The 144,179-nt window shown below is 43.3% G+C and overlaps 2 protein-coding genes and 1 long non-coding RNA gene across 3 annotated transcripts; 1 reads left to right on the plus strand and 2 right to left on the minus strand.

Annotated features, from left to right (window-relative positions):
• Window positions 1–32,308: 32,308 nt before the first annotated feature.
• On the minus strand, window positions 32,309–77,024 carry LOC142670726 (uncharacterized). The gene is made up of 7 exons (XM_075847116.1): window positions 76,905–77,024; window positions 72,815–72,912; window positions 72,536–72,650; window positions 43,100–43,263; window positions 42,461–42,634; window positions 42,253–42,376; window positions 32,309–33,971 (listed from the first exon to the last, which is right to left on the minus strand). Exons 1-7 carry the CDS (start codon window positions 76,987–76,989, stop codon window positions 32,404–32,406), a joined length of 2,328 nt encoding a protein of 775 aa, XP_075703231.1. The 5' UTR covers window positions 76,990–77,024; the 3' UTR covers window positions 32,309–32,403.
• A 28-nt stretch (window positions 77,025–77,052) lies between these two features.
• LOC142670723 (oocyte zinc finger protein XlCOF29-like) lies at window positions 77,053–93,198 on the minus strand. The gene is made up of 3 exons (XM_075847113.1): window positions 92,937–93,198; window positions 77,763–77,926; window positions 77,053–77,286 (listed from the first exon to the last, which is right to left on the minus strand). The coding sequence occupies exons 2-3, from the start codon at window positions 77,883–77,885 to the stop codon at window positions 77,053–77,055; spliced, it is 357 nt and encodes a 118-aa protein (XP_075703228.1). The 5' UTR covers window positions 77,886–77,926; window positions 92,937–93,198.
• Window positions 93,199–93,339: 141 nt separating this feature from the next.
• Window positions 93,340–119,071, plus strand: LOC142670727 (uncharacterized). Its single transcript, XR_012851774.1, has 3 exons — window positions 93,340–93,442; window positions 118,678–118,818; window positions 118,935–119,071. It is a non-coding gene; the product is annotated as an uncharacterized LOC142670727 (long non-coding RNA).
• Window positions 119,072–144,179: the final 25,108 nt, after the last annotated feature.

Here is a 144,179-nt window from a genome sequence, read left to right on the forward strand (position 1 = left end):
GGCATAGAAGATGTTAAACCATTTTCAGTGTCAATGCTGCGTTGCTGATCTATGATACTAAAGTAATACAGTAAAAAGAGTTCTTTAAAACTTTTCTATACATTAAACAGCACTTTACAAATAAACAACAAATGTTTTCCTATTTAATTTTTTTTTAGATATTGCGTGTTTGATGTGTAAAGGTAGTAATGAGAAAACTCCGATAGATTGGGGGGGGGGCGCCTTTTTATAGTTCGCCTCAGGCAGCAGAGGGGCTAGGTTCACCCCTGGGTGTTACCCGTCAGTGTAATTCTGCATGTGATAATAATGAGATGACTGCTGAGAAGTGATCTCTACAGAACAGGAAGGATCAGTCTAATATGAATGGTGGATCCTATGTTAGCAGAGGGAAAAGTGCAAGATATTTTAATTATTTTTAAAATACAGATAATGAAAAATGCAAAAATCTAAAAGAAAAGTCTAAAGAAAAATGTTTAAAGGGAATGTCGGGAATAAAACCTTTTTTTTTTAAGTAAGTTATTTATTTCTATTATATTTTTTACGGTTTTTGCTGTATTTTTTCTTTCTTCCACATGGTGGAAGGTATTAAAAATTAAATAATAATTTGACATGTTTTCCTATTTTGGCCACCAGAGGGAGCACTTCCCAGACTTACAGCAAGGTGAATAAGGCAAAGCAACCGGACTCACAGCTGTCGTAAATGTGGGAGGGAACCTCACCCCCCCCCCCCTCCTACAAGCCAGGAAAAGGTGTCTTCAAATTGCTAAGCAGTGTCCGGCTGCCATTTTGGGTGTGATTCTGCAGCTGGCAGAAGTTATAGGACACACCAAAAGGCTAAGGGTGTGTTCACACGCTTACTAAACAAAGAGAAAATAGCTCCTGATTTTCAGCCATTTTTTAATCAAACTCGCATTTTTGGCGGCACTTTTTTTACGGCCGTTTTTGGAGCTGTTTTTCTATAGAGTCAATGAAAAACGTCTCCAAAAATGTCTTTTTGGCGGGCGTCTTTTTACGTGCAGTTTTTGGAAAACGGCCACGTAATACCCCCCCGTCGGATCAGAATGCCGTATTTCCCATTGAGACCAATGGGCAGATGTCTGTAGGCGTTCTGTTTCCGATTTTTCAGTCGTATTTCGAGACGTTTACTGCGTGTGAACATACCCTAAGGGTATGTGCACACACACTAATTACGTCCGTAATTGACGGACGTATTTCGGCCACAAGTACCGAACCGAACACAGTGCAGGGAGCCGGGCTCCTAGCATCATACTTATGTACGATGCTAGGAGTCCCTGCCTCGCTGCAGGACAACTGTCCCGTACTGTAATCATGTTTTCAGTACGGGACAGTTGTCCTGCTGCGAGGCAGGGACTCCTAGCATCGTACAGAACTATGATGCTAGGAGCCCGGCTCCCTGCACTGTGTTCGGTCCGGTACTTGCGGCCGAAATACGTCCGTCAATTACGGACGTTATTAGTGTGTGTGCACTTACCCTTAGAACGATGAAAGTGAAGTGAATGACTTTTCAGTTGACCGGTTCACACGGCGTGTATTTGCCATGTTTTTTTGCGCATTTTACGTGCCAAAAAACGCATAAAAAAAATGCTTGATTACATTTGATTTTTCATGTTTGGGGTGTGTGTGTGTGTGTGTGTGTGTGTGTTCGCCGCTAATTCGCAGCTATGAAGTATCAGCGGCGCCCGTGCATACTCCGCTCTGCTACATACACACACACAGTCAGCACTGCTACACACATACATACATACATGTATACACACACACTCAGCACTGCTACATACATACAAACAAACAAACACTCAGCTCTGCTACACAGACACACACTCAGCACTGCTACATACAGACACACTCTCAGCACTGCTACACACTCATTCAGCACTGCTACACAGACACACACACTCAGCTCTACTACAGACACACACACACACTCAGCTCTACTACAGACACACACACCGAGCACTGCTACATAAATACATGCACACACACACACACACACACACACACACACAGCACTGCTACACAGACACACACTCAGCACTGCTACATACACACACTCTTAGCACTGCTACACACACTCAGCACTGCTACACAGACACACTCAGCACTGCTTCACAGATGCACACACTCAGCTCTGCTACATACATACACACAATCAATCAGCACTGCTACATGCAGACACACACACTCAGCACAGCTACATACAGACACACACACACTTCGCTCTACTACGTCAGACAAGTTTAGCTCCACACACCGTCCACACAGACAGTACATCTAGCGACGGGGGGGGCGGAAGCCTGTGAGAGAGAGAGGGACAGACAGAGACACACACCTTACCTGCAGTGCAGATGGTCTTCATAATGGCGCCTATGTACCTACAAACCGGCTTCTCTGCTGTGTGACTCTGACCTGCATCTGCGCAGTACAGAGCCAGATAGCAGAAGCAATGAACGGCTGCCGTTCATGGAGTCCTATGCATTGCCGTATTCCATCTCTGTATGTGTCGTTAATCGACACATACAGAGATAAAAAAAAATGACAGCCCCATAGAGAAGTAAAAGTTTGAATACATTAAAAAGTAGAAAGTGACAAAAATAAATACAATTTTTATTAAAATTATCTCCACGTGCTTATTTCAACAATCCAGTTTAAGTGTTGCTAAACGCAGTCCGGCGGCTCAGTTGGCAGCGTTTGGCAGACACACAAATGTCAAGATTGGGCAGTCCCTTTTTAGATAGTGCCACAGAGCCCTCTGTAGATACTGTCACAGTGCCCTCTGTAGATACTGCCACAGTGCCCTCTGTAGATATACTGACACCCACCCACCCGTAACTAATGCCACAGTGCCCTCTGTAGATTCTGCCACACACACTGCTTGTAGATAGTGCCACCTACCCCCCAGTAGATAGCTCCATTGGGGCTCCCTCTAGGAGTGGAATCCCCAGCCAGAGTGTTGCCGACGCTTTGGCCAGGGATTCCTCTGCTGGTGAGCCCCTGATGTCACTGTCCATACACAGTGACGTCAGGGGATCCTCCTGGACCGGAATGTGAGGTCAGGGGCATTCGCAGAGCCGTTGTCACAGAGCAGAGCACTAGTATAGGTGCTGCTCCGGAACTCTGGGGAAGTCACTGACATCAGTGTCCATATATGGACAGTGATTTCAGGGGCTTGCCCAGAGCTGGAGTCCTGGAGCAGAGCCGCTTCTAGCACTCTACCTGGGATTCCAGCTCTGCTCTTGACACCACTGTTCATATATGGACCGAGATGCCAGGGGCAACCCCAGAGCTGGAGTAGCACTCCTACTGGGACTCCAGCTGTGCTCCTGACATCACTGTCCAGATCTGGGGAAGCCCGAGACATTGCTGTCCATATGTGGACAGCGATGACAAGGGGATTCCACAGAGTCCCGGAGCAGAGCCTATACTAGCACTCTGCCCGGGACTTCGCTCTGGGGAAGACCCTGACAACACTGTTCATCAGTGGCATAACTACCATGGTAGCAGCCGTAGCGACTGCTGGGGGGCCCGCGGCTTGAGGGGGCCCGTGCCATCAGCCGACATGTCCCCCATATGCATGGTGGCACCGCCAGCAGCCGTTACGGCTGCTACAGCGGTAGCGACTCTACTACGGGGCCCGTGCCACCGAACCTCTGACAAGTATAGGCCAGGCAACATAGGCCCTCTCATGCCCGGGGGCGTCGCTAGCACCGGAGGGGGCCTCAGTGCTAGCGACAATGACCCCCTCTTGCAGTAATTGTACCTGCGTCTATAGCACGCAGGTAAAAATACATGCATTAGCGCTGGATAGCCGGGCAGGTTCCGTGTCCGACCTTTCAGCGCATTAGAATAATGTGCCTTACAATAATGCGGATTGGCGGGGCAAAATAACCTATCAATCAGCGCTTTTCAACGATAGATTCTGCCCTGCCAATCAGCGCCTTTGAACGATGCGCCGCTTGTTCAGCTCCAGCAGACCTGCTCAGAAGAGAGCAGATCTGCATTGCCACTGGACCATGCGGGAACGGGATCAGAGTATGTAATTATTTATTTTTTTGCTACAAAGACTGAGTGGCATTATCTAGAGTGGGGGCTCTATCTAGAGTGGGGATGTGGGGCACTACACCATGTTCCAAATTATTATGCACATTGGATTTAAGTGTCATAAACATTTAATTATTAGTTTTTCAATTAAACTCATGGATAGTATTGTTTCTTAGGGCTCTTTGGATCATTGCAATCAATCTCAGACACCTATGATAATTAGTTTGCCAGGTGTGCCAAATCAAAGGAAACCTACTTAAGAAGGACGTTCCACATTATTAAGCAGGCCACAGGTTTCAAGCAATATGGAAAAGAAAAAGGATCTCTCTGCTGCCGAAAAGCGTGAAATAGTACAATACCTTGGACAAGGTATGAAAACATTGGATATTTCAAGAAAACGTAACCATGATCATCGTACTGTGAAAACATTTGTGGCTGATTCAGAGCACAGACGGGTTCGTTCAGATAAATGCATAATGAGGAAGGTTTCTGCCAGACAAATTAATAGGATTAGGAGAGCAGCTGCTAAAATGCCATTGCAAAGCAGCAAACAGGTATTTGAAGTCATTGGTGCCTCTGGAGTCCCGCGAACCTCAAGGTGTGGGATCCTCCAAAGGTTTGCAAGTGTGCATAAAGCTATTATTCGGACACCCCTAAACATTGCTCAAAGCAGAAACTGTTGTAGTGGGCTCAGAAATACATGAAGACTATTTTGGATGGTTGGTGAATGGCCACCATGTCCCAACAGGGCTGCGACATCAGCAAGGAGGTGGCGGAGTCATGTTTTGGCCTGAAATCATGGGGAGAGAGCCAGTAGGCCCCTTTAGGGTCCCTGACAGTGTGAAAATGACCTCTGCAAAGTACGTAGAGTTTATGACTGACCACTTTCTTCCGTGGTACAAAAAGAACCGTGCCTTCCGTAGCAAAATTATCTTCATGTATGACAATGGACTATCTCATGCTGCAAAGAATACCTCTGTGTCATTGGCTGCTATGGGCATAAAAGGAGAGAAACTCATGGTATGGCCCCCATGTTCCCCTGACCTCAACCCTATTAAGAACCTTTGGAGCATCCTCAAGCAAAATATCTAGGAGGGTGGGAGGCAGTTCACATCAAAACAGAAGCTCTGGGAGGCTATTCTGACATCCTGCAAAGATATTCAAGCAGAAACTGCCCAAATACTCACAAATTCAATGGATGCAAGAATTGTGAAGGTGATATCAAAGAAGGGGTCCTATGTTAACATGTAACTTGGCCTGTTCAGTTTTTTTTTATTGAAAGAGCTTTTGATTTCTGTAAATAGGACCTCCTGATGCTGCAAATTCAACAAATGACCATTTTAGTTCTCTTTACAACCTTTAAAATGTTTTGATCTCTGTTGTGCATAATAATTTGAAACAGTGCATTTTGAGTTTTTTACTTCTAGAAAAAAATCTGTTATCATTAGGAGATTTGTTCAATAAAATTTGCATTATACTCCAACGGTTGATGGCTTGAAGATTATACTGACTGTCATTTGCATCGACTATTTAGGAAAATCATTGAAAAATAATATTTGCATAATAATTTGGAACGCGGTGTATTAGGGTGCTTCGTCCCTTTTGCTTTAGTGCTTCTAGGTTGTTGTTGTCATTAGTAACCTATTCTATATCACATGTAATATCAGTGGCAGAAGCATACACTATAGTAGCATCCACTGAACACGGCTTGTTGCCATTAGTAACCTGTTTTATATCACATGTAATATCAGTGACAGAGGCATACACTGTAGTAGCATCCACTGAACACGGCTTGTTGCCATTAGTAATCAGTTCTATATCACATGTAATATCAGTGACAGAAGCTACACTATAGTAGCACCCACTGAACACGGCTTGTTGTCACTAGTAACCTGTTCTATATCACATGTACTATCAGTGACAGAAGAATACACTATAGTAGCATCCACTGAACACAGCTTGTTGTCATTAGTAACCTGTTGAATATCACATGTAATATCAGTGACAGAAGTATACACTATAGTAGAATCCACTGAACACGGCTTGTTGTCATTAGTAAACTGTTGTATATTACATGTGATATCAGTGGTGAAGCATTCACTATAGTAGCTTCCACTGAACACGGCTTGTTGTCATTAGTAACCTGTTCTATATCACATGTAATATCAGTGACAGAAGTATACACTATAGTAGCATCCACTGAACACAGCTTGTTGCCATTAGTAATCTGTTCTATATCACATGTAATATCAGTGACAGAAGCTACACTATAGTAGCATCCACTGAACACGGCTTGTTGACATTAGTAACCTGTTTTATATCACATGTAATATCAGTGGTGAAGCATACACTATAGTAGCATCCACTGAACATGGCTTGTTGCCATTAGTAACCTGTTGTATATCACATGTAATATCAGTGGTGAAGCATACACTATAGTAGCATCCACTGAACACGGCTTGTTGCCATTAGTAACCTGTTCTATATCACATGCACTATCAGTGACAGAAGCATACACTATAGTAGCATCCACTGAACACAGCTTGTTGTCATTCGTAACCTGTTGTATATCACATTTAATATCAGTGACAGAGGTATACACTATAATAGCATCCACTGAGCAAGGCTTGTTGCAATTAGTAACCTGTTCTATATCACATGTAATATCAGTGACAGAAGTATACACTATAGTAGCACCTGCTGAACACGGCTTGTTGTCATTAGTAACCTGTTCTATATCACATGTAATATCAGTGACAGAAGCATACACTATAGTAGCATCCACTGAACACAGCTTTTTGTCATTAGTAACCTGTTGTATATCACATGTAATATCAGTGACAGAAGCATACACCGTAGTAGCTTCCACTGAACATGGCTTGTTGCCATTAGTAATCTGTTCTATATCACATGTAATATCAGTGACAGAAGCTCCACTATAGTAGCATCCCCTGAACACGGCTTGTTGTCATTAGTAACCTGTTCTATATCACATGTACTATCAGTGACAGAAGCATACACTATAGTAGTATCCACTGAACACAGCTTGTTGTCATTAGTAAACTGTTGTATATCACATGTGATATCAGTGGTGAAGCATACACTATAGTAGCATCCACTGAACACAGCTTGTTGTCATTAGTAATCAGTTCTATATCACATGTAATATCAGTGACAGAAGTATACACTATAGTAGCACCCACTGAACACGGCTTGTTGTCATTAGTAACCTGTTCTATATCACATGTAATATCAGTGACAGAAGCATACACTATAGTAACATCCACTGAAAACGGCTTGTTGTCATTAGTAATCTGTTCTATATCACAACGTAATATCAGTGACAGAAGCACACACTATAGTAGCATCCACTGAACACAGCTTGTTGCCATTAGTAACCTGTTGTATATCACATGTAATATCAGTGACAGAAGCTACACTATAGTAGCATTGATGAATACCTATATAATTACAGACCAAACAATAACGTTTCAATTAAACGTCCACATATATCAAAGAATATATAGAATGAATACCTATAAATGTACATGTGGACCTATCACACATCCACAAAGGAAGAAAAAATAGAGCCAAGTACAATGGTGTACATGGTAACAAATACATAGTTTTATTGAAATGCATATAAAAACATACTGGCCATCAAGACCTAAAATAGGACACACGGTTAAAATACAAAGATGTGGGAAACACCCAAAATATGACACAGTAGACTATACTCAGCACAGAATGGTGTAAGAAAAATAATAAATCAGAAAGGCATACTCTTAATGGAAAAATCCACCAACCACAAATGCAATATAAGTTGCCATACCAATACAATGACTCAAACACCGAATAAACAGCGAGTATAGAAGGAAGAAACATACAAAGCACACAAGTATGTGTGTACACAGTGTATCAAGGGAGTAACCGAGGTTCAAACCCGGTCCCAAAGAATGTACCAACCAGTATAAGTCATATTAGTCCTAGGGTGAACACCACACCATGAGCCCCGACGCGCGTTTCGCGGTAGCTTTATCAAGGGGTACTGACAGGAGAGGAGATGAACGCTCAATTTATACAAAAAATGGGCGGAGTTTGGTTGAGACAAGACCAATAGTAAACTACTGCCAATGAACACTAATTGAATACAGATAGTATCATAACTATACATATGCTATATAGCTCACATTTAAGACGAACGATGTATAATTACCTGGATTGTACTAAGTAGATGAAAAATACCGCTGATGAATATCTCGTGTGGCTAACCTAATGTGAGTGTTCGCAAAGTGCAGCTGCGCATGCACATGAACATGAACAGAAATGCGCTATAGGAAAGCAGTGTGGACGCCGAAGTATGACGTGTCACACTCTAGTGGCCATCTTTAATACTGGAGACAATGAGGGCAAAATGTATAGCAAGACCGTAAACCATTGATGAGTTGCAAAGTAAATATAAATAAACAAACATCATGAGAAAACAGTGTAGATGTCAGAATCTAATCGCACACACTCCAGTGGCCATGTTTAACACCTAAAATAAGCAGAGGGAGATATATGCCAAAACCACGTAGTGATTATGGATTTCAGGGTACAACATATATAGATAACAAAATACATATGCACATCATACATACATATAAATATACATAGAACCAATATATAGGCTGTTTGTATGCTTGAAGAACATATAAAGGCCCAACAAAATTATACATATATTTGATTGAAATTATATTTATTATTTTTTATCATTTTTTATATTAATTTTTTTTATTTTTTATTATTTTTTATTTTATTTATTCATTATTCCTGCATTAGTCTACCTTCCTTTCCCTTCTCTTAATTACCACATATATAAATAAAATATATAAATGAATACCTAAAATAAAATAAAATGTGATAAAGGTGAGTGACCACACGTGCCCAGTGAAAAAGTAAAAAAATATATATAATAATAGTTTTATTAAAAAACTAATACAGAAATATAAGGTGATACACACGTGAATAATGACACCTAAAAAGAAATTCAATACATTATTAATCACAACATATACAATATAAATAAAGAATATAAAAATATATAATTAAATGAATAGTGTTGATGTGAATCAAGTGATGTTATAAACAATTTCATATATAAGGTGTATAGAGTAATAATACAAAAAATGAATATAAATATAAAGTGAAAATATGTGAAGTATATGAATATAAAAATATATATAGAAGAAATACATATATTATACAGTGAATTCTAATTAAATAGGCCTATCATAGAGCATATACAAGTAAGTGCTAACAAAGTTGCTAGAAAATACATATTAATATGTGTATTGTGAAATAATATTACATGTATATGTTGTATATACACAAGTATAAATAAGTCAAAAAAAGGGGGGGAGAAAGGAAAAATACGGGAAGAGGAAAAAACAGACAAATCATTATTGGACCAAAACATAATAGCTGTGTAAAGACACAAGCACATAAAAAAAATTATATGATTATATATCTATATTGAGTACCCGCTGAGAAAGCTACAAAAATTATATATATATATAGCACAACACTGCATGAGATGACTAGCAGTTTCAAGCACAAAATATTTGAACAAATAATATGGTAAGTACAAAGTCCCGATGTTCCAATGGAGGAAAGCCAAAAAACGACAGTAAATCCTATGGAAATACAAAGAACAATTTCAAAAACAAACTCAAATTATCACTGTCTCAACAAAATACAAAGAACCAACATCAACCTGATCCTATCACAACTAAAATGCAACGTATATACACCTATGAAATAAAAACAAATGATGCCATGGGACCATGGGGAAAATTATAGAAAGGAGGCAAAAGATATTTTTTCGTTCAGCCCAAAAGGCGAACTGGTCTTCAGTTTTGTAATCCATTTACACTCAATTCGTTCTAATTTCCTGAAAACATCCCCTCCACGTGAACCGGTAATGATTTTATCAATACCATGAACCTTTAGATCTTGCCAACTGCTATTGTGAAACTCTCGAAAATGTCTAGGAATGGACTTCAGTTTGTCTATTTCATCCCAATTATTTCTCTCAATAAGTCCAGCTTTTTTAATGTCCCTGACATGTTCCTGGATTCTCGTTTTCAACTCTCTTGTGGTCATGCCTACATAAGAGAAACCACAAGGACAAGTAGCCATATAGACCACCCCCGTAGTACTGCAATTAATGAAATTGACAATTTTGAAACTATTTTTATTTTCAGAATCAGAAAATGTGTCAGTTCTTACAATTAATTTGCGGATTGAGCAGTGGCCACAGGAAAAAGATCCCCATGTGTGCCCTTTAGACCCAAACAAAAAGGTCTTCGGATTAGGCATGCTATAATGACTACGAACCAAATGGTCACCCAAAGTTTTACTTTTTTTGGCAGTGAGTTGAGGTTTGGAAGGTAGAAACTTCTTAAGATCAGGATCACTAAGAAGTATGGGCCAAAAACGGGTAACAATCTTTCTCATCTCTACCCATTGTGTGTTATAGGGAGTGATGAGTCTCACCGTGTCATCCTTTTTTTTATATTTTTGTTGGGTGAGAAGATTGTTACGGTTGGTATGACGTGCTCTCTGGTATCCATTCTCAATATCAAAATTGGGATACCCGCGTTGTAAAAAGCGAGTCCTCAGACATTGGGATTCAATTTCAAAATTAGAGTCAGAGTCACATACACGTCTTGCCCTTAAAAATTGCCCAGTTGGAATAGCACGTATGGTGTGGGCAGGGTGAAAAGATGATGCGTGTAAAAGAGAGTTGACAGCTGTCAACTTTCTAAAAATCGTAGTACTCAGCTTACCTGCATCTTGTACTGTTATTTTAATGTCCAGGAAATCCATGATGGTTTGGCTAATAACGCTTGTCAATTTAATATTTAGTGTGTTGGTATTCAGGATAGACAAAAATCGGTCCAATTCTGTACGAGTGCCCTGCCAGATGAAAAGGATGTCATCAATGAAGCGCATCCAACCCACAACACAACCCGACACCATATCCATAGACTCCCGTACAATTTCCTGTTACCAGAAGCCCAAAAATAAATTAGCATATGATGGCGCACAAGTCGCGCCCATTGCAGTACCACGTAGTTGTAAATAGTGTTTGTCCCTGAACACAAAGTAATTGTGCTCAAGGACAAAACGCATGAGACAAATCAGAAATTCGACCAATTCATGGTCAAGATTGCATGAGCGCAAAAAATATTGGACAGCGTGAAGACCCAATTCGTGGTTGATGCAGGTATAAAGGGATTCCACGTCACAGGACACGAGATACATATCCTGCTCAATGGTAACCCCATCCAACCGCTTCAATACATCAGTAGAGTCCTTGATATAAGATTGAAGACTCTCAACACAGGGGCGAAGATAATAATCAAGATAGCGACAGGTAGCCTCACATAAACTCCCACAACCAGACACAATTGGCCGTCCAGGTGGTTTCTTACAATCCTTATGCACTTTAGGCAAGAGATATAGTGTTGGAGTGATCGGAAATTTTACAATAAGACCATCCATAATTCTCTTATCAATGATGTTATTATCGCAAGCTTCTGACAATAGCGTATCCAGCTGATCCTTAAACTGATTGGTAGGGTTATGCATCAACCGCATGTAGCAGTCTGCATCCCGTAGTTGCCGGTATGCCTCTGTTTCATACATACCAATGGGCCATAGTACCACATTACCACCCTTGTCAGCTGGTTTGAACACAATGTCACGCATATGTTTTAATTCACGCAAAGCCTTACGCTGTGCCCATGACAAATTATCAAAACTGCGTTGTTGTGGTAACATGCGGAGTTCGTCCACTACCATTCTAACAAACATCTCCACAGACGGATTCAATGACAAGGGTGGAAATGTGGTAGATCTAGGACGAATGGACTCTGGGAACCCACTACTACTAACCTCCTGCTCCTGAAGTAAGGATTCTAGCGCCCGGACCGCTTCCAATTCCTCCTGTGCTGAAAATAAATTATGAGGATCGTTTTTAGAAAAATACTTTTTGTATATAAGTTTGCGTGCAAACAAGAACACATCTTTGATGGCTATAAAGTCATCAAAGGCCGATACTGGGCAAAATGTAAGCCCCAACGAGAGTACCGAAGTTTGACTAGGAGTAAGTTTTCTATCTGAAAGATTAATTACCTTCAATTCACCTCTTGCATTATCATCGAAGGGATTGCATTTTCTTTTTGTTGGGGTACGTCTGGTCTCATGTCTCCTGGTTCTCATAGGTTGACTCCCTTGTGAAGTACCAGAGACTGCACTATCAAGTGAAGATAAAGACTCCGACCGTGCTAACGTGGAAGAACCACGTCGTTGCCATTTATAGACCCTATTTTCCTGGAAGTCCATCAAATCTCTTTGGAACTTTTTGGATTTCAGCTCTTTGATCTCATTTTCCCATTTTGTATATTCTGAACTTAGTTCAAGTTCAAATTTGGCCAGGAGATCTGGAGTAAGTTCCAATTTAACTTTCTCCTGTAGAGGCAGTATCAGCTTTTCAATTTCCTCTAACTGTTTTTTATCCCACCCAATCAAAAGCTCAATAAATGTACGTGAGCAAGATTTACAAGCTTCCTCCCATCGAGAACGAAACATGGTGTCCTCAAAAGGGAAGGAAGGGAAGACCTGAACTCGCAAGCCTCTGGGAACAAGATCTTTAATAAGATATTGCTCTAGAGATACTTTATTCCACCATACACGCATCCTACGTCTAAGTTGATCCTTTAATTTCTTTTGGGTTTCTATTGTACCCAAATGGGATACACCCATGGGTCCCATAGCATCATTGTTAAAAACTTTGGTCACAAGAGACAGCCAGTTGGATTCCCTGGTATGGAAATCCATATTAGTACAAGGGCCTGTTTTGGAGAAACAAAGACACGAATGAATACCTATATAATTACAGACCAAATAACGTTTCAATTAAACGTCTACATATATCAAAGAATATATAGAATGAATACCTATAAATGTACACGTGGACTTATCACACATCCACAAAGGAAGAAAAAATAGAGCCAAGTACAATGGTGTACATGGTAACAAATACATAGTTTTATTGAAATGAATATAAAAACATACTGGCCATCAAGACCTAAAATAGGACACACGGTTAAAATACAAAGATGTGGGAAACACCCAAAATATGGCACAGTAGACTATACTTAGCACAGAATGGTGTAAGAAAAATAATAAATCAGAAAGGCATACTCTTAATGGAAAAATCCACAAACCACAAATGCAATATAAGTTGCCATACCAATACAATGACTCAAACACTGAATAAACAGCGAGTATAGAAGTAAGGAACATACAAAGCACACAAGTATGTGTGTACACAGTGTATCAAGGGAGTAACCGAGGTTCAAACCCGGTCCCAAAGAATGTACCAACCAGTATAAGTCATATTAGTCCTAGGGTGAACACCACACCATGAGCCCCGACGCGCGTTTCGCGGTAGCTTTATCAAGGGGTAGTGACAGGAGAGGAGATGAACGCTCAATTTATACAAAAAATGGGCGGAGTTTGGTTGAGACAAGACCAATAGTAAACTACTGCCGATGAACACTAATTGAATACAGATAGTATCATAACTATACATATGCTATATAGCTCACATTTAAGACGAACTATGTATAATTACCTGGATTGTACTAAGTAGATGAAAAATACAGCTGATGAATATCTCGTGTGGCTAACATAATGTGAGTGTTCGCAAAGTGCAGCTGCGCATGCACATGAACATGAATAGAAATGCGCTATAGGAAAGCAGTGTGGATGCCGAAGTATGACGTGTCACACTCTAGTGGCCATCTTTAATACTGGAGACAATGAGGGCAAAATGTATAGCAAGACCGTAAACCATTGATGAGTTGCAAAGTAAATATAAATAAACAAACATCATGAGAAAACAGTGTAGATGTCAGAATCTAATCGCACACACTCCAGTGGCCATGTTTAACACCTAAAATAAGCAGAGGGAGATATATGCCAAAACCACGTAGTGATTATGGATTTCAGGGTACAACATATATAGATAACAAAATACATATGCACATCATACATACATATAAATATACATAGAACCAATATATAGGCTGTTTGTATGCTTGAAGAACATATAAAGGCCCAACAAAATTATACATATATTTGATTGAAATTATATTTATTATTTTTTATCATTTTTTATATTATTTTTTTTTATTTTTTATTATTTTTTATTTTATTTATTCATTATTCCTGCATTAGTCTACCTTCCTTTCCCTTCTCTTAATTACCACATATATAAATAAAATATATAAATGAATACCTAAAATAAAATAAAATGTGATAAAGGTGAGTGACCACACGTGCCCAGTGAAAAAGTAAAAAAATATATATAATAATAGTTTTATTAAAAAACTAATACAGAAATATAAGGTGATACACACGTGAATAATGACACCTAAAAAGAAATTCAATACATTATTAATCACAACATATACAATATAAATAAAGAATATAAAAATATATAATTAAATGAATAGTGTTGATGTGAATCAAGTGATGTTATAAACAATTTCATATATAAGGTGTATAGAGTAATAATACAAAAAATGAATATAAATATAAAGTGAAAATATGTGAAGTATATGAATATAAAAATATATATAGAAGAAATACATATATTATACAGTGAATTCTAATTAAATAGGCCTATCATAGAGCATATACAAGTAAGTGCTAACAAAGTTGCTAGAAAATACATATTAATATGTGTATTGTGAAATAATATTACATGTATATGTTGTATATACACAAGTATAAATAAGTCAAAAAAAGGGGGGGGAGAAAGGAAAAATACGGGAAGAGGAAAAAACAGACAAATCATTATTGGACCAAAACATAATAGCTGTGTAAAGACACAAGCACATAAAAAAAAATTATATGATTATATATCTATATTGAGTACCCGCTGAGAAAGCTACAAAAATTATATATATATAGCACAACACTGCATGAGATGACTAGCAGTTTCAAGCACAAAATATTTGAACAAATAATATGGTAAGTACAAAGTCCCGATGTTCCAATGGAGGAAAGCCAAAAAAACGACAGTAAATCCTATGGAAATACAAAGAACAATTTCAAAAACAAACTCAAATTATCACTGTCTCAACAAAATACAAAGAACCAACATCAACCTGATCCTATCACAACTAAAATGCAACGTATATACACCTATGAAATAAAAACAAATGATGCCATGGGACCATGGGGAAAATTATAGAAAGGAGGCAAAAGATATTTTTTCGTTCAGCCCAAAAGGCGAACTGGTCTTCAGTTTTGTAATCCATTTACACTCCATGCGTTCTAATTTCCTGAAAACATCCCCTCCACGTGAACCGGTAATGATTTTATCAATACCATGAACCTTTAGATCTTGCCAACTGCTATTGTGAAACTCTCGAAAATGTCTAGGAATGGACTTCAGTTTGTCTATTTCATCCCAATTATTTCTCTCAATAAGTCCAGCTTTTTTAATGTCCCTGACATGTTCTTGGATTCTCGTTTTCAACTCTCTTGTGGTCATGCCTACATAAGAGAGACCACAAGGACAAGTAGCCATATAGACCACCCCCGTAGTACTGCAATTAATGAAATTGACAATTTTGAAACTATTTTTATTTTCAGAATCAGAAAATGTGTCAGTTCTTACAATTAATTTGCGGATTGAGCAGTGGCCACAGGAAAAAGATCCCCATGTGTGCCCTTTAGACCCAAACAAAAAGGTCTTCGGATTAGGCATGCTATAATGACTACGAACCAAATGGTCACCCAAAGTTTTACTTTTTTGGCAGTGAGTTGAGGTTTGGAAGGTAGAAACTTCTTAAGATCAGGATCACTAAGAAGTATGGGCCAAAAACGGGTAACAATCTTTCTCATCTCTACCCATTGTGTGTTATAGGGAGTGATGAGTCTCACCGTGTCATCCTTTTTTTTATATTTTTGTTGGGTGAGAAGATTGTTACGGTTGGTATGACGTGCTCTCTGGTATCCATTCTCAATATCAAAATTGGGATACCCGCGTTGTAAAAAGCGAGTCCTCAGACATTGGGATTCAATTTCAAAATTAGAGTCAGAGTCACATACACGTCTTGCCCTTAAAAATTGCCCAGTTGGAATAGCACGTATGGTGTGGGCAGGGTGAAAAGATGATGCGTGTAAAAGAGAGTTGACAGCTGTCAACTTTCTAAAAATCGTAGTACTCAGCTTACCTGCATCTTGTACTGTTATTTTAATGTCCAGGAAATCCATGATGGTTTGGCTAATAACGCTTGTCAATTTAATATTTAGTGTGTTGGTATTCAGGATAGACAAAAATCGGTCCAATTCTGTACGAGTGCCCTGCCAGATGAAAAGGATGTCATCAATGAAGCGCATCCAACCCACAACACAACCCGACACCATATCCATAGACTCCCGTACAATTTCCTGTTCCCAGAAGCCCAAAAATAAATTAGCATATGATGGCGCACAAGTCGCGCCCATTGCAGTACCACGTAGTTGTAAATAGTGTTTGTCCCTGAACACAAAGTAATTGTGCTCAAGGACAAAACGCATGAGACAAATCAGAAATTCGACCAATTCATGGTCAAGATTGCATGAGCGCAAAAAATATTGGACAGCGTGAAGACCCAATTCGTGGTTGATGCAGGTATAAAGGGATTCCACGTCACAGGACACGAGATACATATCCTGCTCAATGGTAACCCCATCCAACCGCTTCAATACATCAGTAGAGTCCTTGATATAAGATTGAAGACTCTCAACACAGGGGCGAAGATAATAATCAAGATAGCGACAGGTAGCCTCACATAAACTCCCACAACCAGACACAATTGGCCGTCCAGGTGGTTTCTTACAATCCTTATGCACTTTAGGCAAGAGATATAGTGTTGGAGTGATCGGAAATTTTACAATAAGACCATCCATAATTCTCTTATCAATGATGTTATTATCACAAGCTTCTGACAATAGCGTATCCAGCTGATCCTTAAACTGATTGGTAGGGTTATGCATTAACCGCATGTAGCAGTCTGCATCCCGTAGTTGCCGGTATGCCTCTGTTTCATACATACCAATGGGCCATAGTACCACATTACCACCCTTGTCAGCTGGTTTGAACACAATGTCACGCATATGTTTTAATTCACGCAAAGCCTTACGCTGTGCCCATGACAAATTATCAAAACTGCGTTGTTGTGGTAACATGCGGAGTTCGTCCACTACCATTCTAACTAACATCTCCACAGACGGATTCAATGACAAGGGTGGAAATGTGGTAGATCTAGGACGAATGGACTCTGGGAACCCACTACTACTAACCTCCTGCTCCTGAAGTAAGGATTCTAGCGCCCGGACCGCTTCCAATTCCTCCTGTGCTGAAAATAAATTATGAGGATCGTTTTTAGAAAAATACTTTTTGTATATAAGTTTGCGTGCAAACAAGAACACATCTTTGATGGCTATAAAGTCATCAAAGGCCGATACTGGGCAAAATGTAAGCCCCAACGAGAGTACCGAAGTTTGACTAGGAGTAAGTTTTCTATCTGAAAGATTAATTACCTTCAATTCACCTCTTGCATTATCATCGAAGGGATTGCATTTTCTTTTTGTTGGGGTACGTCTGGTCTCATGTCTCCTGGTTCTCATAGGTTGACTCCCTTGTGAAGTACCAGAGACTGCACTATCAAGTGAAGATAAAGACTCCGACCGTGCTAACGTGGAAGAACCACGTCGTTGCCATTTATAGACCCTATTTTCCTGGAAGTCCATCAAATCTCTTTGGAACTTTTTGGATTTCAGCTCTTTGATCTCATTTTCCCATTTTGTATATTCTGAACTTAGTTCAAGTTCAAATTTGGCCAGGAGATCTGGAGTAAGTTCCAATTTAACTTTCTCCTGTAGAGGCAGTATCAGCTTTTCAATTTCCTCTAACTGTTTTTTATCCCACCCAATCAAAAGCTCAATAAATGTACGTGAGCAAGATTTACAAGCTTCCTCCCATCGAGAACGAAACATGGTGTCCTCAAAAGGGAAGGAAGGGAAGACCTGAACTCGCAAGCCTCTGGGAACAAGATCTTTAATAAGATATTGCTCTAGAGATACTTTATTCCACCATACACGCATCCTACGTCTAAGTTGATCCTTTAATTTCTTTTGGGTTTCTATTGTACCCAAATGGGATACACCCATGGGTCCCATAGCATCATTGTTAAAAACTTGGGTCACAAGAGACAGCCAGTTGGATTCCCTGGTATGGAAATCCATATTAGTACAAGGGCCTGTTTTGGAGAAACAAATACACGAATGAATACCTATATAATTACAGACCAAATAACGTTTCAATTAAACGTCTACATATATCAAAGAATATATAGAATGAATACCTATAAATGTACACGTGGACTTATCACACATCCACAAAGGAAGAAAAAATAGAGCCAAGTACAATGGTGTACATGGTAACAAATACATAGTTTTATTGAAATGAATATAAAAACATACTGGCCATCAAGACCTAAAATAGGACACACGGTTAAAATACAAAGATGTGGGAAACACCCAAAATATGGCACAGTAGACTATACTTAGCACAGAATGGTGTAAGAAAAATAATAAATCAGAAAGGCATACTCTTAATGGAAAAATCCACAAACCACAAATGCAATATAAGTTGCCATACCAATACAATGACTCAAACACTGAATAAACAGCGAGTATAGAAGTAAGGAACATACAAAGCACACAAGTATGTGTGTACACAGTGTATCAAGGGAGTAACCGAGGTTCAAACCCGGTCCCAAAGAATGTACCAACCAGTATAAGTCATATTAGTCCTAGGGTGAACACCACACCATGAGCCCCGACGCGCGTTTCGCGGTAGCTTTATCAAGGGGTAGTGACAGGAGAGGAGATGAACGCTCAATTTATACAAAAAATGGGCGGAGTTTGGTTGAGACAAGACCAATAGTAAACTACTGCCGATGAACACTAATTGAATACAGATAGTATCATAACTATACATATGCTATATAGCTCACATTTAAGACGAACTATGTATAATTACCTGGATTGTACTAAGTAGATGAAAAATACCGCTGATGAATATCTCGTGTGGCTAACCTAATGTGAGTGTTCGCAAAGTGCAGCTGCGCATGCACATGAACATGAATAGAAATGCGCTATAGGAAAGCAGTGTGGATGCCGAAGTATGACGTGTCACACTCTAGTGGCCATCTTTAATACTGGAGACAATGAGGGCAAAATGTATAGCAAGACCGTAAACCATTGATGAGTTGCAAAGTAAATATAAATAAACAAACATCATGAGAAAACAGTGTAGATGTCAGAATCTAATCGCACACACTCCAGTGGCCATGTTTAACACCTAAAATAAGCAGAGGGAGATATATGCCAAAACAACGTAGTGATTATGGATTTCAGGGTACAACATATATAGATAACAAAATACATATGCACATCATACATACATATAAATATACATAGAACCAATATATAGGATGTTTGTATGCTTGAAGAACATATAAAGGCCCAACAAAATTATACATATATTTGATAGAAATTATATTTATTATTTTTTATCATTTTTTATATTAAATTTTTTTATTTTTTATTATTTTTTATTTTATTTATTCATTATTCCTGCATTAGTCTACCTTCCTTTCCCTTCTCTTAATTACCACATATATAAATAAAATATATAAATGAATACCTAAAATAAAATGTGATAAAGGTGAGTGACCACACGTGCCCAGTGAAAAAGTAAAAAAATATATATAATAATAGTTTTATTAAAAAACTAATACAGAAATATAAGGTGATACACACGTGAATAATGACACCTAAAAAGAAATTCAATACATTATTAATCACAACATATACAATATAATATAAAAATATATAATTAAATGAATAGTGTTGATGTGAATCAAGTGATGTTATAAACAATTTCATATATAAAGTGTATAGAATAATAATACAAAAAATGAATATAAATATAAAGTGAAAATATGTGAAGTATATGAATATAAAAATATATATAGAAGAAATACATATATTATACAGTGAATTCTAATTAAATAGGCCTATCATAGAGCATATACAAGTAAGTGCTAACAAAGTTGCTAGAAAATACATATTAATATGTGTATTGTGAAATAATATTACATGTATATGTTGTATATACACAAGTATAAATAAGTCAAAAAAAGGGGGGGAGAAAGGAAAACGTAATATCAGTGACAGAAGCACACACTATAGTAGCATCCACTGAACACAGGTTGTTGCCATTAGTAACCTGTTCTAGATCACATGTAATATCAGTGACAGAAGCATACACTATAGCAGCATCCACTGAACACAGCTTGTTGCAATTAGTAACCTGTTCTATAGAACATGTAATATCAGTGACAGAAGCATACACTGTAGTAGCTTCCACTGAACACGGCTTGTTGCCATTAGTAATTAGTTCTATATCACATGTAATATCAGTGATAGAAGCATACACTAAAGTAGCATCCACTGAACACGGCTTGTTGCCATTTGTAACCTGTTCTATATCATGTAATATCAGTGACAGAAGCATACACTATAGTAGCATCCACTGAACATGGCTTGTTGTCATTAAAGAAACAAACGGAATGCAGGAGTTGCACTGTAGCATATATTGGTGTTATCCTCAGAGGAATCTTGGCAAAAACCCTCAAACCAAAATTAGATTCAAATCCACAAGAAGAGGCAGCACTCCGATAGTATAGAAAAATACAAAATTTATTCACCCAAAATACAGGCAACGTTTCACCTTCCCCATGAGGGCATTTTCAAGCAATGAATATGTGTGCTCAAAGCATATATATATAGTGTGCAAAACATGCAAATCGGCAATGTAAGATAATCATACATGATTAACAATAATGTGAACAATACAATAGAATAGTACAGAATAAAGTGTTTGCAATTAATGCAGAACATGTAGAAAATATGTGAATCAATAGTTTAATATCAAATATAAACATATCTAAAAATAATCACATAAAATACATAGATATGTCATAAAGTATAAATTATAGTGATAAGAGTTACAGCTGGCACTCACCCATAGTTGTCACGAACACCATACCTGTTTTGGCTAAGAAAATCAAGGTAATGTTCTATTACCGTCATGACGCGCAGAAATCTCGGTGTTTTGAAAAACCCACTGCGCATGCTCACATCGGATCATTGAGTTCTCACTAACCACCAATCATGTGTTAGATTGGGGAAGGTTGTGAGAAGGTCATATGACCGTAAACGCATTATCATTGCATTTATTACTGAATTCCCCTGACTTATTGCATGGAGCCAAGTCCCAGAACCCGAACAGTTATTATTAACAGGGAATATACATATAGAACGGCACTATATTTATGGTTCTCGGAACCTTCCACAATCAGGAGGAATATGTCCCTGTATACAGGGTGTCACGGACACTGGGTTTGTGGACCCACTAGGCCGCTCCGCCGTAACGGGGAGGCAGCTGACCAGGTCACAGTCTATGTGAAAGTAAGATAGCAGACAGTAATGCTTAGGTACCTGAAATAGTCCGGACGGTGACTGTGGCTTCAGCACGGATGGAGGCAGGTGCGGAAAGTGGCGCCAGACGTGGCAGGCAGTATCCGATGAGATGGCACTTGACGTGGCAGATGGCACTTGACGTGGCAGATGACACTTGACGTGGCAGATGGTACTTGACGTGGCAGATGGCACTTGAACACGGGTAGGCACAGGAACAATGCGGAATACAGGAACGGTAACAGGGCACGGGTAACAGCTGGAACGGGAGACACTAAGGGACCATTTGCGAGACAGACAGGGAAAGACTAACAACACTCAGGCAAGGATCAGAAGGGCTGGGGCATTCTTATAGAGCAGGGAATCATGTGGGTTAATGATCATTGTTTTCACCCTACGGGACCCGGCCGGACGGAGCAGAAGTGAGCGCTGGCATCTCCTAGGAGGGAGACGGAGGCCAGCGCTCACAGATCCATGGCTGCGGGCGTCGGGAGGTGAGTGAACCCGACGGCCCGTGGCCATGGGCGCTACAGTATCCCCCCTCTTACACCCCCTCTTCTTGGGACCAGAGTGAGAGAGGAACTTTTTAATAAGAGCAGGGGCACTGAGGTTCTCTTCTGGCTCCCAGGACCTCTCCTCAGGACCAAACCCTCTCCAGTCCACCAGATAGAAAGTCCTTCCTCCTACCCTCTTGCGGTCCAAGATCTCCTTTACCTCGAATACATCAGAAGGACCGCTGGAAGCAACTGTGGAACTAGAGGTCTTGCTGTAGCGGTTCAGGACCACTGGTTTCAGGAGGGACACATGGAAGGAGTTAGGGATTCTGAGGGTAGGGGGCAGCCGCAGCTTATAGGAAACAGGGTTAATTTGTTGCAGGATCTCGAAGGGACCAAGGAACCTGGGAGCAAACTTGTATGAAGGCACTCTCAAGCGAATGTTTCGAGAGGATAGCCAGACTTTAGTCCCAGTAAGATACTGAGGCGGCTCTCTTCTTTTGGTATCTGCCTTACGCTTCATGCGTTCGACCGCCTGCAAAATAGAGGACCGGGTCTGTTGCCAGATTTGCAGGAAGTCCCCATATGCAGAGTCAGCAGCGGGTACCTGAGAGGAAGTCGACACTGGAAGAGGAACTCTGGGATGTTGACTGTACACGATGTGAAACGGAGTGGAGGTGGTGGACTCACTTGTGTGGTTATTATATGAAAAATCCGCCCATGGTAGAAGCTGTACCCAGTTATCGTGCTGTGAAGAGATGAAGTGGCGGAGGTAATTTTTCATGATCTGGTTGATCCTCTCAACTTGCCCATTGGACTGGGGGTGATAGGCAGAGGAAAAGTCCAAACTCACATCCAGGAGTTTACAGAGGGCTCTCCAGAACTTGGAGGTAAACTGAACCCCCCGGTCGGACACAATGTGAAGAGGAAAGCCATGCAAGTGGAAGATGTGCTGAATGAAGAAGCTTGCCAGTCGAGGAGCAGAGGGTAGGCCGGTTAGCGGGATAAAATGTGCCATCTTAGAGAACCGGTCCACCACCACCCAGATGGTGTTGCATCCTGCTGAGAGAGGAAGGTCTGTGACGAAGTCCATAGCGATGTGCTGCCAGGGGGCACTGGGTACAGGCAGGGGTTGAAGCAGGCCGGCAGGCTTGCTGTGAGCCACCTTGTTAGAGGCACACACCGTGCAAGCAGAGACAAAGTCCAGAACATCTTTAGGTAGCGTGGGCCACCAGAAGTGACAAGCGACCAGGTCTTGGGTTTTACGGACACCAGTGTGCGCAGCCAGTTTAGAACTGTGTCCCCAGCGGAGAATTCTTTTTCTGTCAGCCAACCGAACAAAAGTTCTCCCTGGAGGGATATTTCTAAGCTGCAGAGGATTGGCGGTGACAACGCAGGATGGGTCTATGATCGTCTGAAGGGACTCCACCGTGTCTTCCGTTTCGAATGATCTGGACAGGGCATCGGCCCTCATGTTCTTGTCCGCGGGACGGTAGTGGAGCAGAAATTGGAAACGGGTGAAGAACAGTGACCACCTGACTTGACGAGGATTCAGTCTTTGAGCGGACTGAAGGTAAGTGAGATTCTTGTGGTCGGTGAAGATCAGGATGGGGTGAGCAGCGCCCTCCAGAAGATGTCTCCACTCCTCCAGGGCCAATTTGATAGCCAGTAGCTCCCGATCTCCAATGGAATAATTGCGCTCAGCAGAGGAAAACAGTCTTGAGTAGTAGCCACACACTACTGCCTTTGCTTTGGAGCTCCTCTGGAACAGAAGTGCGCCTGCACCAACAGAGGAAGCGTCCACTTCCAGTGAGAACTGCCGAGATATGTCAGGGTGATGGAGGATCGAAGCTGAAGAGAAGGCTTTCTTGAGGCTAATGAATGCGGACTCTGCCTCCAGAGTCCACACCTTGGCGTTCACACCCTTCTTGGTAAGGGTAGAGATGGGTGCCGTCAGAGAAGAAAAGTTCGGAATAAACTGCCGGTAGAAATTGGCGAAACCCAGGAACCGCTGTATGGCCCTTAGGCCTTGAGGACGTGGCCATTCCAGGACAGACTTTAACTTCTCAGGGTCCATCTTAAGGCCTTGATCCGAGATGACATAGCCCAGGAAGGGCAGAGACCTCTTTTCAAATGTGCATTTCTCTAACTTGGCATACAAGCGATTCTCTCTTAGTCGCAGAAGAACTTGACGAACGTGTCTCCGATGGGTCATCAGATCTGGGGAGAAGATTAGAATATCATCGAGATAAACTACAACACACGTATAGAGTAGATCTCGGAAGATGTCATTAACGAACTCCTGAAATACTGCTGGAGCGTTACACAGTCCGAAGGGCATCACTCGGTATTCGTAGTGCCCATCGCGGGTGTTAAATGCCGTCTTCCATTCGTCACCCCGGCGAATCCGGATTAGATTATAGGCCCCCCGCAGATCTAGCTTGGAAAAAATTTTGGCTCCTCGTATGCGATCAAACAGCTCGGAAATGAGTGGCAACGGGTATTTGTTCTTGACCGTGATCTGATTGAGACCACGGTAGTCAATGCAGGGTCGGAGAGATCCATCTTTCTTTTTAACGAAGAAGAATCCTGCCCCGGCCGGGGAGGAAGATTTTCGAATAAAACCCTTCTCCAAGTTCTCCTTGATATAGGCTGACATTGATAACGTCTCTGGCAAGGAGAGAGGATATACTCGTCCACGGGGAAGAGAAGCATTGGGAACCAGTTCAATGGGACAGTCATAACTCCGATGTGGAGGCAACGTCTCAGCCTCTCGTTTGCAGAAGACATCCGCAAAACTGGCATACTGAGGTAGATCAGAGAGTGACTGAGGCAGAGGGGGCACAACAGGACGGACTTGTGACAGGCAATGGCTATGGCATCTGGAACCCCATTGAAGAACTTCTCCAGAACTCCAGTCGAGTGTCGGGGCGTGTAGACGGAGCCATGGCAGACCCAGCAGGATAGGATTGATAGCCTTGGGTAGTACCAGGAAGGAGATCTGTTCTGAGTGAAGAGCTCCGACCCGTAATGTCACCGGCTCAGTGATGAGCATGATTGGATCAGGCAGCGGTAGACCATTCACAGAGGCAACTGCCAGGGGTCTCTCCAGACGGACTGTGGGTAGTTGAAACCGATCCACTAGATCTTGGTGGATAAAATTAGCAGCCGCTCCAGTCAAGATAGGCGGAGGAAGGATGTGAAGTCTGTCCGGTGACGATGGCCACAGGTATCGATAATTTGGAAGAGGTTTTAACGTTTGGAGACGTTCCACCTAGAGTTGCCTCTCCAACCAACCCTAGGTACTGGAGTTTCCCCGTTTCTGTGGGCATTGATGTACAAAATGACCCTTGAGGCCGCAATACATGCAAAGTCCAGAGGAGCGTCTGCGCTGCTTCTCCTGTTCAGATAACCGGACTCTGTCTACCTGCATGGGTTCCTCAGGTAGCGCACTAGGAGTGGACAATTGTGGTCTCTGGGCAGGGGTTGCTGGTCTGTGGGCCCGGCTCTCCTGACGAACCTCTTGAGAGCGCTCCCGGATTCTCATATCAACCCGGGTGGCTAACAGGATGAGGGCATCCAAGGTAGAAGGAAGGTCGCGGGCTGCCAGTTCGTCCTTGATGTGAGAGGACAGTCCCTGCCAGAAGGTCGCCACCAGTGCCTCATTGTTCCATGCCAGCTCGGCTGCTAGGGTACGGAAGGAGATCGCATAATCCCCTACTGTGGAGCCTTCTTGCTTGAGGGTCAACAGAGTGGCTGCGGCAGAGGATGTTCGACCCGGCTCCTCGAACACGGCACGAAAGGACTGCAGGAACAAGGTTAGGTCCGCGGATACAGTGGCACGGGTAACAGGAACGGTAACAGGGCACGGGTAACAGCTGGAACGGGAGACACTAAGGGACCATTTGCAAGACAGACAGGGAAAGACTAACAACGCTCAGGCAAGGATCAGAAGGGCTGGGGCATTCTTATAGAGCAGGGAATCATGTGGGTTAATGATCATTGTTTTCATGTGCGCGCGCTGGCCCTTTAAGAGCGGGCGCGCGCACCCTACGGGACCCGGCCGGACGGAGCGGAAGTGAGCGCTGGCATCTCCTAGGAGGGAGACGGAGGCCAGCGCTCACAGATCCATGGCTGCGGGCGTCGGGAGGTGAGTGAACCCGACGGCCCGCGGCCATGGGCGCAACACAGGGGCACAATCCAACAGAGGATCACCAATATAAAACTCGGGATGCGTGTATCACCTACCCAAAGGAAAAATTAGGATTGACGGATTTCAGTGACCAATATATGTACGTGCCAGGGACATGTTCCTCCAGAGTGTGGGTTTATTGAAAATGTATTGTATGTCGTTTTTTTACACATTTTATTATGTAACAAGTTGATTGATGTCAATTGAACTAATGTATAATTCACCTGGGAGACACTGATGGCAATTTTCACAGGCTCACATAAACCATGTGACTTTTTGTATCTACCTATTTAAAGATGATTTTTTTAGATATGATGTTAGGCTTGAAAAAGACCCTTCACTCACTATGGGTCGAAACGTTGCCTGTTTGCCGTAAGATGTTTTGACAATAAAACCGTTTTGAAGATCTGGAGACGTGTGCTGTTGTCCTACTACTTTTCTTAGAATTTGCATTATGCCAGAGTGGGTTTGCCTGGCTTGACAGCATGCACCGCAAAGGACTCGGGACTTGTGCTGCTTCAAATTTTCTACTTTGGCTATATACAGGAGTATGTGACAAAAAACAGTATTACAAGTGACAGCCAACACGGTTTTACTAAGGACAGAAGTCGTCAAACCAACATGAATTGTTTTTATGAAGAGGTGAGCAGAAGCCTAGACAGAGGGGCCCCTGTGGATATAGTGTTTTTGGACTTTGCAAAGGCATTTGACACTGTCCCTCGTAGACGTCTAACGGGTAAATTAAGGACTATAGGTTTAGAAATTATAGTTTGTAATTGGATTGAGAATTGGCTCAAGGACCGTACCCAGAGAATTGTGTTCAATGATTCCTACATTGAATGTTCACCGGTTATAAGTGGTGTACCCCAGGGCTCAGTGCTGGGACCACGATTATTCAACTTATTTATTAATGATATAGAGCATGGGATTAATAGCACTATTTCTATTTTTGCAGATGACACCAAGCTATGTAGTATTGTTTAGTCTATGGAAGATGTTCGTGAATTGCAAGCTGATTTGGACACACTGGCAAATGAGGCTTAATGTAGATAATTGCAGTTATGCATCTGGGTACGAACAACGTGCATGCATCATATGTCCTAGGGGGAGCTACACTAGGGGAGTCACTTGTTGAGAAGGATCTGGTGTACTTGTATATCATAAATTAAATAACATCATGCAATGTCAAGATATTGTCGTGTATTAAAAGAGGCATGGACTCGCGGGACAGGGATATAATATAACCACTTTACAAAGCATTAGTGCGGCCTCATCTAGAATATGCAGTTCAGTTTAGGACACTTGATTAACGTTAATGTCTGTGTATGTGGCTGCACATCGTGTTCTAGTAAGAACGCGATGCTGCTGTGTAAATGAATGGAGAGGAGTGTATGACACTGACTGGTCACTGATTGGTCTGCGTCATACACTCCTCTGTACAACGCCCACTTGGTCGAAAGTAAAAACACACCCACTCGGGCATTAAGAAACTCATTAGCATAAAGCTAAAAATCGCTAATAAAGTGGTTTCAAATAGATCGTTTTTCTAAATAGAAAGCATTACTGTCACCTACATTATAGCGCCGATCACATCATGTAGGAGATAGGGCACTTATAATGTGGTGACAGAGCCGCTTTAATATCTCCTAATGCAAAAAATAGTAATGGGCTAGGTAATGTCCCTACGGAACAACCTCCCTTGTATAATGAAAAGGCAACTCCATAATAATTACATATGCACACATGAAACAGAGTATAGAGCCAAGTATATATGAAAAGAATAACTAATTTTATTAAATACATATAAAAACATACATGTTAAAAAGGTACATGAGTGGAGAGACTCTATATGATATAAACACAGGTAAATAGGAAAGCCAGGTGTACAATGTATTTAAAGTCCTTATATTGAGGACATATGAATAGGGCAGTGTGCTATCATGCATAAATTTAGTTGTTTGAGTGTGGGCTGTTTTGTTAAGGACAGAAATGTCCAAAGAGTGTTTTCTAGAGTAAAATACTCCTAACATCAATAACTCAGATAGCCTTGAGGAAGCGGATATCACGAAACGTGCGTCGGGGTTCTACACAAAGGTATCCAGGCTACCAGGACTACTATTATGGGTAAGGCTATCTGAGTTATTGATGTTAGGAGTATTTTACTCTAGAATACACTCTTTGGACATTTCTGTCCTTAACAAAACAGCCCACACTCAAACGACTAACTTTATACATGATAGAAAAATAAATAAATAAAAGTTTTAACTAATAAAAACAATAATCGCCCTGTTTCCCTGATCAACTCCTTTATTATTAGAAAAAAAATGAAAACAGGTGTATAGCATAATTTTTTTTAATAAAAAACAATGACAGCATTTTATTTTTTGGTCATCTTGTCTCAAAAAAAATGTAATAAATAGTGATCAAAAAGTTGTAAGTAACACAAAATGGTACTAATAGAAACGACATTTCGTCACGCATAAAACAAGCCCTCCTGCAGCGATATCAACTAAAAAATAAAAAAAAGTTATGGCTGTCAGAAAATGGCAAGACTAAAACATTATTTTTTTTTAGAAAATAATATTTTTATTGTGGGAACGTAGTGAAACGTAAAAAAAAATATATAAATTTGGTGTCACTGTAATCGTATCGACCCGCAGAATAAAGTTAACATGTTGTTTATACTGCATGGTGAACACTGTAAAAAAAACAAACAAAAAAAAGTTTTTGGTTTCCTTATCTCCCAAAAAAATGGAATAACTAGTGATAGAAAAAAAAAACAAAAAAAAAAAAATCAAAAAAAAAAATCGCATGTACCCCAAAATGGAACCAGTAAAAATTACAGCTCGTTCCACAAAAAACAAGCCCTCACACAACTCCGTCAACGGAAAAATAACACGTTATGACTCTCAAAACGAAATGACGCAACATGACGGCCCAGACTCATTTTTTAGGTCCAGTAGAATTTCACTAAATACCCCACATCATCATTTGCTGGACCCCACAAGTGGACCCCGTGCAGCACAGATGAGGAAACTTTAGGGCCTTGTGCTGTTTATAGGGCTAGTGAAGAAGTCAAAGATTAGGCAATACTGGAGCGCAGATATTTTGTATAATGCCCAATAAACCCGGCCTGTGTATAAAGGATTGGTTCAAAGGGTACCACACCAATCCATGGATTATTCATTCTCCCCATTATTACATCATCCTATTATGCCCTGATGCACTCCGCCCAGCTTACATATACCGATGTACTACGCACAGTTTACATATACCCAGATGTACTACACAGTTTACATATACCCTGATGTACTCCGCCCAGCTTACATATACCCTGATGTACTCTGCCCAGCTTACATATACCCCCACATTATAAAATAAAATACCACTAAAACACCAAGCAAAATCTGCGCTTCAAAAGCCAAATGGTGGTCCAACTGAGCCTGGCAGTGTGTCCAAATGGCAATTTATGACCACATATGGGGTATTACTGTATTCTGGAGAACCCGCTTAACAATTTATGGGATGTGTGTCTACGGTGGTACAAGCTGGGCACTGAAATGGCATATCTGTGGAAAACGGCAATTTTCAATCTGCAACATCTATTGTTTACTCATTTTTGCAAAACACTTGTGCGGTCAAAATGCTCACTACACCCCTAGATAAATTCCTTGAGGGATTTAGTTTCCAAAACGGAGTCATTTTTCAGGGGTACCACTGTACTGGTACTATAGCTCAATGCAACATGGTGTCAAAAAACGAATCTTGTAAAATCTCCACTCCAAATACTAAATGGCGCTCCTTCCCTTTAGAGCCTTGCTGTATGTCTAAATAGCAGTTTATGACCACATGGGTATTTCCGTACTCTGGAGAAGTTGCTTTACAAATATTACGGTGCTTTTTCTCCTTTATTTGATGAGAAAATGAAAAATGTTGAACTTATGCTACGTCTTATTGGAAAATAATGTAATTTTTCAATTTCACTGCCCATTTCTAATAAAATCTATGAGACACCTGTGGGGTCAAAATGCTCACTACCCCCCTAGATGAATTCCTCAATGGGTGTAGTTTGCCAAATAGAGTCACTTTTGGGTAGGTTCCACTGTACTGGTACCTAAGGTGCTTTGCAAAAGCGACATGGTGCAGAAAAACCAATCCAGCAAAATCTGCTCTCCAAAAGCAAAATGGCGCTCCTTCCCTTCTGAGCCCTGATGTGTATTCATACAGTGGTTTATTACCACATATGGGGTATTTCCGTACTCTGGAGAAGTTGCTTTACAAATATTATTGTGCTTTTTCTCCTTTTTTTATGAGAAAATAAAACATTTTGACCTAAAGCTACCTCTTAGTGGAAAAAAAATGAAATTTTTCATGTTTACTGCCCAATTCTAATGAAATCTATGAAATGCCTGTGGGTTCAAAATGCTCACTACACCCCTAGATGAATTCCTCAAGGGGTGTAGTTTCCGAAATGGAGTAACTTTTGGGGGGGGGGTTTCCATTGTACTGGTACCTTAGGAGCTTTACAAATGCGACATGGTGCAGAGAAATGAATCCAGCAAGATCAGTGCTCCAAAAGCTAAATGGCGTGCCTTCCCTTCCGAATCCTGCCGCTTGCCCAAACAGCAGTTTATGACCACATGTTTGGTATTTCCGTACTCTGGAGAAGTTGCTTTACAAATGTTGGGGTGCTTTTCCTCATTTATTTGTTGAAAAAAATTAAACATTTTGAGGTAAAGCTACATCTTATTGGAAAATAATGTAATTTTTCATTTTCACTGCACAATTCTAATGAAATCTATGAAACAGCTGTGGGGTCAAAATGCTCACTACACCACTAGATGAATTCCTCAAGCGGTGTCTTTTTTGGGGTGTTTCCTTTATTTTTGGACCACAAGTCCTCTTCTAACCTGACATGGTGCCTGAAATATAATTTAAGGAAAGGAAGGCCCAAAAATCCTCTAGGTGCTCTTTTGCTTCAGGGGCTTTTGTTTCAGTCCAGTAGCGCACTAGTGCCATATGTGGGATATTTATAAAAACTTCAGAAATCAGGGCAATAAATATTCAGTTGTGTTTCTCTGGTAAAAACCTTCAGTATTACAGGAAAAATTGATTAAAATGGAATTTCTGCAAAACAAATGAAATTTGCAAATTTCCCTTCCACTTTGCTTTAATTCCTGTGAAACGCATAAAGGGTTAAGAAACTTTCTAAATGCTGTTTTGAATAATTTAAGGGGTGCCGTTTTTAAAATGGGGTGATTTGTGGGGGTTCCTAATATATAAAGGCCCTCAAAGCCACTTCAGAAGTTAACTGGTCCCTTAAAAAAACTAGGCTTTTGAAATTTTCTTTGAAATTAGAGAAATTACTGCTAAATTTATAAGCCTTGTAACGTCCTAGAAAAATAAAAGGATGTTCAAAAAATTCCGCCAATCTAAAGTACACATATGGGAAATGTTAGCTAGTAACTATTTTGTGTGGTATAACTATCTGTCTTACAAGCAGATACATTTGAAATGAGAAGATGCTAATTTTTTGCAAATTTTCTCAAAATGTTGGTGTTTTTCACACAAAAATATTGAATATATCGACCAAATTTTTTCACTAACTTAAAGTACAATATGTCACGAGAAAACAATCTCAGACTCGTTTCGATAGGTAAAAGCATTCCCAAAATATTTCCACATAAAGTAACACACGTCAGATTTAAAAAATGAGGCTGTGTCATAAGGTCCAAAAGTGGCTGTGTCCTTAAGGGGTTAAATTAATCTCACAACGTGACACATCGGATTTTAAAACAATGGGTCTGTGTTTACAAGGCCATAATTTGCTGAGTCACCAAGGGGTTATTGTCTGTGAATAACCTGGTGAGTTAAAAATATTTTTTTTCCCTCCTATAGCTTTTCCCACATTCCAAACAAGAATACAGGATTTTTTGATGCAATTTTTTTGATGAGTTGTAACATTTTATTTCATGTAAAATATTTTCCATATATAGAACATCAAAATGTCTTCTCCCCTCTGTGAGTTTTCTCATGTTTAACAAAATTTGGTTTATGTGCAAAACTTTTCCCACATTCTGAACATGAATACGGCTTCTCTCCTGTGTGAATTCTCTCATGTGTAACAAGATTTGGTTTATGTGCAAAACATTTCCCACATTCTGAACATGAATATGGCTTCTCTCCTGTGTGACTTCTCTCATGTTTAGTAAGAATTGATTTTAGTACAAAACATTTCCCACATTTTGAACATGAAAATGGTTTATCTCCTGTGTGACTTCTCTCATGTCTAACAAGGTATGATTTTTCTCTAAAACATTTCCCACATTCTGAACATAAATACGGCTTCTCTCCTGTGTGAATTCTCTCATGTTTAACAAGACTTGATTTATCTGGAAGACATTTCCCACATTCTGAACATGAATACGGCTTCTCTCCTGCGTGACTTACCTTATGTTTAACAAGACTTGATTGATCTGCAAAACATTTCCCACATTCTGAACATGAATATGGTTTTACTCCTGTGTGAATTCTCTCATGTAAAGTAAGATGTGCTTTAAGTCTAAAGCACTTCCCACATTCTGAACATGAATACGGCTTCACTCCTGTGTGAATTCCCTCATGTTTAACAAGACTTGATTTGACTGTAAAACATTTCCCACATTCTGAACATGAATACAGATTCTCTCCTGTGTGAGTTCTCTTATGTATAACAAGATATGATTTGCGTGTAAAATATTTCCCACATTCTGAACATGAATACGGATTCTCTCCTGTGTGAGTTCTCTCATGTGTAACAAGACATGATTTGCGTGTAAAATATTTCCCACATTCTGAACATGAATACGGCTTTTCTCCTGTGTGAATTCTCTCATGTTTAACAAGACCTGATTTTTCTCTAAAACATTTTCCACATTCTGAGCATGAATACGGCTTTTCTCCTGTGTGATTTCTCTCATGTAAAGTAAGTTGTGATTTTTTTGTAAAATATTTTCCACATTCTGAACATGAATGTGCATTTACCCCTGTGTGAATTCTCTCATGTAAAGTAAGATCTGCTTGATCTCTAAAGCACTTCCCACATTCTGAACATGAATACGGCTTTTCTGCCGTGTGATTTCTCATATGTGAAACAAGATTTGATTTTGTTGTAAAACATTTCCCACAATCTGGACATGAATATGGTTTCTCTCCTGTGTGAATTCTCTCATGTGCAACCAGATTTAATTTGCGTGTAAAATATTTCCCACATTCTGAACATGAATACGGCTTCTCTCCTTCGTGAATTCTTCTGTGCTTATAAAGACCTGACATTTTTGTGAACGGTTTACCACATTGAAACCTTTTACCCCCTTCCTGAGCTGCACATGTGGTAACAATCTGCGATTGGTCAGGAGATGGTTCCTCATGATTAGGGGAATTATATGATAGATCTTTACTGTGAAGTCCTGGATGTACATTAAGGGCAATGTGGTTTTCTCCTGAAGACTGTTGCTTGATATCTTCATCTTCTACTTCATAATTTATCAAAAACATTACGTTTCCCTCAGAGTTCTTACTGGCATCTTCTGTTAGGATTAAAAATTAATTTTGTGATTTTTAGATTTTTCAAACCACAAAGTAGACAACTTTATGACATATTAGGCTGCATGCAGGTTTTTTTTTTTTATATAGTCAATCAGAAGTGGATCCAGCAGGAAGGAAAGGTTTGAGCCATTCCTTTCAAAACCAGCACTGGATTTGGCGCAAAAAAAATTCACCAAATACTGCCACAGAAATTGAATTGCCTAATTACAGCCTTATAAATCTTTCAAAAACACTTTAAATGTACAATAATTTTTAATGAAAAACTTGTGTTAATCTAATAGTATACCTGATATCTAGGAATTTTGCTACTTTCGCTCTTTAAAAAATGTCTGCATTATCCTTGCAAAGTCTGTATAAAGTAACTGCCACTAGGTGACTCCTTTTCTATAACTTGTTGTCGACCTGTGGTTGTTCTACAAATTCAGTCCCTAGTTACAGAGAACAGTAGACATGCAGAAAATGGGGATGCCTCTCTCTGCTAAAGCTCCCTGTACTCATAGCCTACCTGAACTCGCTCATGTATTCCTTGCAGTAGCGTCTTGCATCTGTCTGCTTTGTTAAAGATTTTTTCTGAATTTCCAGCATCTGACTCCGATGTGCACTTTGCCCTAGATATCTAATGTTTGCTGCAAGTATTTCTCAATAATAACTAAAAAGCTGCATGTACAGAGTTCTCACCCCACACTAAAAATTTGTCTTTTGCAGAGAATTGCAGGAAATCGTGGCATTATGCCTTGACTTTATAAAAATTGCGGCAAAATTGAACAGTTTTGCTTTTATTTGTAAGAATATTCAAAGCTCTGAAATGCAGGTATGATATAATAACATTGTCGGGTACTGAGGAGCATGACTATTTTGAGCTATTGGTGGCCTATCCTGAGGATAGGCCATCAATTTTTAAGGGATGGACAACCCTTTAACAAACCTCCCATTTCACTTTCTAAATTCATTATTACTTACCTGTGGTAACATCTTCTGGAATTTCCTCCTCCACTCCACTCTTATACGGTTGATCGCCAATCACCCATTCTTCTTCTGCATCAACCTCTGCTTTCATATTAGTCAGATCATTCCCCTGATTTCACATATGTAACAATTCAGTACAATACAGCAGAGAGTGCGAAGAATCTAACAGATCAACATAAGAAACCACCAAAATCTATGACATCTATGACCGCAGGACCAAAAAGGTCCACACACCCCTATATAGTCCTGGTATAGAACTCGGCTTCATCTACCTGATGATTCTCTGGGACATTGTGATTTTCCTCTGGACAATCCTGGGAATACAGAGGACAGGGACATCTCTCCTACTGGATCCATCTGTAGGAATCACACAGTGACTAAATCCATGACTACTGTATATATATATATATATATATATATCAGACACTTCCCTCAACACTTCTATGCTTATTGATCAGAGCCGAAATGACAATGTTGTGCTTCTCACCAACTGCGCCGCGGTCCCAGTGCTTTGTAAGCCGCAGGCCTATTGTATCGTCCGCGATCGCAGACCTCAGATTTCTATAATCATGCAGATGTCTTCCTCCCCAGAGATGCCAGCACATGCGGCCGTCCTGTCCTGCAGTAACCACTGGGGTGTGCACAAGCTCATTTCTGGCCTTAATGGGCCAGAGAACACACATGTTTTAGATTGACGGATTGCTCCCATGGTCACCATGGACTATAAGAAGGGCCCTGCCCATTCCTTCATTGCCTGAGGGTTGTTGTGTTACCCGTGTTAGTCTTTGCAAATGGTCCCTTAGTGTTTTCCAGTTCCCAGTTTTCCTGTTCATGCTACCTGTATCCCGTGCTACCTTGTTCCTGTGCCGTAGAAAGTTGGAGTCGTGTTGTGTCGTATACTACGCCTGCTGTATTTCGCCACGCCTGGTGTCTTCCTGCTGCCAAGGTCCCATCAGAGCTTGCCATCGCTACTGTCTGTATTGCCACAGGTACCCTTATTCGAACAATTGACTTTGCCTTGGTATCATGTTTGGCCAGCTGCTATCCCGCTACGGCAGGACGGCCCAGTGGGTCCAAACCCATCATGACAGTAAGCTCAGGCGATGGACCCGCTGGTCAACCCAAGACCATGATGACGTCACAAGGGATGTGAGCGGATATGCTAGACCTCCGGTCTCGACAGGACCAACTCTTCCAGGCGTTGAACATTATTGCACATCGGCTGAATGTGCAAGCTGCAGTTTCCCCAGCACCTGCTCCTATTGCTTCTGCTGTTCCTCCTACTAAACCTCCGGGCAGTACTGACCCTCCGACTACATGCCCCAGTTGTGGAATGGGGTCCAAGTGCCTGAACCGCTGCCTGGGGCACATCCATCTGGCCCAGCCTCCCCAGCCTCAGTCATTGGCAGGATTGCCTGCTCACTATTCAGTTTGCGGATGTTTTTAGCAAGAAGGAGGCGGAGACGCTGCCCCCACACCGGGTGTATGGTTGCCCAATTGAACTGGTTCCTGACACATCCCTTCCCCGTGGAAGGGTATACCCTCTCTCCTTGCCAGTCAGTCTATGTCCGCCTATATTAAGTAGAATTTGGAGAGGGGCTTCATACGAAAATCCTTCTCCCCGGCCGGGTTATTCTTTATCAAAAAGGACGGATCTCTTCGACCCTGCATCGACTACCGGGGTCTCAACCAGATCAAAATAGATATCCATTGCCACTGATTTCTGAGCTTTTTGACCGCATACGAGGAGCCAAGATTTTTTCTAAACTAGACCTGCGTGGGGCTTGCAACCTAGTCCGGATTCGCCATGGTGACGAATGGAAGACAGCATTTAACACCAGAGACGGGCACTATGAATACCTGGTGATGGCCTTCGGTCTGTGTAACGCTCCCATGGTCTTCCAAGAATTTGTTAATGACATCTTCCGTGACCTCCTCTATGTCTGTATTGTGGTCTATCTTGATGACATCTTACATTTTTATCCAGACCCGACGACTCATCAGAGACATGTCCGTCAAGTTTTGCTGAGATCAAGGGAGAATCACCTGTATGCCAAGTTGGAGAAGTGCGTGTTTGAGAGAAATGCTCTACCCTTCCTGGGCTACATCATCTCGGATAAAGGCCTCAAGATGGATCCTGAGAAGGTAAAAGGCCGTCCTGGAATGACCACATCCTCAAGGCTTAAGGTCCATACAGCGTTTCCAGGGATTCGCCAATTTCTACCTGCAGTTCATCCCAAACTTCTCACTGGCAGCTCCCATTTCCACCCTCACCAAAAAAGGCATGAACGCCAAGGCGTGGACTCCAGTAGCGGAATCCGCATTTAATAGCCTGAAGAGTGCCTTCACGTCAGCCTCTACCTTCCATCATCCTGATGTATCTCGACACTTTTGTTACTCTAAACTTTCTCTTCTGCAGAGCGCAACTACTCGATTGGGGATTGGGAGTTACTGGCCATCAAATTGGCCCTGGAGGAGTGGAGACATCTACTAGAGGGTGCAGTCCATCCCATCCTGATATTTACTGACCACAAGAACCTCACCTATCTCCAGACGGCCCAACGAGTGAACCCCCGTCAAGCCAGGTGGTCGCTGTTCTTTGCCAGGTTCCAGTTTAAGCTCCAGTATCGCCCTGCCGATAAGAATGTGAGGGCCGATGCCTTGTCCAGGTCATTCGAGATAGAGGACAACATAAAGTCTCCACAAAACATCATTGATCGGTCCTGCATTATCTCTGTCAATCCTTTGCAAGTAAGAGACAACCCTCCGGGGAGGACTTTTGAGCGCTTGGCAGACAGAAGAAGAATCCTTCGCTGGGGACACAGTTCTAGACTGGCGGGTCACGTGGGTGTCCGTAAAACCCGAGACCTGATTGCCAGTCATTTCTGGTGGCCCACGCTGCCCAAAGACATGATGGACTTTGTCTCGTCCTGCACGGTGCGCGCGGCTAACAAGGTTGCTCACTCCAAGCCTGCTGGCCGGCTCCAGCCGCTGCCTGTGCCCAATGCTCCCTGGCAGCATATAGCAATGGACTTTGTTACGGACCTGCCTCCCTCTACTGGATGCAGTGCGGTCAGGGTGGTTGTGGACCGCACTGCATTTCGTTCCGCTGACGGGTATACCTTCCGCCTTTCGACTGGTCGACGTCTTCATCCAACACATCTTCCGTCTGCATGGCTTACCTCTGCATATCGTGTCGGATCGGGGGCTTCAGTTCACCTCGAAATTTTGGAGAACCCTCTGCAAACTCCTTGATGTAAAGTTGAACTTTTCCTCAGCCTACGATGCCCCGTCCAATGGCCAAGTCGAGAGGATCAAACCAAATCATGGAGAACTATCTACGACACTTCATCTCCTGGCAGCATGATGACTGGGTGCAGCTTCTTCCTTGGGCCGAGTTCTCCTATAACAACCACACAAGTGAGTCTACCGCTTCTACACCGTTCTTTAATGTCTACAGTCAACATCCACGAATTCCTCTCCCTGTGTCAGCTTCGTGCCTACAGCGGACTCTGCATTCAGGGACTTCCTAAAAATCTGTCAGCAAACCTGATCCTTTACTCTGCTGGCGGTCAGCCGCATGAAGCGAAAGGCAGACACAAGGAGAAGAGAGCCTCCCCAATTTCTTCTGGGTACCAAGGTCTGGCTGTCCTCATGCAATATCCGGCTGAGGGTGTCGTCGTGCAAATTCGCTCCCAGGTTCCTCGGACCCTTTGAGATCCTCCAGCGGATCAACCCGGTCTCTTAGAAGCTTTGGCTGTCCGATATCCTACCCTCAGAATCCCCAACTCCTTTCACGTGTCTCTTCTGAAGCCTGTGGTCCTGAACTGCTACTCTAAGACTCTTAGCCCTGCAGTTGCCCCCAGCGGTTCTGCCGATGTATTTCAGGTAAAGGAGATCTTGGACTTCAAGAGGAAAAGCCTTTTACTTGGTGTATTGGAAGGGGTTTGGTCCAGAAGAGAGGTCCTGGGAGTCAGAGGAGAACCGAAATGTCTTCCCTCATTAAGAAGTTCCTCTCTCATTCTGGCCCCAAGAAGAGGGGGCATACTGTAATGTCCGCGGTCGCAGACTCCTATCATCCTGCAGATGTCTTCCTCCCTAGAGATGCCAGCACATGCGGCCATCCTGTCCTGCAGTGACCACTGGGGTGCGCACTCGATCTAATTCCCAGCCTTAATGGGCCAGAGCACACACGTTTTAGATTGACTGATTGCTCCCATGATCACCCTGGATTAGAAGAAGGGCCCTGCCCCTTCCTTCATTGCCTGAGCTTTGTTGTGTTACCCCTGTTAGACTGCCTTCTACTCCACCATAGTATTCAATTGCATTTGTCTCCTAAGGATGTGAATACACCTGAAATCGCCAGCACACATGGGTCCTATTATTAGAGCCCCGTGCCAACCAAAAGAGTACCAGATTTTTGACCAGGAACAATACTCCCTGCTTATATGGGAAGTCAAAATTTACGAGAGGGAACCCACGGTCAGACAAAGTACCTGTAAGGAAAACAACTACTCCAAGATTTCTCTCTACAAGGGATGGAAAACCACGGAGGTGTTATAGTTATATACCTCCAAGTTTAATTTCCCTGGTGCTGTTATGGCGAATGGGAAAAAAAATAATATTTATGAATACATTTACCAGTAATTGGTTTTCTGTGAGTCTATGAGAAGAACTACACTGTCCTCCTCCATATATACACTGATCATCCATAACATTAAAACCACTGACAGGTGAAGTGAAGAACATTGATGATCTCGTGACAATGGCGCCTGACAAAGGGGGGATATTAGACACGAAGTGAATAGTCAGTTCATTAAGTTAATGTGTTTGAAACATGGAGAAGTATAAAATTACAAAGGACAAATTGGTCAGAGTATCCCCAAAAACTGCCAGTCTTGTGGGGTGTTTCTGGTATGTAAAGGTTCGTACCTACGAAAAGTGCTCCAAAGAAGGACAACCGATGTACCGGCAACAGGGTGATTGGAGGTCAAGACTCAATGTGCGTGAGGAGCTCATCTGGTCCCAACCCACGGAAGGGTTATGTACGACAAATTACTGTAAGGCCTCGTTTACACGAGCGTGATATACATCCGTGCGTCGCGCGTGCTATTCACGCGTGTCGTACGGACCTATATAAAAGTCTATGGGGGCATGCAGACAGTCCGTGAGTTTTGCTCAGCGTGAGTCCGCTGAAAAAAACTCACGACATGTCCTAAATTTGTGCGCTGTTCGCGCATCACGCACCCATTGAAGGCAATGGGTGCATGAAAATCACGCGCACCCCACGGAAGCACTTCCGTGGGTTGCGCGTGATTCACGCAACAGTAGTCAAAAGTATGTTTGCAAACAGAAAACACCACGTGCTTTTCTGTTGACAAACATCCAAACGGAGTGTCATCATGATGGCGGCTGCGCGAAAATCACGCAGCCGCGCATCATACAGGGCTGACACACGGAGCTGGTAAGTGCCTTTTGTGCACGCAAAACGCCGCATTTTTTGCGTGCGCAAAACACACACGCTCGTGTAAACCAGGCCTAAAAGTCACTGCTGGCTATAATAGTAAGGTGTCTGTACACGCAGAGCATCACAGCTTACTGCGTATGGGCTGTGTAGCCCCAGACCAGTCAGGGCGCCCATGCTGACCCCTGTCCACCACGAAAAGTGGCTACAATAGGCAGCATCAGAACTGGGCAATAAAACGTGACGTGGTCCGATAAATCCTGTTTTCTTTTACATCATGTGGACGGCCGGGTTATGTCACTTACCTGTGGAAGAGATGGCAGCAGGATGCATTATGGGAAGAGAAGCCGGCAGAGGCAGTGTGATGATCTGGGCAATGTTCTGTTGGTCCCGGAATTCATGTAAATGTGACACGTACCACCTACCTAAATATTGTTGCAGACAAGTAACCGTTATGGCAGCGGTATCCCTAACGGCAGTGCCCTCTTTCAGGAGGATAATGCCCCCTGACAAAATGCTAATATTGATCAGGAATGGTTCAAGGAGTTGACTTGGCTCCAAATACCCCAGATCTCAATCCGATCGATTATCTGTGGGATGGTCTGGAGAACAAGTCCGATTCATGGAGCCCGCACCTCACAATTTACAGGACTTGAAAGATCTGCTGCTAACGTCTTGTGCCAGATCTCATGGAGATGTCACGTCTCCATGGGTCAGAGCTGTTTTGGCAGCCTGAGGGCGACCTACACAATCTTAGGCATGTGGTTTTAATGTTATGGCTGATCAGGCTAGACACAGAGAGACATTTTACATAGTTACATAGTTAGTGGGTTAAACAAGGTCTAAGTCCATCAAGTTTAAACTTTTTAGACTTACAAACCCCAATTCATCCAGAGGAAGACAAAAAATACTTTATAGAGGACTTGTCGGCTCTCCTCACACGTCTATTTTAGTGCATAATTGTATTCCCCGTGAATCAACAATTCTGGAGCATTTTTTCTCAGAACTCTGCACCATGCTGTTCCTCTGTTATTCCTACTGGAAATGTAAGATTAAATTCAGAAAAGGGTGTTACCATTCCCTTTGGGAAATAGTCGTGTCACTACACCTTCTGATATTGTCAGCACTGATTGGACATGGTCAGACTATATGGACACGCCCCCAGATGGTAACACACTAGATGTCAAATCATTCATACATTTCTAGGAGGAATAACAGAGGAACAGCACAATAAAAAGTTCTAAGAAAAGGTGATGTATAATTATTAAATTATGGGATATGCAAGTATTTAATTTACACAACGAATCCCAGTAGATCCAGAGGAAGGTAAAAAACAATCTTTACACGACAAAGACCCAATTCTACATAAAGTAGAAAATACCTCCCTGCCCCGGCTGACAATCGAACAGATCCCTATTCTACATTTCTACCACTGACCCTGTGTATTGTGTCTTACAAAGAAGATATTCAACCCTTTGTTATATCTGGACATGATTGTCATGTCTGCTGTTCCCACATCAGTCGCAGATCAGTCGCTGGTTATATAAGACTATGTTCACACATGGAAAAATGGTGGCAGAAATTTCTGTGATTGTCCAACTCATCTGATTGTGGTTAGTAAAAATTCATGTACCTGTTGCAGAAAGAACAACATTCAGTTATATAGAAACTTCTACTACAAATCTGTGACTATTCCCTAGTGCAGCCCTGCAGCAAAGCAAGGAACGTGTGATCGGAGATCAGGAATCACATGTCTGTGTATACTGCACATGATGAAATGAACACTTCAACAAAAAAATTAATAATATATAAATGATATATCTATATCTCACCTTGTGATGTGCGCGGCCAGTAGTTCTCCATCATAACCTCCTCGTACAGATCCTTGTGTCCTGCTAGATACTCCCACTCCTCCATGGAGAAATAGACCGCGACATCCCGACACCTTATAGGAACCTGACACACACAATGATACAGTCATCACCCAGACACCTCCAGTGCTGTTACTGTAGAATTTCCCAGGATTCCCAGCAGTGTCACCTCTCCAGTCAGCAGCTCAGTCATCTTGTAGATAAGTTCTAAGATCTTCTTCTCATGTATCCGGGAGTGAGGGGGAGGCTCTGTGATGGGGCTCTGACTACTGCTCCATCCTCCTGACTCATGGATGATGGGAGTCGTACGGTCACCCGATGTCTTCTTCACTATTGTGTACTCCTGTGTATGGAGAGAGACACTTAGAGACTGAACACAGTATTCCCCCCTCAGTAGAAAGAGGGAGATTGTGACCCCGTTGTATAGAGCTCTAGTGACCCTACATCTGTAATACTGGAGACCTCACCTACAAAAAGACATTGAAAAAATAGAACGAGGCCAAAAGTAAAAAGGAAATAATATTGAGGGGACTAGATGGACCATGTGCTCTCCTCCTGCCGCCATCTTCTATGTTTCTATATAGATGTCATCCTGATCCTCCTGGTTCCTGGTCATTCTCATTACTCTACAACATTACTATTGCTGCATTGGTGACATGACACATAACTGACCATATTGGTGGCTGATCTTCAGCTTCTTGACGTCACTTGGAAGGTCTGGACGCTGTTATACAGGACACTGGATTCTTCCTATTATGTATTGTCCCTTCCCTATGTGGGACTTGTTCTATAATGTAGAAAAGTTTACCTCTCCGCTCAGCAGGTAGATGATCTCCAAGGTGAAGTCTAATATTCTTCTGCTCATCTCATTCCTGTCCTTGTCCATCCTTGGTGGGTCATTCAGGAGAAGGAACGTTGTGGAGGAGAAGATGAGAAAACTGGAGGAACTGGAGGATCTAGTACTGCAGACGTCTTTATGAAGAAAGGAGAAGATGGAGATCATACAGGGGACAGCATCATGTGTGACATACAGAACCTCACTTATTCATCATTGAGAGAAATATTTTCTCAAAGCCGTCACCACATGGATTAACCCCTTCCCGACATTCGCCGTATATATACGGCGCACGTTGGATGGGGGAAAACGAGCAAATGTGTCGGTTGTGTGTTGCAGCTAACACTTCAGGGTAACGAGAGGGATCTCAAAAGCGAACGCGGCATTTAAATTACTAGAAACAGGGGGTGGCCCCCTGTTACGTTCCAATGGCCCCCCACGCGACGCGTTCAGGGGGCACCGTTGGATAGCATGGCAGCCTGAGGGCTTGATGAAGGTCCCCAGGTCCGCTATCATATCGTGCAAGAGATCCAACGATCACTGGTTAAAGTCTCCTAGGGGGACGAGTAAAAAAAAAAAGGGAAAAACAGTAAAATAAATAAAAAAGTAAAAAAAAGCCAGTTTTCCCATTTTCCCTCAAGCACAATGTAACAAAAAAACAAAACAAATTAACATAACTGGTATCAACGCGTCCGTAAAAGCCTGGACTATTACAATATGTCATTATTTAGTCCGCACCGTGAACGCTGTAAAAAATTTAAACCATCAGAATTGCTATTTTTTGGTCACTTTATCAACAGCAAACAGAAAAAAAAATATAGCTCGCACAGCAAAAAAAACAAAAAACCCTCATATCGCTCAGTCAACAGAAAAAGAAAAAACTTATGGCTCTCAGAATGTGGTGACAAAACTCAAATGTTATTTTTAACAATCAATTTTTTTTTCTTGTAAAAGTAGCAAAACATAATAAAAACCTAAATAAATTTGGTATCGCTGTAATCGTATTGACGCGCAGAAGAAAGTTAACATGCCGTTTTTACCACACGCTGTACACGTAACGACTAAACTCCCCAAAAGATAAAGGAATCGCTGTTTTTTTCCTATTCCATCTCACAAATAGTTTTTTTCCAGTTTCCCACAACATTATACGGAAATTTTGATGGAAAAATAAAAGAGTTATGGCTTTTGGAAGGCGAGGAAGGGGCGACGAAAGTTAAAATCCGAAAAATGGCTGCGGCGAGAAAGGGTTAAAAGGGTATTCCCAACACGAACATTTCTTCCCAGGATATGCTAGAAACGTCGGATAGATGCGGCTCCACCTCTGGCCGTGCTCGGCTGTTTCTGGAACTCCTATACAAGTCAATGAAGAGAGTCGTGCACATGTGTGGTCACCTCTCCATTCATTCTTCAACTGGATGTAGTCATCACCTCACCAGGCGAGTCGGGGGACCCCCGTTTTCCACATAGAGATGGGACCCCATATATCAGACACTTGCAACATATCTCTCAGGTGAGAAGAGTAAAATGAAGACATTCCCCCCCCCCCCCCAGGCGATGAAGACCTGACTCCTGACAACCTGACACATGGCGGATACTGGGGAGACTTTGCTGACATCTCACAAGACGTGGTGCACACTATGCAGTCAGCGTTTGATATAAACTGTGAGGTTCTGCAGCAGCTGAGGTCACATTATATATAAAGGAAACATGCAGTGTGATTTCTTATCATCATGTTATAGCGCAGGTGGAGCGGAGCAGAGTGATACATTGTTTTGTGGGATAAGATTCTGTATAAACTTGTATTTTACTAATTTAACCCCTTCCTGCACAGAACATTTACCGCTCAGGAGTTGTTCACAGGCTATAGGGAAGTCCGGACACCTGCTGCAAAGGCTGGAGATCTGAGAGAACTACGATTATAACCGTTTCACCCCTTCGATGCTGCGGTCAATAGTGACTGAGGCATCTAAGTGTTTGGGGGGGGGGGGCTCCTCTGTAAGTTCATCCTCACCTCGAGATTGTGGACTAATGATGAGTTGTCAATTTCAATTGTGTAGAGAGGAAAAAATAACTTCACTTACATAATGTTTTATTATGGATTTTTTTTTAAACTATAAATAATTGTTATCACCCCAAAAATAATGACCGGACTTATGAATTACGATGTTTTACGACTTCTTTCAGCGTGAAGTTTAAGGAGTTTAGAAACATTATTGTAAAGTGTCTTCCCATTTGCGGTCAGGACTGGATGACATTATTCGGGATGGTGTAAGAATTATTGCAGAGAGACCCCAACACGAGGACAACGTCTCCCCCGAGTTTATGTGAGAGTGAAATACGGAGTCAGACTTGTCTCACCACTGAAGGTTATTTCCACCGTGGTCATAAAAAGCCGATCCTGGAATTATAACAAAGCTACAAATAGTTCTTCATCTTGTACAGATAACGGGGTCACTAGTAAGACAGATATAGATTATAACACATCACGTCATTTATCTCATCCGCTCTCTACAATGTCAGGTTCAATATGTCGGTTGTACAACATTCATGGTGCGAATACATAAACCTCTTCTAGACCGTACCAAGAAAGTCGCCAGTAATCCATCAGTCATGTCCAAACACGGCCATCCCCATGACAACACTGAATGTCATGGTGCGGCAGAGAAGTATGGGGAAGGTTTACAGAATGGGCGATTTTACGAAAAAAAACCAAAATCTAGATTATTTTCAACCCTATAGACAATTTTCGATTTTAATCTCGATGTTATTATTTTTAGGAGTAATTAACCCCTTAGTGACCAGCCTATTTTTTGCCTTCATTACCAAGCTAGTTTTTACGTTTTTAAACCGTCTCATTCAATGAGATATAACTTTTTTATTTTTGCGTCGACATAGCTGTGTAAGATCTTGTTTTTTGCGGGACAAGTTGCATTTTTTAATAGCACCATTTTGGGTTACATATAATTTATTAACGTTTATTAATATTTTTTAAGGGGGGACGAAAAATCAACAGCAATTTCTCCACTCTTTTTTGTGTCCTAAATTTACACCGTTTACCGTATTGTATAAATAACACAATAACTTTATTCAGCGGGTTGTTACGATTGCAACGATACCAAATTTATATACAATCGAAGAAAGGAACTGCAGCACTCAAGTTAATCTAAAGAAGTGTATTTGATTTATTCACCAATCATTAAAAACACTTGCAACATTTCAACTCATGAATGGGTCTTTATCAAGCGCACCAAATGTATCGTTTTCTTATGTTTTACTACTTTTACACAGTAAAAACCCTTTTTTTTTTCAAAATGACTTGTTTTTGTGTCTCCATATTTAAAGAGCCATAACTTTTTATATTTTTCTGTTGATGCAGTTGTATGAGGGCTTTTTTTTGCGGGACAACTTGTATTTTTTATAGGTACCATTTTGGAGTACACGCAACTTTTTGATCACTTTTTATCAGATATTTTTAAGGCAGGTTTCACAGAAAACAGCAATTTTTGCATTGTTTGTTATTTTATTTTTTACGGCGTTCGCCGAGCGGGCTAAATAATGTAATAACTTTATAGTTGGGGTCGTTACGGATGTGTCAAAACCAAATATGTGTAACTTTTTTTTTTGTAACCCCTTAACGCCCTGTGACGTACTATTACGTCACGGGCGGTGGACTGTTAACGCGAACTGACGTACTATTACTTCATCACGTTAACAGGGTACTGTGTCTGCAGACACAGTTTTAAAGCAGTGACAGCTTAACGATACCACTGCTTCAAGGCCAGGACCAGAGCTAGCCTCCGATCCGCCGATTAACCCCTTAGATGTAGCCCTCAAAACCGAGCGCTGCATCTATGGTGTTTACAAGCAGATCGGAACACTGCAATGAAATTGCGGGGTTTCCGATGACTGCTCCGGCAGACCGGAAGCCTAGCAATGGCCACCTGTCTGCCTAGAACAGACGCATGCTAGGTCCCGCCCAGAGGCGGGGCCTAAAAGTCTTCCGGCCGCAGTAACAAAATTGTGCAGGCTCAGAAGCTGAGCCTGCGACATCAGCCGCTGGTGTCAGCTGTATATATGGTTGTGTTCAGATGGCACTGGTTTCTTTGGGTGCTCGAGGTAGGGTCCCAACCCGGGTATAGGTTAAGAATTTGTACTCGGCACACCTTGCTTGTGTTACAAAAATATATTTTTTTATTTTTATTATGGATGCCAGAGGCTGTATGTGCGACGTCGACGTTTCGGTCAGACAGACCTTCGTCGGGCACTGAGCCGTGCTGGGGACTGGATCGGTACAAAATGATGCGTGTATAGCGCTGCTGTGGTCAGTAACCGGCGGCTTACCGCTCTGTGTTGGCGCCAACACAGAGCGGTAAGCCGCCGGTTACTGACCACAGCAGCGCTATACACGCATCATTTTGTACCGATCCAGTCCCCAGCACGGCTCAGTGCCCGACGAAGGTCTGTCTGACCGAAACGTCGACGTCGCACATACAGCCTCTGGCATCCATAATAAAAATAAAAAAATATATTTTTGTAACACAAGCAAGGTGTGCCGAGTACAAATTCTTAACCGGTGTCAGCTGTATGTTACAGCTGACAACATGCTGTAACGGCAGGGAACGGAGCTAGCTCCGATCTCTGCCATTAACCACTTATATGCCACGATCAAAAGCGATCGCGGCATCTTAGTGGTTTGTAGAGATCGGTATCAACACGACGTGATCGTGACAAAGCCGATCCTTGCTATGGCAACCGGAGGCCTAATAATGGCGTCCTGGTCTGCCACGTACAATAGCCCATTAGGCCCCGCCCACAGACGGGACCTAATAGGCTTGCTGTCAGAGAATGACTGACAGATCTAATGCATTGCACTACGTGGGTAGTGCAATGCATTAGAGTAAAGATCAGAGGTGCAGGCCCTCAAGTCCTTTAGTGGGACAAAAAACAAAAGTTGAAAAAAGTTGAATAGAAGTGTAAAAACAAAAGTTTCAAGTTAATAAAAACAAACACTGACTTTTTTCCTATAATAAGCCTTTTATTATAGGAAAAATATGAAAACGTTAAAAAAAAAGTATACATATTTGGTATCACCGTGTCTGTAACGACCCAATCTATAAAACTGTAATGTTATTTTTCCCGCACGGTGAACACCGCAAAAAAAAAACAATAAAACAACAATGCCATGATCATAATGTCCCATATACCCCCAAAACAGTAGCAATAAAAACTACAACCCGTCCCGCAATAAACAAGCCCTTACACAGCTTTTTTGACTGAAAAATAAAAAAGTTCTGGCTTTCCGAATATGGCGACACAAAATGTGCAGAGTGTCCAAAGCGAATAAGATCGGGCACCATTTATCAGTGCGATACTGGCCACATATCTCTGAAATATTATTTATTTACCAAATTATTATACCCTGATGTTCTCAGCAGATTACATATGCCCCCACATTATAAACTAAAATACCAGCAAAACCCCTAAACAGAACTACCAAGCAAAATCTGCGCTCCAAAAGCCAAATGGCGCTCCCTCTCTTCTGAACCCTACAGAGTGCACAAACAGCAGTTTACGTCCACATATTGTGCACTAAAATTGCATATCGGCGGAAAATGTAAATTTTCACTTTGCACCATCCGCTACGCATTAATTATTAATGGAAGAACACTTGTGGGGGCAAAATGCTCACTACACCCCTTAAAATGCCTCAAGGGGTGTCGATTCCAAAATGGGGGTCACTACTTGGGGGTTTGTTTTACTATTTGACCTCGGAGACCTGCAATTGTGGTCCAATGCTGTGAAAATCACCAAAATAGACCTCAAATGCGCATGTTGCTCTTCACTTCTGAGCTCTGTAAAATGTCCAGGCAAATGTTAAATGCCTTGAGTGGTGTAGTTTCCAAAATGGGGTCACTTCTTGGGGGCTTCTACTATACTCTGGTACCTTAGAGTTTTGCAAATGCAACATGGCGCCCAGAAACCAATCCAGCAAAATCTGCATGCCAAATAGCGCTACTGCCTTTCGGAGCCCTGCCGTTTGTCCAAGCAGCAGTTTATGACCACATGTGGAGTAATTACGTACTCTGGAGAAATTGCTTTACAAATGTTGGGGTGCTTTTTCTCCTTTTATCCCTGAGTAAATAAAAATATTCAACTTTTTAGTGAAAAAAATGCTGATATTAATTTTTACGGCCTAATTCCAATAAATTCTGCAAAAGACCAATGCTTACTATACCCCTAGAAAGATTCCTTAAGGGGTGTAGTTTCCCAAAAGGGGTCACTTTTGGGGATTTCCTACTATTTTAGTCCTGCAGGCACTTTGCAAACGTGACAGGTCACCCGAAAACCATTTGAGCTCCAAATGGTGATTCTTCCCTTTTGACCCCTGCCGTGTGTTCCCTTTTTGACCCCTGCCTGCCAGAGTTTATGACCACTTATGGGGTATTGCCGTAATCGAGAGAAATTGGTTTTCAAATGTTGGGGTGCTTTTTCTCCTTTATGCCTTGTAAAAATTGAAAATTTCAACTTTTTATTAGAAAAAAATTGGATTTTCATTTTCCCAGCCTAATTCCACTAAAGTCAGCAGAAAACCTGTGGGGTCAAAATGCTCACTATACACCTCGATAAATTCCTTGAAGGGTGTAGTTTCCCAAATAGGGTCACTTTTGGGGGGTTTCCACTGATTTCATCCCTCAGGAACTTTGCTAATGTGACATGGCACCCAAAAAATCATTGCAGCAAAGCTTGAGCTCAAAAAGACAAATGGTGCTCCTTCCTTTCTAATCGCTGCCGTGTGTCCAAACAGCAGTTTATCACCACATATGGGGTATTTCCGTAATCGGGGAAAATTGCTTTTCAAATGTTGGGTAGTTTTTTTCTCCTTTATGCCTTGTAAAAATTAAAAATTTCTACGATATATTCAAAATAATGTATATTTTAATTTTCACGGCTTCAGTCCACTAAATTCAGTAAAAACACTGTAGGGTCTAAATGTTCACTATACCCCTTGATAAATTCCTTGAGGGGTGTAGTTTGTGAAATGGTGTATTTTTGGGGTGTTTTCACTGTTTTGGTATCACAAGACCTCTTCCAACGGATATGGTGCAAAAATATATTTGAGTAAAAAGAAGGCCCCAAAATCCTCTAGGTGCTCCTTTGCTTCGGAGGTTTGTATTTCAGCGAATTGGCACACTAGGGCCACATGTGGGATATTTCTAAAAACTGCAGAATGTGGGCAATAAATATTAAGCCGTGTTTCTCTGGTAAAACCTTCTGTGTTACAGGAAAAAAGGATTAAAAATGTAAAAAAAAAATACATTTGTACATTTCATCCCTACTTTGCGGCAATTTTTCTGAAACGCCAAAAGGGTTAATAAACTTCCTAAATGCTGTTCTAAATACTTTGAGGGGTTCAGTTTTTAAAATGGGGTGATTTATGTGGATTTGCATTGTATGGGCACCTCAAAACCACTACACAACTGAACTCATCCCTGTAAAAACAGTCTTTTGACATTTTCTTGAAAATGTGAGAAATTTCTGCTAAAGTTCTAAGCCTAAGGATGTTCAAAAAATGATGCCAATCTAAAGTAGACATACGGGAAATGTTAATTAGCATTTAATTTGTGCGGTATTACGATCTTTCTGAGGGTATGTTCACACGCAGTGACCAAAAACGTCTGAAAATACGGAGCTGTTTTCAGGGGAAAACAGCTCCTGATTTTCAGACGTTTTTGTAGCAACTCGCGTTTTTCGCTGCGTATTTTACAGACGTTATTGGAGCAGTTTTTCAATGGAGTCAATGAAAAACCGCTCCAAAAACGTCAAAGAAGTGTCCTGCACTTCTTTTTCGCGGGCGTCTTTTTACGCGCCGTATTTTGACAGCGACGAGTACAATTACACCCCGTGGGAACAGAACACCGTAAAACCCATTGAAAGCAATGGGCAGATGTTTGTTGGCGTAATGAAGCCGTTTTTTCAGGCGTAATTCGAGGCGTAAAACGCCCGAATTACGTCTAAGAACACGGCATGTGAACATACCCTTACAAGCAGATACATTTAAATTTAGAAAAATGCTAATTTTTGGTGTTTTTCACAATAGAATACAGAATGTATAAACAAAATATTACCACCAACTTAAAGTATAATGTGTCACGAGAAAACAATCTCAGAATCGCTTAGATAGATATAAGCATTCCAGAGTTATTAGCACATAAAGTGACACGTCAGGTTTTAAAAATGGGGCTTTGTCCTGAACGTGCCAACTAGTCCATGTCCTTAAGGGGTTAATAATAAAGCATTTTGTAAGGGGAAAAAAGTGGAATTTTCATTTTTTTTCACTTTGTATATTTATTTATTTAATATAAAATTTATTAAACTTTTTTTTCGTTTTTTACTAGTCCCATTAGGAAACTTCCCTATGCGATCATCCGATCGCTTTTATAATACACTGCAATACTTCTGTATTGCAGCGTATTCCTACCTGTCCGTGTAAAACGGACAGCTATCTGTTAGGCCATGCTTCTGGCATGGCCTAGCAGGCATTAACTACAGGCAGACCTGGGGGCCTTTATAGGCCCCTGGCTGCCATAGAAGACATAGGGACCCTTTGATCTTATCACGGGGTGCTGGTGGGATGAGAGAGGGAGCTCCCTCCCTCCAATACCACTCAGATGAGACGATCGCTATTGTGCGCCGCATCTGCGGGGTTAAACAGGTGAGATGGATACTTAATTCTATATCGCCCGTTCGAGCAGGTCTGCTCCCAGCCCTCAGTTACCAGAGGTAGCTGGGGGCAGGGAGATTTAACTGCTCATCTCGGCGTTTATTCCTATGCAGCACCGTAAAAAGGCAATGGCTTTGAATAAAGCCCGAAAGTTGCCACCGTAATAACACTAATGGGCGGTCACTAACGGGTTAAGGAATTACAGTGCATGCATTTCCCTTATCTAAAAAATACCAAGACACAAAACTTTTACATTAGGGAATTGCAGGCACATCTATTCTATAATATACACCGATTATCAGGATTGTCTCTCTCACACATAGTACCAGGGACAATCCTGATAACCAGTATATATTATATAAGTGATCACACATAGCACCAGGGACAATCCTGATAATCAGTATATATTATATAAGTGATCACACATAGCACCAGGGACAATCCTGATAATCAGTGTATATTATATAAGTGATCACACAGCACCAGGGACAATCCTGATAACCAGTGTATATTATATAAGTGATCACACATAGCACCAGAGACCATCCTGATAATCAGTGTATATTATATAAGTGATCACACATAGCACCAGGGACAATCCTGATAATCAGTGTATATTATATAAGTGATCACACATAGCACCAGGGACAATCCTGATAATCAGTATATATTATATAAGTGATCACACATAGCACCAGGGACAATCCTGATAATCAGTGTATATTATATAAGTGATCACACACAGCACCAGAGACAATCCTGATAATCAGTATATATTATATAAGTGATCACACATAGCACCAGAGACAATCCTGATAATCAGTGTATATTATATAAGTGATCACACATAGCACCAGGGACAATCCTGATAATCAGTGTATATTATATAAGTGATCACACATAGCACCAGGGACAATCCTGATAATCAGTATATATTATATAAGTGATCACACATAGCACCAGGGACAATCCTGATAATCAGTATATATTATATAAGTGATCACACATAGCACCAGGGACAATCCTGATAATCAGTATATATTATATAAGTGATCACACATAGTACCAGGGACCATCCTGATAATCAGTATATATTATATAAGTGATCACACATAGCACCAGAGACAATCCTGATAATCAGTATATATTATATAAGTGATCACACATAGCACCAGAGACAATCCTGATAATCAGTATATATTATATAAGTGATCACACATAGCACCAGAGACAATCCTGATAATCAGTGTATATTATATAAGTGATCACACATAGCACCAGAGACAATCCTGATAATCAGTATATAATATATAAGTGATCACACATAGCACCAGGAACCGTCCTGATAATCAGTATATATTATATAAGTGATCACACATAGCACCAGGGACAATCCTGATAATCAGTATATATTATATAAGTGATCACACATAGCACCAGGGACAATCCTGATAATCAGTATATATTATATAAGTGATCACACATAGCACCAGGGACCATCCTGATAATCAGTATATATTATATAAGTGATCACACATAGCACCTAACAGACATCCTGATAATCAGTATATATAAGTGATCACACATAGCACCAGGGACAATCCTGATAATCAGTGTATATTATATAAGTGATCACACATAGCACCAGGGACAATCAGTATATATTATATAAGTGATCACACATAGTACCAGAGACAATCCTGATAATCAGTATATATTATATAAGTGATCACACATAGCACCAGAGACAATCCTGATAATCAGTGTATATTATATAAGTGATCACACATAGCACCAGGGACAATCCTGATAATCAGTGTATATTATATAAGTGATCACACATAGCACCAGGGACAATCCTGATAATCAGTGTATATTATATAAGTGATCACACATAGCACCAGAGACAATCCTGATAATCAGTATATATTATATAAGTGATCACACATAGCACCAGAGACAATCCTGATAATCAGTGTATATTATATAAGTGATCACACATAGTACCAGGGACAATCCTGATAATCAGTATATATTATATAAGTGATCACACATAGCACCAGGGACAATCCTGATAATCAGTATATATTATATAAGTGATCACACATAGCACCAGGGACAATCCTGATAATCAGTATATATTATATAAGTGATCACACATAGCACCAGGGACAATCCTGATAATCAGTATATATTATATAAGTGATCACACATAGCACCAGGGACAATCCTGATAATCAGTATATATTATATAAGTGATCACACATAGCACCAGGGACAATCCTGATAATCAGTGTATATTATATAAGTGATCACACATAGCACCAGGGACCATCCTGATAATCAGTGTATATTATATAAGTGATCACACATAGCACCAGGGACAATCCTGATAATCAGTGTATATTATATAAGTGATCACACATAGCACAAGGGACAGTCCTGATAATCAGTATATATTATATAAGTGATCACACATAGCACCAGGGACCATCCTAATAATCAGTATATATTATATAAGTGATCACACATAGCACCAGGGACAATCCTGATAATCAGTATATATAAGTGATCACACATAGCACCAGGGACCATCCTGATAATCAGTATATATAAGTGATCACACATAGCACCAGGTACAATCCTGATAATCAGTATATATTATATAAGTGATCACACATAGCACCAGAGACAATCCTGATAAATCAGTATATATTATATAAGTGATAACACATCTCACCAGGGACAATCCTGATAATCAGATATTATATAAGTGATGACACATAGCACCAGAGACAATCCTGATAATCAGTATATATTATATAAGTGATCACACATAGCACCAGGGACAATCAGTATATATTATATAAGTGATCACACATAGCAACAGGGACAATCAGTATATATTATATAAGTGATCACACATCGCACCAGGGACCATCCTGATAATCAGTATATATAAGTGATCACACATAGCACCAGGGACAATCCTGATAATCAGTATATATAAGTGATCACACATAGCACCAGGGACAATCCTGATAATCAGTATATATTATATAAGTGATCACACATATCACCAGGGACAATCCTGATAATCAGTATATATTATATAAGTGATCACACATAGCACCAGGGACAATCCTGATAATCAGTATATATTATATAAGTGATCACACATAGCACCAGAGACAATCCTGATAATCAGTATATATTATATAAGTGATCACACATAGCACCAGGGACAATCCTGATAATCAGTATATTATATAAGTGATCACACATAGCACCAGGGACAATCCTGATAATCAGTATATATTATATAAGTGATCACACATAGCACCAGGGACAATCCTGATAATCAGTGTATATTATATAAGTGATCACACATAGCACCAGGGACAATCCTGATAATCAGTATATATTATATAAGTGATCACACATAGCACCAGAGACAATCCTGATAATCAGTGTATATTATATAAGTGATCACACATAGCACCAGGGACAATCCTGATAATCAGTATATATTATATAAGTGATCACACATAGCACCAGGGACAATCCTGATAATCAGTATATATTATATAAGTGATCACACATAGCACCAGGGACAATCCTGATAATCAGTATATATTATATAAGTGATCACACATAGCACCAGGGACCATCCTGATAATCAGTATATATTATATAAGTGATCACACATAGCACCAGGGACAATCCTGATAATCAGTATATATTATATAAGTGATCACACATAGCACCAGGGACCATCCTGATAATCAGTATATATTATATAAGTGATCACACATAGCACCAGGGACCATCCTGATAATCAGTATATATTATATAAGTGATCACACATAGCACCAGGGACAATCCTGATAATCAGTGTATATTATATAAGTGATCACACATAGCACCAGGGCCAATCCTGATAATCAGTATATATTATATAAGTGATCACACATAGCACCAGGGACCATCCTGATAATCAGTATATATTATATAAGTGATCACACATAGCACCAGGGACAATCCTGATAATCAGTATATATTATATAAGTGATCACACATAGCACCAGAGACAATCCTGATAATCAGTATATATTATATAAGTGATCACACATAGCACCAGGGACCATCCTGATAATCAGTATATATTATATAAGTGATCACACATAGCACCAGGGACCATCCTGATAATCAGTATATATTATATAAGTGATCACACATAGCACCTAACGGACATCCTGATAATCAGTATATATAAGTGATCACACATAGCACCAGGGACAATCCTGATAATCAGTGTATATTATATAAGTGATCACACATAGCACCAGGGACAATCCTGATAATCAGTATATATGATATAAGTGATCACACATAGCACCAGGGACCATCCTGATAATCAGTATATATGATATAAGTGATCACACATAGTACCAGGGACAATCCTGATAATCAGTATATATTATATAAGTGATCACACATAGCACCAGGGACAATCCTGATAATCAGTATATATAAGTGATCACACATAGCACCAGGGACAGTCCTGATAATCAGTATATATTATATAAGTGATCACACATAGCACCAGGGACCATCCTGATAATCAGTGTATGTTATATAAGTGATCACACATAGCACCAGGGACAATCCTGATAATCAGTATATATTATATAAGTGATCACACATAGCACCAGGGACAATCCTGATAATCAGTGTATATTATATAAGTGATCACACATAGCACCAGGGACCATCCTGATAATCAGTATATATTATATAAGTGATCACACATAGCACCAGGGACCATCCTGATAATCAGTATATATTATATAAGTGATCACACATAGCACCAGAGACAATCCTGATAATCAGTATATATTATATAAGTGATCACACATAGCACCAGGGACCATCCTGATAATCAGTATATATTATATAAGTGATCACACATAGCACCAGGGACAATCCTGATAATCAGTATATATTATATAAGTGATCACACATAGCACCAGGGACAATCCTGATAATCAGTATATATTATATAAGTGATCACACATAGCACCAGGGACCATCCTGATAATCAGTATATATTATATAAGTGATCACACATAGCACCAGGGACAATCCTGATAATCAGTGTATATTATATAAGTGATCACACATAGCACCAGGGACAATCCTGATAATCAGTGTATATTATATAAGTGATCACACATAGCACCAGGGACAATCCTGATAATCAGTATATATTATATAAGTGATCACACATAGCACCAGGGACAATCCTGATAATCAGTATATATTATATAAGTGATCACACATAGCACCAGAGACAATCCTGATAATCAGTATATATTATATAAGTGATCACACATAGCACAAGGGACAGTCCTGATAATCAGTATATATTATATAAGTGATCACACATAGCACCAGGGACAATCCTGATAATCAGTATATATTATATAAGTGATCACACATAGCACCAGAGACAATCCTGATAATCAGTATATATTATATAAGTGATCACACATAGCACCAGAGACAATCCTGATAATCAGTATATATTATATAAGTGATCACACATAGCACCAGAGACAATCCTGATAATCAGTGTATATTATATAAGTGATCACACATAGCACCAGGGACAATCCTGATAATCAGTATATATTATATAAGTGATCATACATAGCACCTAAGGGACAATCCTGATAATCAGTGTATATTATATAAGTGATCACACATAGCACCAGGGACAATCCTGATAATCAGTATATATTATATAAGTGATCACACATAGCACCAGGGACAATCCTGATAATCAGTGTATATTATATAAGTGATCACACATAGCACAAGGGACAGTCCTGATAATCAGTATATATTATATAAGTGATCACACATAGCACCAGGGACAATCCTGATAATCAGTATATATTATATAAGTGATCACACATAGCACCAGAGACAATCCTGATAATCAGTATATATTATATAAGTGATCACACACAGCACCAGGGACAATCCTGATAATCAGTGTATATTATATAAGTGATCACACATAGTACCAGGGACAATCCTGATAATCAGTATATATTATATAAGTGATCACACATAGCACCAGGGACAATCCTGATAATCAGTATATATTATATATGTGATCACACATAGCACCAGGGACAATCCTGATAATCAGTATATATTATATAAGTGATCACACATAGCACCAGGGACAATCCTGATAATCAGTATATATTATATAAGTGATCACACATAGCACCAGGGACAATCCTGATAATCAGTATATATTATATAAAAGTGATCACACATAGCACCAGGGACAATCCTGATAATCAGTATATATTATATAAGTGATCACACATAGCACCAGGGACAATCCTGATAATCAGTATATATTATATAAGTGATCACACATAGCACCAGGGACAATCCTGATAATCAGTATATATTATATAAGTGATCACACATAGCACCAGAGACAATCCTGATAATCAGTATATATTATATAAGTGATCACACATAGCACCAGGGACAATCCTGATAATCAGTATATATTATATAAGTGATCACACATAGCACCAGGGACAATCCTGATAATCAGTATATATTATATAAGTGATCACACATAGCACCAGAGACAATCCTGATAATCAGTATATATTATATAAGTGATCACACATAGCACCAGGGACAATCCTGATAATCAGTATATATTATATAAGTGATCACACATAGCACCAGAGACAATCCTGATAATCAGTGTATATTATATAAGTGATCACACATATCACCAGGGACAATCCTGATAATCAGTATATATTATATAAGTGATCACACATAGCACAAGGGACAGTCCTGATAATCAGTATATATTATATAAGTGATCACACATAGCACCAGGGACAATCCTGATAATCAGTATATATTATATAAGTGATCACACATAGCACCAGAGACAATCCTGATAATCAGTGTATATTATATAAGTGATCACACATAGTACCAGGGACAATCCTGATAATCAGTGTATATTATATAAGTGATCACACATAGCACCAGGGACAATCCTGATAATCAGTATATATTATATAAGTGATCACACATAGCACCAGGTACAATCCTGATAATCAGTATATATTATATAAGTGATCACACATAGCACCAGGGACAATCCTGATAATCAGTATATATTATATAAGTGATCACACATAGCACCAGGGACAATCCTGATAATCAGTATATATTATATAAGTGATCACACATAGCACCAGGTACAATCCTGATAATCAGTATATATTATATAAGTGATCACACATAGGACCAGGGACAATCCTGATAATCAGTATATATTATATAAGTGATCACACATAGCACCAGGGACAATCCTGATAATCAGTGTATATTATATAAGTGATCACACATAGCACCAGGGACAATCCTGATAATCAGTATATATTATATAAGTGATCACACATAGTACCAGGGACAATCCTGATAATCAGTATATATTATATAAGTGATCACACATAGCACCAGAGACAGTCCTGATAATCCGTATATATTATATAAGTGATCACACATAGAACCAGGGACAATCCTGATAATCAGTATATATTATATAAGTGATCACACACAGTACCAGGGACAATCCTGATAATCCGTATATATTATATAAGTGATCACACATAGAACCAGGGACAATCCTGATAATCAGTATATATTATGGAACAGCTGAGCCTGCAATTCCCTTATGTAAAAGAATTGTGCCATATTATAAACAAGGATATCGGATTTATACTGCGGATTCACGGCGCATTTGTTGCAGAATTTCCCTATTAAGTTCAATAGGAAAGTCAAGTTCCGCAACAATCGTCATTGTTCCCAGAATCCTCTGCGGCTACACCGCGTCTTCACAGCAACGATGCAGGTTACATATATATATATATATATATATATATATATATACATATACATATATATATATAAAAAGAAGGCGTCATGTGACCCCTGTAGCCAATCACAGGCTGGAGAGGTCACATGACAGAGCAGCCGGAAGAGCAGGTACGTTTTGCTATGGTAATGTTCGGAGAGGTGAGGATCGGCCTTGTTGTAGTACATCATTACAAAATACGACTCGTCCCACAAAACAACAGACCACTACAAAGACCAGAAATAGCAACTTACCCCAAAGAGGCCGGCACTGATGGGGTTAAATCCCTGCTCAGTCTGGGTTTAGGACTCCAGTGGGCGGGGTCACTCAATGATTGATACACACTCCTACAGCAACGACTGATAACAGAGAGAACACCCGACCAGCGCCTGGTCTCTACCTCGAATACTGCAATCGCTGAAGGACCTGTGCTGATGTCTCCACCATGGGACCGGCGCAGGAGGGGCGGAGCTTAGCAATAGAAAGTAGTAATGGATCAAGGACCTGTGACGATATCAAGATCACGTGACCGGTGTATCAGGGGGCGGAGCTTAGAAGTGGAAAGAATGAAGAATGGATGAAGTACCTGTGATGAGAAACATGTGACCACTGCAGGAGTTGTCTGAGACCTGAGATAATGTCACAACCATGTGACTGGGGCAGGAAGGGCGGAGCTTATCAGTGGAGAGAAGTGTTGGATAAAGGTCCTGTGACAATCACATGATGTGAGGGCTTGGTGAGGGGCGGAGCTCTGTGAGGGGGCGGGGCTCCTGTGCTATGTGGAGAAGTGATGGATTCAGCGTTTTCTTCTTCTTTTATAGGTTTAGGCAATTGTGTGAAAGCTGGAGCCAGGGGAATGGTGGGAGTTGTAGTCCTCTACTCTTATACCTCCTCCGTGTAATGTCCACTAATATCACATAACAGCCTAGACATGCTGGGAGTTGTAGTCCTCTCCTCCTATACCTGCTCCCTGTCATGTTCTCTGATATTCAGTTACATAGTTTGTATGGTTAAAAAAAAGACATGTCCATCAAGTTCAACCAAGGGAAGGGATGAAACAACATTTCTACACATTGACACAGGAGTTTATATTTTCTCATTACAGGAAATTATCTAAGCCTTTTTTAAAGCCATCTCCTGTCCCTGCTGTGACGGCTTCTGCGGTGACCATTCCATAGATTCACCGTTCTCACAGTAAAGAAGGTTTGTCGTCTCTGCAGGTTGAACCTTTTTTCTCCAGACGGAGGGAGTGCCCCCTTGTTTTTTGAGGAGGTTTTACATGGAACAGGATTTCACCATATTTTTTGTATGTGCCATTCATATATTTATATAAGTTAATCATGTCCTCCCTTAGTCATCTCTTTTCAAGGCTAAAAAGGTTTAATTCTTTCAGTCTTTCCTCATAACTTAGATTCTCCATGCCCCTAATTAGCTTTTTTGCTCTTCTTTGTATTTTTTCCAACTCCAGGGCATCCTTTCTATGAACTGGAGCCCAGAACTGGACTGCATATTCTAGATGAGGCCGCACTAATGCTTTGTAAAGTGGCAATATTACATCCCTGTTCCGTGAGTCCATGCCTCTTTTAATACACGACAATATCCTGCTGGCCTTTGAAGCAGCTGATTGACACTGCATGCTGTTATTTAGTTTATGATTTACAAGTACACCCAGATCCTTCTCAACAAGTGACTCCCCCAGTGTAGCTCCCCCTAGGACATATGATGCATGCAGGTTGTTGGTACCCAGATGCATAACTTTACATTTATCTACATTAAACTTAATTTGCCAAGTGGATGCCCAAACACTTAGTGTGTCCAAATCAGCTTGCAATTCACAAACATCTTCCATAGTCTGAACTATATTACATAGCTTGGTGTCATCTGCAAAAATAGAAACAGTGCTATTAATCCCATCCTCTATATCATTAACCCCTTCCCGCACCTTGACGTAACTGCACAACAAGCTGTGAAGTAAGTTCATGCACCTTGACGTGCAGTTACGTCGGCACTTTAAAAGTTAACCGCCGCGCGGCGCTACACCGCAGAGGCGGTTAACTGTGTAGTCTGCCTGCCCTGGTGTCCAGGTAGAGTACAAGGGACCAATCGAAGCGGTCCCTTGTTAGAGAGGCTCCGATTGGTTAGTCTGTACAGACTAATCAATTGGAGATTAGCACGTTAGAGATCAACGTCAGAGGCTCTGATCTCCTCTGTTGGAGTCAGGAAGTGGAGGAGATCAGAGCCTGCAGCCGTCGTGTGCAACGAGTGTTGAACAAAAAAAACACTTAAAACCCACATTAACGCCATGATCGCAGTCCCAAACTGTGATCACCCCCTCCCCTCCCAGTCTATAAGGGAGCTTTTCTTTTGTTACTTTTTTTTTTAGTCAGATCTAGTCAGTTAGTCAGCGTCAATTTAGCCAGTGTTAGATTAGTCAGATCTAGTCAGCGTCAATTTAGTTAGTGTTAGTGTCAATTTAGTGTTAGTCAGCGTCAATTTAGTCAGCGTCAGACCGCCTGTAAACGTCAGATCGCCCGTTAGCGTCAGATCGCTCGTGTTAGTTTAGTCAGATCTAGTCAGCGTCAATTTAGTCAGTGTTACTCAGCGTCAGTGTTGACGTCAATTTAGTCAATGTCAGACCGCCTATCAGTGTCAGATCGCCCGTTAGCGTCAGATCGTCCATTAGTCATCGTCAGACCGCCTGTTCGTCAGCGTCCGTTAGTCTCAGTCAGTTAGCGTCCTTCAGTTAGCGTCAGTCAGTGTGTGATTGTCAGTTAGTTATTGTCTTTTTGCAAGTGTAGTTTAGTGTTAGTCAGTTATAGTGTCATACAATAAAAAAAATTAAATATATTAGTGTACGTTAGTGTTAGTATTTAGCGTTTTATGTAAAAAAAAAAAAAAAAAAAGTTCTATTCTACATTTTTTTGTATACACTTTCTACAGTATACAAGATTACATAAACCTTTACTGTACACACAAAAAAAAATGGCCCGCAAAACATTTTCTGCGTAGGAGGCGTATGAGATGCTGGCATCGGACACAGATACTGCGAGTGATGTAGGGTCCGCTTTTGTGTTGTCCTCTTCCTCAAGTGACACTGAGGAACCTCCTCGCAGTCGCAGGAGGGTTAGTGTTCAGGTTACACCTGCACCTAATTGGTTGCCCCCAACCTCCTACACCCCCCAAGTACCGGACTTTACTGCTGCTGCAGGGGTCCAAGTCCAGGCAGCAGGGGTGTCTGAAATTGAGTTTTTTCAGCTCTTTTTTTCGGACAGCATTGTGGACAAAATTGTAGAGCAAACTAATCTTTGTGCTCAACAATTTATTACTGCCAACCCCGGTAGTTTTTATGCCAGGCTATACAGGTGGCATCCCACCGACAAAACAGAAATGCTGCAGTACTGGGGATTGGTCCTAAATATGGGCCTAACAAAGAAGCCATCAGTGAGGGCCTATTGGTCCACTGATATTTTTTACCACTGCCCCTTATACCGCACCACAATGCCCAGGGCTCGTTTTGAGGCAATACAGAAGTTTTTGCACTTCAATGATAATTCCCAGTGCCCCCCCCCCCCCAGGATCACCCAAATTTCGATCGACTCTATAAAATTAGACCCCTTATTTCCCATTTGGCCCAAAAGCTTTCCATGTCATATACCCCTGGAAGAGAAATTGCTATTGACAAGTCCCTGGTGCATTTGAAGGGAAGGGTGAAGTTCAGGCAGTATTTGCCCAACAAACGTGCCAGGCATCACATCAAGATCTACAAGTTGTGTGAGTCGGAGTCGGGCTACACACATACTTTTAAAATATACGAGGGAAGAGACAGTCAGATTGAACCCCCAAACTGTCCACCCGTCCTGACCACAACTGGGAGGATTGTCTGGGACCTCCTGCACCCACTGTTTAATCAGGGGTACCACTTGTATATTGACAACTGGTACACAAGTGTACCCCTGTTCAAATGCCTGGTGGAACAAAAAACGGTGGCGTGTGGGACGGTCCGCAAAAACCAGAGACCGCTCCCAAAAACCCTTCTCGGCCAACCCCTGCAGCGTGGGGAGAGCAGGGCGGTCCAAGGCGAAGGGGTCCTATTTTTGAAATTCAAGGACAAGAAGGATGTGTTGATGCTAACATCCATTCATGATGCCACCTGCTCTCTTGTCCCTGTGCGTGGTGCAACACCCACCACCACGTCACGGCCTGTCTGCATCCAGGCATATAACAAATTTATGGGGGGAGTGGACCTTTTTGACCAGATGCTCAAGCCGTACAATGGCATGCGGAAATCAAAAATTTGGTATAAAAAACTTGCGGTGTACTTTATCCAAATGGCATTGTACAACTCCTTTGTAATATACAGGAGCACTGGTCAGGAGGGGACATACCTGGAGTACCAGGAGAAGGTAATCAAATCCCTTCTCTTTGGGAATGTGGCAGAGGTAGGAGAAAGTTCTGCCTCTGCAAGTACGGATGTCCCCAGGATAGTTCCAGGGCAGCACTTTCCTGGTGAATTGCCGTCCACCTCAAAAAAAAGCCACCCCCAGAAGAGGTGTCGTGTCTGTGCCAAAAGAGGCATAAGAAAAGACACGACATACCAGTGGAACACCTGTCCCACCCACCCTGGACTGTGTATGAAGGAGTGCTTCCGGATATACCCCACCTCTCTGGATTTCTAAATTTTATTTTCATCTGTCCCTTTCATTTATAATTTTCGGCCCTTTCATTTACAATTGCCGTCCCTCCCATTTACCATAACCATTTCACCATTTAAAATGTGAACATCCCCATAACAAAACTAAAAATTCCCATTATACCCCTAGATGAATATCTAGGATTTGTAATATGGTGTAGTATCTGCACAATTTTTTAGGCCTATGCAAACATGACATGTGCCCAAAAATCATCCAAGTAAAATAAGGCCTCAAAATCCTTGTGATGTTCCAATATTTTCTGTCCCTGACCATATGTCCAGCAACAGAGAATTAGGGCCAATTTGGGGGTATTTCTAAACTCAGAAGAAATATCCTGATAAATGTTGAGGTGCTTTTCTTCACTTGCATGCTCTGTGTCTGAAAATTCTGTCCTATAAATGAAGCATTTGTCATATGTTCTTTTTCACGCCAGATATCCACAAGATTCTGCAAAAAAACTATGGGGTTAAAAAAGTGATCACACCACTAGAAAAAAATTCATTGAGGGGGCGTAGTTTTCAAAATGGGGTCACTTTTGGGGTGTTTACACTGTTTTGGTCCCACACAGTGCATTGCAAACGCGAAATGGCACTAAAAACTATTCTAGCAAAATCTGCGCTCCAAAATCCAAATGACGCTCCTTCTATTCTGAGCCTGTGGGTCCAAACAGCAGTGTATTACCACATATGTGGTATTGCCGTAATCGGGAGAAATTGCTTTACAAATTGCTTTTTGTCCTTTATTCTTTTTTAAAATCTAAAATTTCTATGTTTTTTCAGAAAAAAAGTAGGTTTTCATCTTCACACACGAATGCAAATAAATTTTTCAAAACAACTGTGGGGTCAAAATGCGAACTATACCACTAGAAAGATTCATTGAGGGGTGCAGTTTCCAAAATGGGGTCACTTTTTCTCTGTTTTTACTGTATCGGCAGCACAAGAACTCTTCAAATCTGACATGGTGCCTAAAATATATTCTAAAAAAAGGAGGCCCCAAAATCCTCTAGGTGCTCCTTTGCTTCTGAGGCCTTTGCTTCAGTCCGTTAGCACACTAGGGCCACATGTGGGATATTTCTAAAAAGTGCAGTATCTGGGCAATAACTATTCAGTTGCATTTCTTGGGAAAAAACCTTCTGTGTTACTGAAAAAAATGGATTACATATGAATTTTGGCAAAAAAAAAAATGAAATCTGTAAATTTCACCTGTAGTTTGCTTTAAATCCTCTGAAATGCCTAAAGGGTTAAAACACTTTCTGAATGCTGTTTTGAATACTCTGAGGGGTGCAGTTTTCAAAATGGGTTCATTTATGGAGACTTTCTAATATATAAGGCCCCTAAACTAACTTCAGAACTGAACTGGTCCCTGAAAAAATAGCCTTTTGACATTTTCTTGAAAATATGAGAAATTGCTGCTAAAGTTCTAAGCCTTGTAACGTCCTAGAAAAATAAAAGTAGGTTCCAAAAACGATGCAAATATAAAGTAGACATGGAAAATATAAACTAGTAAGTATTTTGTGTGGTAATACTATTTGTCTTCCAAGCAGATAGATTTAAATTTCGAAAAATTTAAATTTTGATGGTTTTCACAATTAAATATTGAATTTATCGACCAAATTTTTTCACTAACATAAAGTACAATATGTCACGAGAAAACAATCTCAGAATCGCTTGCATAGGTAAAAGCATTCCAGAGTTATTACCACATAAAGTGACACGTCAGATTTGAAAAATCGGCTTCGTCCTGAAGGCCAAAACAGGCTCAGTCCTGAAGTGGTTAATAAATAAGTTGAATAATAGTGGTCCCAGCACTGAACCCTGGGGTACACCACTTATAACCGGGGACCATTCAGTGTAGGAATCATTGAGCACAACTCTCTGGATACGGTCCTTAAGCCAATTCTCAATCCAATTACAAACTATACTTTCTAAACCTATAGGCCTTAATTTACCCATTAGACGTCTATGGGGGACAGTGTCAAATGCCTTTGCAAAGGCCAAAAACACTATATCCACAGTGGCCCCTCTGTCTAGGCTTCTGCTCACCTCTTCATAAAAACAAATCAGGTTGGTCTGACAACTTCTGTCCTTTAGTAAACCGTACTGGCTGTCACTTATACTACTATTTATTGTCACATAATCCTGTATATAGTCCCTCAATAGCCCCTCAAACATTTTCCCCACGATGAATGTTAAACTTACTGGTCTATAATTACTCAGGGAAGACCTAGAGTCCTTTTTGAAAATAGGCACCACATTTGCCCTGCGCCAGTCCCTTGGCACTATACCAGTCACTAGACAATCTCTGAATATTATGAAGAGGGGGAGAGAAATAACTGAACTAAGCTCTTTAAGAACTCTAGGGTGTAACCCATCTGGTCCCGGGGCCTTGTATACATTTATTTTATTTAACTTAGCTTGGACCATATCTACATTCAGCGAATTCAGTAAATCAACTGATATATAAACCGCACTGGCACCGGAAGCTGCTCTTTCTTCTGTTGTATATACAGAGCCAAAGAACCCATTTAGTAACTCTGCCTTCTCTTGATCCCCTGTGACCAACTCCCCATTACCACTATTTAGGGGTCCTACATGTTCAGACCTTGGATTCTTTGCATTTATATACTTGTACAATTTTTGGGGATTTGTTTTACTATTATTGGCCACCTGCCTTTCATTTTGCATTTTTTGCTGATTCTATTACTTTTTTTGCAGATTTTATTAAGCTCTTTATGTTTTACAAAGGCTACAGATGTACCCTCAGATTTGTATTATTCAAATGCCCTTTTTTTTGTCATATATTGCCCTTTTTACAAAAGGTGTAAGCCATGTGGGGTTTAATTTTAGTCGTTTATACTTGTTACCTATAGGAATAAATTTTGCACTATAAATTATACAAAGTGGATTTTAAGATCTCCCATAGATCATTTGTACCTTTATTTGACATTAGAGGTTTCCTGTCTATGTCCTGAATTGTAGCCCTCATGCTGGTGAAATTGGCCTTCTTAAAATAATAGGTAAAATGTAACTATATTGTGGTCACTGTTACAGAGGTTTTCACGAACATTGACATTCCCAACAAGCTCTGCATTATTAGAAATGACCAGATCCAACAGAGCTTCACCTCTAGTCGGGTCTTCCACAAACTGGCCCATAAAATTTTCCTGCAATAGGTTGAGGAAATTTCTCCCCATCACAGTTGAAGCCAAACCATGATACCAATTAATATCCTAGTAATTAAAATCTCCCATTATCACTACAGTACCCGCCTGTGCAACCGCTCCATCTGTTTATATAGCTGACCTTCTATCTCCTCAGTTATATTGGGGGGTCTATAGATTACACCAAAAGCAATTTTTTCAGTGTTTACCTCCCTTTGTAATTCCACCCACAAGGTTTCAATCTCCTCACAATCTTCACCCACTATTGTCTTTCACACTCAACTTCATATTACTTCTCGCATACAGACATACACCACCGCCTTGATATCACTTCTCACATACAGACATACCCCACTGCCTTTCCTATTTGGCGTCTTTCCGAAACAGTGTAAAACCCTGTGCCCAGTCGTGAGAAGAGTCTAGCCATGTTTCTGCAACACCAACTAAGAGTCTGGACATGCTAGGAGTTGTAGTTCTCTCATCATATCTCCTCCCTGTAATGTCCTCTGATATTCCATAATAATATCCTGGACATGCTGGGAGTTTTAGTTCTCTCATCTTATACCTCCTTCCAGTAATGATATCACATAACAGTCTGGACATGCTGGGAGTTGTAGTTCTCTCGTTATATCATCTCTCTGTAATGTCCTCTAATATTCCATAACAGCCTGGGAGTTGTAGTTCTCTCTTCATATCTCCTCCCTGTAATGTCGTCTGATATCTCATCGTAACAGCCTGGATATGCTGGGAGTTGTGGTCCTCTCCTCATATACTCCTCCCTGTAATGTCCTCTGATATCCCATAATAGCAGCATAGACATATTGGGAGTTGTAATTCTCTCTTCCTATGTACTCTTCTATGTAGGCCATTGTTTATTCTGATGTTGCAGCAGATTTTCTAGATTCTGATTTGGCCAAGAAGTTGTGGATTATCCCTGCACCTCTGGAGAAACCCATCGACATTTGTTCGTTGGATGGTACTCGTGTGTCTGAAGGATCGGTAAGATGCCGTACTCCTGGTCTGAAATTTTCAGAAGGAAGCATCCACTGTGAGACTATTTCTCTTCTGTTAGTTCTCTCTCCTCCTATACAATTATTTTGGGGTATCCTTGGTTGTTCCTCCATAATCCAGTGTTTGATTAGACTTCAGGAGAATTAGTGCAGTGGGAAAGTTTTGTTCAGGGAGAGGTTTTACTTCCCCCGATTCTAGTCGCAGTCACCAGGGTCTGCCTGTTAAGTATAGAGAATTTGTGAATGTTTTGTAACATAACTGCTGATCTTCTTCCCCCTCATAGAGAGTATGACTGCTCCATTGATCTAGTTCCACGTTCCAAAAACCTTAAGGCGGACGCCCTTTCTCGCAGTCTTCTACAGCAACATGTGGAGACACCTGTACCTTCTTTCATCATTCCTCCTGATAAAATGGTGACAGGGCCAACAAAGGATATTTCTGATTTACTCTTGCAGGCTCAGTCTCAGGAACCTCCAGAGAAACCCGCCCAACGCTTTTTTTTTTCCTAGTGACCTTAGACCTGCTGTTCTTTTAGAGATTCATGGCAGTAAGTTGGCGGGTCTTTCAGGTATCACTAAGATGTGCAAGACCATGTCTCAATCAGTTTGGTGGCCAGATATGCGGAGAGATGTAGAAAGGTTTGCTGTGGAATGTGACATCTGTGCTCGCAATAAGACATCTACAGCATTACCTTTTGGTCAGTTAGAACCTTTGCCAACTCCCAGGAAACCATGGACACACATATCCATGGACTTTATTTTCAAGGTGACCAGATCCGGGGGGAGAGATACCAAATAGGTTGTTGTAGACCGGTTCAGTAAAATGGCCCATTTTATACCCTTGTCTGGCTTGTCCTCTGCTGATAAGCTGGCTACTCACTTTGTTCAACTAGTGGTGAGACTTCATAGTATTCCTGAAAATATTGTATCTGATAATATTGTATCTGACATGGGTTCACAGTTTGTGACTCAATTTTGGAAGGCCTTTGTGCAAATGTAGGTATTGATTTGGGTCCTCCGCCACCTATCATCCACAGACCAATGGTCAGACAGATAGTGAACCAGACATTAGAGCACTATCTCCGGTGTTGTTTCAGATTTACATGATGATTGGGTCCAGTTTTTGCCATGGGCAATTTGTTTGTAACAATTTGTGTCATGCATCCACTAATGTCTCTCCATTTTTCTGTAACTATGGTTTTCACCCATAGGCATCTTCATTTACCGTCAGTGCGGGTTTTGACATTCCATTGCTCAGACTGAGGATTAAGATGTTGAAGTAAAACTGGAGTAAGGTCCATGGGGCTTTGGGCTCAGCTGCCCTTCGTGCTAAATGCAAGTTTGATCGCCACCGCAGGCCACATAAGTTCAAAGTGGGAAATAGAGTGTGGTTGTCCATCAAAAACATCAGTTTAAGACAACCATGTGGCAAGTTGAATCTAGATTTATTGGTCGTTTTAAGATTTTAAGACAAATTAATCCAGTTTCCTTAATGGTGAATTTACAACAAAGCATGAGAATGCCCAGGACTTTTCATTGTTCTCTTTTTAGGCCTGTGTATACTTTCAGAAGGGCGATCCGTAGAACTCCTCCTGTTTTGGTCCGTTGTCAGCCTGAGTTTGTGGTCCAGAGGATCCTTGATTTTGAATGGCGTGGCAGACAACTCCATTACCTTGTTGATTTACGGGGTAACGGCCCAGAGGAAAAGTCCTGGGAACAGCTAGAAACATCCATTCTGATAGATTTTTTTAGTTAAACAATTATTATTTAAGTGATTACACATTGTTTTAATTTTTAAAATGTTTCACAAGTCAGGAAATATTATAAATTAGATTCTAATTTATAACATTTCCATGTGCTGGGCACTAGAGGGAGCAGTTCCCAAAATTGCAGCATGGTCAATGTGGTAAAGCAACCTCATTGCTTTATGCTGCAAATTTGGGGTAGACACACTCTCTCTAGTATCGTCACACAATCCCCCCTCCCTTCTTCTAGCTTTTTTTTGCTGCAAAATTTGGAAAAAAAGCACTCGCTCTAGTGAGCTCTGAGAATCCCCCCCTCCTTTATCCTGGCTAGTGCCGGGATAAACGAGGGGATTGAACGGTCTAACCTCCTACACTGTGTGTCGCCATTTTTTGAGCTAACACACAGTGTAGTAGGTTTACATACAGTAGTAAACACACACAAACACGAACATACATAGAAATCTCTTACCTGCTCCTGCCGCCGCGGCTCCCTCCGGCCCGTCCGCTCCGTCTGCTGCCGCTGGTCCAAGTGCACAAGTCCAGAAGCCGCGACCGGAAGTAGTAATCTTACTGTCCGGCCGCGACTTCCGGATCACAGGAAAATGGCGCCGGACGGCGCGCATTTCAAATTGGACTGTGTGGGAGCGGCGCATGCGCAGTTCAAACACAGACGGCGTACACAGAAGTGGATGGGACGGGCCCCGTTCGCAGTCCCTATGGGACTGTGGCTGCCGTATTCCATGTCTGTATGTGTCGTTAATCGACACATACAGAAATGGAAAAAAAAATGGCAGCCCCCATAGGGAAGAAAAAGTGAAAAAATAGAAAAAAGTAACACAAATAAATAAAAACGTTTTTAATAAAACACTAACATTAAACTGATATGAAAAAAAAAATTGTGGTGACACTGTTCCTTTAAGGGATCATCAGCCCTCTTTGAAGGGCTTGGTAATGTTACGATTAGCAGCAGGACTGGTGCTAATCAATGATTTCTGTTATCTCTATGTTTGGGCGTTGCTAGACAATGCCCTTGATCTGTGTCTGGATTTGGTCATCATTTAGCTTTGCCTGGTTAATTAGGGCAGAGTACTTTTCTGGGGGCTAGTATATACTTCAGGCCTGGATTACTCATGTACTGGTTATACTGTTTCTCTCATGTGCTAAATTCTTTACAGATTCTAGTTGGTGATGTTTTTCTTGTCTATGTATATGTGTTTGTTTGAAGTGTGAGACCTGTTGGTCTTCCGAGAGATCTAGTTTTTGTAAAGTGGCTTTTATGTGTATCTTGGTATCAATAGTTCCCCTGGTTTGTTTGCCTTTCCTGTGCATTTGATCTGCTGCCAAGGTGTTGTCTTTCCCTGCTGTGGGATAGTATTCAGATAGGGTCAGTTAGTGCTGTTAATTCTTTCCCACTGTCTATTCATCTGTTAAAGAGGCTCTCTCACTAGTTTAGTAATGCCCTATCTCCTAGCTAATCTAATAGGCACTGTCACACTGACAATGCTAGTGAAAATTGTGCGTTTATTACTTTAAAAGTTATGAGCTTTTTTCTAAATATGTAAATGAGCCTTTATTAGGCAAGTGGGTATCAACAGCAGCGATTCTCTTTTCGTGAAGCTACCTCACAGCCTCTGACGCTGTCCTATCAGCACGAAGCTGCTTCACACAGAATGAGAGAATGAAGCTGGAGGGTAGGGGGATCACTTAAAACAGCCACATCTCGGGCTGTGGACCACCTATAACAGTGGTATATGAAAGATGAGATTCTAATGTTTCATATGACACCAGAATTGCAGTTCTAGCTGTGACACAATCGGAGATATTGCCATTTAAATACAGTCGGGAATGGAAGCTGTATACTATATGATCACACTGTGTTGCTGGGCCGGGAAGGGGTAGAAGCTGTATGACGATTGGATAGTGTCCTATAGAAAACATTACACTGTTAGGAGATAGGGAATTAATAAACTAGTGACAGATCCTCTTTAACTGCTTTCATGCTATTCATCTGCCATCCACTCCATTTATGCGCATCCATCTTCTACTAACTTTAGTGTTCGGTTCAGCTTTTCGCTGAAGTCACTTTATGAATTAATTATTACTTACCTGTGGTAACACCTCCTGGAATTTCCTCCTCAACTTCACTCTTACACGGTTGATCGCCCCTCGCCCGCTCTATTTCGGCTTCATCCTCCGCTTTAATATTAGTCAGATCTTCCCCCTGATTTCACATATGTAACAATTCAGTACAATACAGCAGAGTGCGAAGAATCTAACACATCAACATAAGAAACCACCAAAATCTATGACCACATTTATGATCGCAAGACCCAAAAGCTCCACACCCCCCTATATAGATCTGGTATAGGACTCAGCTTCATCTACCTGATGATTCTCTGGGACATTGCGATTTTCCTCTGGAGAGTCCTGGGAATACAGAGGACTGGGACATCTCTCTGGTGGATTTCTCCTACTGGATCCATCTGTAGCAAACACACAGTGAATGAATACATGACCATTGTATATCTGTCTATATATCAGACACTTCCCTCAAGACCTGCAATTACATGTTTACTTTTAGAGCGTAAATTAATTATAGTATTTGTGTCCCCACCACTGTTCCCTATAAAGTGCGTGGCTGTGCTCACTAAACTAACACTAATTCCGCGCACTGTCACGGCCGGTGGGTGGATGCAGTGGCAGATCATGCCGGTGGTGTCGCTAGCACCGGAGGGCGGACCCGGCGCTAGCGACAGCTATATTCACTTGCATCTGCGTCCTCAGGATGCAGATACAAATAATGCAGCCTATAATGCGTTGGGAAAACCCCCTTCACAGGCTGGCATGATAACGTCACTGAATAACGGTGGTCTGCGCAAGCGGTCCTGCCCGCAAGGCTGTGCATCGCTCTGTCCGTTGCGGGAAAGAGGAAAGGTAAGTACAATATAAGGCTATGTGGGACTATTTACAAGAGGAGTGGCTGTGTGGCACTATTTACAAGAGGGGGGCAGTTTGGCACTATATACAAGGGCGTGCTGTGTGGCAGTATATACAAGGTAGGGTCTGTGTGGAATTATATACAAGGGGGTATGGCACTTCATACAAGAGGGGGAGGGCTGTGTGGTGCGCTTTACAGGGGGTGTGTGTGTGTGGCGCTATCTATACAGAGAAAGACTCAAACAATGTTTGAATTTGCGCACGGCAAAGGCATATACCTCTGCTACTCACAAACACTACATGCATGGCGATAAGGGGAGCAAACTCATGGCTTACTTAGCTAAAAAGAGAAGAAAGCAGAACTATATCTCCAAAATCCAGTCTCCTACTGGAGCTGTACTTGAGGACACCAATGACATTGTTGCTGAGTTTTGCTCCTTCTATCAAACACTGTATGACCTATGTCCTGGGGAGACGCCCAAGGACCTTGCGGACAGAACTGAGATAATTGAGTCTTTCCTAGACTCCCTTTCTCTTCGTACCTTAACTGCTACGCAAAAAGCCCAACTAGAATCCCCTTTTACACTTAAAGAAATCTGTGATGCGCTCTCCAGTATGCCCTTTAGTAAGTACCCAGGTCTTGACGGCCTTCCAGCCTCATACTATAAACAGTTTGGAGACGTCCTGCTGACATTCTGCCTCAGAGTATGTAACTCTCTTAACGCTTCTCAACATTTCTCTCCTTCAGCGCTCGAAGCACATATTTCGGTATTACCAAAAGAGGGTAAAGACCCGTCGCTATGCGGTAGTTATCGCCCTATATCACTTTTGAATGTGGATGTTAAATTATATGCCAAAATCATAGCTAACAGGATGCAATCCTTACTCCCTGTAAAGGATCTGCCAGACACAGCGCCCGTGGTTAATCAGTCTGCACCTGCTCCTAGGTCTGATAGAGTGACTGGATCTGCTACCACTCAGGCTGGTAGGCTTAGGAGTGGGAGAACCTATCACAGCCTGGCCAGACGGTTCTAGCTCCTGCCCTCGGTCTATTTATACCTTCATTTCCTGCTTGTCTTTGCCTGTGATTCTTTCATGTTTCCTGGCTCTGCTGCCCCTGCTATTACTATTGACCTCTGCTTCTTATCGACCCTGGCTTTACTGACTACGCTCCTGCTCTGCATTTGGTACCTCGTACACTCCTGGTTTGACTCGGCTCGTTCACTACTCTTGTTGCTCACGGTGTTGCCGTGGACAACTGCCCCATTTCCCTTAGCTTCTGTGTACCCTTGTCTGTTTGTCTGTCGTGCACATATTGAGCGTAGGGACCGTTGCCCAGTTGTACGCCGTCGCCTAGGACGTGCCGTGCAAGTAAGCAGGAACTGAGTGGCGGGTAGATTAGGGCTCACCTGTCTGTCTCCCTATCCCGACATTACACTCCCATTCCTGATTGACCCAGAGAAGACGGGTTTTGTTAAAGAGGCTCTGTCACCAGATTTTGCAACCCCTATCTGTTATTGCAGCAGATCGGCGCTGCAATGTAGATAAGAGTAACGTTTTTATTTTTTTAAAACGAGCATTTTTGGCCAAGTTATGACCATTTTTGTATTTATGCAAATGAGGCTTGCTAAAGTCCAACTGGGCGTGTATTATGTGTGTTACATCTGGGCGTGTTTACTTCTTTTACTAGCTGGGTGTTGTGTATAGAAGTATCATCCACTTCTCTTCAGAACGCCCAGCTTCTGGCAGTGCAGACACAGCGTGTTCTCGAGAGATCACGCTGTGTCATCACTCACTTCCTGCCCCAGGTCCTGCATCGTGTCGGACGAGCGAGGACACATCGGCGCCAGAGGCTACAGTTGATTCTGCAGCAGCATCGGCGTTTGCAGGTAAGCTACTGTTCCTACCCTCCCTGAATTGCGGTCTCAACCTGGTTTCTCGTCTGTCAATTTTCTCACTTACACTCACCTCAAAAGGTGTTACCTGGGAGCGTTTAGGCAGCGACCAATAGACCGCCTGTTACCCCGGTTGGAAGCAACCCTCCTCCTTCGACAACCACCTAAGAAGCTTATTACACTATACTATAATAATCTCATTAAGATGAATTCAACAATACAGCCCTCCTTTCTTAAAGCTTGGGAGTTGGAACTTAAGACTACTTTTTCTGACGAGGACACCAAGGAGGTTTTTCGAAACTCCCTTGGGACCTAAAGATGTATTAATTTGCAAGAATCCTCATACAAACTGACCTCTAGGTGGTACAAGACTCCCTGGGTATTGCATAAAATGTGTAACAACATCTCCCCAGACTGTTGGAGGTGCCATAAAGACCCGGGAATATATCTACACTTGTGGTGGGAGTGTGAGAAAATCTCCCCCTTTTGGTCCAGATACAAAATGTCCTCAACACCATAACTCATTCCTCTATTGTTATTACCCCTCGTGTAGTGTTCCTAAACCTGTGGCCAACATTCCCTGGGGTGGCCCCCAAGGAGCTATGGTTACAGCTCTTCGCGGAGGCCAAATCTCTACTACCGTTGTATTGGAAGACCGAGGTTGCGCCACCATTGGCTTAGGAAGGGAGCCCAGCTTGTGAGAATGGGGGAGCTTTGGCATCCTGAGTAGCACTCTCATTCCAAGTACCAAATTATCTGGGCACCCTGGTTTGAATTCTGCAAAAATTACTCCTTTCAACACCTCTGGGGTGCAGACCCCCCCCCCCCCTCTGTGTTGGATAATGTTGATTGATATTCTAGTTTGGGAATACTTTCTAAACATTCCCACAAGGCCTGATGTTCTTGGAGACCTCTCTCCTTGAGCGTTTCTTTTCCCTCCTTCTCTATTGCCTTCATCTCTACCCCCTCCCCCTTGACGTTGGGTGCATGTGGTGAGAACATACAACAAGATGCTCATACTTCTTTAATGTTCTGTTTGTATGATTTGGTCTGTTTAATATTGAGATAACGAATTGTACATACGATTCTTCTTATTGTGAATTCTAACAATTACCCGTATATTGTATGTAGTGTGGCTCTTATGCATATTGTAACTCACATATTGCCTCTCTCTAAAACCTCAATAAAATGTTATTTAAAAAATAAATAAATAACAAAATGGAATAAAAAGTGATTAAAACCTCGCAGGTACCCCAAAATGGTTTTATTAAAAACTACAACTTGTCCCGCAAAATATATGCCCTTATGCCGCTTCAATCGACAAAAAAATGAAAAAAGTTATGGCTTTTGGAAGGTGGGGAGGAAAAAATGAAAATCTGAAAAACTGGCTGTGGCGGGAAGGGGTTAAAATGTGGGCGTGGTCTAAATGAGATGACATCATGACGTGTGGGCCAGTCCCACCCTGGAAGGAGAAGACACACGTGATGAATTACCCTCCCCACAAATGTGCACAGATGTGTAATGTTATGGCCCCCACATCACAGATTTACAGCAGGTGTTCTCAACATGGCTTCAACATGGCCGCTAGTCCAGCCTGTGTCCACAGTAATGCCAAACATATATTTATATCTGTCTCTTCTTACCTTGTGATGTGCGCGGCCGGTAGTTCTCCATCATAACCTCCTCGTACAGATCCTTGTGTCCTTCTAGATACTCCCACTCCTCCATGGAGAAATAGACAGTGACATCCTGACACCTTATAGGAACCTGACACACACAATGATACAGTCATCACCCAGACACCTCCAGTGCTGTTACTGTAGAATTTCCCAGCATTCCCAGCAGTGTCACCTCTCCAGTCAGCAGCTCCGTCATCTTGTAGATAAGTTCTAAGATCTTCTTCTCATGTATCCGGGAGTGAGGGGGAGGCTCTGTGATGGGGCTCTGACTACTGCTCCATCCTCCTGACTCATGGATGATGGGAGTCGTACAGTCATCCGATGTCTTCTTCACTATTGTGTACTCCTGTGTATGGAGAGAGACACTTAAGAGAACTGAACACAGTATTGCCCCCTCAGTAGAAAGAGGGAGATTGTGACCCCGCTGTATAGAGCTCTAGTGACCCCACATCTGTAATACTGGAGACCTCACCTACAAAAAGACATTGAGAAATTAGAACAAGGCCAAAACTAAAAAGGAAATATTAGGGGTACAAGATGGACCATGTGCTCTCCTCCTGCCGCCATCTTCTATGTTTCTATATAGAGGTCATCCTGATCCTCCTGGTTCCTGGTCATTCTCATTGCTCTACAACATTACTATTGCTTCACTGGTGACATGACACATAACTGACCATATTGGTGGCTGATCTTCAGCTTTTCTGCTGTTGGCTTGACATCACTTGGAAGGTCTGGACGCTGTTATACAGGACACTGGATTCTACCTATTATGTATTGTCCCTTCACTATGTGTGACTTGTTCTATAATGTAGAAAAGTTTACCTCTCCGCTCAGCAGGTAGATGATGTCCAAGGTGAAGTTTAATATTCTTCTGCTCATCTCATTCCTGTCCTTGTCTATCCTTGGTGGGTCTTTCAGGAGAAAGAACGTTGTGGAGGAGAACATGGGGAAACTGGAGGAACTGGAGGATCTAGTACTGCAGACGTCTTTATGAGGAGAGGAGAAGATGGAAAATCATGCAGGAGACAACATCATGTATAAAAAAAAAAAAAACAAGAACCTCACTTACTGATCATTGAGAGAAACATTTTCTCAAAACCGTCACCACATGGATTAAAATGTGTATGCCCAACACGGAAATTTCTCCCCAAGATATGCCAGAAATGTCTGATAGATGCGGCTCCCACCTCTGGCCGTGCTCGGCTGTTTCTGGAACTCCTATACAAGTGAATGGAGAGAGTCCTGCACATGTGTGGTCATTTCTCCACATGGATGCAGTCATCACCTCACCAGGCTATTTGGGGTACCCCGTTCTCCACATACAGGTGGGACCCCAGTTATCAGACATTTATGGCATCTCTCTCAGGTGAGAATTTGCAGCTTAGAAAAGTAAAATGAAGACATTTCCCCACACAATGAAGACCTGACTCCTTACAACTTGACACATGGCGGATACTGGGGAGACATTGCTCGCATCTCACAAGACATGATACACTATGCAGTCAGTGATTGATATGAACTTTGAGGTTCTGCAGCAGCTGAGGTGACATTATAAATAAATGGAACATGCAGTGTGATCTCTTATGTTATGTCGCAGGAGTAGTTGAGCTGATTGATAACAGAATTTTTGTACTTACCAGTAAAATCTTTTTTTCGTTGAATTCACTGGGAGACACAGTATCATGGGTATAAGCCGCAGTCACTAGGAGACTGATACTAGGTAAGTATGAAAAAAAGTGTGGCTCCACCCAGTGGGCTATAACCTCTGTTGAACACTCAGCTCCTCTTGTACCAAGAGCAGTAGAGGAGCAGAGAAGATTTAACACAATATGTATTCCATGAGAAAGGCAATCTCAAGAAGCCCAAAAACATAACAGTAAAAAAATAGGGCGGAACCTGTGTCCCCCAGTGAATTTAACGAGAAAGAGATTTTACTGGTAAGTACAAAAATCCTGTTTTCTCGTTAAAGTACTCACTGGGGAACACAGTACCATTGGACATCCTAAAGTAGTCCATTAGGGTCGGAAAAAAGAATCATAGCCATGCGAGCAGCCTAAACAATGGGTGTTTGCAACACCATCCGACCCAAACTGGCATCGGCAGAGGCCAAAGAATGGATCCAGTAAAACCTCAGAAAAATATGTAACGAGGACCAGGTGACAGCTTTACGAACCTGAAGGACAAAAACATGATAAAACACCTCCCAGGAGGCCCCAACTGCCCTGGTAGAATGAGCAGTGACCCGGAAGGGAGGTTATAAACCCTTAGCAGAGTAGGCACTTTTAAACGGCCAACCAGATCCAGCTAGCAAAGGTGGCCTTTGAAGCTGGGCCAATCTTATGAGGGCCCTTAGGAACAACAAATAGGGAGTCCGACTTTCGGAAGGACTTCATAGCAATGTGGACCCGAGTGGCTGTGACGACATCCATGCAATGTTAGGCACGTTCACGTGGATGAGAACGTTTAGAACAAAACAAAGGAAAGACAATGTCCTCATTAATTTGGAAGGAGGAAGCCACCTTAGGAAGGAAAGATGGAAATGGACGTAGCACGACCTTGACCCTATGAAAAAACGTAAACGGAGGTTTGCAGGACAAGGCTGCCAGCTCATAAACTCTACAGATAGAGGTGATCGCCACAAGGAGAACTACCTTCCAAAATAAGATCCTGAGAGAAACTTCCCACAAAAGGTTCGATGGGTGCAGCCTGGAGAGCGTCAAGGACCAAATTGTGATCCCATGATTCGAGAGGAGATGGATAAGAAGGAGCACAATGTGTGACTCCCTGCAAAAAAGACTTAATTGGAGCGCGGAAAGTCATTAAGTGTTGGAAAAAAAATAGATAGGGATGAAACCTGCCCCTTTATATAGTAGCCAATCTAAGTCCATGAGCCAAGCCAACGTGGAAGCAGGCCAAAATTTGTGAGATGGAAAAACGGAGGGGGTGGAGCTGATGGGATTCACACATCTACAATAAAACAACCAATCGCGATGGTAAATTCTTTGGGATTGAGTCTTCTGGGCCTTAATCATGGTCTGAATGACCGGATCAGAGAAACCTTTGAACTTCAAAATCGCAAATTCAATAGCACAGCCGTCAAAAGCAGCCGAGATAAAACAGAGTGGAACATTGGACCTCTGGAAAAGAGGTTGTGCCGCTGAGGAAGCGGCCATGGGGCATCTGCTAACATGAGCATGAGATCCGCATACCAAGCCCTGCGAGGCCAGTCTGGGGCCACTATAATGGCTGGGATTCCTGCGTCCTTGACCCTTTTCAGCACTCGATGCAGGAGTAGAAGGGGAGGAAAAAGATAAAGGAGGTTGAAGGATGACCAGGGTAGAACCAGAGCGTCGGCTCCTATGGCCCTGGAATCCCTGGTTCTGGTGACGTAGTCCGGGCACTTGTGATTAAGGTGAGAGGCGAAGAGATCCACGTCTGGGAAACTCCACCGAATGCAAATGCGCTGAAAATCTCTGGATGAAGAGATCATTCTCTGGGATCCAGGCATTCCGCCTTCCAGTTGTCTACTCCTGGAATGTTGTAATGGTTGCAGCCGCCGATCGTCACCGTCCTACTTCCCCGGGCGGGCGCCAGCTTCTATCACCTCCGTGCCGGCATCCTCCACCTCCTTTCCGGGGATGCCGGGGTGTTCTGGCCTCTGTCACTGCTGCTCATAAGGTGCACTAGCTCGCTCCTGGCCTTAAAGGGCCAGCACGTGCACCAGGAAAATCTCCCCAACCTATCCCAGCATACTAGGAACTAAAAAAGGGACTCTGCCCATTCATTCCTTGCCAGAACAATGTTGTGTCAACCCATGTTTGTCTAGCAAATGATTAGCTGTATTCTGTTTTCCTGTATCCAGTATCTGTGTCCAAGTCAAGTCAAGTGTTTGAAATGACTGGTGAAGTCAAGTGTCCGTGTCAAGTCTTCTATTCAGGTACTCTAGTCCTAAACACTATCATTGACCCTTGTTTGGCCAGCTGCTACTCCGCAACAGCGGACCGGCCCAGTGAGTTCACATTCCCCACGAGGCGTGACAGATGTGCACCGCTGAGATTTCTGGGACATTTTGTTCCGTTCAGTGAAGGATCTTAGGGGTTTTCTTCCATAGAGTCCTCTTTCCTGTACCTCCGTGATGATTGAGGTAAGCCACTGCTGTAGAGTGGTCTGTCTGTATCCGCACTGGAAGAGTCTGGAGACGAGACTTCATGTTGATCTGTAGCGGAGCTTCCGAATCGGATCAGATGCCCTGGACTGTGAGGCAGCCAAAGAAACCCCCCCCCCCCATCCAGACAAACTTCCATCCGTTGTGATGACTTGCCAGTTGATAGTTGTTGGGTTTTTCCTGAAAGATGCCTGGGAAAGACATCCACCACAGCAGCTCCTCCTTGACTGAAGGGGGCAGACGAATCATCAGAACCAAGCACTCCGGAGACTTGTCCCAACTAAATAGAATAGCCAGCTAGAGATCGGGAGTAAAATTTAGCAAATGGGACTGCCATGAAGTCCCCAAGACTTTCATGAAGCGAATGGAGCATTCCTGTGGAGTACTGTCACTGTCCTGTTTGAAAGGTGCCTTCACCAGAAGATCGGCCAAATATGGGATAACCGCTATCCCCCTGGATCTGGGAAAAGCCATGGGCGCCGCCATGACATTGGTGAAGACCCTTGGAGCCATGGCCAGCCCAAAGGGGAAGGCCATAAACTGGAAAAGCTCTGAACCTACTGCAAAGTGCAAGAAACGCTGATGTACTTGAACAATGGGAACATGAAGAGAAGTATCCCTGATATCTATTGAGGACAGGAACTCGTCGACCTCCAAGGAAGCGACTACCAATCGAAGAGACTCCACGAAAAAACCTTTGAATCTTCAAATATCGATTGAGACGTTTTACATCCAAAATGGGTCGAAGAGATCCGTCCTTCTTTTGTACTCTAATAAGGGATGGAATAAAACCCTTTGAACAGTTCTGGAGTTCATACTGGGACAATTGCTCCTTGATGGAGGATGCTTTGAATGGCTTGAGAAAAAGCTTGGGCCCTGGAGGGGCACCGAGGGGGCGCTGACAGGAAAAAACGCCCAGGAGGGCGAGAAGAAAACTGTATTTTGTAGCCTGTCGACAACCTCCCGCACACAGGCGTCTTCAATGTCTTCGAGCCATGGCTCCTGGAAGAAGAGCCGCCGTCCCCCAATACGATGGAGCAGCTCAGATGAGGGCAAATTTTAAGTATGTGGTAGCCCACTGTGCCGGAGCAGGTCTAGCGGGTCTGTTGCAAGGCTGCCAGGAGTTTCTACACCGGAAAAAATGTCTGTGCGTTCGGAAGGGAGTTCTGCCTCTGACGTGGGGCCGAGTACCAAAATGAACGAAATCATCTTTCTCTGCTGACTGAGGGAACTGGGCGTCGTCTTTGACAACATTGTTGAAGTAAAGTGCTCCTTCTTCCTGTAGCCTCAGAAATGAGTTCGACCAGGCCATGTCCATAAAGGAGATCCTGGGCAAACGGAAGGTTTTCGTCCTTCATAGGGTCACTTCCTAGAGGTACTGTCAGTATCCCAGTTCCTAGTCCAAATGGCCCAGCAGACAGCTACCGCATTAGCCGACCTTTGGAGATCACAGATGCATTTAGACATCTGCAAAAGCTCTGCAGCTAGCAGGGAATTATCCACTTGGTAGTCCCCCGAATCAATTGTGTCCTGTAGTTGAGTATTAGTTCAATACTAGCCATGCTAAACAAATATGCTGCAAAAGGGAGTCTGACTGAAGCTGCGACCATGCTGAAAGTGGCTTTAGCCATAGACTCCACTTCAGCATCAACATGAACCTTTAAGGCGGAAGCATCTGCAAACGGAAAGGTAGTATTTTCATAAAGCCGGGCCATTGTAGCATCTACCTTGGGGTGAGCTGACCATTTGGCAATACACTCATCAGAGAAAGGAAACATATAGTCTGCACTGTTGTACAGATGCATAGACCGGTCAAAGTGTTTCCATGAATCAGAAAACAATGTCAAAACCCTTGTGATCTGGAAAGACCAGAGGGGGTTGCCTGTGGAGCTGCAATAACTCAAAGAAGAAGTTGGTTCAGATATAGCTCTTGAATGAAAAGAATGGAGGACGCCTGTAGCATTTTTGTCCAAAGAGGAAACAGAGGAAGAATGATACGGTTTTGATTTCCGGGCCCGCTTTCGGGATGCACTGGGAGAACTAGAACGAGTGCAATCCAGGGAAGAACGTCTGGGGGCCTAAATGGACTGTGGTGCCTGAGAGGGATCAGACAATTGGGACGCTAACTGCTGAGGAAGGCGTTGTAAGGCATCCGCCATGGCCTGAGAAAGAAGGGCGAGTTTATCTACCTCCTGGGTGAGCGAAGCCGCCCATTGGGGGGCAATATGCTCATTAACCATGCGAGATGGGGAGTCCTGTGATGCTTTAGGTGGAGTGCACTGAACACAGACTGGTTCAGCCTGCTCGCATGGAAACTTAGTACTGTACCGCGAACACACAAGGTGCGTAACAATAGTGGGGGTGTTGGGGGTCTTAGTAGCTTTTCCCTTTGATGACATATTATGAGCATTTTACAAAAAAACACCATAGCCAATGGCTATCCTAGCGCTGTATGACTTCTGTATACCGCTCAGTGTACTATGGCGTTCACTACTGTTAAGAATTATCTGACGAGAACAGAATTACCCCTCTCCTCCATCCAAAAACCTGCGCCGTGCTGATTGTACAGGGCAGGCATGTGACTCAGGTCCTGCTTGGTGAGCAATCAAAACGGGAAAATGGTGCAGGAACACAGTGGGGCGGGGAGGAGCGCCGGCGGTAGTGCAAGGGGCGTGGCCAGCTTGCAACCTAGCAGAGAACCAATGGCGCAGTCCGTGGAACGCCGTGGCTTGTAGTAAAAAGTAGAAGATAATGCCTAAGTATGTCTGCCAGCACATGTGTTAGAGACCTCATTAGTAAGGACACAACATCCGAGAAAAAAACAACCCTCTATATATAATGCCGCAAAGCCTGCTGACATAGTCTGAATGCTCCCCCACCAAAGAGGCTCCCAATGGCGGCAGGAGAACTTACCTGTCAGTCATCTTCAGGCGCAGCCTGTCACCCTATAGGAAAACACACACAAGTAGTGCGGCTGTCCGGCATCCTCAACCGTCGAGGGCGCTAATAGGGAACTGGGTGACCAGAGCGGTAACATCCAACAGAGGGGTGGGGATTCACCGATGTGGAAATAGCATCCGCCAAAATGCCGGGCATTAACGGAAAGGGTGGGCATCCCTACCGCTCAGCGCCTGCAGGGAAGTCACCAAGTGGAACACACGAGGGACTCGTACCCTGAACCTGAAAACGAAATAAAAATAAAATATCTAGCAAAATGTCTGCCTCCTACAGACACTAGGCTAAAACTGAGGAGCGGGGTGCTCAGCAGAGGGTACAGCAGAGCCAAATATTATTTTTATATTTACCTAGTGTCCTAGTGACAGCGGCCTCTACCCATGGTACTGTGTCCCCAGTGAATACTTTAACGAGAAACATTGTTTTGTGGGATAAGATTGAGTATAAACTTGTATTTTACTCATTTAACCCCTTCCTGCACAGGACATTTACCGCTCAGGACTCAGTCACATGACATAGGGAAGACCAGACACCTTGCTGCAAAGGCCGGAAACCTAGAAGAACTGCGATTACGGCCATTGAACCTCTTCAATGCTGCAGTCAATAGTGACTGAGACACCCAAGTGTTTGGGAGGGGGCTCCTTGTAAGACCCTCCTCACCTGGAGATTGTGGAGTAATGAGGAGTTGTCAATTTCAATTGTGTACAGAGAAAAAAAAAATCATAATAAAACATTTTGGAAGGTGAAGTTTTTATCGGCCCAAAAATAATGACCCGACTTATAAATGATGATATTTTACGACGTCTTTCAGCGTGAAGTTTATAAGGAGTTTAGAAACATTATTGTAAAGTGTCTTCCCATTTGCGGTCAGGACATTCCAACCCCAGCTGTTTAACCCTTTGATTGCCCCGGTCCGTGACCGCGGCATGATCAAAGGGAAATCCCTTCTTTGAGACCCGGTGATGCGATCAAACACCAGGGAATCCCTCTGCAGTCAGCCCTGGGGACCTACCAAGGACCCCAGGGCTGTCTGTTCCGTTTGCCTGCTGTTCGGGCACACTATGTGCTGCCCGATCAGAAGCCTGTGTCATAGTGACACAGTGTAATGTATTAGTTACAGGGTTATGCTAATACATTACAAGTAAAAAAAAAAATCTAAATAAAGATATCCCTTAACCCCTTCCCGCCCAATCACGTACAGTTACGTGATTAAAGCTGGTGGATTACCGCCTTTTCACGTAACTGTACGTGATGGAGATGAAGCTGGAGCTAAGCCAGCGACATCACCGCCGGGTGACTGCTGTATATTACAGCTGTCATCCTGAGGTATCGGCCAGGACCGGAACTAGCATCCGATCCGGCCGATTAAACCCTCACATGCTGCGTTCAATAGAGATGGCAGCATGTGAGGAGTTTATAGCCACCGGCACCCCAGCAACGTGATCGCTGGGTTGCCGGTGGCTGCAAAGGCGATCGGAGGGCTAATACTTACCTCCCGATCAGCCTGTAACGGAATCCTCCTATGCCCCGTCGTCGGCGGGGCCCAGGAGGCTTCCGGTACCATCGGCAAGATGGCGCCGGCTCAGCTTCCAGCTCAGAAGCTGAGCCGGTGTCATCAGCAGTGGGTGTCCGCTGTATGTTACAGCGGACACCCCGATCTATCGCCGGGAACCGGAGCTAGCTCCGATTCCTGGTATTAACCCCTTCGATGCAGCGATCCATTGTGATCGCTGCATCCTAGAGGTTTGTAGCAAATCGGCAGCCTTGCCACGCGATGGCAAGGCTGGCGACTGCTACTATGGCAACAGGAGCCCTAACAATGGACTCCTGTCTGCCATTACGTAAGCTGATTAGGCCCCGCCTAGAGGCGGAGCCTGATCGGCTTGCTGTCAGTGAACAACTGACAGTTCCAATACATTGCACTACATAGGTAGTGCAATGTATTAGAACATCAAACAAACAGTTGGATATTCAAGTCCCCTAGTGGGACTAAAAAAAGAAAAGTGTCAAAAAACTAAAAATAAAAGTTGTAAAACATACAATAAAAGTTTCAAGTAATAAAATAAAACACAATCGCCCTTTTTCCCTTAAGTCATTTATTATTGAAAAAAATAATAAAGCCATACATATTTGGTATCGCTGCGACCGTAACAACCTAAACTATAAAAATATTATGTTATTTATCCAGCGCAGTGAACGCCGTAAAAAAAAACCCTCAAAAACACTGCCATAATTACTGTTTTTTTGGTCACCGTCTTCCAAAAATTGAAATAAAAAGTGATCAAAAAGTCGCATGTATCCAAAAACGGTACCTATAAAATCTATACCTGGTCTCGCAAAAAAGAAACCTCACACCGCTCCATCGACGAAAAAATGTAAAAGTTATGGCTCTCACAACATCGCGACAGAAGAAATACATTCTCTTTCCAAAAGTAATTTTATTGTGCAAAAAGTTATAAAAAAGTTCTATAAATTAGTTATCGCCGGAATCGTACTGACCCACAGAATAAAGGTAACATGTAGTTTATAACGCATGGTGGGGCGCTGTATAAAAAAAAACAAGCTATGGCAGAATTGCTGTTTTTTTGTCACCTTGCCTCCCAAAAAAAGGATAACAAGTGATCAAAAAGTCGCATGTACCCCAATATGGTACCAATAAAAGCTACAGCTCGTCCCGTAAAAAAAACAGCCCTCTTACCACTACGTCTATGAAAAAATAAAATAAGTTAAGGCTGCAATAAGTCAGGAAAGAAAAATATTCAGTTGTGCCGGCCCGAGGGGAACATTTCTTCTGTTTCATAAGGCGATGTATCAAGGCACTAAAATTAGGGAACCAGGAAGGGGAGGGCCCAACCATATCCGCTGGAAGCGAGGGCGTCCGTATTATACCAGGACAACACTTTCCCGGCAAAATTCCCCAAACTGCCAAGGTGCAGAGTGTGGACCAAAAGGGGGATAAGGAAGGACGCCAGTTATCAGTGCGACACCGGCCTGTGCAGAAAGGATCGATCACAGCGTAACACACATCTATGGATTATTTTATTTATTTTTTTACCTTATTATTATACCACCTGACTATGCCCCTGATGTACTCTGCCCAGCTCAGATATGCCCCACATTATAAACGGAAACAACAGTGATACTCCAAACAAAACTATTACCAAGCAAATTCCACGCTCCAAAAGCCAAATGGCGCTCCCACCGATCTGAGCCCTACAGCATGCCCAAACAGCTGTTTATGTCCACATATATGGCATCGCCATACCCGGGAGAACCCTTTTAACAATTTTTGAGGTGTGTGTCCCCAGTGGCACAACATATTTGACAATGAATTGGCATATCTAGGGCAAAATTTTAATTTCTACCTTCGGCAGCGCAATCATTTATGGAAAAGACACGTGGGGTGAAAATGCTCACTACACCCCTTAATAAATTCCTTGAGGGGTACAGTTTCCAAAATGGGGTCACTTCTCAGGGGTTTCTTTTATTTCACATCAAAGCCTCTGCAATTGTGAACCAATACTTTATATGTCGCCAAATTAGGCCTCAATTTTACATGGTACTCTTTCACTCCTGAGCCCTGTCGAATGTCCAGGCAAAAGATTAGGGCCACACGTAGGGTGCTTCTAAAACCGGGAAACACCACATAAAAATTGAGAGCTGTCTTGTTATTGTGGCACAAGCCGGGCACCACATATTGGCGTATCTAAGGAAAAATTTCTATTTTCACTCTCCCACATCGTGTGCACACGAATTTCTGCAAAACACCTGTGGGGTTAACATGCTCACTACACCCCTAGGTGAATACCTTGAGGGTGTTGTTTCCAAAATGGGGTCACTTCTGGGGGGAATCCACTATTTTGGTTCCACAGGGACTTTGCAAATGCAACATAGCGACCAGAAACCAAATGGAGCTAAATCTGTACACCAAAAGCAAATGGCGCTCCTTCCCTTCTGTGCTCTGCCGTGTGCCCAAACAGCAGTTTATGACCACGTGTGGGGTATTGCCGTACTCCAGAGAAGTTGCTTTACAAATGTTGGGGTTCTTTTTTTCCTTTATTTGTTGAGAAAATTAAAAATTTGGAACTAAAGCTATGTCTTATTGAAGAAAAAGGATTTTTTTTATTTTCACTGCCCAATTCTAATAAAATCTATGAAACACCTGTGGGTCAAAATGCTCACTACACCCCTAGATGGATTCCTCAAGGGGTGTCGTTTTCTCAATGGAGTCACTTTTTTGGCGTTTTCACTGTTTTGATCCCTTAGGGGCTTTGCAAATGCGACATTGCCTCCGCAAACCATTCCTGCTAAATTTGAGCTCCAAAAGCCAAATGGCGCTCTTTCCCTTCTAAGCCCTGCCGTGTGTCCAAACAGCCGTTTATTACCACATGTGGGGTATTGTTTTACTCGGGAGAAGTTGCTTTACAAATGTTGCGGTGCTTTTTCTCCTTTAGTCCTTGTGGAAATTAGAAAAAATTAGCTAAACCTACATTTTCTTTGAAAGAATGTAGATTTTAATTTTCACGGCCTACTTCCAATAATTTCTCCAAAAAACCTGCGGGGTCAAAATGCTCACTATACCCCTAGATAATTTCCTCAAGGGGTCTAGTTTCCCAAATAGGGTCACTTTTGGTGTATTTCCACTGTTTTGGCACCGAAAGAGCCCTTCAAACCTGACATGGTGCCTAAAATATTTTCTAATAAAAAGGAGGCCCAAAATCCACTAGGTGCTCCTTTGCTTCTGAGGCCGGTGCTTCAGTCCATTACCACACTAGGGCCACATGTGGGATATTTCTAAAAACGGCAGAATCTGGGCAATAGATATTGAGTTGCGTTTCTCTGGTAAAACTTTCTGTGTTACAGAAAAAATAGATTAAAAATGAATTTCTGCAAAAAAAAAATGAAATTTGAAAATTTCACCTCCACGTTGATTTAATTTCTGTGAAACATTTAAAGTGTTAAGAAGATTTCTAAATGCTGTTTTGAATACTTTGAGGGGTGAAGATTTTAAAATGGGGTGACTTTTTGGCGGTTTCTAATATATAAGGCCCTAAAAGCCGCTTCACAACTGAACTGGCCCCTGTAAAAATAGACTTGAAATTTTCTTGAAAATGTGAGAAATTGCTGCTAAAGTTCTAAGCCTTGTGATGTCATAGAAAAATAAAAGGACGTTCAAAAAACGATGCCAATCTAAAGTAGACATATGGGGGATGTTAATTAGCAACAATTTTGTGTGGTATAACAGCCTGTCTTACAAGCAGATACATTTACATTTAGAAAAATGCTAATTTTTCACAAAATTTTGGTGTTTTTCACTGATAAATATTGAATTTATCTACCAAATTTTTCCACTATCATAAAGTCCAATGTGTCACGAGAAAACAATCTCAGAATCGCTTTGATAGGTAAAAGCATTCCGGAGTTATTACCACATAAAGTGAAATATGTCAGATTTGAAAAAATGGGTCTGGTCCTGAAGGCCAAAATGAGCTTGGTCCTGAAGGGGTTAATGGGAATAAAAAATAAATAAATAAATCAAAAAAAGTAACAAAAAGTCATTATTTTGAATAAAATAAATTTTATTGCCCCTACACTAAATAAAAACAAAAAACCTACACATATTCGGTATCTGCACGACCGTAATGACCTGAAGAATTAATCTAACCGGTTATTTAGCGTGAAACGTGAATGAGATAAAAATAAAGTAGAAAAACAATGGCGAGAATGGCTTTTTCCTATATTCACGCCGTAAAAAAAATATTATTTTAAACTGTGGGGAACAAAAATAGTATTTCTCTCGCATAAAACACGGCCTCACAAAGCCACGTCAGTGAAAAAAGAAAAAAGTTATGGCGGCTGAAAGGCAAAAACAGAAAAATGTAGCTGGTCATGTAGGGGTTAATGGTGCGAATTCATAAACCTCTTTGGGGAGATTCACACGAACGTTGCGTTTTTGCGCACGCAAACAACGCGGCGTTTTGCGAGCGCAAAAACCATTTGACAGCTGCGTGTGTCATGCGTGTCTGATGCGCGGCTGCGTGATTTTCGCGCAGCCGGCATCATAGAGATGAGGCTTGTCAACGCCCGTCACTGTCCAAGGTGCTGAAAGAGCTAAATCTTTCAGCACCCTCGACAGTGAATGCCGAACACAACAGCGAAAAACATGTAAAAAAAAGGATAAAGTTCCTACTTACCGAGAACTTCCCGGCCGTTGCCTTGGTGACGCGTCCTTGGTGACGCGTCCATGGTGACGCGCCTCTCTTGACATCGGGCCCCACCTCCCTGGATGACGCGGCACTCCAAGTGACCGCTGCAGCCTGTGATTGGCTGCAGCCTGTGCTTGGCCTGTGATTGGCTGGAGCTGTCACTTGAACTGAAGTGTCATCCCGGGAGGTCGGACTGCAGGAAGGAGACAGGAGTAATCGGTAAGTTAGAACTTCGTTTTTTTTTTACAGGTTCATGTATTTTGGGATCACAAGTCACTGTCCATGGTGCTGAAACAGTTTAACTCTTTCAGCACCATGCACAGTGAATGTCTCCCGACGTCGCGGACCGGAAATTTTTTGGCCGGGTTCGGCCAAAACGAGTTTGGCCGAACCCGGTGAAGTTAGCTTCGGTTGTCGGGGTTCGCTCCTCGCAAAGACACTCCGTTTGGATGCTTGGAAACAGAAAAGCACGTGGTGCTTTTCTGTTTCCATTCATCCTTTTGACAGCTGTTGCGCAAACACGCAGTTCGCACGGAAGTGCTTCCGTGCGACATGCGTGGTTTTCACGCACCCATTGACTTCAATGGGTGCGTGATGCGTGAAATACGCAGAGTTATTGAACCTGTCGCGTATTTTGCGCAGCGAACAAACGCTGCGCAAAATACACGGACTGTCTGTACTGCCCCATAGACTTCTATAGGGCATTGCGTGCCGCGCGAAAACCACGCGCCCTACACGCTGCCAAATCCCGCTTGTGTGAATCCCCCCTTAGACTGTAAGGGTATGTTCACATGCAGTGTTTTCAGACAACGCCCCTAATGCGCCTACAAACTTCTGACCATTGCTTTCAATGGGAATTCCGATGTTCTGTTCCCACGAGGTGTCATTTTACGCGTCGCTGTCAAAATACGGCGCGTAAAATGACGGCTCGTCAAAAGAAGTGCAGGACACATCTTGGGACGTTTTTGGAGGCGTTTTTCATTGACTATCGAAAAACAGTTCCAAAAACTGGTGAAAAAAACGGCGCAAAAAACGCGAGTTAAAAAAAGGTCTGAAAATCAGGAGCTGTTTTCGACTGAAAACATCTCGGTATTCTCAGACGTTTCTGGTCACTGCGTGTGAACACTCCCTAACAAGAAAGACGCCAGCAATCCCTCAGTCATGTCCAAGAGCAGCCGTCCCCATGACAACACTGAATGTCACGGTGCGGGGGGAGAAGTATGGAGGGGTTTACAGGCTGAGCCCGCTCCACACGCTGCGGGTGTATTATAGCGGACACCTCGCGCTAACAGCCAGGATCAGGGAGATCGCCGATCCCAGACATTTAACTACTTAGATGCCGTGGAAAATAGTGTTTCTGGAATCTAAGCTGTAAGAAAGAGGGGGTGATCCGCTCATCGGCTTCTCCGATGTAATCACGGGGTGCAGATGGTTGTCATGGCAGCCTGGGGGGTAATGACGGTCCGCCATCTTTCTGCTCCTATTAACCCCTTAATATTAATCACGATATATTGCGATACATTAGTATTACAGTGATTTGTACCGGCGATCTGATCATCACTCGTTCACGTCCCCCAGAACAGGAATGACTTTATTAGAAAAAACAGTCAAATAAAGTTTTCATTTATGAATAAAAAAAAAAAACCTCCACAAACGATTTTCCCAAATATTCTGTAAAGTAACGTAAAAAACCAGAACCAGAAACATAAGTGGAATAACGGCGTCCGTGAGAGTCAGAAATACAACAGAACGTTATTTACCCGCACGGCGAACACAGTAATACCAAACACCACAATGGCGGATTATTGGTCGCTATAAAAAAATATATTAATAATGTAGTAAAAAGTGATGAAAATCCACAGCTCGTCCCGGAGAATCTAATCCTCGCGCCATCGACTGACAAATAACAAAGCTATAGATCTGACAAGACGGAGGAAAAAACGGAACCGGTCCTGGTGATTATAGAGGCCGTCACCAGATTATAACCCCATCTCCTATTGCGTGATCGGCGCTGCGATGTAGAGAACAGCAACGTTTAGGGGTTTTTTGAAAAACGATCATTTTTGCCCAAGTTATGAGCAATTTTATATTTATGCAAATGAGTTTTTCAATGGACAACTGGGCGTTGTAAATAGAAGTGTGTGGCGCTGACCAATCAGTGACCAATCAGCATCATACTCTTCTCATCGCTCCCACCCAGCTTCTTTCACTGCACAGACACACGGCGTGTTCTCGCGGGATCACGCTGTGACGTCACTTCCTCCCACAGCTCCTTCACCATCGCGTCGGACGAGAAGAGACACATCGGCTCCAGGCGTCCGAGAGGGTACAGTTGAATCTGCAGCAGCATATCTCGGACGCCTGGAGCCGATGTGTCTTCTCTCGTCCGACGCGCTGGTGGGAGGAAGTGACATCACAGCGTGATCCCGCGAGAACACGCTGTGTGTCTGTGCAGTGAAAGAAGAAGGCGTCATGTGACCCCTGCAGCCAATCACAGGCGGAACATTCGCTACGTGTGAACATTCCCTTAAACCGCACGGTGAACGACATTAACAAGAAATGTATAAAAGTCAGTGAATAAGTTGTATGTCCCGAATATTATGTCATTACAAAACACGACTCGTCCCGCAAAACACCCGACCACTACAAAGACCAGAAATAACTACTTACCCCAAAGAGGCCGGCACTAGAGGGGTTAAATCCCGGCTAGGAGTTCAGTGGGCGGGGTCACTCAATGATTGATAGTTATTTGTATACAGACTGATAACAAAGAGAACACCCGACCAGCGCTGCTCTCCACCTCGTACACGGCAATAGCTGAAGGCCTTCTGATGACGTCACCCACATGTGACCGGGGCAGGAGGGGCGGAGCTTATCAGTAGAGAAGACGTGGCGGATAGACCTGACCATATCAAGATCACGTGACCGCGGCATCAGGGGCGTAGCTTACAAGTGGAAAGATTGATCGATGTATGAAAGACCTGTGACGAGGATCACGTGACATGAGGGGCGGAGTTCTGGTCCATTCCGTCCTGGTCACATGGTGGTGACGTCATCACAGGTCCTTCAGCTTTTGCCGGGTATTCGATAGAGCAGCGCAGGCTGGGTCTACATGACTTCCGGTCACCGCTGTTGTGTTCTCTGTTATCAGTCAGGAACTTTCCCACGATGCAGTAGTAAGGTTACATGAGGTCATTTCTATCCGGTTTTGGTGCGTTTTTGTTTGGCACAGTGTTGGTAATTATTATTAATTCTTTTAAGTGGGAGGGATTAACCCCTTGGTGACATCAGATCTATAGTATTATGTTGTACGTGCGTCATCACACTAGAAGGAGCGGAGCCTGCACCGTACACGACTACTGACAGCCGCCTGCAAACGCTAAGATCAGAGACAGCGCAATCCCTGCTGTTTAACCCCTCATAAGCCGTGATTAATAGTGACCGCGGCATCTGATCAGTTAGAGACCGCGGCATCTGATCAGTTAGAGATCGCGGCTTCCTCTGTCCTCTGAAGAAAGTGCGCGATTCCGACCGGTTACCAGTGTAATACGTTTTTGTTTTTTTTAGAAAAAAATTATGTGAATGTTAAAAATAAGTAACGGAATCGCCGCATCCGTTATTGTCCAAATTATTTAAATATCAAATTATTTAACCCTCAGAAATAATTCACATGTGAACGTCGCTTTTATTGGTCGCCGCGATTCTCCAACGTATGGAATAAAAAGTCCCCAAAATGTCACCAACAAAATCTACATCTCGCCCCACAAAACCCCTCACACCGCGCAATCACCGGAAATATAAACTCCTCACACCGCGCAATCACCGGAAATATAAACCCCCCCACACCGCGCAATCACCGGAAATATAAACACCCTCACACCGCGCAATCACCGGAAATATAAACCTCTCACACCGCGCAATCACCGGAAATATAAACCCCTCACACCGCGCAATCACCAGAAATATAAACCCCCTCACACCGCGCAATCCCCGGAAATATAAACCCCCCCACACCGCGCAATCACCGGAAATATAAACCCCCTCACACCGCGCAATCACCGGAAATATAAAACCCCTCACACCGCGCAATCACCAGAAATATAAACCCCCCCCACACCGCGCAATCACCGGAAATATAAACCCCTCACACCGCGCAATCACCGGGAATATAAACCCCCTCTCACCGCGCAATCACCGGAAATATAAACCCCTCACACCGCGCAATCACCGGAAATATAAACCCCTCACACCGCGCAATCACCGGAAATATAAAACCCCTCACACCGCGCAATCCCCGGAAATATAAACCCCCCCACACCGCGCAATCACCGGAAATATAAAACCCCTCACACCGCGCAATCACCGGAAATATAAAACCCCTCACACCGCGCAATCACCGGAAATATAAAACCCCTCACACCGCGCAATCACCGGAAATATAAACCCCCCCACACCGCGCAATCACCGGAAATATAAAACCCCCCACACCGCGCAATCACCGGAAATATAAACCCCTCACACCGCGCAATCACCGGAAATATAAACCCCTCACACCGCGCAATCACCGGAAATATAAACCCCTCACACCGCGCAATCACCGGAAATATAAACCCCCTCACACTGCGCAAACACCGGAAATATAAACCCCTCACACCGCGCAATCACCGGAAATATAAACCCCCCCCACACCGCGCAATCACCGGAAATATAAACCCCCCACACCGCGCAATCACCGGAAATATAAAACCCCTCACACCGCGCAATCACCGGAAATATAAACCCCTCACACCGCGCAATCACCGGAAATATAAAACCCCCCACACCGCGCAATCACCGGAAATATAACCCCCCCTCACACCGCGCAATCACCGGAAATATAAACCCCTCACACCACGCAATCACCGGAAATATAACACCGCGCAATCACCGGAAATATAAAACATTACACACCGCGCATTCACCGGAAATATAAACCCCTCACACCGCGCAATCACCGGAAATATAAAACCCCTCACACCGTGCAATCACCGGAAATATAAAACCCCCCACACCGTGCAATCACCGGAAATATAAACCCCCTCACACCGCGCAATCACCGGAAATATAAACCCCCTCACACCGCGCAATCACCGGAAATATAAACCCCCCCACACCGTGCAATCACCGGAAATATAAAACCCCCCACACCGTGCAATCACCGGAAATATAAACCCCCTCACACCGCGCAATCACCGGAAATATAAACCCCCTCACACCGCGCAATCACCGGAAATATAAACCCCCCACACCGTGCAATCACCGGAAATATAAAACCCCCCACACCGTGCAATCATCGGAAATATAAACCCCCTCACACCGCGCAATCACCGGAAATATAAACCCCCCCACACCGCGCAATCACCGGAAATATAAAACCCCTCACACCGCGCAATCACCGGAAATATAAACCCCTCACACCGCGCAATCACCGGAAATATAAACCCCTCACACTGCGCAATCACCGGAAATATAAACCCCTCACACCGCGCAATCACCGGAAATATAAAACCTTCACACCGCGCAATCACCGGAAATATAAAACCCCTCACACCGCGCAATCACCGGAAATATAAACCCCTCACACCGCGCAATCACCGGAAATATAAAACCCCTCACACCGCGCAATCACCGGAAATATAAAACCCCCCTCACACTGCGCAATCACCGGAAATATAAACCCCTCACACCGCGCAATCACCGGAAATATAAAACCTTCACACCGCGCAATCACCGGAAATATAAAACCCCTCACACCGCGCAATCACCGGAAATATAAACCCCTCACACCGCGCAATCACCGGAAATATAAAACCCCTCACACCGCGCAATCACCGGAAATATAAAACCCCCCTCACACCGCGCAATCACCAGAAATATAAACCCCTCACACCACGCAATCACCGGAAATATAAACCCCTCACACCGTGCAATCACCGGAAATATAAACCCCTCACACCGCGCAATCACTGGAAATATAAACCCCTCACACCGCGCAATCACCCGAAATATAAACCCCTCACACCGCGCAATCACCGGAAATATAAACCCCTCACACCGCACAATCACCGGAAATATAAACCCCTCACACCGCACAATCACCGGAAATATAAACCCCTCACACCGCACAATCACCGGAAATATAAACCCCTCACACCGCACAATCACCGGAAATATAAACCCCTCACACCGCGCAATCACTGGAAATATAAAACCGCGCAATCACCGGAAATATAAACCCCTCACACCGCGCAATCACTGGAAATATAAACCCCTCACACCGCGCAATCACTGGAAATATAAAACCCCTCACACCGCGCAATCACCGGAAATATAATCCCCTCACACCGCGCAATCACCGGAAATATAAACCCCCCTCACACCGCGCAATCACCGGAAATATAAACCCCTCACACCGCGCAATCAACGGAAATATAATCCCCTCACACCGCGCAATCACCGGAAATATAAACCCCTCACACCGCGCAATCAACGGAAATATAAAACCACTCACACCGCGCAATCACCGGAAATATAAAACCACTCACACCGCGCAATCATCGGAAATATAAACCCCTCACACCGCTCAATCACCGGAAATATAAACCCCCTCACACCACGCAATCACCGGAAATATAAAACCACCCACACCGCGCAATCACCGGAAATATAAACCCCTCCCCCCCACACCGCGCAATCACCGGAAATATAAAACCCCTCACACCGCGCAATCACCGGAAATATAAAACCCCTCACATCGCGCAATCACCAGAAATATAACCCCTCACACCGCGCAATCACCGGAAATATAAACCCCCCCCCCACACCGCGCAATCACCGGAAATATAAACCCCTCACACCGCGCAATCACCGGAAATATAAAACCACTCACACCGCGCAATCACCGGAAATATAAACCCCCCACACAGCGCAATCACCGGAAATATAAAACCCCTCACACCACGCAATCACCGGAAATATAAACCCCTCACACCGCGCAATCACCGGAAATATAACCCCCCCACACCGCGCAATCACCGGAAATATAAACCCCCTCACACCGCGCAATCACCGGAAATATAAACCCCCCACACCGCGCAATCACCGGAAATATAAAACCACTCACACCGCGCAATCACCGGAAATATAAAACCACTCACACCGCGCAATCACCGGAAATATAAACCCCCCCACACCGCGCAATCACCGGAAATATAAAACCACTCACACCGCGCAATCACCGGAAATATAAAACCACTCACACCGCGCAATCATCGGAAATATAAACCCCTCACACCGCTCAATCACCGGAAATATAAACCCCCTCACACCGCGCAATTACCGGAAATATAAAACCCCCTCACACCGCGCAATCACCGGAAATATAAACCCCTCACACCGCGCAATCACCGGAAATATAAACCCCTCACACCGCGCAATCACCGGAAATATAAACCCCCCACACCGCGCAATCACCGGAAATATAAAACTCACACCGCGCAATCACCAGAAATATAAATCCCCTCACACCGCGCAATCACCGGAAATATAAAACCCCTCACACCGCGCAATCACCGGAAATATAAAACCCTCACACCGCGCAATCACCGGAAATATAAAACCCCTCACACCGCGCAGTCACCGGAAATATAAAACCCCTCACACCGCGCAATCACCGGAAATATAAAACCACCCACACCGCGCAATCACCGGAAATATAAACCCCCCACACCGCGCAATCACCGGAAATATAAAACCACCCACACCGCGCAATCACCGGAAATATAAAACCCCTCACACCGCGCAATCACCGGAAATATAAAACCACCCACACCGCGCAATCACCGGAAATATAAACCCCTCCACCCCACACCGCGCAATCACCGGAAATATAAAACCCCTCACACCGCGAAATCACCGGAAATATAAAACCCCTCACATCGCGCAATCACCAGAAATATAACCCCTCACACCGCGCAATCACCGGAAATATAAACCCCCCCCGACACCGCGCAATCACCGGAAATATAAACCCCTCACACCGCGCAATCACCGGAAATATAAAACCACTCACACCGCGCAATCACCGGAAATATAAACCCCCCACACAGCGCAATCACCGGAAATATAAAACCCCTCACACCACGCAATCACCGGAAATATAAACCCCTCACACCGCGCAATCACCGGAAATATAACCCCCCCACACCGCGCAATCACCGGAAATATAAACCCCCTCACACCGCGCAATCACCGGAAATATAAACCCCCCACACCGCGCAATCACCGGAAATATAAAACCACTCACACCGCGCAATCACCGGAAATATAAAACCACTCACACCGCGCAATCACCGGAAATATAAACCCCCCCACACCGCGCAATCACCGGAAATATAAAACCACTCACACCGCGCAATCACCGGAAATATAAAACCACTCACACCGCGCAATCATCGGAAATATAAACCCCTCACACCGCTCAATCACCGGAAATATAAACCCCCTCACACCACGCAATCACCGGAAATATAAAACCACCCACACCGCGCAATCACCGGAAATATAAACCCCTCCCCCCCACACCGCGCAATCACCGGAAATATAAAACCCCTCACACCGCGCAATCACCGGAAATATAAAACCCCTCACATCGCGCAATCACCAGAAATATAACCCCTCACACCGCGCAATCACCGGAAATATAAACCCCCCCCACACCGCGCAATCACCGGAAATATAAACCCCTCACACCACGCAATCACCGGAAATATAAAACCACTCACACCGCGCAATCACCGGAAATATAAACCCCCCACACAGCGCAATCACCGGAAATATAAAACCCCTCACACCACGCAATCACCGGAAATATAAACCCCTCACACCGCGCAATCACCGGAAATATAACCCCCCCACACCGCGCAATCACCGGAAATATAAACCCCCTCACACCGCGCAATCACCGGAAATATAAACCCCCCACACCGCGCAATCACCGGAAATATAAAACCACTCACACCGCGCAATCACCGGAAATATAAAACCACTCACACCGCGCAATCACCGGAAATATAAACCCCCCCACACCGCGCAATCACCGGAAATATAAAACCACTCACACCGCGCAATCACCGGAAATATAAAACCACTCACACCGCGCAATCATCGGAAATATAAACCCCTCACACCGCTCAATCACCGGAAATATAAACCCCCTCACACCGCGCAATTACCGGAAATATAAAACCCCCTCACACCGCGCAATCACCGGAAATATAAACCCCTCACACCGCGCAATCACCGGAAATATAAACCCCTCACACCGCGCAATCACCGGAAATATAAACCCCCCACACCGCGCAATCACCGGAAATATAAAACTCACACCGCGCAATCACCAGAAATATAAATCCCCTCACACCGCGCAATCACCGGAAATATAAAACCCCTCACACCGCGCAATCACCGGAAATATAAAACCCTCACACCGCGCAATCACCGGAAATATAAAACCCCTCACACCGCGCAGTCACCGGAAATATAAAACCCCTCACACCGCGCAATCACCGGAAATATAAAACCACCCACACCGCGCAATCACCGGAAATATAAACCCCCCACACCGCGCAATCACCGGAAATATAAAACCACCCACACCGCGCAATCACCGGAAATATAAAACCCCTCACACCGCGCAATCACCGGAAATATAAAACCACCCACACCGCGCAATCACCGGAAATATAAACCCCTCCCCCCCACACCGCGCAATCACCGGAAATATAAAACCCCTCACACCGCGCAATCACCGGAAATATAAAACCCCTCACATCGCGCAATCACCAGAAATATAACCCCTCACACCGCGCAATCACCGGAAATATAAACCCCCCCCCCCCGACACCGCGCAATCACCGGAAATATAAACCCCTCACACCGCGCAATCACCGGAAATATAAAACCACTCACACCGCGCAATCACCGGAAATATAAACCCCCCACACAGCGCAATCACCGGAAATATAAAACCCCTCACACCACGCAATCACCGGAAATATAAACCCCTCACACCGCGCAATCACCGGAAATATAACCCCCACACACCGCGCAATCACCGGAAATATAAACCCCCTCACACCGCGCAATCACCGGAAATATAAACCCCCCACACCGCGCAATCACCGGAAATATAAAACCACTCACACCGCGCAATCACCGGAAATATAAAACCACTCACACCGCGCAATCACCGGAAATATAAACCCCCCCACACCGCGCAATCACCGGAAATATAAAACCACTCACACCGCGCAATCACCGGAAATATAAAACCACTCACACCGCGCAATCATCGGAAATATAAACCCCTCACACCGCTCAATCACCGGAAATATAAACCCCTTCACACCACGCAATCACCGGAAATATAAAACCACCCACACCGCGCAATCACCGGAAATATAAACCCCTCCCCCCCACCGCGCAATCACCGGAAATATAAACCGCCCCCCCACACCGCGCAATCACCGGAAATATAAACCCCTCACACCGCGCAATCACCGGAAATATAAAACCACTCACACCGCGCAATCACCGGAAATATAAACCCCCCACACAGCGCAATCACCGGAAATATAAAACCCCTCACACCACGCAATCACCGGAAATATAACCCCCCCACACCGCGCAATCACCGGAAATATAAACCCCCTCACACCGCGCAATCACCGGAAATATAAACCCCCCACACCGCGCAATCACCGGAAATATAAAACCACTCACACCGCGCAATCACCGGAAATATAAAACCACTCACACCGCGCAATCACCGGAAATATAAACCCCCCCACACCGCGCAATCACCGGAAATATAAAACCACTCACACCGCGCAATCACCGGAAATATAAAACCACTCACACCGCGCAATCATCGGAAATATAAACCCCTCACACCGCTCAATCACCGGAAATATAAACCCCCTCACACCACGCAATCACCGGAAATATAACCCCCCCACACCGCGCAATCACCGGAAATATAAAAAGCCCCACACACCGCGCAATCACCGGAAATATAAAACCCCTCACACCGCTCAATCACCGGAAATATAAACCCCCTCACACCACGCAATCACCGGAAATATAACCCCCCCACACCGCGCAATCACCGGAAATATAAAACGCCCCACACACCGCGCAATCACCGGAAATATAAACCCCCTCACACCGCGCAATCACCGGAAATATAAAACCACTCACACCGCGCAATCACCGGAAATATAAAACCCCTGACACCGGTCAATCACCGGAAATATAAAACCACTCACACCGCGCAATCACCGGAAATATAAACCCCTCACACCACGCAATCACCGGAAATATAAACCCCTCACACCGCGCAATCACCGGAAATATAAACCACCCACACCGAGCAATCACCGGAAAAATAAAACCCCTCACACAGCGCAATCACCGGAAATATAAACCCCTCACACCGCGCAATCACCGAAATATAAAACCCCTCACACCGCGCAATCACCGGAAATATAAACCCCTCCCCCCCACACCGCGCAATCACCGGAAATATAAAACCCATCACACCGCGCAATCACCGGAAATATAAACCCCCCCCCCACACCGCGCAATCACCGGAAATATAAACCCCTCACACCGCGCAATCACCGGAAATATAAACCCCTCACCGCGCAATTACCGGAAATATAAACCCCTCACACCGCGCAATCACCGGAAATATAAAACCCCTCACACCGCGCAATCACCGGAAATATAAAACCCCTCACACGGCGCAATCACCGGAATTATAAAACCCCCCACACCGCGCAATCACCGGAAATATAAAACTCCTCACACCGCGCAATCACCGGAAATATAACACCCCTCACACCGCGCAATCACGGAAATATAAAACCCCTCACACCGCGCAATCACGGGAAATATAAACCCCTCACACCGCGCAATCACCGGAAATATAAAACACCTCACACCGCGCAATCACCGGAAATATAAAACCCCTCACACCGCGCAATCACCGGAAATATAAACCCCCTCACACCGCGCAATCACCGGAAATATAAAACCGCGCAATCACCGGAAATATTATTTACCGCATTATTATACACTCTTATTATTCCCTGATGTACTCCGCACAGATTACATACGTCCCCATATTATAAACTGGAATACCAGTAATACCCGAAACAGAACTGCCAAGCAAAATCTGCGCTCCAAAAGCCAAATGGTGCTGCCTCTCTTATGAGCCCTACAGCATGCCCAAACAGCAGTTGACGTCCACAGACATGACAATGCCATACCCAGGAGAACTAGCTTAACAGTTTGATATATTTGTCTTCAGTGGCACAAACTGGGCACAACGTATTGTGCACTAAATTGGCATATCAGTGGAAAATCTTAATTTTCACTTTGCACCATCCGCTGGGCACTAATTTCTAATGTAGAATCTCCTATGGGGTCAAAATGCTCACTACACCCCTTAAAATGCCCTAAGGGGTGTAGTGTCCAATATGGGTGTCACTACTTAGGGGTTTGTTTTACTATTTGACCTCAGAGCCCTGCAATTGTGGGCCAATGCTGTAAAAAAAAAAAAAATATCACCAAAATAGACCTCAAATGCGCATGGTGCTCTTCACTTCTGAGCCCTGTCTTGTCCAGGCAAATGATAAATGCCTTGAGGTGTGCAGTTTTCAAAATGGGGTCATTTCTTGGTGTTTCCACTGTACTCTGGTACCTCAGGGGTTTTGCATATGCGACATGGTGGCCAAAAACCAATACAGCAAAATCTGCATGCCAAATAGCGCTCCTGCCTTTCTGAGCCCTGCCGTGTGTCCAAACAGCAGTTTATAACCACATGTGGGGTATTGCCGTAATCGAGAGAAATTGCTTTACAAATGTTGGGGTGCTTTTTCTCCAGTATCCCTTGTGAACATGAAGACATTCTACAATTTAGTGGAGCAAAATGTAGATTTTCATTTTCATGGCCTAATTCCAATAAATTCTGCAAAAGACCTGTGGGGTATAAATGCTCACTATACCCCTACACCGCATTCCAAATTATTATGCATATGTTATTTTTCGCTGATTTTCCTAAATAGTTGATGCAAATGACAGTCAATATAATCTTCAAGCCATCAACCGTTGGAGTATAATGCTAATTTTTTTGAACAAATCTAATGATGACAGATATTTTTTTAGAAGTAAAAAACTCAAAATTATTATGCACAACAGAGATCAAAGCATTTTAAAGGTTGTAAAGAGAACTAAAATGGTCATTTGTTGAATTTGCAGCATCAGGAGGTCATATTTACAGAAATCAAAAGCTCTTTCAATAAAAAAAAACTTAACAGGCCAAGTTACATGTTATTATAGGACCCCTTCTTTGATATCACCTTCACAATTCTTGCATCTATTAAATTTGTGAGTATTTGGACAGTTTCTGCTTAAAGGCAATGTGTTGCCAGAAAAACATGTTTTTTTTTTTTTAATTAAACATTTAGTGTGTGGGTGATTAAACATTGTTCAAATTTTTTTTATTTTTTTCACGAGTCAGGAAATATTATAAATTAATTCTAATTTATAATATTTCCCATTTCTGGTCACTAGATGGAGCTATTCCCAAAATTGCAGCATTGCAACATTGGGTGAAAAGCCCTCGCTCTAGTGAGCTCTCAGCATCCCACCCCCTCCTTTATCCTGGCTAGTGCCGGGATAAACGAGGGGTTTGAACGGTGTAACTGTAAAGGATCTGCCAGGCACTACGTCTGGGTATAATCCCAGGATTAATCAGTCGACACCTGAGGCCAGACCTCTGAGACTGACACCTGCTCCCACCAATCAGGGTGGCAGGCTCAGGAGTGGGAGAGCCTATCGCGGCCTGGTCAGTCAGAGTTAGCTCCGCCCCTTGTCCATTTATACCTGCCGTTTTCTCTTCCTCCTTGCTTGTTATTCTTCTTGGATTCCTGGCCCCACTGCTGCCTTGCTCCAGCCTGCTTCTGCCGTGCTTCTGCCTTGCTTCAGTTCCGTTTATCCTGCGTTGCTCTGCCCCTGGCTTGCTTCTGCTCCGTGCTCCCGTTTGTATACTCCACTACTTCCTGATCCTGACTGGCTCATTCACCGCTCCGTCTCCTCGCGGCGTTCCGTGGGCTACTGTATTCCCTTGCGTGTTCCCTGTTTGTACTCCTTGCACTTAGACAGTGTAGGGACCGCCGCCAAGTTGTACCCCGTCGCCTAGGGCGGGTCGTTGCAAGTAGGCAGGGACAGGGCGGTGGGTAGATTAGGGCTCACTTGTTCCCTTCACCTCCTTCCTGCCATTACATAATAACAAGCCCTTACCTAGTCTACCATTTCTTCTACGCTGACGCTATCATGGACCCCCTTGAGACCCTGACCCAGCAGATGCAGGGCCTCTCCCTACAGGTCCAGGCCCTGGCTCAGAGGGTCAATCAGTCTGACGCTGCCTTTGTAGTACCCCTCACCTTTAGAACCCAACCTCAAGTTACCTGACCGGTTCTCAGGGGACCGTAAGACTTTTTTCTCCTTCCGGGAGAGTTGCAGACTTTATTTCCGCCTAAAACCTCACTCCTCAGGTTCCGAGAACCAGCGGGTGGGTATCATTATATCCCGACTCCAGGAAGGGCCCCAAGAGTGGGCCTTCTCCTTGGCTCCTGACGCCCCAGAACTTTCCTCCGTTGATCGGTTTTTCTCTGCCCTCGGTCTCATTTACGACGAGACTGACAGGACTGCCTTAGCCGAGAGTCAGCTGGTGACCTTACGTCAGGGTAGGAGACCTGTTGAGGAATACTGTTCTGATTTTAGAAAGTGGTGCGTAGCTTCTCGGTGGAACGACCCGGCCCTAAAGTGCCAGTTTAGGTTAGGATTATCTGACGCCCTGAAGGATCTGCTGGTTAGCTACCCCTCTTCAGACTCCCTAGACCAGGTTATGGCCCTAGCAGTACAACTTGACCGACGTCTCAGGGAACGTCAACTTGAACGTTTCAATGTTTTCCCCTCTGACTGCCCTGCGATTCCCCCCGAGGTCCCGTCTCCTCGCTCTTCCACTGAGGACTCGGAGGTACCTATGCAACTCGGGGCCTCCATGTCCCCTCGACAACGTAGAGAGTTTCGCAGGAAGAATGGTCTCTGCTTCTATTGTGGGGATGACAAGCATCTACTGAACACCTGTCCCAGGCGCAAGAATAAGCAGCCGGAAAACTTCCGCGCCTAAGTGATCATCGGGGAGGTCACTTGGGCGCACAGGTATTTCCCGTTAATACTAAACGCAATAAGATTTTGCTTCCCTTTCAGGTCTCGTTTGCTGGCCGGTCTGCCACTGGCAGTGCCTTCGTGGATTCGGGCTCATCTGCTAATATCATGTCTGTGGAATTTGCTATGTCTCTAAAAATGCCTTTTATTGATTTACCTTATCCTATCCCGGTAGTGGGTATCGACTCCACTCCTCTTGCTAATGGTTATTTTACTCAGCATACTCCTGTTTTTGAACTCCGTGTTGGCTCCATGCATTTGGAGCAGTGCTCTGTACTGGTGATGCAGGGATTATCGTCCGATCTGGTATTAGGTCTTCCCTGGTTGCAGCTGCATAATCCCACGTTTGATTGGAATACTGGGGATCTCACCAAATGGGGTAGTGATTGCCTGATGTCATGTCTTTCGGTTAACTCTATTTCTCCCCGGGAGGAGGTAAACACGCTTCCTGAGTTTGTTCAGGACTTCGCTGATGTGTTTTCTAAGGAGGCCTCCGAGGTGTTGCCCCCTCATAGAGATTACGATTGCGCCATCGATTTGGTGCCTGGTGCCAAGCTTCCTAAGGGGAGGATATTTAATCTTTCATGTCCTGAACGTAAAGCTATGAGGGAGTATATCCAAGAATGCCTGGCCAAGGGTTTCATTCGCCCCTCGACTTCTCCTGTAGGTGCTGGCTTCTTCTTCGTGGGGAAGAAGGATGGTGGTCTTAGGCCGTGCATTGATTATCGGAACTTGAATAAGGTCACAGTAAGGAACCAGTATCCCCTTCCTTTGATTCCGGATCTTTTTAATCAGGTTCAGGGGGCCCAATGGTTCTCTAAGTTCGATCTACGGGGGGCATATAACCTTATCCGCATCAAAGAGGGGGATGAGTGGAAAACTGCGTTCAACACGCCCGAAGGTCATTTCGAATACCTAGTCATGCCCTTTGGGTTGTGTAATGCCCCTGCCGTCTTCCAGAATTTTATTAATGAAATTCTGAGAGATTACCTGGGTAATTTTCTTGTAGTGTACCTTGATGACATACTGGTGTTTTCCAAGGACTGGTCCTCGCACGTGGAGCATGTCAGGAAGGTCCTCCAGGTCCTTCGGGAAAATAATCTGTTTGCGAAGACCGAAAAATGTGTGTTTGGGGTACAGGAGATACCATTTTTAGGTCAAATCCTCACTCCTCATGAATCCCGCATGGACCCTGCCAAGGTTCAGGCTGTGGCGGAATGGGTCCAACCTGCCTCCCTGAAGGCGCTACAGTGTTTTTTGGGGTTCGCTAACTATTACAGGAGATTTATTGCCAACTTCTCGGTCGTCGCTAAGCCTCTTACGGACCTTACCCGCAAGGGTGCTGATGTCCTCCGTCCAGGCTTTTGAGACCCTCAAGAAGTGCTTTATCTCGGCCCCCGTGCTGGTTCAGCCCAACCAAAGGGAGCCATTTATTGTGGAGGTTGATGCGTCCGAGGTGGGAGTGGGGGCCGTCTTGTCCCAGGGTACCAGCTCCCTCACCCATCTCCGCCCCTGTGCTTACTTCTCTAGGAAGTTTTCGCCCACGGAGTGTAACTATGATATTGGCAACCGCGAACTTTTAGCCATTAAATGGGCTTTTGAAGAGTGGCGTCACTTCTTGGAGGGGGCCAGACACCAGGTAACGGTCCTTACTGACCACAAGAATCTGGTTTTCCTAGAATCTGCTCGGAGGCTTAATCCTAGACAAGCTCGTTGGGCACTATTCTTTACCAGATTTAATTTCTTGGTTACCTATAGGGCTGGGTCCAAAAATATTAAGGCTGATGCACTGTCACGTAGTTTCATGGCTAATCCTCCTTCTGAGAAGGATCCTGCTTGTATTTTACCCCTGGTATAATTGTTTCTGCCACTGATTCTGACTTAGCCTCTGACATCGCGGCTGATCAAGGTTCAGCTCCCGGGAACCTCCCTGGGGACAAACTGTTTGTCCCCCTGCAATACCGGCTAAGGGTACTCAGGGAAAACCATGACTCCGCTGTAATGGCAGGAAGGAGGTGAAGGGGAAGTGAGCCCTAATCTACCCACCGCCCTGTCCCTGCCTACTTGCAACGACCCGCCCTAGGCGACGAGGTACAACTGGGCGGCGGTCCCTACGCTGGCTAAGTGCACGGGAAGACAAACAGGGAACACGCAAGGGAAGGGGCAGTAGCCACGGAACGCCACGAGGAAACGGGGCGGCGAACGAACAGTCAGGACCAGGACGAAGTGAGTACACCCGAGCGGGCACGGAGACAGAAGCAAGCCAGGGGCAAAGCAAAGCAGGTCGAGCAGAACTGCAGCAAGGCAGAAGCACGGCAGAAGCAGGCTGGAGCAAGCAGCAGTGGGGCCAGGAATCCAAAAGAATTACAAGCACTGAGGGAGAGCACAGGGCAGGTAATAAAGGGCAGGGGGCGGAGCTAACTCCGACAGACCAGGCCGCGATAGGCTCTCCCACTCCTGAGCCTGCCACCCTGGTTGGTGGGAGATGGTGTCAGTCGAACAGGTCTGGCCTCAGGTGTGGATTGATTAATCCCAGGAGTATAGCTAGATGAAGTACCTGGCAGATCCCTAACATCCGCTCTATCTGGTCATCCTGGCATCTTGGGTACCAAACTCCTCATTACCAGAAACTATTGGTGGCCTGGGTTGCCTAAAGACGTTAGGGTTTACGTCGCCGCTTGTGAGGTCTGTGCTAGGTCCAAGACCCCTAGGTCCCGACCTGCGGGCTTACTACGTTCCTTGCCCATTCCCCAGAGACCTTGGACCCATATCTCCATGGATTTTATCACCATTTGCCTCCATCTCAGGGCAAGTCGGTGGTGTGGGTGGTAGTAGACCGCTTCAGCAAGATGTGCCACTTTGTGCCCCTTAAGAAACTACCTAACGCCAAGACGTTCGCTTCTTTGTTTGTGAAACACATTCTGCGTCTCCATGGGGCCCCAGTCAATATCGTTTCGGACAGAGGGGTACAATTTGTTTCCTTATTTTGGAGAGCTTTTTGTAAAAAGTTGGAGATTGATCTATCCTCCTCCGCCTTCCATCCCGAAACTAATGGCCAAACGGAAAGGACTAACCAATCCCTGGAACAATATTTAAGGTGTTTCATTTCTGACTGTCAATTTGATTGGGTCTCATTCCTTCCCCTCGCCGAATTTTCCCTGAATAACCGGGTCAGTAACTCGTCAGGGGTCTCCCCGTTTTTCTGTAATTTCGGGTTTAATCCTAGGTTCTCCTCCGTTTCCCCTGGTTGTTCCAATAATCCCGAGGTAGAGGACGTTCATCGGGAACTGTGCACAGTCTGGGCCCAGGTTCAGAAGAACCTAGAGGCGTCCCAGAGCGTACAAAAGATTCAGGCTGATTGTAGACGTTCTGCTAACCCCCGGTTTGTCGTCGGGGATCTGGTGTGGTTGTCGTCGAGGAACTTGCGCCTTAAGGTCCCGTCCAGGAAGTTTGCTCCCCGATTTATTGGACCTTATAAGGTCATTGAAGTCCTCAACCCTGTATCCTTCCGTCTGGAGCTGCCCCCATCCTTTCGCATACACGACGTCTTCCATGCCTCCCTCCTGAAACGCTGCTCCCCGTCCTGGTCCCCCTCGAGGAAACCTCCTGTTCCCGTTCTCACCCCTGAGGGGGTGGAATTCGAGGTGGCCAAGATTGTGGACAGTAGGATGATCCAGGGCTCCCTCCAGTACCTGGTCCATTGGAGAGGATACGGGCCGGAGGAGAGGACTTGGGTACCTGCTCGAGATGTTCACGCTGGGGTATTGATCAGGAGGTTCCACCTTCTCTTCCCCACTAAACCGGGTCCTCTTAGTAAGGGTCCGGTGGCCCCTCATAAAAGGGGGAGTACTGTAAAGGATCTGCCAGGCACTACGTCTGGGTATACTCCCAGGATTAATCAGTCGACACCTGAGGCCAGACCTCTGAGACTGACACCTGCTCCCACCAATCAGGGTGGCAGGCTCAGGAGTGGGAGAGCCTATCGCGGCCTGGTCAGTCAGAGTTAGCTCCGCCCCTTGTCCATTTATACCTGCCGTTTTCTCTTCCTCCTTGCTTGTTATTCTTCTTGGATTCCTGGCCCCACTGCTGCCTTGCTCCAGCCTGCTTCTGCCGTGCTTCTGCCTTGCTTCAGTTCCGTTTATCCTGCGTTGCTCTGCCCCTGGCTTGCTTCTGCTCCGTGCTCCCGTTTGTATACTCCACTACTTCCTGATCCTGACTGGCTCATTCACCGCTCCGTCTCCTCGCGGCGTTCCGTGGGCTACTGTATTCCCTTGCGTGTTCCCTGTTTGTACTCCTTGCACTTAGACAGTGTAGGGACCGCCGCCAAGTTGTACCCCGTCGCCTAGGGCGGGTCGTTGCAAGTAGGCAGGGACAGGGCGGTGGGTAGATTAGGGCTCACTTGTTCCCTTCACCTCCTTCCTGCCATTACAGTAACCTCCTACACTGTGTGTCGCCATTTTTTGAGCTAACACACAGTGTAGTAAGCTTACATACAGTAGTAAACACACACAAACACGGAACATACATTGAAATCTCTTACCTGCTCCTGCCGCCGCGGCTCCCTCCGGCCCGTCCGCTCCGTCTGCTGCCGCTGGTCCAAGTGCACATGTCCGGAAGCCGCGACCGGAAGTAGTAATATTACTGTTCCTTCCGGTCCACAGGAAAATGGCGCCGGACGGCGCCAATTTCAAATTGGACTGTGTGGGAGCGGCGCATGCGCAGTTCCCACACAGACGCCGTACACACAAGTGAATGGGACGGGAGCCGTTCGCAGTCCCTATGGGACTGTGGCTGCCGTATTCCATGTCTGTATGTGTCGTTAATCGACACATACAGAGATGGAACAAAAAATGGCAGCCCCCATAGGGAAGAAAAAGTGTAAAAATAAGAAAAAGTAAAACACAAACACACAAATAAATATAAACGTTTTTAATAAAGCACTAACATCTTTAACATATAAAAAAATAATTTGTGATGACACTGTTCCTTTAAATATCTTTGCAGGATGTCAGAATAGCCTCCCAGAGCTTCTGTTTTGATGTGAACTGCCTCCCACCCTCATAGATATTTTGCTTGAGGATGCTCCAAAGGTTCTCAATAGTGTTGAGGTCAGGGGAACATGGGGGCCACACGATGAGTTTCTCTCCTTTTATGCCCATAGCAGCCAATGACACAGAGGTATTCTTTGCAGCATGAGATTGTCCATTGTCATGCATGAAGATAATTTTGCTACGGAAGGAACGGTTCTTCTTTTTGTACCACGGAAGAAAGTGGTCAGTCATAAACTCTATGTACTTTGCAGAGGTCATTTTCACACCGTCAGAGACCCTAAAGGGGCCTACCAGCTCTCTCCCCATGATTCCAGCCCAAAACATGACTCCGACTCTGCCACCTCCTTGCTGATGTCGCAGCCTTGTTGGGACATGGTGGCCATTCCCCAACCATCCACTACTCCATCCATCTGGACCATCCAGGGTTGCACTGCACTCATCAGTAAACAACACGGTTTGAAAATTAGTCTTCATGTATTTCTGAGCGCACTGCAACCGATTCTGCTTGTGAGCATTGTTTAGGGGTGGCCGAATAATAGCTTTATGCACACTTGCAAACCTTTGGAGTATCCTACACCTTGAGGTTTGCGGGACTCCAGAGGCACCAGCGGCTTCAAATACCTGTTTTCTGCTTTGCAATGGCATTTTAGCAGCTGCTCTCCTAATCCTATTAATTTGTCTGTCAGAAACCTTCCTCATTATGCATTTATCTGAACGAACCCGTCTGTGCTCTGAATCAGCCACAAATCTTTTCACAGTACGATGATCACGCTTAAGTTTTCTTGAAATATCCAATGTTTTCATACCTTGTCCAAGGTATTGCACTATTTCACGCCTTTCGGCAGCAGAGAGATCCTTATTCTTTCCCATATTGCTTGAAACCTGTGGCCTGCTTAATAATGTGGAACGTCCTTCTTAAGTCGTTTTCCTTTGATTGGGCACACCTGGCAAACTATTTATCACAGGTGTCTGAGATTGTTTACAATGATCCAAAGAACCCTAAGACACAAAACCATCCATGAGTTTAATTGAAAAACAAATAATTAATTGTTTATGACACTTAAATCCAATATGCATAATAATTTGGAACACGGAGTAGATAGATTCCTTGAGGGGTGTAGTTTCCCAAATGGGGTCACTTTTGGGGGTTTCCACTGTTTTGGCCTCTCATGGGCTTTGCAACTGAAACATGGCACCTGAAAAACAATCTAGCAAAATTTGAGCTCCAAAAGCCAAACGGCCAATCCTTCCCTTCTGAGCCCTGCCGTGGATCCAAACAGCAGTTTATTACCAAATATGGGGTATTTCCGTACTTTGCTTTACAAATGTTGTGGTTCTTTTTCTCCTTTATCTATTGTGAAAATGGAAAAATCTGAGCTAAAACGACATTTTATTAGAAAAAAAAATGTAGATTTTCATTTTCAGAGCTTAATTATACTAAATTCAGCAAAAAAAACTGTGGGGTCATAATGCTCGCTATATCCCTTGATAAATTCCTTGAGGAGTGCAGTTTGCCAAATGGTGTCTTTTTTGGGGTGTTTTCTTTGTTTTGGCCCCACAAGACCTCTTCAAACCCGACATGGTGCCTAAAACATATTCTAATAAAAAGAAGGCCCCAATATCCACTAGGTGCTCCTTTGTTTCTGAGGCCTGTGTTTCCATCCAGTAGCACACTAGAGCCACACATGGGATATTTCTAAAAACTGCAGAATCTGGGCAATAAATATTGAGTTGCGTTTCTCTGGTAAAACCTTCTGAGTTACAGAATTTTTTTTTTATTAAAACTGATTTTCTGCAAAAAAAAATATAAAAATGACATTTGTAAATTTCCCCTTTAATTTGCTTTCTTGTGAAACGTCTAAAGGGTTAAGAAACTTTCTAAATGCTGTTTTGAATACTTTGAGGGGTTCCGTTTTTAAAATCGGGTGATTTATAGGGCGTTTATAGAATATAATGCCCTCAAAACCAGTTCAGAACGGAACCGGTCCCTAAAATAAGGCTTTTTATATTTTCTAAGAAATTTGAGAAATTGCTGCTAAAGTTCTAAGCCTTGTAACGTTCTAGAAAAATAAAAAGGACGTTAAAAAAACAATGCAAACACAAAGAAGACATATGGAATATGTGAAATAGTAGCTATTTTGTGTGGTATTACTATCTGTCTTACAAGCAGATACATTTAAATGTAAAAAAAAAATGTTTGCTAAATTTTGGTGTTTTTCATAAATAAACACTGAATGTGTCAACCAAATTTTACCACTAACTTAAAGTCCAATGTGTCATGAGAAAACACTCTCAGAATCGCTTAAAAAAATAAAAGCATTCCAAAGTTATTACCACTTCAAGTGGTCCTTAAGGCCAAAACAGGCTTAGTCACTAAGGGGTTAAAGGACACACTGAGTGTGTAGTAAACACGCACACTTGTACCTTATAGGAAAGATTGTTGCTATTTGAATGAGACTTGAACGGAGCTAGTAGTCTAACACACTAATTTTGGCTAACACAAATACCAAAGACTTTTTTTTTTTTTTTTACACCGAACAAGGAAAGAACCAAGGAGTCTCTAAGTCAAAAAAATATATATACATAATCTTTTTATTTGACAATATTACACTGTTTACACAAAATGAGTTTCTAAAAATGAATCACAAATAAAAGCATGGCTGCCACATGGGTCAACTGTTAATCAAATATGGTCATGTAAGTAAAGACATATTAAAGTATACCTCAAGACAACAGTATAGGTAGCATGATATAGATAAGGTGAGGTATACTGGCTACAGGTGATATGTTAAACTGCTTCAAAAAGTCGGTAAGAGGGATGTTACTCCCATGCATGAAAAGTGCAATAGAAATAGGACTGAATGAACAATGTGTTATAATGTCCAAAAAAGAGAGCTAATGCATGTATAGATACTAGGCTAATAACCATATATATGTAAAGGCCCAAATACCAAAAAAGCAGCGAACAATAGACCAAGGAGTACTAGCAAAGTACTAACCCATGTAGCTGAGACTCCAAGAATGGCAGCCGGCCCCAACGCGTTTCGGCTTCCACCTTCGTCTGGGGGTGGCATCTACAAATATATCCCTCCTATTTATCTAACCTAGGGACCAATCAGGAAACGATTGGCCAGGTGAAAATATTATACAATACAATTACCTCAATCAGCTGTGGCGTCATGTCCGCGTTTATCAGTAGACAAACATCACATGGTGTGGGCATCATGTGATACGCGATGAGTGCGCCGCGTGATGATGTCACAGCGGCGCCCTTCATCCCGCACACATCAAGATGCCGACTCCTAGTGAGTTGCTAAGGACGCCAGCGCATGCGCACTAGATTGAGGCATGTTGATGATAATTCCACCAAGTACAATATGTACGTATAGAAAGAGATTACACACCGTGCAATAGAATTAAGATATTCAATGTTTATAAGTGTATCAGTACCCATAGCGGTCTATGAAAATATATGGTTTTTAACACAAGGAAAGCACCTTTGTGATATACAGCACAAGATCTTCAAGAAATTGCATAATAGATTATATTAAAATACGTGACTTTATATTAAAAGAAATATTGACTCGTAGGTGAGCATGGATTAAATCATATTCACACAGAATATACTGTGTTTAAAAATACAAATTAGTGTATATACATATATTTTTTTTGTATTTTTTATATTTTTTTTATAAAGTGAATAAGTAAGTGTTGTATATGACAGGAAAATATATACATATATATACATGCAAAATATACGTCGCAAACGCATGACAATATATTATATAAAGTGAATATAGAAATAGATATATATCATATAGTGATGAATAATTATTGTCATACTCATGTATATATGTACATAGATCATATGCATATATAATCGGGTAAAAAAAATAAAAAATATATATATATATATATATATATATATATAAAAATTTGTGTACAAAGTAAATTAGTGCTAATATAATACATAAGGGTATAAAAATATATACATTTCGATACTAAAGTGCAATAGTGTGAAAATTCATAGAATTTACAAATTTGTTAAAAATTATACATTTCATTATTTTATTTTACGCTGCCATATATAGACTACTGCAGGAATTAGAAATGCACGTTCAATATTGGGACATGAAATGCACCCTCCACAAGGGGAACACCCCATTTAGGGCCCTTGGTCCCAAAGAATCTAATTCCCTGTGAAACTGGGGTATAAAAACTTCTGACCAAATGGTCTTTCAGATTTTTAGCACGACGGTAGGTTACAGACGGCAGTGTAGGCAATATTTTATTGAGTATCGGATCGGCTTTCAGAATCGGCCAGTATCTCTTTAAGTGAGCTTTCATCTCTTCCCAGCGAGAATGATATGGTGTGATAAATCTCACCTCGTTGATTTTATTTTCTCGAACCGCTGGTTGTAATAGTTTGTTTCTCTCCTTTTCTTGAGCTCTTTTTTTCGCTTTCCTGATACACCGATTACTGTAGCCCCGATCCATGAACCTATATTCTAAGTCCTTAGCCTGTTTTCTGAAATCTTCCTCCCTAGAACACGTACGCTTTAGTCTAAGAAATTGACCTGTGGGAATAGCAGCAATAGTTTGTTTCGGATGTGCAGAGGTAGCGTGTAAAAGAGAATTTACAGATGTCTCTTTCCTGAATAGATCAATTTGGACATCACCATTTTCATCACATTGGATTTTGATGTCCAAAAAATCTACTTGTTTTTTGTCACATTTGTATGTGAGTTTGATATTCTGATCGTTCAGATTTAATTCTGCCATAAATTGCTGCAATTGTTCAAGAGTCCCCTGCCAGATCAAGAAGATATCGTCAATGAAGCGAGCCCAGAAAATGACTTGGTTCATTGACGTACCGTGATCTGACAGGAATAAATTTCTCTCCCACAGCCCCAGGAACAAATTGGCATATGAGGGCGCACAAGATGCCCCCATTGCCGTTCCCTGGAGTTGTAGGTAGAATGACTCATTGAACGTAAACACATTGTGTGTCAAGGCGAAGTCTAATAATACACCAAGCAGTTTAATGAGCCCTTCCTCCAAATTACTCATACTCAAGAAAAAATTGGTAGATTTGATCCCATCGTGGTGTCTAATGCTGGTATAGAGCGATTCAACGTCGCAGGTGACGAACCACATGTCGACATCTAGATGGGTGCATTCCAATTTCTGTAAGAGATCTGATGAGTCCCTAATATAGGAGGGTAAACATTCCACTAATGGCTTAAGATAATAATCTATAAATTTACAGATATTCTCTGTAAAATTACCTTGGCCAGAGATGATCGGTCTTCCTGGTGGAGTCTTTATATTTTTATGGACTTTTGGCAAAAGATACAATGTCGCTACTACAGGTATTGGAACAATATAAATCTTTGGTCACAACTCCATCGTCCATCGCTTGTTTTAGAATTTTAGCCAGTTGTTCACTATAGGAAGAAATAGGGTTGAATGTTAGTTTTTTGTACTATTTTTTATCCCTTAACTGACGATTCGCTTCGTTTTCGTACATTGTCCTCGGCCACACAACAATGTTTCCCCCTTTGTCGGCGGGTTTGTAAATGACATCTCTAAGATTTTTTAACTTATGAAGGCTTTCTCTTTCATTTTTAGATAGATTGTCGTTAACCAAAGTTGTTGATATTTTATCAAATTCTTTGGATACTGTTTTCACGAATGTATCAATTGCTGGGCATAGGAATAGAGGTGGAAATTTGGCCGATTTTCTTTTAATGCAATCAGGAATGGCTCTTACCTGTGTGTCATCTTGTTCACCCATAAGTGTTTCTAGATCTCTTAATGTAGTCCTTTCCTCAACAGTTTCAAAGATCTGATCCTCTTCCTTATAGTGCCATCTCTTGAACATCAAGGTTCTGGCAAACAGGTTCAGATCTTTTATTGCTGTAAATGCATCAAATGGTGCAGTTGGTGAGAAAGTCAAACCTCTGCTTAATACATTTATATCAGTTACAGAAAGTATATGTTCTGACAAATTGATTACCTTGGGGTTTCGATCCAAGGACTCGGCAGGTCTGTTGGCTCTCCTTTTATTATAGCCGCTATCTTTATAATCAAATTTGCGTTTGGATCTAATGGGTCTTTGACTAAGTGTGAGGGACTGTGGTGTTGTTACTTCATTCTCACTCTGAAGTGAAGTGGAGGACATAGATGATGATGTACTCAAATTTCCCTGACGTTCTTTCCATCTCCAACGATATACTCTATGTTGAGATGCATCATTTTGATCTCTTACAAGTTTTTTGGTCTTTATGACTTGAATCTCCTTCTCCCAGATCTCAAACTGTTTATCCAAATGATGGCTAAACAGTGAGAGATTTTCTGGTGTGGTAATCTCTTTCAGTGTAATATGTAGTGCCTCGATTTCACCATCTATTGTTTCTAATGTTCCTTTATTGAGGCCTATAAGTAGATTCATAAACTTTTTAGAACATATATTACAGGCTTCTTCCCAATCAGAAATGAAGCTCTCATTATCTATGGGGAAGGAGGGAAATAGCTGTATGCGCAGCCCCCTAGGTATTAGCCCTTTCTGTATGTACTGTTCGAGAAAGGCTCTGTTCCACCAGGTTTTTGTTCGTCTATGGAGTAAGTTCTTAAGTTTCCTTTGTATGTCTAGACTGTTTCTCTGATCACTGGTGCTAGTATCTGTGGACTCATTATTAAAAACAGATTCAATTTTGGACTGCCAGGCACGTTCTCTGGCTTTGTAGTCCATCGGGATTGTGATGCCCAATTCTGTAATAAATACAGACAAAAATACAATAAATCCTATATACAGGGCATGCATGCTGCATCATCTGGCACAATATATATGTATCCTCCCTTATAACTTACGACTGTACTCCCAAAATATATTACACCGAACAAGGAAAGAACCAAGGAGTCTCTAAGTCAAAAAAATATATATACATAATCTTTTTATTTGACAATATTACACTGTTTACACAAAATGAGTTTCTAAAAATGAATCACAAATAAAAGCATGGCCGCCACATGGGTCATTGACGATATCTTCTTGATCTGGCAGGGGACTCTTGAACAATTGCAGCAATTTATGGCAGAATTAAACCTGAACGATCAGAATATCAAACTCACATACAAATGTGACAAAAAACAAGTAGATTTTTTGGACATCAAAATCCAATGTGATGAAAATGGTGATGTCCAAACTGATCTATTCAGGAAAGAGACATCTGTAAATTCTCTTTTACACGCTACCTCTGCACATCCGAAACAAACTATTGCTGCTATTCCCACAGGTCAATTTCTTAGACTAAAGCGTACGTGTTCTAGGGAGGAAGATTTCAGAAAACAGGGTAAGGACTTAGAATATAGGTTCATGGATCGGGGCTACAGTAATCGGTGTATCAGGAAAGCGAAAAAAAGAGCTCAAGAAAAGGAGAGAAACAAACTCTTACAATCAGCGGTTCGAGAAAATAAAATCAACGAGGTGAGATTTATCACGCCATATCATTCCCGCTGGGAAGAGATGAAGGATCACTTAAAGAGATACTGGCCGATTCTGAAAGCCGATCCGATACTCAATAAAATATTGCCTACACTGCCGTCTGTAACCTACCGTCGTGCTAAAAATCTGAAAGACCATTTGGTCCGAAGTTTTTATACCCCAGTTCCACAGGGAATTAGATTCTTTGGGACCAAGGGCCCTAAATGGGGTGTTCCCCTTGTGGAGGGTGCATTTCATGTCCCAATATTGAACGTGCAGAAGAGTTTACTGATTCTGAGAGAAGTAAAACATTCAAAATTGTGTGGCACATTACATGTGCTACACGCGGGGTGGTATACTATGCAGTGTGTCCATGCAACAAAGTATACATAGGATTGACCACACGCGAATTCCGAATCAGAGTACGTGAACATGTGCGGGATATTGAATCCACAAAGGAGGTCAATGATACTGATAAAATAGAAAAATTTAAAACTATTCCACGCCATTTTAAACAGTATCACAATTGCAATTCCAGATTATAAAAGGTACGAGGAATAGACCATGTGGAATTAAATATAAGAGGTGGAGATTTGATGAAGAAATTACTGAGATTGGAAAGTAAATGGATCTGGACTTTGAAGACCATGCAGCCGAGAGGCTTAAACGAATCGCATGGGTATGCCGCGTTTCTCTGATCACTGTGTATGTGTTTGTGTGGCATCATTTTTAATTTTATTTTTGTGATGTAATAATACTTTTGTGATTTTAACATATGTTCTTTTTCTCTCCTAGTTTCTCTTTCCTAGTTTACCAGATGTAGACGTGTATGAAATACTATCGATATTCAGTGATGCATTATTTTCGCAGTGAAAGACAACAAACTATGCCAAAGCGTTGTGTTACATTGATTTATATACATAGAGTAACTTGCTTTTCAGATGTTTTCTAATTCCTGCAGTAGTCTATATATGGCAGCGTAAAATAAAATAATGAAATGTATAATTTTTAACAAATTTGTAAATTCTATGAATTTTCGCACTATTGCACTTTAGTATCGAAATGTATATATTTTTATACCCTTATGTATTATATTAGCACTAATTTACTTTGTACACAAATTTTTATATATATATATATCAGATATAAAAAAATGGCGACAGCACCCTGCAACACTAATGCCACCTAAACCACTAAATATAAATAGATATGCACTAAAGCTCAATCTACCTACAAATAGGGAGGTTCTTAGTGCACATTTTGATCAAAAAGTGTTAGCCCACCTGCCACGACAAGGCGACCTCTGTAAGGTGGGAACCTACGCTGCACATACACCCAGAACTGGGACTAAGCCTACATATATACCTGGGGATGGTAGGATCCAGCATTGAACTGATTAAAATCACCCATATATATATTTTTTACCCGATTATATATGCATATGATCTATGTACATATATACATGAGTATGACAATAATTATTCATCACTATATGATATATATCTATTTCTATATTCACTTTATATAATATATTGTCATGCGTTTGCGACGTATATTTTGCATGTATATATATGTATATATTTTCCTGTCATATACAACACTTACTTATTCACTTTATTTCACTATATAAAAATAAAAAAAATATGTATATACACTAATTTGTATTTTTAAACACAGTATATTCTGTGTGAATATGATTTAATCCATGCTCACCTACGAGTCAATATTTCTTTTAATATAAAGTCACGTATTTTAATATAATCTATTATGCAATTTCTTGAAGATCTTGTGCTGTATATCACAAAGGTGCTTTCCTTGTGTTAAAAACCATATATTTTCATAGACCGCTATGGGTACTGATACACTTATAAACATTGAATATCTTAATTCTATTGCACGGTGTGTAATCTCTTTCTATACGTACATATTGTACTTGGTGGAATTATCATCAACATGCCTCAATCTAGTGCGCATGTGCTGGCGTCCTTAGCAACTCACTAGGAGTCGGCATCTTGATGTGCGCGGGATGAAGGGCGCCGCTGTGACATCATCACGCGGCGCACTCATCGCGTATCACATGATGCCCACACCATGTGATGTTTGTCTACTGATAAACGCGGACATGACGCCACAGCTGATTGAGGTAATTGTATTGTATAATATTTTCACCTTGCCAATCGTTTCCTGATTGGTCCCTAGGTTTGATAAATAGGAGGGATATATTTGTAGATGCCACCCCGAGACGAAGGCGGAAGCCGAAACGCGTTGGGGCCGGCCGCCATTCTTGGAGTCTCAGCTACATGGGTTAGTACTTTGCTAGTACTCCTTGGTCTATTGTTCGCTGCTTTTTTGGTATTTGGGCCTTTACATATATATGGTTATTAGCCTAGTATCTATACATGCATTAGCTCTCTTTTTTAGACATTATAACACATTGTTCATTCAGTCCTATTTCTATTGCACTTTTCATGCATGGGAGTAACATCCCTCTTACCGACTTTTTGAAGCAGTTTAACATATCACCTGTAGCCAGTATACCTCACCTTATCTATATCATGCTACCTATACTGTTGTTTTGAGGTATACTTTAATATGTCTTTACTTACATGACCATATTTGATTAACAGTTGACCCATGTGGCGGCCATGCTTTTATTTGTGATTCATTTTTAGAAACTCGTTTTGTGTAAACAGTGTAATATTGTCAAATAAAAAGATTATCTATATATATTTTTTTGACTTAGAGACTCCTTGGTTCTTTCCTTGTTCGGTGTAATATATTTTGGGAGTACAGTCGTAAGTTATAAGGGAGGATACATATTTATTGTGCCAGATGATGCAGCATGCATGCCCTGTATATAGGATTTATTTAAATACCAAAGACTGCTGCACTTAGGTTTAAACTATTGAAATGCTTCGCTCAGTGTCAGCCCTGGTTATTGAGGCACAAATCGCGCTGAGTAAACGGATTACAGAAGCAAACCAAAAGTGTAACAGTATTGTACGTCGCTCTCACTTATTTCTAGTGAGAGCAAGCTCCTAAAGCTTGTGTGTCAGATAGAGATTGCAGAAATCAGATGTTATGTGAGTGGAGCTGCGATAAACCATGCCACACTATTACCACAGGTGGACATTCGGCCCAACAGACACCGCACTGCTTATACAGACTAGCGTAACTCCTCGCTAGTCTGTAAGAATTGCTCCGCTATGCAAACGCTGTGTTTAGGCAGAGCGGGGCAAATAGAGTTCAAGCCTACAAGCATAAATTACCATTCTTCGATTAAACTTTCCCTTATGTACAGCTGGGTTGTCCCGACTGGCGTTGGAAAAAAATACAAAAGAAGAGCAATGAAGCTAATAAGGTGCATGGAGAATCTAAGCTATGAGGAAAGATTAAAAGGTATTAAACCGATTTAGCCTTGAAAACAGACGACTAAGGGGGACATGATAAACTTATATAAATATATGAATGGCACACACAAAAAATATGGTGAAATCCTGTTCCATGTAAAACACCTCCTCAAAAAACATGGGGTACTCCCTCCGTCTGGAGAAAAAAAGGTTCAATCTGCAGAGGAGACAAGCCTTACTTACTGTGAATCTATGAAATAGCAGACCGCAGGAGCTGGTCACAGTGGCTACAGTAGATGGCTTTAAAAAAGGCTTAGATAATTTCCTAGAACGTAAAAATATCAGCTCCTATGTCAATGTGTAGAACTTTTGATTCATCCCTTCCCTTCTCCCATCCCTTGGTTGAACTTGATGGACATGTGTCTTTTTTCAACCGTACTATGTAACTGTAAGGTCCGCAACCTGTCGTTCCCACTCACCCCTCGACCGCAGACTCCCGAGTGCTGACTGGCATCTCCTTCCTAGGAGTTTCCAGCACTCACTCACGCTCCTAGGGTGCGCGCGCTCGTGCCCGGCCTCAAAGGGCCAGCAAGCACACATGAAAAATAACACTAATCAGCCCTAATTACCCTGGACTATAAAAAGGGCTTTGCCCTTTCACTCTTTGCCTGAGCATTGTTGTGTATTCCCATGTTAGTCTTGCAAATAGTTGCTTAGTTGTTTCCGGTTCCCAGAGTTCCCGTGCCCTGCTACGTGTATCCCGTGCTGTGTTTGTTCCTGTGCCCTCTCTAGTGTTGGAGTCGTGTTGTGCCATCTGCTATACCTGCTGTCATAAACCACGTCTGGCGTCATCTGCCACGCCTGGTATCATCCGCCACATTTTGCATCACCTGCCGTCAAAGTTCCATCTGTGCATAAGCCGCTGCTACTGTCTGGACTATTACAGGTACCCTTGTGCTTGTACTTTGCATAGACTTGGTGCACTGTTTAGCCAGCTGCTACCCCGCTACGGCGGTGCGGCCTAGTGGGTCCACATGCCAACGGGCCGTAACAGTAAGCTCAGGCCATGGACCCCGCTGGTCACAAGTCATACAGGCAGACATGCGAGATGTTTGCTAACGACATGACCAACTTCTCCAGGCGGTGAATGCCATTGCACATCGGCTAGATGCACAAGCTGCAGTCTTCGCGGCACCTGTTCCTCCTGCTGTTCCTCTTGCTACATCTCCTGTCAGTACTAGTGACTATCCCCGATTCTCCCTGCCACTACCTCCTCGCTATGACGGGGACGCGAGGACCTGCAGGGGGTTTCTGAACCAATGCCAGATTGACTTCAGAGTGCATGCAAAGGCCTTTCCTTCTGATGCAAGGATCGCCTTCATAATCTCTCTCCTTACTGGCAAGGCCCTGGCATGGGCGTACCCCATTTGGGACAACCAGGAACCAAAGATCCACGACTTAGAGTTTGTTTTTTTTACAGACTTTACGTATAGTATTTGAGGAACCTGCGAGAGTCTCTACTGCAGCTGCATCACTGCTGACCCTTTGCCAGGGAGACTTCCCCATGGGTGAGTACGACATTCAGTTTCATACCATGGCCTGGAACAACGAGGCCTTGGTGGCTACATTCTGGCAGGGACTGTCTTCTATGATTAAAGACAGGTCCGCGGCAAACTTTATCCAACAGGATCTAGTGGATCAGCTCCAGTTGCAGACGGTTTCCTTGGAGACACCCTTGGCTGTTGCCTCTGTGAATGGACATCCTCTGCCCGATCCTATGGTGTCTGTGACCAAGCCACTGAAGCTCCAAGTGGGAGCCCTTCATATCAAACAGATTACATTCCTCATCTTGCCTAAAGCTGTGAATCTTGTTTTGCTGGGCCTGCGTTGGCTCCGGCTTCATGACCCAGTCCTGGACTGGAATTTCGGGGATCTCCAATGGGGCTCCAAATGTCTCCACCGCTGCCTGTTAGAGATCCATCCTGTTTAGCCTTCTGTCTCAGTCGTTAACGGGATTACCCACTCATTATTTGCAGTTTGCAGACGTCTTCAGCAAGAAGGAGGCTCAGATGCTTCCCCCACATCGGGCGTACGACTGTCCGATTGAACTGGTTCCTAATGCCTCCCTGTGGATGGGTATATCCACTCTCCTTGCCAGAGACTCCGTCTAGGTCAACGAGAATCTGGAGAGGGGTTTCATACGAAAATCCTCTTCCGCGGCCGGGGGCCAGTTTCTTCTGCGTTAAAAATTAAGACGGATCTCTTCGACCCCGCATTGACTACCGTGGTCTCAACCAGATCGCAGTCAAGAATAAAGACCCGTTGCCACTAATATCCGAACTATTTGACCGCGTACGTGGAGCCAGGATTTTCTCTAAACTAGACTTGCATGCGGCTTCCAATTTAATCCGAATCCATCAAGATGATGAGTGAAAGACGGCATTCAACACTCAAGACGGGCACTACAAATACTTGGTGATGCCTATCGGACTGTGTAACGCACCCGCAGTCTTCCAGGAATCAATGATATATTCCAAGACCTCCCCTATTTCTGTGTTGTGGTCTATCTTGATGATATTTTGATAATCTCTCCAGATCAGACGACACATTGGAGGCATGTCCGTCAAGTTCTGCTGCGTTTAAGGGAGAATCGTCTGTATGTCAAGCTTTAGAAGTGCATTTTTGATAAAAATTCTCTGCCCTTCTTGGGCTACACCATCTCGGATCAGGGTCTCAAGATGGATCCTGAGAAAGAAAAGTGCGTCCTGGAATGGCCACGTCCTCGGAGACTGCGGTCCATAAAGCGTTTTATTTTGGATTCGCCAACTTCTACCGGCAGTTTATCCCAAACTTCTCATCATTGACGGCCCCCATCACTATTCTTACCAAGAAAGGTATGAACGCCAAGGTGTGGACTCCAGAGGCAAAATCAGCATTTAATAGCCTCAAGAAAGTCTTCACTTCAGCCTCAATCCTCCATCATCCTGACATGTCTCGGCAGATCTCATTGGAGGTGGACGCTTCCTCTGTTGGTACAGGTGCACTACTGTTCCAAAGAAGTTTAAAAAGAAAGGCAGTGGTGTGTGGCTATCACTCGAGACTTTTTTCCCCTGCATAGCGCAATTACTCTATTGGGGATCAAGAGTTACTGGCCATCAAATTGGCTCTGTCATGGTCACAGGGTGTGTGGAACCAAAAGGCCGCTCCGCCGTAGCGGAGAGGCAGCTGACCAGGTCTCAGTCTATACAAAAGTCTATAGCAGTTCGTAAGTCTATAGCAGTTTGTAATACTCGGGTACCTGAACTAGTCCAGACAGTGGCTGTAGCTTCAGCACGGATGGAGGTCGGTGCAGCCGGTTGCGCCAGATGTGGCGGGCAGTAGATGTGGCAGAAGACACTGGACGTGGCAAACGATAGCAGGTGCAGTAGGACATATCTCCAACACTAGTAGGCACAGGAACAACAAAAGAAGCAAACAGCACGGGATACAGGAACACGTAACAGGGCACAGTTAACAACTGGAACGGGAAACACTAAGGGACCATTTGCAAGACAGACTAGGGATATACTAACAACGCTCAGGCAAGGATCAGAAGGGCTGGGGCCTTCTTATAGACCAGGAAATCATGTGGGTTGATTATTTTCATGTTTGCGCGCTGGCACTTTAAGAGCGGGCACGAGCGTGACCGCGCACCCTATGGGACACAGTAGACCGGAGCAGAAGTGAATGCTGGCGTCTCCTAGGAAGAAGATGGGGAAAAGCGTTCACAGATCCATGGCTGCGGGCGTCGGGAGGTGAGTGAACCCCGTGGCCCGCGCTGCCATGGTGCTACAGTATCCCCCCCCTTTTCTTGGGGCCAGAGCGAGAGAGGAATTTCTTAATGAGAGCAGGAGCACTGAGGTTCTCTTCCGGCTCCCAGGAGCTCTCCTCAGGACCAAACCCTCTCCAGTCCACCAAATAGAAAGTCCTTCCTCCTACCCTTTTGCAGTCCAGAATCTCCCTCACCTCGAACACATCGGAAGAACTGCTGGGATGGTTCAGGACCACTGGTTTCAGGAGGGACACATGAAAGGAGTTGGGGATTCTGATGGTAGGGGCAGCCACAGCTTATAAGAGACAGGGTTTATCTGTTGCAGAATTTCAAAAGGACCAAGGAACCTGGGAGCAAACTTGTATGAAGGCACCTTCAAACGAACGTTCCGAAAGGACAGCAAGACTTTGGTACCCGGAATATACTGAGGCGGCTCTCTTCTCTTTGTATCTGCTTTTCGCTTCATGCGATCGACTGCCAGCAAAATAGAGGAATTGCGCTCTGCAGAAGAAAAAACTCTCGAGTAATAGCCACATACTACTGCCTTTCCTTTGGAGCTCCTTTGGAACAGAAGTGCACCTGCACCAACAGAGGAAGCGTCCGCCTCTAATGAGAACTGCCGAAATATGTCAGGATGATGGAGGATAGAGGCTGAAGTGAAGGCTTTCTTATAAATGCAGACTCTGCCTCTGGAGTCCACACCTTGGCATTCACACCCTTCTTGGTAAGGGTATAGATGGGATCCGTCAGAGATGAGAAGTTTGGAATAAACTGCCGGTAGAAATTGGCGAATCCCAGACACCGCTGTATGGCCCCCAGGCCTTGAGGACGTGACCATTACAGGACAGACTTTAGTTTCTCAGGATCCATCTGAAGACCTTGATCCGAGATGGTGTAGCCCAGAAAGGGCAAAGTCCTCTTTTCAAAGACGCACTTCTCCAACTTGGCATATAAGCGATTCTCCCTTAGTCGCAGGAGAACCTGATGGACATGCCTCCGATGGGTCATCAGATCTGGGGAGAAAATCAAAATATCATCGAGATAAACTACAACACACATATAGAGGATATCTCGGAAGATATGATTGACGAATTCCTGAAAGACTGCGGGAGCGTTACACAGTCCGAAGGGCATCACTAGCTATTCGTAGTGCCCGTGACAGGTGTTAAATGCCGTCTTCCTTTCGTCACCCCGGCAAATCCGGATTAGGTTATGAGCCACCGGCAGGTCTAGCTTAGAAAAAATTTTGGCTCCTCGTATGAGATCAAACAGCTCGGATATACAGTACCGTTCAAAAGTTTAGGGTCACTTAGAAATTTCCTTATTTTTGAAAGAAAAGCACAGTTTTTTTCAATGAAGATAACATTAAATGAATCATAAATGCACTCTATACATTGCTAATGTGGTAAATGACTATTCTAGCTGCAAACGTCTGTTTTTTAATGCAATATCTACATAGGTGTATGAGGCCCATTTCCAGCAACCATCACTCCAGTGTTCTAATGGTACATTGTGTTTGCTAACTGTGTTAGAAGGCTAATGGATGATTAGAAAACACTTGAAAACCCTTGTGCAATTACGTTAGCACCGCTGTAAACAGTTTTGCTGTTTAGAGGAGCTATAAAACTGACCTTCCTTTGAGCTAGTTGAGAATCTGGAGCATTACATTTGTGGGTTCGATTAACCCCTTAACGCTCCAGGACATACTATTATGTCATGGTAAGTGCATCGTTCGCGCTCCATGACATAATAGTATGTCATGGAGTAAACACGGCGCCGTTCGCGCGGGGCGCGTTCATGAGCTGTGATAGCTGCTGTTTCCGACAGCAGGCTATCACAGCTCAATGTGCAGGGACCGATCGCGGTGGTCCCCGCAGATTTAACCCCTCAGAAGCCGCGTTCAATAGCGATCGCGGCTTCTTAGGGGTTAATCCGCCATCGCCGGCCTGCTACACAATAGCGGCCGGCGATGTTGACTATGGCAACCGGACACCAAAAAATGGCGTCCGGCTATGCCATCGACGGAAGCCTAGTGGGTCCTGACAGAGTCAGGACCCACTATGCTTGCTGTCAGTGAGTAGCTGACAGTTCTAATACACTGCACTACGCATGTAGTGCAGTGTATTAGAATAGCGATCAGGGCCTCCTGCCCTCAAGTCCCCTAGTGGGACAAAGTAAAAAAAAAGTAAAAAAAAGAAAATAAAAGTAATAAAAGTAAAAATCCTCCCTTTTCCCTTATCAGTCTTTATTATTAAAATAAATAAATAAACAAATAAACTTACATAATTGGTATCGCCGCGTCCGTAATGGCCTGAACTACAAAATTATTTTGTTATTTATCCCGCGCGGTGAACGCCGTAAAAAAACCAAAAAATAATAAACCGTACCAGAGTCACTATTTTTTGGTCACTTCACCGCCTAAAAAATTGAATAAAAAGCGTTCAAAAAGTCGCATGTACCGAAAAACGGTACTGATCGAAACTACAGTTCGTTACACAAAAAATAAGTCCTCGCACGGCTTTTTTGAAGGAAAAATAAAAACGTTATGGCTCTTAGAATAAGGTAAGACAAAAAGTAAATGATTTATTACAACAAGTATTTTATTGTGCAAACGCCATAAGACATAAAAAAAACTATAAACATCTGGTACCGCCGTAATCGTATCGCCCCGCAGAATGAAGTGAATGTGTCATTTATAGCGCACGGTGAACGCTGTAAAAAAAATAGAACAAAAAAACAATAGTAGAATTGCGTTTTTTTAGTCACCGCGCCAAATAAAAATAGAATAAAAACTGATCAAAAAGCCGCATGCACCCCAAGAAAACTACAATGGATTCCTCAAGGGGTCTAGTTTCCAAAATGGGGTCACTTTTGGGGGGTTTTCACTGTTTTGGCACCACAAGACCTCTTCAAACCGGACATGGTGCCTAATAAAAAGGAGGTCTCATAATCCTCTAGGTGCTCCTTTGCTTCGGAGGCCGGTGCTTCAGTCAATTACCGCCCGAGGGCCACATGTGGGATATTTCTCAAAACTACAGTATCTGGGCAATAAATTTTGAGTTGCGTTTCTCTGGTAAAACCTTTTGTGTTATAAAAAAAATGGTATAAAAAGGATTTTCTGACAAAAAAAAAATTTACATTTCACCTCTACTTTGCTTTCAATTTCTGTGAAACACCTAAAGGGTTCATAAACTTTCTAAATGCTGTTGTGAATACTTTGAGGGGTCTAGTTTCTAAAAAGGGGTGTTTGATAGGGGTTTCTAATATATAGGCCCCTCAAAGCAACTTCAGAACTGAACTCTAACCTAAAAAAATAAATAAATGAGGCAATACTTCGCTTCTTACATTATACTGATAATGAGCCGTGCCCACCCCCAGATGACCCCAGTTTTAACCGTTTGTATAAACTGAGACCCCTATTAGACCGTTTCAGTGCCCGGTTTTCCCAAGCATACACCCCGAGAAGTGTATTTCTATTGATGAGTCCCTGGTACATTTTAAACGGAGGCTTCAATTCCGCCAGTACCTGCCGAGTAAGAGGGCAAGGTATGGCGTGAAGATGTATAAGCTGTGCGAGAGTGCATCAGGGTATACCTACAAATTTAGGATATATGAAGGGAAGGACACCAGTATTCAGCCCCAGCACCACCTCTACCTGGATAATTTTTATACCACCGTCCCGCTCTTCAAGTGCCTCGCTTCCAGAAGTCCTGCGGCATGCGGCACTGCTAAAAGAAATCTGAGAGGCCTCCCTAAGACTCTGCTTGGGCAAACACTCAGAAGGGGTGGAACCAGGGCACAATCTAGCAGCAACATATTGTGTGTCAAGTACAAGGACAAGATAGATGTCACACCAGTACCCATGTACCAGTACGAGGTACCAGTACAGAGACCCCCAAACCAGACTGCATCCTGGACTACAATAGGTACATGGGAGGGGTGGACTTGTCAGATCAAGTCCTGAAGCCCTACAGCGCCATGCGGTGTGGTATAAGAAGCTGGTCGTGCACATCATACCGAAAAGTTCCCCAAACTGGCAAGAAGGGAAAAAATCAGAGGTGCAAAGTCTGCTATATGAGGGTGATAAGGGAGGACACAATATATCAATGTGACATGTGTCCCGAAAAACTAAGGCTCTGTATGAAAGGGTGTTTTAAAATGTATCATACATCCCTTTATTTTTAATATACCCCAGTTTTACTTACCCCGATGCCCTCCGCACATCTTATTCCCCTCGTCTTTCCCCTCTGAACCCTGCTGTGTGCCCAGGCAGCTGATAACAGCCACATGTAGGGTATTGCCATACCCGGGAGAACCCACATTACAGTTTATGGGGTGTATGTCTCCGGTCAAAATGCTCACTACACCTCTAGATGAATGCCTCAAGGGTGTAGTTTTTAAAACGGGGTCACTTCTTGGGGGTTTCAACTGTACTGGTACCTCAGGGGCTTATGCATACATGACTTAGCACCATGACATCCCCAGTAGGCAAAATGGTGGTCCTTTCCTTTTGCGTCTCCCCATGGGCCCAAACGAGTTTATCACCACAACTGGGATATTGCCGCACTCAGGACAAATTGGGCAACAAAATGGGGTATTTTATTCCTTGTGAAAATAAGAAATTTTTAGCCAAAACGACATCTCATTGGAAAAAATTACATTTTTGTCAATTCACAGCCCATTTCAAATAAATTCTGTGAAACAACTATGGGGTCTAAATTGTCACAACACTCATAAATGAATTTCTTGAAGAGTGTAGTTTCCAAAATGGGGTCACTTCTGGTGGGTTTCCATTGCTTTGATACCTCTGGGGCTCTGCAAATGCGACATGGCACCCGAAAACCAATCCAGCAAAATCTGAACTCCAAAGAACAAATAGCGCTCATTTCCTTCTGAGCTCTCCCATTGGCCCAAACGGCAGTTTATCGCCACAAATGGGGTATTGCTGCACTCAGGGGAAATTGGGCAACAAAATGGGGTATTTTATTCCTTGTGAAAATAAGACATTTTGAGCCAAAACTACATCTTATTGGAAAAAAATAAAACATTTTTAATTCACAGCCCAATTCAAATAAATTTTGTGTAAAAACTATTGTGTCTAAATGGTCACAACACTCCTAAATGAATTCCTTGGGGGGTGTAGTTTCCAAAATGGGGTCACTTCTGGTGGGTTTCCATTGCTTTGATACCTCTGGGGCTCTGCAAATACCACATGGCACCCGAAAACCAATCCAGCAAATCTGGACTCCAAAGAACACACAGCACTCCTTTCCTTCTCGGCTCTCCCATGGGCCCAAACGGAAGTTTATCACCACAAATAGGGTATTACTGCACTCAGGAGAAATTGGGCAACAAAATGGAGTATTTTATTCCTTGTGAAAATAAGACATTTTGAGCCAAAGCTACATCTTATGGGAAAAAATTCCATTTTATTTAATTCACAGCCAAATTCAAATAAATTCTGTGTAGAAACTGTGGGGTCTAAATGGTCACAACACCCATAAATGAATTCCTTGAGGGGTGTAGTTTCCAAAATGGGGTCACTTCTGGTGGGTTTCCATTGCTTTGATACCTCTGGGGTTTTGCAAATGCGACATGGCACCAAAAACGAATCCAGCAAAATCTGCAATCCAAAGAACACACAGCGCTCCTTCCGTTCTGAGGCCTCCCATGGGCCCAAACGGCAGTTTATCGCCAGAAGTGGGGTATTGCTGCATTCAGGAGAAATTGGGCAACAAAATAACGTATTTTGTTCCCTGTGAAAATAAGAAATGTTGATGAAAAATTACATTTTATTGGAAAAAAATCATTTTTTTAATTTCACAGCCCAATTCAAATACATGCTGAGTAAAAACCGTAGGGTCAAAATGGTAACAACAACCATAAATTAATTCCTTGAGGGGTGTAGTTTCCAAAATGGGGTCACTATTGGGGGATTCCTACTGTTTTGGCACCTCAACACCTCTTCAAACCTGGCATGCTGCCTAAAATATATTCTAATAAAAAAGAGGCCTCAAAATGCACTAGGTGCTTCTTTGCTTCTAGGGCTTGTGTTTTAGTCCACGAGCGCACTAGAGCCACATGTGGGACATTTATAAGAACCGCAGAATCTGGACAATACATATTTAGTAGTATTTCTCTGGTAAAACCTTCTGTGATACAGAAAAAAATGGAATAAAATTGAAATTCAGCAAGAAAAATGAAATTTGCAAATTTCACATCCACTTTGATTTAATTCCTGTGAAATGCATAAAGGGTTAAAAAAAACTTCAAAATGCTGTTTTGAATACTTTAAGGGGTCTAGTTTTTAAAATGGGGGGTTTCTAATACATAGGCCCCTCAAAGCCACTTCAGAACCGAACAGGTACCTTAAAAAAAAGGCTTTTGAAATTTTCTTAAAAATATGAGAAATTGCTGTTCATGTTCTAAGCCTTGTAAACGTCCAAGAAAAATAAAAGAATGTTCAAAAAATGATGCCAATCTAAAGTAGACATATGGGAAATGTGAACTAGTAACTATTTTTGGTGGTATAATCTGTTTTACAAGCAGATGCATTTAAATTCAGAAAAATGCTATTTTTTTCTAAATTTTCTCTAAATTTTGCAATTTTTCACAAATAAACACTGAATATATCGACAAATTTTACCACTACCATGAAGCCCAATGTGTCACGAGAAAACAATCCCAGAATCACTTGGATAGGTTTAAGCATTCCGACGTTATTACCACATAAAGTGAAATATGTCAGATTTGAAAAATAAGCTCTAAACCTTAAGGCCCAAACTAGGCTGCGTCCTTAAGGGGTTAAACTCTCCAAATGGCTAGAAAAAGAGAGCTTTTATGTGAAACTCGACAGTCTATTCTTGTTCTTAGAAATTAAGGCTATTCCATTTGAGAAATTGCCAAGAAACTGAAGATTTCCTACAACGGTGTGTACAACTCCCTTCAGAGGACAGCACAAACAGGCTCTAACCAAAGTAGAAAGAGAAGTGGGAGGCCCCGCTGCACAACTGAGCAACAAGACAAGTACATTAGAGTCTCTAGTTTGAGAAATAGACTCCTCACAGGTCCTCAACTGGCAGCTTCATTAAATAATACCCGCAAAACGCCAGTGTCAACGTCTACAGTGAAGAGGCGACTCCGGGATGCTGGCCTTCAGGGCAGAGTGGCAAAGAAAAAGCCATATCTGAGACTGGCTAATAAAAGGAAAAGATTAATATGGGCAAAAGCACACAGACATTGGACAGAGGAAGATTGGAAAAAAGGGTTATGGACAGACGAATCGAAGTTTGAGGTGTTTTGATCACACAGAAGAACATTTGTGAGACGCAGAACAACTGAAAAGATGCTGGAAGAGTGACTGACGCCATCTGTCAAGCATGGTGGAGGTAATGTGATGGTCTGGGGTTGCTTTGGTGCTGGTAAAGTGGGAGATTTGTACAAGGTAAACGGGATTTTGGATAAGGAAGGCTATCACTCCATTTTGCAATGCCATGCCATACCCTGTGGACAGCGCTTGATTAGAGCCAATTTCATCCTACAACAGGACAATGACCCAAAGCACACCTCCAAATTATGCAAGAACTATTTAGGGAAGAAGTAGGCAGCTGGTATGCTATCTGTATTGGAGTTGCCAGCGCAGTCACCAGATCTCAACCCCATAGAGCTGTTGTGGGAGCAGCTTGACCGTATGGTACGCAAGAAGTGCCCATCAAGCCAATCCAACTTGTGGGAGGGGCTTCTGGCAGCATGGGGTGAAATTTCTCCCGATTACCTCCGCAAATTAACAGCTAGAATGGCAAAGGTCTGCAATGCTGTAATTGCTGCAAATGGAGCATTCTTTGACAAAAGCAAAGTTTGAAGGAGAAAATTATTATTTCAAATAAAAATCGTTATTTCTAACCTTGTCAATGTTTTGACTATATTTTCTAGTCATTTTGCAACTCATTTGTTAAATATGTGTGAGTTTTCATGGAAAACACAAAATTGTCTGGGTGACCCCAAACGTTTTAACGGTAGTGTAAGTGGCAACGGGTATTTATTCTGGACCGTGATCTGGTTGAGACCACGGTAGTCAATGCAGGGTCAAAGAGATCCGTCTCTCTTCTTAACGAAGAAGAAGCTGGCCCCAGACGGGGAGGAAGATTTTCGTATAAAACCCCTCTCCAAATTCTCCTTGATATAGGCTGACATGGATAAAGTCTCTGGCAAAGAGAGAGGATATACCCATCCACGGGGAAGAGAAGCATTTGGAACCAGTTCAATGGAGCAGTCATAATTCCGATGTGGAGGCAACGTCTCAGCTTCTCGCTTGCATTAGACATCCGCAAAACTGGCATACTGAGATGGTAGATTGGAGAGTGACTGAGGCAGAGGGAGCATAACAGGACGAACTTGTGACAGCTAATGGCTAGGTCATCTGAAACCCCATTGAAGAATCTCTCCGGAACCCCAGTCAAGAACCCTAGGCGTGTAGGCAAAGCCATGGCAGACCCAGCAGGATAGGATTGATAGCCTTAGGGAGTATAAGGAAGGCGATCTGCTCCGAATGAAGAGCTCCGACGCATAGTGTTAACGGCTCTGTGATGAACACAATCGGATCGGGCAATGGTAGACCATTCACAGAGGCAACAACCAGGAGTCTCTCCAGAAGAACTGTGGGTAGATGTAAACGATCCACTAGATCCTGCTGGATGAAATTAGCAGCTGCTCCAGAGTCAAGATAGGCGGAGGAGCGATGTGACGTCTCTACGGAGATGATGGCCTCAGGAATAGATAATTTGGATGATGTTTTAACATTTGGAGATGTCCCACCTAGAGTTGCCTCTCCAATCAACCCTAGGTACTGGAGTTTCCCGGTTTCTGTGGGCATTGGCGCACAAAATGACCCTTAAGGCCACAATACATACATACTCCAGAGGAGCGTTTTCGCTGCTTCTCTTGTTCAGACAACCGGACTCTGTCTACCTGCATGGGTTCTTCAGGTAGTGAACTAGGGGAAGGCAATAGTGGTCTCTGGACCGAGGGTGCTGGTCTGTGGACCCGGCTCTCCTGCCCAAACTCTTGAGTGCGCTCCCGTATTCTCATGTCAACCCGAGTGGCTAACAGGATGAGGGCATCCGAGGTAGAAGGAAGGTCGCGGGCCGCCAGTTCGTCCTTGATGAGAGAGGACAGTCCCTGCCAGAAGGTCGCCACCAGTGCCTCATTGTTCCATGCCAGCTCGGCTGCCAGGGTACGGAAGGAGATAGCATACTCCCCTACTGTGGAACCCTCTTGCGTGAGGGTCAACAGAGTGGCCGCGGCAGAGGATGTTCGACCCGGCTCCTCGAACACAGCACGAAAGGACTGCAGGAACAAGGCTAGGTCCGAGGATACAGGTCCTTGTTGTTCCAAGATTGGGTTCGCCCATGCAAGGACCTTGCCAACAAGAAGGGAGATGATAAATGCTACTTTGGCCTCCTCGGAGGGGAAGAGATGAGCCTGTAGCCTAAAATGAACCGTGCATTGGTTAATAAATCCTCGACATGCTCTGGATCACCGTCATAACAATGAGGAAGAGGCAGAGAAACTGTGGATCCGGAACGTACAGGAGGAGCAACGGGCAGTGGTACAGCAACAGCCTCTGGAGGAAGAACCGGAGGTGGAACAGTGAGTTGATCCAGACGGACCATGATAGAATTTACAGCCTCAAGGAGTTAATCCTGGCATGTTCGAAGGTCATGGATCTCTGACTGTATCTTCTGGACAGCGGACCAGGTCTCAGTCTATACAAAAGTCTATAGCAGTTCGTAACACTCGGGTACCTGAACTAGTCCAGACAGTGGCTGTGGCTTCAGCACGGATGGAGGTCGGTGGAGCAGGTTGCGCCAGACGTGGCAGGCAGTACAAGATGTGGCAGAAGACACTGGACGTGGCAGAAGACACTGGACATGGCACATGACAGCAGGTGCAGTAGGACACGACTCCAACAATAGTAGGCACAGGAACAAGAACACAGCACGAGATACAGGAACAGGTAACAGGTAACAACTGGAACGGGAACCACTAAGGGACCATTTGCAAGACAGACTTGGGATATACTAACAAAACTCAGGCAAGGATCAGAAGGGCTGGGGCCTTCTTATAGACCAGGAAATCATGTGGGTTGATGATCATGATAATTTTTATGCGCGCTCGCTGGCCGTTTAAAAGTGGGCACGAGCATGCGCACACACCGTACGGGACACAGCGGACTGGAAGTGAGCGCTGACATCTCCTAGGAAGGAGATGGGGACCAGCACTCACAGATCCATGGCTGAGGGCGTTGGGAGTGAGTGAACCCGACGGAACCGCGGCCGTAGACGCTACACTCTGGAAGAGTGAAGACCTCTGCTAGAGGGCGCAGCTCACCCCATCCTGATATAGACTGACCACAAGAACCTCACTTATCTCCAGTTGGCTCAACGGCTAAAAACCGTCAAGCCAAGTGGTAGCTGTTCTTCACCCATTTCCAATTTGTGCTCCACTACCATCCCACCAACAAAAATGTGGGGGCTGATGCCCTGTCCTGGTCGTTTGAAACAAAAAAAAGACACTGTGGAGACCCCTCAATGTATCACAGACCCATCCTGCATTATTACTGCTAATCCCCTGCAAGTTAGACATACCTCCGGGGAGGGCTTTTGTTCGGTTGGCAGACATGAGGAGAATTCTTCGCTGTAGACACAGCTACAAACTTGCTGGGCACGTGGGTGTTCATAAGACTCAAGATCTGATTGCTCGTCATTTCTGGTGACCCACACTGCCCAAAGATATTGTGGACTTTGTCTCTTCCTGCACTGTCTGTGCGTCTAACAAGGTTGCTCATTCCAAGCCTGCCGGTCTGCTCCAACATCTGCCTGTGCCCAACGGCCCCTTGCAGCATATCGCAATGGACTTTGTCACAGATCTTCCTCCCTCAGCAGGATGCAATATGGTCTCAGTGGTGGTGGATCGGTTCTCGAAGATGGCACATTTTATTCCACTGACAAGCCTACCTTCTGCTCCTCGACTGGCAAATCTCTTTATTCAGCACATCTTCTGCTTGCCCCTTTATATCGTGTCTGATCAGAGGGTACAGTTCCACTCGAAATTCTGGAGAGCCCCCTGTAGGCTCCTGGATGTGAAAGTGGACTTTTCCTCAGCCTACCATCCCCAGTCCAATGGTCAATTCGAGAGGATTAACCAGATCATGGAGAATTATCTTCGTTATTTCATCTCCATGCAGTAGGATGACTGGGTACAGCTTCTTCCATGGGCCAAGTTCTCACATAACAACCACACAAGTGAGTCCACTACTTCCACACCATCCTACATTGTCTACCGCCAACATCCATGAATCCCTCTTCCCGCTCCAGCTACATCTCAGGTACCCGCAGCTGACTCTGCATTTAGGTACTTCCCACAAATCTGGCAGCAGACCCGGTCCTCTATTCTGCTGGCTATATTCGACATAATAATAAAAAAGTTATGTAATTTGGAAGGTGGGGAGGAAAAAACAAAAATTAAAAACCTAAAAAATAATTGCAGAGGGAAGGGGTTAAGATATACCGAATGTATAACAGGCATTACCACATGGGACCTTTTATAGGCCATGAGTTGTCAGTATAAAACCATCAGCCTTACAGTGTCAGGGCTGGAAGACAAGCGCCCAATGAAGAAGCTGTGCTCGTGTGATCACCGAGGGAGCTGTAACGCTCAATAGCGACCACAGCATTTAAGTGGTGTGACATAAGGAGGGAGCTCCCTCTGTCAGCCATCAACGACCTGCAAATACGTAAACCGGCCGCGGATGGGATGCCATGGCAGCCGATGGCCTAACAAAGGCCGACGGGCCTGTCATGACTATAATCCTATTTAGTTGTGCATCAGCAGATTGCATCGTGAAGTTCCCTAGTGAGACTAAAAAAAATATATTAAATAGAATTAAAGTTTATTTTAAAAAAACGTAAAAGTTCACAGTAACAATTTTTACCATAAGGCGGTTTAATTTGTACATGTATAAAAAAAAGACACACATATAGCGCCACGATCGTAACGACCCGAACTGTGAACACGTTATTTAAACTACATGATGGATGCAAAAAAACACAGCCAAATAACTATTTTTTAAATTTGTTAATTAAAATCAGACAGTGAAACGTATTCTTTAATTTTTTTTAATCTATTTTATTTTTTTATTGTAGTTTTTAAAAAAAAAAAAAATTCTCTGCAGAGGTCATTGTGCAGAGAGGGGGAGGAGGGGAGCTGTGTCCATCACCTATTGTCAATGGTGGATCTTGTGCTATCTATATATGGGTGTTACTCGTCAGTGTAAGGCCTCATTTACACGAGCGTATGCGTTTTGCGCGCGCAAAAAACGCTGCGTTTTGCGCGCGTATGCATGGCGTATGCACTGCGTAAACGCAGCCTTGTTGCGTTTTAAACGCGCAAAAGGCATTTGACAGCTCCGTGTGTCATGATGCGCGGCTGCGTGATTTTCACGCAGCCGCCATCATAGAGATGAGGTAGTCGAGGCCCGTCACTGTCCAAGGTGCTGAAAGAGCTAACCGATCGGCAGTAACTCTTTCAGCACCCTCGACAGTGAATGCCGATCACAATATACACCAACCTGTGAATAAAAAAAGATGTTCAAACTTACCATGAACTGCCTGCTTCCTCCAGTCCGGTCTCCCGGCCGTTGCCTTGGTGACGCGTCCCTCTCTCGTCATCCGGCCCCACCTCCCAGGATGACGCCGCAGTCCATGAGCCCGCTGCAGCCTGTGATTGGCTGCAGCCTGTGCTTGGCCTGTGATTGGCTGCAGCTGTCACTTGGACTTAACTGGCATCCCGGGAGGTCGGACCGGAGTTATCGGTAAGTCAGAACGTCTTTTTTTTTTTACAGGTTCATGGATTTTCGGAGCGGAAGTCACTGTCCATGGTGCTGAACCAGTTTAACGCTTTCAGCACCGTGGACAGTGACTGTCTCCTGACGTGGCGTACCCGAACATTTTTTACCGGTTTCGGTCAAAACGAGTTTGGCCGAACCCGGTGAAGTTCGGGGCGCTCATCTCGAATTTGACACTCCGTTTGGATGTTTGTAAACAGAAAAGCACGTGGTGCTTTTCTGTTTACATTCAGGAGTTTGACAGCTCTTGCGCGAATCACGCAGTTCGCACGGAAGTGCTTCCGTGCGGCATGCGTGGTTTTCACGCACCCATTGACTTCAATGGGTGCGTGAGTGCGCGAAAAACGCACGATTATAGAACATGTCGTGAGTTTTTTTCTGCGCACACGCAATGAGCGCAATTCACGCATCGTCTAAACAGCCCCATTGACTAATATAGGTGCGTACGACATGCGTGCAAAGCACGCGCGTCGCACGCGCGTATAATACGTTCGTGTAAACGAGGCCTAATTCTGCATGTGATAATAATGAGATGACTGCTGAGAAGTGATCTCTACAGAACAGGAAGGATCAGTCTAATATGAATGCTGGATCCTATGTTAGCAGAGGGAAAAGTGCAAGATATTTTAATTATTTTTAAATACAGATAATGAAAAATGCAAAAATCTAAAAGAAAAGTCTAAAGAAAAATGTTTAAAGGGAATGTGTCGGGAATAAAACCTTTTTTTTAAGTAAGTTATTTATTTCTATTATATTTTTTACGTATTTTGCTGTATTTTTTCTTTCTTCCACATGGTTGAAAGTATTAAAAATTAAATAATAATTTGACATGTTTTCCTATTTTGGCCACCAGAGGGAGCACTTCCCAGACTTACAGCAAGGTGAATAAGGCAAAGCAACCGGACTCACAGCTGTCGTAAATGTGGGAGGGAACCTCACCCCCCCCCCCTCCTACAAGCCAGGAAAAGGTGTCTTCAAATTGCTAAGCAGTGTCCGGCTGTCATTTTGGGTGTGATTCTGCAAATGGCAGAAGCTATAGGACACACCAAAAGGCTAAGGGTGTGTTCACACGCTTACTAAACAAAGGGAAAATAGCTCCTGATTTTCAGCCATTTTTTAATCAAACTCGCATTTTTGGCGGCACTTTTTTACGGCCGTTTTTGGAGCTGTTTATCTATAGAGTCAATGAAAAACGTCTCCAAAAACTTATTTTTGGCGGGCGACTTTTTACGTGCAGTTTTTGGAAAACGGCCACGTAAACCCCCCCCCCCCCCCGTCGGATCAGAATGCCGTATTTCCCATTGAAACCAATGGGCAGATGTCTGTAGGCGTTCTGTTTCCGATTTTTCAGTCGTTTTTCGAGACGTTTACTGCGTGTGAACATACCCTTAGAACGATGAAAGTGAAGTGAATGACTTTTCAGTTGACCGGTTCACACGGCGTGTATTTGCCAGTTTTTTTTGCGCATTTTACGTGCCAAAAACCGCATAAAAAAATGCTTGATTACATTTGATTTTTCATGCTTGGTGTGTGTGTGTGTGTGTGAGTTCGCCGCTAATTCGCAGCTATAAAGTATCAGCGGCGCCCGTGCATACTCCGCTCTGCTACATACACACACACTCAGCACTGCTACATACATACATACAAACAAACAAACAATCAGCTCTGCTACACAGACACACACTCAGCACTGCTACATACAGACACACTCTCAGCACTGCTACACAAACATTCAGCACTGCTACAGACTCACACACACTCAGCTCTACTACACAGACATACACTCAGCACTGCTACATAAATACATACACACACACAACACTGCTACACAGACACACACTCAGCACTGCTACATACAGACACACTCTCAGCACTGCTACACACAATCAGCACTGCTACACAGACACACTCAGCTCTGCTACACAGATGCACACACTCAGCACTGCTACATACATACATACACACAATCAGCACTGCTACATACAGACACACACACTCAGTACAGCTACATACAGACACACACACTTCGCTCTACTACGTCAGACAAGTTTAGCTCCGCACACTGTCCACACAGACAGTACATCTAGCGACGGGGGGGCGGGGGCCTGTGAGAGAGAGAGGGACAGACAGAGACACACACCTTACCTGCAGTGCAGATGGTCTTCATAATGGCGCCCATCTATCTACAAACCGGCTTCTCTGCTGTGTGACTCTGACCTGCATCTGCGCAGTACAGAGCCAGATAGCAGAAGCAATGAACGGCTGCCGTTCATGGGATCCTATGCATTGTGCTGCCGTATTCCATCTCTGTATGTGTCGTTAATCGACACATACAGAGATAAAAAAAAATGGCAGCCCCATAGAGAAGTAAAACTTTTAATACATTAAAAAGTAGAAAGTGACAAAAATAAATAACATTTTTATTTAAATTATATTAAAAGCCATATAATTTAAAAAAATCATGACACTTTCCCTTTAACATAAAAACTTTGATACTAAGCCTAGAGCAGGGGTCTCAAACACGGCTGGGTAAGTGGGCCAGAAATAGAAAAAATGTGAAGTTAACGGGCCGCATTACGTTCAAATTTGATACATTACAAAATTGTTAATCAATTAGTTATTTGAACTACTATAACAATACAAAATTACTATTACAATACATTACTAAAATAATAGCGCTAGGTTTAGACTTAATGGAAATTTGCGAGATTTCTCCACGTGCTTATTTCAACAATCCAGTTTAAGTGTTGCTAAACGCAGTCCAGCGGCTCAGTTGGCAGCGTTTGGCAGACACACAAATGTCAAGATTGGGCAGTCCCTTTTTAGATAGTGCCACAGAGCCCTCTGTAGATACTGCCACAGTGCCCTCTGTAGATACTGCCACAGTGCCCTCTGTAGATATACTGCCACCCACCCGTAGCTAATGCCACAGTGCCCTCTGTAGATTCTGCCACACACACTGCTTGTAGATAGTGCCACCTCCCCCCCCCCAGTAGATAGCTCCATTGGGGCTCCCTCTAGGAGTGGAATCCCCAGCCAGAGTGTTGCCGACGCTTTGGCCAGGGATTCCTCTGCTGGATGAGCCCCTGATGTCACTGTCCATACACAGTGATGTCAGGGGATCCTCCTGGACCGGAATGTGAGGTCAGGGGCATTCACAGAGCCGTTGTCCCAGAGCAGAGCACTAGTATAGGCGCTGCTCCGGAACTCTGGGGAAGTCACTGACATCTGTGTCCATATATGGACAGTGATTTCAGGGGCTTGCCCAGAGCTGGAGTCCTGGAGCAGAGCCGCTTCTAGCACTCTACCTGGGATTCCAGCTCTGCTCTTGACACCACTGTTCATATATGGACCGAGATGTCAGGGGCGATCCCAGAGCTGGAGTCCCAGGCAGAGCACTAGTAGCACTCCTACTGGGACTCCAGCTGTGCTCCTGACATCACTGTCCAGATCTGGGGAAGCCCGAGACATTGCTGTCCATATGTGGACAGCGATGACAGGGGATTCCAGAGTCCCGGAGCAGAGCCTATACTAGCACTCTGCCCGGGACTTCGCTCTGGGGAAGACCCTGACAACACTGTTCATCAGTGGCATAACTACAATGGTAGCCGTAGCGACTGCTGGGGGGCCCGCGGCTTGAGGGGGCCCGTGCCATCAGCCGACATGCCCCCCCATATGCATGGTGGCACCGCCAGCAGCCGTTACGGCTGCTACAGCGGCAGCGACTCTACTACGGGGCCCGTGCCGCCGAGCCTCTGACAAGTATAAGTCGGGCAACATAGGCCCTCTCATGCCCGGGGGCGTCGCTAGCACCGGAGGGGGCCTCAGTGATAAGCGACAATGACCCCCTCTTGCAGTAATTGTACCTGCGTCTATAGCACGCAGGTACAAATACATGCATTAGCGCTGGATAGCCGGGCAGGTTCCGTGTCCGACCTTTCAGCGCATTAGAATAATGTGCCTTACAATAATGCGGATTGGCGGGGCAAAATAACCTATCAATCAGCGCCTTTCAACGACGGTAGCGTCGATTCTGCCCTGCCAATCAGCGCCTTTGAACGATGCGCCGCTTGTTCAGCTCCAGCAGACCTGCTCAGAAGAGAGCAGATCTGCATTGCCACTAGACCATGCGGGAACGGGATCAGGGTATGTAATTATTATTTTTATTTCTACAAAGACTGAGTGGCATTATCTAGAGTGGGGGCACTATCTAGAGTGGGGATGTGGGGCACTACACCGTGTTCCAAATTATTATGCACATTGGATTTAAGTGTCATAAACATTTAATTATTAGTTTTTCAATTAAACTCATGGATGGTATTGTTTCTTAGGGCTCTTTGGATCATTGCAATCAATCTCAGACACCTGTGATAATTAGTTTGCCAGGTGTGCCCAATCAAAGGAAACCTACTTAAGAAGGACGTTCCACATTATTAAGCAGGCCACAGGTTTCAAGCAATATGGAAAAGAAAAAGGATCTCTCTGCTGCCGAAAAGCGTGAAATATTACAATACCTTGGACAAGGTATGAAAACATTGGATATTTCAAGAAAACGTAAGCATGATCATCGTATGTGAAAACATTTGTGGCTGATTCAGAGCACAGACGGATTCGTTCAGATAAAGGCATAATGAGGAAGGTTTCTGCCATACAAATTAATAGGATTAGGAGAGCAGCTGCTAAAATGCTATTGCAAAGCAGCAAACAGGTATTTGAAGCCGCTGGTGCCTCTGGAGTCCCGCAAACCTCAAGGTGTAGGATCCTCCAGAGGTTTGCAAGTGTGCATAAAGCTATTATTCGGACACCCCTAAACATTGCTCACAAGCAGAAACGCTTGCAGTGGGCTCAGAAATACATGAAGACTATTTTGGATGGTTGGTGAATGGCCACCATGTCCCAAAAAGGCTGCGACATCAGCAAGGAGGGGGCGGAGTCATGTTTTGGGCTGGAATAATGGGGAGAGTGCCAGTAGGCCCCTTTAGGGTCCCTGACAGTGTGAAAATGACCTCTGCAAAGTACGTAGAGTTTATGACTGACCACTTTCTTCCGTGGTACAAAAAGAACCGTGCCTTCCGTAGCAAAATTATCTTCATGCATGACAATGGACCATCTCATGCTGCAAAGAATACCTCTGTGTCATTGGCTGCTATGGGCATAAAAGGAGAGAAACTCATGGTGTGGCCCCCATGTTCCCCTGACCTCAACCCTATTGAGAACCTTTGGAGCATCCCCAACCAAAATATCTAGGAGGGTGGGAGGCAGTTCACATCAAAACAGAAGCTCTGGGAGGCTATTCTGACATCCTGCAAAGATGTACAAGCAGAAACTGCCCAAATACTCACAAATTCAATGGATGCAAGAATTGTGAAGGTGATCTCAAAGAAGGGGTCCTATGTAAACATGTAACTTGGCCTGTTAAGTATTTTTTGATTGAAAGAGCTTTTGATTTCTGTAAATAGGACCTCCTGATGCTGCAAATTCAAAAATGACCATTTTAGTTCTCTTTACAACTTTTAAAATGTTTTGATCTCTGTTGTGCATAATAATTTGAAACAGTGCATTTTGAGTTTTTTACTTCTAGAAAAAAAACTTATCATTAGGAGATTTGTTCAATAAAATTTGCATTATACTCCAACGGTTGATGGCTTGAAGATTATACTGACTGTCATTTGCATCGACTATTTAGGAAAATCATTGAAAAATAACATTGCAGGGGGTGTGGCTCTCAGTGCATGAGGTCGACATGTGAGGTCTGAGCTCCTGCTGAACGGCATACTAAGCAGCACCCCCCGGCTCGTTAGCCTTACAGATCTTGCAGATCTCTGCATTGCTTTAGTCCTTTTCCTGCTATCAGACAACCAGAGGGGGAGAGAGACAGCATGGTGAGAGGTCTGAAAAGAAAGAGCCCTCTGAAGCTCACAAGCTTCTTTCCAGCTTCAGATTCACTCCAAGATGACACTAAGACCCGAGGACAG

This window comes from Rhinoderma darwinii (genome assembly GCF_050947455.1).
Source record: "Rhinoderma darwinii isolate aRhiDar2 chromosome 1 unlocalized genomic scaffold, aRhiDar2.hap1 SUPER_1_unloc_16, whole genome shotgun sequence".
In the NCBI taxonomy this organism is placed as follows: Eukaryota; Metazoa; Chordata; class Amphibia; order Anura; family Rhinodermatidae; genus Rhinoderma; species Rhinoderma darwinii.

Coding starts and splice junctions, on each gene's coding strand:
- LOC142670723 (XM_075847113.1), bottom strand. CDS start 77,885: ATGTTCTCCTCCACAACGTTCTTTCTCCTGAAAGACCCACCAAGGATA. Junction 77,287..77,762: donor TCTACCTGCTGAGCGGAGAG/GTAAACTTTTCT, acceptor CTCCATACACAG/GAGTACACAATAGTGAAGAA.
- LOC142670726 (XM_075847116.1), bottom strand. CDS start 76,989: ATGGAGGAGTGGGAGTATCTAGAAGGACACAAGGATCTGTACGAGGAG. Junction 72,913..76,904: donor CCGGCCGCGCACATCACAAG/GTAAGAAGAGAC, acceptor TGTTTGCTACAG/ATGGATCCAGTAGGAGAAAT. Junction 42,635..43,099: donor TCTACCTGCTGAGCGGAGAG/GTAAACTTTTCT, acceptor CTCCATACACAG/GAGTACACAATAGTGAAGAA.